At 37.9% G+C, this 134,386-nt stretch overlaps 1 protein-coding gene across 1 annotated transcript; it reads right to left on the bottom strand.

The window, feature by feature from the left end:
* Positions 1-40,264: 40,264 nt before the first annotated feature.
* On the bottom strand, positions 40,265-97,944 carry TFAP2D (transcription factor AP-2 delta). The gene is made up of 8 exons (XM_050786268.1): positions 97,380-97,944; positions 95,850-96,347; positions 92,318-92,378; positions 82,425-82,590; positions 82,137-82,255; positions 66,281-66,422; positions 60,176-60,289; positions 40,265-41,586 (listed from the first exon to the last, which is right to left on the bottom strand). Exons 1-8 carry the CDS (start codon positions 97,416-97,418, stop codon positions 41,367-41,369), a joined length of 1,359 nt encoding a protein of 452 aa, XP_050642225.1. The 5' UTR covers positions 97,419-97,944; the 3' UTR covers positions 40,265-41,366.
* Between the last annotated feature and the right edge of the window lie 36,442 nt (positions 97,945-134,386).

The following is a 134,386-nucleotide window of genomic DNA, read 5'->3' as shown; positions in this document are numbered from 1 at the left end:
AAAGATATTCTTCTTTGCTCTCGGAGCTAGTTAGGAGATGGGAAGGGATTCTTCCTGATATTATTGTGTGTTGAGACTAGAAACGGGTTCCACACCCCCTGACTTCTAGAACTAAAATCATTGCGAGATCAATACTCTGAAAGATAAATATTATAGACTTGGAAATCCAGATTCTCCAGACACAAGACATTTCATTAATGGAAATAATTGTTTTCTCCCTTTCAAATCAATAGTTCTATCATTGTTATTACCTAAAGATCATTACAACCCAAATAAAATGCATTTGGAAAAATCTTACTTTTTTTTCTCTAAATGCTTTTAACAGCTTTTAATATCTTTTTGGTATATTATTGCCTAGTGTAAAATAAATAAACTCTGAGATTTAACAAAACAAAACCTGCAAGAGATAATTTTATATATAAATTAAAAAATATATAATGTATTGTGTTAGTATAACTATTTTATAGCCTTATATATGAATAATTTCAAACTTTTCATATGTAATTTTATTTTATGCTAGTATTAGGTATTTTTTAAAGTGGAAATAATCTTGAGATATTTGGTTAAAATTTAAGTTATTTAGGAAACCTGAAAAATAAGAAATCTGGTTTTATTAATAATGAGGTATAAACCTAAAAATATACACATATAGAGAATAGCCTTCAAAATACATAATCATAATTAAAATCCTAGTTAATTTTTTAACGTGGGCGTTATTCGAAAAATTCTAGACGTTACATTGCAAGGTAAACCGTTCCCACGGAGCGTTCCGTCATTGAACGGGCAACAGCGCCCTCTGTCGGAATTTTGTAGACGCAAACCCTGCAAGGCCCCTTGATTTTTTTTTCGGCAAAGGTTTCTTTCCGTTCTTGAAAACCTGTGATTTCTCGAGAGGAACATTGTTAAAGTTGACTTCTTATGATATTTACTAATTTTAAAAACGATCGTTCCAGCGTCTAAAAAGTTCAAACGCCAAACGAACAATAAAAGTTCAGCCACTACGGAGAAAATTTTTCCTGACTTGAACCTACCTCTGTTGCTTTTACTTTCTATTGCCTTTCGAGTTATCACCCAATCACTTGACGTAGGGAAAAGATTCCCGCAAGAACTCAGTAAATGGAAACACAAAGGCAAAACAAACTCTGGATTTGAAGGAAATTAAATGAGTAGAATATGCATTTTCCTCGTTATTTTATCTTGCTTTATGTCCGTATTTCTTTTTCAGGATACGCATATGCTCGCCTAGGTGGAACGGCGCTGGAGACATCCCAGATAGTTAACACTCGTGCTTTCCTCTTTCATTTATATTTATTTCAGTTTAAAACAGCAAAGATATTTTATTCTACCCTCTTTTTTCAGCCTCAAATAGAGGGAATAGTATTCAGTAAGTGTCGGACTATAATTAAAAGCAAATGCACCCAGCATGAAGCCCTCTGCTGGTGATTTTCGAAGTAGGTTTAGGACTGTTTTTTTAAAAATGTAACAGAAAAATATCATTATTAAATCAAGGTCAACTAGGAGCACTTTCATGTCTTCTTTCATCTTTCTTCTAAAAATCTAATTATGAATTATCTAAATTTATTTGATTTTCTTCCTTCCACTAGTCCTCACCTTTGCACTCATGGGTTAAGACTCCATGAGCTATCTTCCTTTGCAGATGCCCACTGTACCACCTTTTCTTTTTCTATTACACAATCTCCCTGGGTGTCCCCTTTCCATCTACCCAAAGCACAAAAATAATAAAGTTAGAAAAGTCAAGAATTAGAATTATTGTGTCAAGTTCGCACCCTGGACTTTCTCATTCTAGGTGGTGGGGCAAGCTATTTAATAGCCTGAGGTTCAGTGCACTGAACTACAAAATGGAAATGATTGTGAAAATTTATTAAAATAATACCAGGGGAAAAATACATGTGGTACTATTGCTTCGTAAGCAATTTAACTTGTTATCATTGTCTCAAAACACTTAGGAGGGGGTCAGGAAAGTGGAGGCTTCTAACAACTAGGGCTTTGCAATAAGCTCCTGGTTAGAAAGTGGAGGTGGGAAACACAACGAAGGTCTTCAGACTGTGTACTCTATATACTCAACACTTTGCCCACAGTCTCATGATGCTGTCTTCCTTCTTTCCTTCTGAAGTTAAGAAGACAGTATTTTTGGATCATTGGGTTATTTTTTATAGTCTTGGATTTGTAAGTAGGCAAAGGAAAGAAGAGAGGAAGGAAAAACTGTCTTACTTCAGCATCCTCAGATATTGCCCACCTTTTACCCATCAGAAGCATTATTGTCCACTGAGTTGAATAATAAGACATGACATCCATAAAACAGATCTTGATAAGTTAAAAAATGATAAAACATGACAGCTCCATTTTTTATTGTTGCAGTCTGGCTCCTTATTTTCCTACCATGTTTCTGTCTTGAAGCTTTCTAGTGATTTTATTTTTTTGAAAGATTCGGTATGTGTTTCTATCATCAATTTGGAAACAAAATGTTGTTGAATGTCTGAAACTACAATTTAAGCGCCTGCCTTCAGATTTATAGGGCTTTGATACCATATAGGTTTCAGTGACTTGGTATGAGGAAACAAAATACGAGGGACTAATGTGTGCACAGGAGCGTTTTTAAAAAACGAAATGTGGGTGGGGTTATCTTTGGATTGACTCTTCATAATTATCGAGATTGAGGCAAGCACTAAAAAGGAAAAGCATTTCTTACTTTAATCATAATATTCAGTTGATGGTACATTTGTAAATTTGTAAAAGATACTGAGTTGAAATCACTTGTGAGAATAAAAATAACTGTAACTGTGAAAACTCCTCCTTTCTCTGGGACTGTTGAGAAGCAATCACAGTTTTATTATAGATTTTAGATGTCCTGAACCCCTTAAGCTTTTCTGTTTAACTGTGGGGGTATGAAGTGGCCAAGGGGATAGTTTTGAAATTTCTATCCCTTGGAGATAAAGAGGTTAAGGAATGGAAGATGAGGGGCTGAAGTAAATGATGCAAACAGCCATGCAACAATTGTTTTCAACACCAATGGGTATTTCACATACAAAATGTGAGAGGTGTGTGTCTCCTCTGCCATGACTAATGCAGGAGGACAGGTACTTTCATCATTGTGGATGTTTTCCATATTATTGCTTTAAGAAGGAGCAATCTTGAAGGGTGAGAAAACTAAACAATTTGGCTTCAAAATGCAACCAGTAGACCAGTACACATCTGTGAGGAAAAAAATTTGCAAATAAAGACTTCGAAAGATGTAGAGCAGAAATATAACCTTTAAAGCATGAATAAACACATACAATGCATAGCATCAGAGCTGAAGTGTCTCATAAGTACAAGGGACATTTGGGAGAAATTAGCATTATATTGGAACTACTTCTTAAAATTCATGATTTGGCATTCTGATAAAAATAGGGAAGGATCTTCATTTTATGCCTATTTTTTATTTCTTTGATATCAGATGAGTTTTTCACTTACTGGTTATGTTCCCTTGGGCAAGTCCTCTGACCTTTCCAGGTCTCAGTTTTCTCGTTGATAAAATGAGGAGAATTCGGCCAGAAGCTCACGCCTGTAATCCCAGCACTTTGGGAGGCCGAGGCAGGTGCTTAACCTGAGGTCAGGAGTTCGAGAACAGCTTGGCCAACATGGTGAAACCCCGTCTCTACTGAAAGAACAAAATTAGTCGGGCATGGTAGCGCACGCCTGTAATCCCAGCTACTTGGAAAGCTGAGGTAGGAGAATCACTTGAATCCAGGAGGCAGTGGTTGCAGTGAGCCAAGATCACGCCATTGTACTCCAGCCTGGGGGATAACAACAAAACTCCATCAAAAAAAAAAAAAAAAAAAAAAAAAAAAAAGGAGAATATACTAGGTGATATTCAAGCTTCTTTCTTAGGAGTGGACTTTATGAAACTGATTAAAGCATTAAGTAGTAATTAATTAAATTTTTTATTTTAAATATTGCTCTTTTGAGACAGAGTCTCACCCTGTTGTCCAGGCTGGAGTGCAGTAGCATGATCACATGAACACCGCAGCATCGCCCTCCTGGGCTCAATAAATCCTCCCACCTCAGCCTCCCCAGTAGCTGGGACTATAGGTGCATGCCACCACACCTAGCTAATTTTTATCTTTGTAGGAAAGGGGTCTTGCTATGTTGATCAGGTTGGTCTTGAACTCCTGGCCTCAAGCAATCCTTCCTCAGCCTTGTGAGTCACCGGGACCAGTCAAAAAATTTAAAAGAAAGTGTTCTTTCTGAGCATGTTGCAGCAAACCTCATCTTTCTGGAACCCTCTGTGAGAGAGTTTAAAAGAATTGGTCCCAATCTTCTAATAAATGGTAATCATGAAATTTTTTTAGGAATACTATCTTAGAAGAAAGCAAAGGAAAGATAAGAAAATCGTGTCTTAGTTTGTAGAGGCTGCTATAAAAAAATACCTCCCAGCTGTGGCAGGAAGCAAGATGACCATTCGTTCCTATTAATTATGCTGCCATTAGGACAGAATGTAAGATGCTTTTAAATTCTTAATCTTATGTGTTGTATTTCTGACCATTTTCTCTCTTTCTCTCCTTTTCTTTTGTTTGTTTGCAATAAAAATAAGTTTTTATGCATGGCCAAAAAGAATACCTTAGAATGGGTAATTTATAAAGAGCACCATCTTATTGCTAACAGTTCTGGAGGTTGGGAAGACCAAGATTAGTTAACCAGGAGATTCAGTGTTTGGTGAGGGCCTGTTCCAATAGATGGTGGGTGACTTCTATGTGTCCTCACATGGTGGAAAGGCAAAAGGGGCAAACAAGCTCTCAGGCATCTTTTATTTATTTATTTATTTTTTAGATGGAGTCTTGCTCTGTCACCCAGGCTGGAGTGCAGTGGCGTGATCACGGCTCACTGCAACCTTCACCTCCCGGGTTGAAGTGATTCTGCTCCTCAGCCTCCCTAAGTAGCTAGGAGTACATGTGCTTGCCACCATGCCCAGCTAATTTTTTTGTATTTTTTCTTTTTAGTAGAGACAGGGTTTTACCATGTTGGCCTGGCTGGTCTCGAACTCCCAGCCTTAGGTGATCCGCCTGCCTCGGTCTCCCAAAGTGCTGGGATTACAGGCATGAGCCACCGCACCTGGCCCTCAGGCTTCTTTTATAAGGGTGCTAATCCCATTCACCAGGACTCTGTCCTCCTGACCTTGTCACCTCCTAGAGGCCTCATTTCTTAATGCCAACACATTAAGAGTTGGATTTCAACATATGAATTCTGGAGGGACACAAACATTCAGACTGTGGATATAGCTTGAGGGAAGAGAATATTATTTTAATAGCTAGTACTTAATAGGCACTTTGAAAAATTCAAGGAAATATGTCTACAAGAATAACATTTAATGTACTAAAAGAATTTGCAGTTATAATCTTGAAATTGTGGTTAGTAATCTTTGATAAAGTATGCAGAGTGGAACCAATGTCCAATAACAAAGGCTGGAAAACACCTCATTCTTCAGAAAGAGCGAACTAAGGCCAGGCTCCGTGGCTCATGCCTACAATTCCAGCACTGTGGGAGTCCGAGGCAGGCGAATCACCTGAGGTTAGGAGTTGGAGACCAACATGGTGAAACCCTTTCTCTGCTAAAAATACAAAAATTAGCCAGGTGAGATGATGCACGCCTGCAATTCCAGCTACTTGGGAGGCTGAAGCATGGCAGTTGCTTAAACTCAAGAGTTGGAGGTTGCAGTGAGCCAAGATCATGCCACTGCACTCCAGCCTGGGCGACAGAGTGAGTCTCGGTCTGGGAAAAAAAAAAAAAAAAAAAAAAGTGATACTAGGTGGATACTAGAAACTACATATGGGGAATCATACTATTGTTTCCCTAAGAAAATGATAGTTTAGTTTGTCAAAGTGCAGTTCGCCAATTCTGGAAGGGAATGAAGAGATCTCTTAGAACTAGCATGAATTCAGGAAGAACAGATCATTCCATATGTTCTCATTTCCTTTTGCTAAAAATTCACTAGACTGAATATTGGAGACACAGTGTATCTGGAGTTCATGAAGACATTTCAAAGGTTTTTCATTGACTCCTTTTCTGGGTTGAGTGATGTTATGGTATTTGGAGACTGTGTTTCTCTCTGATGAAGGATATGAGCTTTGGAGTAGGACAGATGTGTGCACATTCCAGATCTGCCACTTACTATCTTGGACAGTAAGAAAATTACCTGACCTCCCTGAGCCTCAATTGCTTTGTATGAGACATATTTCCTTATTAAATATATTTCCTATGTGAAATATGTGCATTGCAATAGCCATTGTGTGAAAATAGTCATGATGATTAATTGCGATAATACATATAAAATGCTTCTCGTGACCTCCAGTATGAGGAAACTCAGTATATGTTGTATCTACTGTTTCCATCTCAGATTTGCAGTTATTTGAATAATTATCTCCCAAAGAGATTAATTGATTAATAAAAACCAATTTGAGACAGTAGCTTTAATAGTTAGTTTGCCACAGGAGTTTGTCCTTAGTCTCATTCTTGCTAATATAAAAGACTTGGAAGAATAATTACAAGACCTGTTAGTTACTTTCTAGGTGCTAAACATCAGGGAAAATAGTCAGTACACTGGATTACAGAATGAGCATTCGAAAATATTTTAATAGGCCGATAATCTGGAACAAATCCCAAGAGCTATAATTAGCAAAGATAAAAGTAACAAAAATATGAGCAAGAAGCAGGGGCCTCATAGACCGACAGAGGAAGACATGAAAATACCCACAGTTTTTTACCACTCAGGGCCCTTATGGTTTCTGGACTGTAGTAACCACATTAGCATCATGCCCAACAACTTAATGAGAATGAAAAATCTATAGAGTAAGTGAAATTCCAGGTTGCATTAGTAAAACTGGTTTAAGTGCAGAGAAGTGCAATCCTACAGTTTTTTATGTTGGTAAAACTGCATTTCAGGACTTGTGTCCAACTGGGGTGGCTTACTCTACAACTATTATTGGTAAACCAAAATGTCTCAGAAAGTATTCAGGTTAGGTACAGTGGCTATAATCTCAGTCCTTTGGGAGTCCGAGGCAGGAGGATTGTTTGAGCCCAGGAGTTCAAGACTAGCCTAGGCAACATAGTGACACTTTGTTTCTACAAAAACTAAAGACAACTTAGCTGGGCACGGTGGCTTGTGCCTGTAGTCCCAACTACTCAGGAGGCTGAGGTGGGAGGATTACTTGATCCCAAGAAGTAGAGGTTACAGTGAGTCAAAATTGCACCATTGCACTCCAGCCTGGGTGACAGAATAAGACCATGTCTCAAAACAAAAACAGAAACAAAAACAAGAAAGCAATCAGATTTTAAAAAGTTCTGAAAGTCATGCCAAGGAAGAAAGAGTTGAGAAAACTGAATTTTTACACTAATACAGAGAAAACTTGGGAATATGATTGCTGTCTTTCAATATTTGATGATGGGGAAGGAGAATTAGACTGAGGAAAAGTTAGCATTTGTCTTGTTCACTGCTATATTACCAGTGTATAGCAAAGTGGCTGGCTCAAATGTGCTTAAAGCATTTTAGGCAAAATAATTCTCTTTTGCTCTAAAGATACAGAATAAGATCAATAGAGAGATGTTACTAGGAGGCAGATCTAACTCAGCGTGAGAAAAAAAATTCTAAAAATTTCAAGCACTAGAAAAAGCAACTTTGATTATGATGAACTGTCGGTAGCCGTAGGATGCAGGCAGAGTTTATATGACCTCCATCTAGAATGGGGTAATGCTGGGGCAGGAGGTCTATCTATATAACGCTGGGCAGGAGGTCCTTTGCAACACCAAGATGTTGGGATTCTACTACAGGTGCTCAGCTTGATATTGCATTGTGAGTTGAGCAGATTAATCATTGTAAAGGACTGGCATTGAGAGATACATGTGAAAGATTCCATTATTTCTGCATCTGTAAAAGTATTACCTGATTGGGGAATTGTACACATTTACTGAGCCCATGTTTCCTTGTAATGCATATGTTATCTGATTTCTATTAGTAGAAACAACATCACAGTAATTATACTCAACAGCTTTATTGGTCTGTCAGTCTCTGATTGTTTTGCTTTTGTCATTATCACTTTTTTCCATATTTAATAAGATTTATATGGGTGGCTTTATAGAATGAAGAAAAGCAAATTTATTTATTTAGGGTATGGATGAAGGGCCTTTCAGGCTTTTATTTGCAATATTTTTTGAGGAACATTTGTTTGATCCCTAAAAGAAATAAATGCTTTGCAGAACGTTTCTCCAATGAACACACTCAAAGGCAGGCTCCCTTTGAGGGAGTTTCAAAAACCTTTAAGTTATTTAAATAAGCACACAAGTAAAGAGAAGCAATTCTTTCCAAGTCCCTCCTTAATTGCAAAGGAATGTGAAAACTCTTTATAAAACTTTCACTAGTATTTACAAAGAAAGTATAAAGAATGTTCTTTTCCTGCTGTATTATAAAATATTTTTATTAACCTCATCATTACAACCTAAATTAAATTTAAAAAATATTTTAAGACCCAACTAAGCATGGGCAGTCACTTTTTCATGCTCTTTCTTACTGGTTGTCTTGATAATTTTAGAGAATACACTGCAACCTCTGCCTCCTGAGTTCAAGCAGTTCTCCTGCCTCAGCCTCCTGAGTAGCTGGGATTACAGGCATGTGCCACCATGCCTGGCTAATTTTGTATTTTTAGTAGAGATGGGGTTTCTGCATGTTGGTCAGGCTAGTCTCGAACTCATAGCCTCAGGCGATCCTCCCGCCTTGGCCTCCCAAGGTGTTGGGATTACAGGCGTGAGCCACCAAGCCTGGCCAGAAAGTTTTTTAAAAATAAAATTTGTGATTAGTGATTGGTAAATTAAATGCATATGCGTGTGTGTGTGTGTGTGTGTGTGTGTGTGTGTGTGTGTGTGTATAGTTCCTTTGCACGTCGCTGATAAAGACATATCCAAGACTGGGTAATTTACAAAGAAAAGGAAGTTTAATGGACTCACAGTTCCACGTGTCTGGGGAGGCCTCCCAATCATGGCAGAAGGTGAAAGGCCATCTTATGTGGCAGCAGACAAGAGAGAAAAGAGAACCAAGTGGAAGGGGAAACCCCTTATAAAACCGTGAGATCTTGTGAGACTTATTCACCACCATGAGAACAGTATAAGAGAAACCACCCCCATGATTCAGTTATCTCCCACCAGGTCCCTCTCACAACAAGTGAGAATTATGGAAGCTACAATTCAAGGTGAGATTTTGGTGGAGACACAGTCAAACCATATCAATAGGAGTTTCTATTTGCTTCATATCAGGCGCTGAGATTCTGCATTTCTTAGGAGAAACTCCTCCATATTCTACTAGTGGTGACTTTCTCCCATGAAGTCTCACTCTGAGCATTTCTAAATCTTGATTTATACACTTGCCAATGGAAGCCTATCTCCAGGGTCACACCTTTTACCACCTTCTTAGGTTTTGGCTCTTGGTCGAAGGAAAGCAAACAGCATTGGTCTATGAACCAATGTGAAGGCTGGCCTTGGCCTTGACTCCACGCATTACCTAGACTTGGCTGACCTTTTGCCTCAGAATCCAGGAGATAGATGCTGTGAGTGAGTGTTCATGCATATTGAATGACAGCTTTTCTAAGCCTTTCTTCTGTGGAAATACAGCTCAGGGAGAGAGCAGATCTGACAACAACTAGTCATTGGAGATGCTAGAAATGATCTAGGATGTACCGCTTTACTTGGCAACAACTTTTCTGGTTTTCACAAATCCATAATGAAAGTCTGACTATGGTTTCTTCTTAACCTGGTGTTTTGGGGCAATGGGTCTTTCTTATTAATGACCTTGATATTGTTTTTGCAAATACTTTTTATTTCTGTTCTAACTACAGGGACAGTACTAGAAAATGGTGAACACAATTTTAGAGAATGTGATGACAGTGGCTCCAAAGTGACCTTGTATCCAAGCAACTCAAAAGAAAAAAAACAATGACTTTGCCTAAAAAGAGAGACCAGATTTCCAGGGCCCTCCAAGTCACGTGAAATATGAAAAGAAGCAACATACCAGCTCTAGCCTTTTATCCAAATATTATCTAGTGCCTTAAACTATTATTTCCAAACAACATTTTATTTTTTTCTTCAGTGGAAGAACACCATTTCTTTTGGAGTGATTATTATATTAATATACCCTATACCATCAACTTATATTTGAGAATAAATGCAGTTACTCCTATGTGAAATGGTCACATTATAGACGCTTCAATTAAATAAGCAATTTGTGGATTTAACTGGGCAGAAAACACAAAGGACCACTATCATTAGCTCTGCCTTTTACTGCACGTTTATTTTATGTACACTGATTAGGATTCTACCTGTTTTGACAACAACGACCCTGTTTTAGTTTTTATTATGGGCTTTTCTACTCTTGAAATTGCTTCCTTCTCTCTAGTAGCCTAACAGTATTAAGCAATAGCTGCCACCTATTGAGACCTCACCGTGTCTCATGCCCTAAATGAAGCACAGTACTTTACTTTAGCTCACTTAATTTCATCTTCACAGGGTCTACGAAAAAGGCACTCTTACTCTAGTTTTTCAGATGAGGAAACCAAGCCCCAAAGGGATTAAGTAACTTTCATCAATTTTTATAGAACTTTTAAATGACAGAAATAGGATTTGAGCCTAAATTTGGCTGTAAACCTGTCTCCTTAGCCGTGTAAACTTTCAAGGCCCAGAGTCAGTTTTATTCTGACTTCCACAGGCCAGTGGTTTGGAAAATGGAAAAACCAGATCACATATAAGAGAGACAGAAGAAAAAAGTGGAATAAAAGAAGGAGGAAAGAGAAATCAAATAGGGGAAAAGAAAGAAAGATGAATAGATAAAGTGTAAAATTTTAAAGAAAGAGAGGAAAACAGACACAGCATGTAGTAGGCTGCTGATTTTCTGAATAGTGGTACTCAACATGCAGTTGGGTAATCTTGATCTCCTGAGCGTATCTGGAAATGTCTGGGAACATTTTTAAATTCTCAGTCTGCCTGGAGGGTGGTGCTGCTTCTGGCATTTAGTGGGCAGAGGCCAACAATGCTGATAAACATTAAGTAATACATAGAACAGCTTCTATAAAAAGGAATTATCGGTATGTCAATAGTACTGAGGTTGAGAAACCCTGGTATAGGGTTTGCTTGTCCAAAATCCCCTAGCTAACACCAATAATTAAAAAAAGACATTTTGGAGGGAGAAATGAAGAGATCATCATCTAGGTTACAAAAGAACATGAAAGAAGTCTTAGTACTGGTAGATTATTTTGTGTCCCTGCAATATCTGAGAAAAAATTCTATAATGTAGTTTTAGAGTGGTACGCTTCATATTTTAATACAAATTGAATATGTTATTCAATATAAATTGCAATTTAATGTCAGTGAACTCTAAGGAAGCAGAATGGGGTTGAATAGTCAGTTCTAACTTTCCTGTGTGAGGACTTTAAAAGCCCAGTGTTAGAACAGAGAGAACCATAAGGAACCTATATCAGGCCTATCATTTTACAGAGGAGGGAGTCAGGGCTCAGAAAAATGAAGTGACTTGCCTAAGGCCATAGATGGCTGAGTTGAGACAAAATCCCAGTTCTTCAACCTTCTAATTCTCAGTTCTTTCCCTCTATCAAACTTGATTCTGCAATTTACTACTAACACCAACCATCAGAAATGACTTAAGCATCTTATTTATCAGGTCTGTTTGTTAAAAGCACACAAGATGCAAGCACAAACCCTGACACACAGACATAACAACTTACAGATTCTTTTCAAAGTTTTGTAATAGTTAATACAATATCCCCTCTTTCTTCTGAGGAAAGAAATGTAATGATAATAAAGTACTGCATTTGATTAAATCAGATTATAATTTTGCCATTATGGTAGTTGCCAAGCCTTTATAATTCACAGTAGTAGTAGTAACACTTTGGATTCACTGTTTCCCTTAATTTAATGCAGTTTTCAAATATGTCTTTCTCATCAGTGTAACTTAAGCATGGGATAATAAAGCACAAAAATTAAAATCAGAAAAATGAATGAACTATGCATTAATATGTAAACATTTATTAGATGCCAACTGCCTGTATTGAGCACCTCAGATTGTGACAGTGACAACTAACACTTAAGTGCTTCTCTGTGCCAGGCAATGGTGTAAGTGTATGTGTTATGCGTATTAACTCATTTACTGTACTAACCATGGTAGGATCTGGAGATGACAAGAAACTAAAGGCCAATTCCTCTGTCTTTTGAGAATATGTATTTAATTAGAGAAGCAATGCATATGAGGCTGATACCCACTTGTACATAGAAATGTCTGATCAAGCCTAAAAGGAAAACCAATAGGAGATAAAGCTAGTATTAGTAAGAGCATGATTTTAATCAGAAAGGGCTTCTGGAAGAAGGTAGATGTACAATTAAAACTGAAAGTAAGCAGAGGAGAGGGAAAACACAAAGAAGCACAGGAGGATTGGGTGTCAGGCATTGTGAAAGTATAAAGAACCCTCTCCCAACTGCAACTGAGAAACCACATTAATGATATTATAATATGTTTTTGATTAATTGCTATTTTTTCATAGTTATATTCTAAGGCAAAGTTCTAAAACTAATTAAATGACTCAGGGTGAATTGAATTCAACTTGACCTACCTGAACATGATACCTGAAGCCTTTATCTGCAAGCCAGAGGGGAAGCTCCCAGAACCAGGAGGGGATCTAAGCAGAGGATCCAGGGTTCTTCCTGAGTGTGAAAATGAATGTTATTTTTCCCTCCAGGCTGGTTCTAAGGAGTTAGTTCACACCTCCAAAAGGCATCTAGTAGTCTATCTGTTCAGCTAGCCAACAATTTCATTTAGCGGGAGATAAAAACAACAACAAACCACTATTTATTTTCCTGTATAACTGGAAAGGTGTATAGGATGATGGATTAATTGGCTCACTGATGTAGTCAAATATTTCTTGTTCAGAGGTGCAACTCACTCAAATATTATGTACAGAGTGAGGTGATAAAAAAGCAGCAATAATACCACCTTTGTTTTAATATCAGTTAATTATTCTAAAATAATATTTTAGAGGAATTGTAAAATCCTAAAGCCTAGATATAAAAATTTCATATGTGGTTGACTACAGATAAGTTAAAAATATATTCTACTACTTAAATTTACAAGAAAAATAAACAGCACCACTAAAAAGTAGGCAAAGGACATGAACAGACTTCTCAAAAGAAGACATTCATGCAGCCAACAAACATATGAAAAGAAGCTCAACATCACTGGTCATTAGAGAATAGCTAATCAAAACCACAATGAGATACCATCTCATGCCATGTCATGGTGATTATTACAAAGTCAAGAAACAGCAGATACTGGAAAAGTTGTGGAGAAATAGGAATGTTTTTATACTGCTGGTGGGAATGTAAATTAATTCAACCATTGTGGAAGATAGTGTGACAATTCCTCAAAGATCTAGAATCAGAAATACCATTCGACCCAGCAATTCCACTACTGGATATAAATCATTATATTACAAAGATACATTCACGCATATGTTCATTGCAGCACTATTCACAATAGCAAAGACATGGAATCAACCTAAATGCCCATCAATGATAGACTGGATTAAAAAAATGTGGTACATATACATCACAGAATACTATGCAGCTGTAAAAAGGAACAAGATCATGTCCTTTGCAGGGACATGGATGAAGCTGGAAGCCATTATCCTTAGCAAACTAACACAGGAACAGAAAACCAAACACCACATGTTCTCACTTTGAAGTGGGAGCTGAACAATGAGAACACATGGACACAGGTAGGGGAACAACACACACTGGGGTCCGGCAGTGGGTAGGATGTGGAGGAGGGAGAGCATTAGGAAAAATAGCTAATGCATGTGGGGCTTAATACCTAGGTGATGGGTTGATGGGTGCAGCAAACCCCCATGGCCCACGTTTACCTATGTGATAAACCTGCACTTTCTGCACATGTACCCTGGAACTTAAAATTAAAAATATATATAATATATTATATATTCTACCAATTAATCAGAACAGTTTTGGGGAGAGAGTCTACATCTAGTTGAACAAATCCAGGAGAGGCTTGCTTTAATTGTTGCTTTGTAGAGAAAACAGAAAGAATGGCATGGTTAAGGGACTATCTTGGGTCCACAGAATAAAAGGCATAATTTGTATCATTAGAGAGTGGACTATGCTGTTTTGAAAGCAAGCCTGACTCTATTTTTACTTACTGATATATGTTGGCTCTTCACTTTTACCTGTTTGATTTTTTCAATGGGTCTCACTTGCCCCATTCATTGAATCATTATTAATGTAATCCTTAAAAGAACATTATTAGAAGTTGTTGACATTCCTGTCCAAAGGATTTGAGGTCAGGAAGAAATTACATTAAAAATCATACTTTAAAGTTCTGTATAAAGTTAATCTGCAATTAAAATCAGACATTCTAGATTAACCTCTGTTATAAAATGAAACAAATAAGATAAAGGAAATATGGTGAATGGAGATAAATAATAAATGCTGATAAATAAAACATGATTCTTTTCATTACTTAGGTAGCTTGGGTTTCATGAGGAATGGGGAATGGCTCTGAAAATTTAAATTTTGGCATAGTTTGCTATTAGACCATGGGAACATTTTAGCTTTCATTCTCTATGCAAATAATGGCAATACTATACTTTAGGCATTCATGGGAAAAGAGACAAGATTAATTTTAACAAATACTTTAAAATCTTTTTTTATCTTTTGTTCAGAGTGAAGAAACACAAAGCAACTTCAGGATGTGGTTAAAAAATAACATAATGAGCAATGTTCTCTCTTTCAAAATCTAGAACATTGGATGGGAACTAAGTTTCCCCTTTAGCTCACCAGATTCTGGGTTTACATTTTTATATACAAAGAAAGAGTAGAACACAACTGGTTAGATACAAAAAGTGGAGGAAATTATGGAAGTTCTAGAAACCCAGATATGATAATGAGTGAAGAAAAACACCTGGCATCATTTTCCTTATAGGATTCACCTTTTTCTTTTCTCACAATCTAAATCTTGAAGTAAATAAGATGGTTTAATTTAGTGCCTGAAATTGAACCACACATGGTTCATCACTCAATTACAACAGATAGATAGTGTAAGGGAAAAATCTTTTTGCTTGAATAGTTTTAGCATATTACAAGAAATAAACATGAAATGAGATTCCGTTATGCATTTTTGGCAGGGATAGCTTGGGAATTATGTGTTGTCAATTGCATCATATCAAAGGCAAATGATGTAAGCCTGTCCCATTGGTGGTGATATTAATGTTGATTGCTTCGTTAACATAGTGTCTCCTAGGTATCTCCATTTTAAAGCCATTCTTTTTCCTCTGTGGGGAGGAAGCACAGAACTAATACAATATCAGAGATACACTACAAAATACCTGTTAATAATCATAAAAGGAGGACTGAGAAACTATCTATATTGAAGGAGATTAAAGAAATGACAACTGAATGCAAGATGTAATCTGATATTTTCTTTTTGCTGTAAAATACATTATTGGTATATTTGGAGAAATCTAAATAAGTTTGTAAATTATAAGTAGTATTTTATCAATACTATGTTTCTGATTTTGAAAATTAGGGTGTGGCCATATAAAAACGTCTTTGAATTTAGGAAACACACACTGAAGTATTTTGGGGTAAAGGAGAATTATGTCTGTGATTTATTCTCAAATGGATATATAAAGCAATTTAGGTAGAATGTTAATATTTAGAGAATCTGAGTGAAGTGTATGTTAACACACTCTTCAGCAATTTATAAGGCCAAGGAAAAGACCCAGTTCTGACAGCTGGTTCTTGTTTTGATTTCTTGTCTAATCCTGGGAAAAATACTTAGATCCTGTTCTTTAACTATCACTGTCACCATTTTTCACTTTGTTCTGTTCCCATTTGTAGTGAATTTATATTCAGACTTTGAAATTCAGTTTCTTTATAGCCTTAGTGAATTCATTTTTACTAGGAATAAACCTTGCTGAAACACTGTCTTTTCCAGCCTCTGATGGTCATATAGTCATATAACCAGTGAACTGTAAGTGCAATGTGGTGTGAGGCTCTAGGAAGGCTGTTCAAAGGGAGCAACTCATCTGAGACGGATACATTTAGTTCTTTGTTTCTTTCTCATTCCTCTTGTCTGCAGTGTAGGTACGAATGATGCCATGTATTGAAACTTAAAGATGGAAGTGTGTGTTCAGATAGTGGAGCTGAAGGACAGAAAGAGGCCTGGACTACTGATGAATGAAGTCACTACACCAACCCTGGACTGCCTGATTCTGTACTTCTTTTATATAAGAGAGAAATAAACTTTTTCTCATGCAAGCCATTTTGATTTTGGATTTTCTGTTAAACCTATTCTTAACTCATTGACCACATTACTCTGAAAGTCTTAATACAGTAAGATAGTTTCTCCAGCCACCTCCTACATTTAGGTATCAAATGTATATTAATTGTATTTTCCCAGTCTTTCAAGTTTGGAATGCTTTATGGAATGACGATGATCGAAGACCAAGCTATTCTTCTTTGGCTTGAAAGAGGAAAGTTGAGTCAAAAGTTTTGCTTTACTTTTAGGGTCTTCCCAAATAGGTTGAGATGGAGGATCTAGTGGTATGGTGATGACAGGTTTCTTCAGAGCATATGTTTCTCCCCTTCTTCCAAGACTTTAGGATCTTGCTAGGTCTGTAAAGGGAAGCCTTCTAATAATTGGAGGAGGCTGACAATGTCAGGACATGCTTATTCATAAGAGAAATTTATAGCAGAAAATCAGCATCTAGTATAGACTCTCCAAAGACAGGACTGTCAGCATCTGTCTTTCATGCTTGAGATCTCCACTGGCTCTCTGTTACATCAAAACTTCTTTTAGGACTTTAAAGCCTCCCGGATGTTTATTCATGACTTTTACTTCGCGGATTATTTCTCCCATTTCTTATTAAGCAGTCCTCATTGTTGTACACCAGTTACATCATATCAATTCCCATCTCTATACTTTTCTTACTCTGCCTAACCTAAATATTACCTGGGATTCAGTTCAAGTTTTACCCTTTTCTTAAATCACCCTCTCATTACTCAAGTGCTCATTGATTTCTCTAACTACAAGCTAGAGTCAACAGCAGACAGCTTGGTAATTAATCATCACTGTATGTTTTACATCACAGCCATCTCCTTGAGCAAGATTAAGACTTCTTTGAGGCTCATCCTCAGTATATGTCATGGATGTCTCTTACATGCTTTTGCGTATATGGCATTCTGTATCTATGCTGCTTTATCGAATTTCCATCCACCTCAATGAGGCAAGTAAAAGTTATTTTTTAATTTTAGGTTTTTAATCATTATGGGCACATACTAGGTGTATGTATGTATGGGTACATGTGATTTTTGATGTAGGCATTCAATGTGTAATCATGATATCAGGTAATTGGGTGTCTATCACCTCTAGCATTTATTTCTTTGTTCGAGGAACATTTCAATCTCATCACCTTAGTTACTTTAAAATATGCAATAAATTATTGTTGACTATAGTTAGTTACCCTGTTGCATGATCAAATACTAGATCTTATTCATTCTAACTATATTTTTGCGCCCACTAACTATCCCCATTCATCCCCACTCTCCCTCATCCCACTACCAAGAACTCTCATGGGCTAAACCTGGCCTGCCCTGCAGCAGTGTGATCATAGCTTACTGCAGCCTTGAACTCCTGTGCTCAAGTGATCCTCCTGATTCAGCCTCTCAAGTATCTGAGACTGCAAGTGCAGGCCACCAAACCTGGCTAATTTTTTATTTTTATTTTTTGTAGAGACAAGGTCTTGCTATGTTGCCCAGGCTGTTCTTGAACTCCCGGTCTCAAGTGATCCTCCCACCTTGGCCTCTCAAAGTTCTGGATTATAGACATGAGCCACTGCATCCAGCCTATTTTCTTTTTAAACAATCATTTAATAGGAAGGAAAACTGTGAGGTCAAAACAAGTAAAATGGGTAACAGAAAATAAGTTAGAAGATAAAGATTAGAACCCAAATCTTCTTTTTCCCCAGATATTTCCCTTCCTGTTAAGCAATACAAGTTAGAATGTAAGCTCAATGAAGGCACAGTCTTTAAGTTTGCTGTTGTTGTTGTTTTGTTTATATATCCCCACTATCTAGAAGAGTGCATGGCACCTACTAGGTCCTCAATAAATATTTATTGAATAACTAAATGAGGGCTTTTGAGGCTAGAGAATAAATTTTTCCCTTTATTATAAAAGACCATAGATATATAAGCTGATTTTCCCATATCTTCAAGAAAGTGTCTTACAGTTAGATAGGAGGAATAAGTTCTAGTGTACCATGGCAAACTATAGTTAACAACAGTATGTACATTAATAATTCATCATTATTGATAGATGGTGGAACTCCTAGATGGAAATATTTACAGGGGTAGGAATTCAGTGCTTTCTTTTTTCTTATTTTTTTCTTATTTTATTTATTTATTTATTTATTTTTTGAGATGGAGTCTCCCTCTATTGCCTAGGCTGGAGTGCAGTGGTGCAATCTTGGCTCACTGCAACCTCCACCTCCTGGTTTCAAGTGATTCTCCTTCCTCAGCCTCCCGAGTAGCTGGGACCACAGGCGCGCACCACCACACCCGGCTAGTTTTTTTTTGTATTTTTAGTAGAGATGGGGTTTCACCATATTGGCCAGGTTGATCTCGAACTCCTGACCTTGTGATCTGCTCGCCTTGGCTTCCCAAAGTGCTAGGATTACAGGCGTGAGCCTTGGCCTCCCAAAGTGCTAGGATTACAGGCGTGAGCCTTGGCCTCCCAAAGTGCTAGGATTACAGGAGTGAGTCACTGTGCCAGGCTTTGTGCATTTTTTTTTTTTTTTAAAGATATCACATGCAGCTGGAATGCACCAATTAGTGCTGTGGAAACTGACTTGAAACTAACTGGAAATCCCCTCAAATGTTCCAACTTAAAGTTGTACAAGCCTATTTTACCAGAGGGTTTATGAATGAACTATATAATTTGCAGCTCATAAATAATGTATAGTAATGACACCTTCCCATTTGCTACTTACTTACACAAGTAGAAGCAGTAGGCACAGGAAGAAAGATCTGAAGAATATTTTGATCCTTTGGAGGAACCACATCAAACGTTTGAGGCAACCAAGGGTGTAAACATTCTGTAATGGAGGTCATATTATGGAATGGTTAAGGGGTTAGTAGGGGCTGAAGACGTTCTGTGGGTTGAGGAGAGGGAAACAAAAGACATCTTTCCTAATACCATTGAAACTTCAGGGAGGGCAACTTGTGTTGCCCGAGAAAACGGTATCAGTCAGGAATGACAACTGTAATACACTGTGGCCTCTGGGTCTGATATTGCTTCTAAATAATGAGCCATGAGAATGTATTCATTTTCAACTATTCTGTGCATTTTGTACACGTAGATTCTAGGCCCAGAATTATGTAGATAATGGGATTGGCCCATTACTTAAGGTGTAAGAGTGGGAGGTAGAAAAACCTCACCCTAACACCCACTCTAGTTGTGCACGCAATTTCAGTCCAGTAGGGAAAGGGGAAGCCATCTTAGGGCTCCATCAAACCCACTTGGTCATGGATAGGTGAGAGAAAAGAAGCCTGGGAAAGCCATGGGAAAGAAAAGGGTATTCACTGAAGAAACGGGTCCTTTTCTCTCCTTTCCAAAGCTCCATGGGGACTCCATTTTCTCCCAGATGGTCACATTTTTACGGGCCTCCACCTTCCTGTCAATTAGCCTTCCGGTCTCCTGCCCTTCCATCCTTCGGTTAGCCTGGACTCTGGTAGTGCTTGAGCTACCTGAAGGAGGTGGGTGTGCTTTTCTATGCTTCCTTCTCTCCCCTGATTCATTTTCTCAGCAGACTGACCAAAGAGAGGTCCTTGAAACCCACTAGCCCCACAAAGTCCTGAAGTGACCTTATTCTGTGTGATTAGCTCACCCCAAATGAGTTGTTCTTTAGGGGTGAACTGCCTAGTTATTTCCATGGGAGATTTTTGTCAGTGTCAGAAATAAATTTTGATATTGAATTTAAATATGCTGCAATAAATAAAGAAATGTGATTAAAACCAACAGTCCTTGGCACATACGTACACATTACCATAAATACTGATCTGAAATTCATAAGCATCTTCTAGCCTATACAGATCCCAGTTTTACCAATAAGGCAAAAGGCAAAAGAGAAAGAGAAAGAAACAGAGAGAGAGAGAGAGGGAGGGAGGGAGGGAGAGAGACAGACAGAGAGACAGGGATGGAGAGAGAGAAAGGAAGAGAGAAACACACTATGGGCATGGGGGAGGGAGTGGGAGCAGAAAGGAAAATCAAAGAATCAAACTCAGCCCTGGGAATGTGGGCTTAAGATGTGTAACGTACTTTCCTCTGTGCTCAACCATAGTTTTCTGCCCTAAGGTGGTAGTTTTCAAGCTTTAGGATGCTTTAATGGGGAGTATGAATTTAATACAACTTCTAAGCCTCTACCTTCAGAAATACTGATTCGGTTTATTCTGTAAATCAGGAGTAGAGTCTAGGGATTTTCATTTTACTAAAGACTCCAGAAAATTCAGATTCAGGTGGTCCCGTGAAACTTTTGTAGGGGGTGGTATGTGTGTATAAAATTTCCTTTTGAATAAAATGAGCCCATACTAGAAATTCAGGGTTGATTACTTGGACAAAGGAAAAATAAAGCATGTATAAGTCATGGAAGGAAATTGAAAATATTTTTTATTTGTGTGCTGCCATGATATCTAATAATCTAAAAGGGAAGATGTACCATAGTTATTTTTCTATTGTGCTTTTTCAACTGATATATGTGATTTGATGAGGTTTACCATCATCTGAGCTCACATAAAAGGCAGTCTAGAATTTCTCACTAAACTTTCCGGAAGTGGGGCTAATCAGATAGCAAACTACATCAGGAGAAAACACAGCATGATGGGAATGACAAACCCATTTGACCATGAGGGGCTCCGGGGTCTGGTTTTGGTGCTTCTTTGGGTAAACCTCTGAAGCTCTTTGGGCATCATGATTCTTACTTCTAAAATGAAGAGTGTGGGAAAGATGGCCTTTTGGTTCACTTCTAGAGCTGAATTCTCAGAAAGACTTTGTGGTTGCCTTTTCGAGTAATTCATTGCTTTCAGAAACTAGATAAAAGTCAGGTAGTCCTTGAGTATCCAGTTATTAAGGCATAAAATACTAGCAACAATTTTATTCAGCACCTTTTATGTACTAGGATCTCTGCTTTATGCTTCATATGCATTTGCCCCAATCCTTCCCTGAATTCAGTTTGGTTTCTCTACTATCATTTTATGTATTAGGAAAATATGATTTGGGGAAGATAGGCAGTGCAATGTAAGTTTTAAGAAGAAGAGTTATAGAGCCTTTAGACATGGACCTGAATCCTGACTCCACCACTCAATAACGATATGACTCAGTATATAAAAGTTATTGAACCATCTCCATGACATAGTTTTCTCATTTGTAAAATGAGCATTATAACAGTTTTTCCCTCATGGGGTTGCTATATATGGTACACATTATGCAAGTGTTTGCTCTGACAGTTATTAAATATTTTGTTAGAGCTGAGATTTGAATCCAAGTCTGTTTGAATATGAAACCCATGCTAGTTCTTAGCCCAGTGACTGAAACCACATTGCTGAGCCAGTGTTTGAGTCCAAATAAAGATTCAATGAGTCAAGATGCATCATTTAGACTCAAAAATGAATGTCAAAAGTAACTGGCAAGGAAGGATACAGCATGTTCCCAAACTGGGACCAATTAAGATTTTAAGCCATTATATTTCACATAAACCTTCTGGAAACTTTGAATTAAATCCATGATTCAAGTAAAGTTATGAGATTAAACATAACATCCATATTGTAAGAAAATTCACATACACACACATACACACACACACACAAAATAACACACACTGTTTATTTGTCACCCTCAATATGCTTGTAGGGTTGGAGGAAAACTTTCTACTTTAAAGATAAGAGAACCATGGCACAGAGCAGTGAAATTATTTACTGAACGTTGCATTAAGTGCTCTCATAGACTTTACAGTCCAGAGGACTCTTAAATGGACAGAGAAATGTAATAAAGAATTATACTGTTATGATAAGGTCTTCAGTTACCCATCCATTTATTCCTTCTTTATTTATCTGACACCAATTTTCCTGTGTTCTAACCTAGATCCTTCCCTTTACTAAGAAGCTTCATTTTATTAATTATCTGCACATTAGTTACAATCAATCCTTCCATATTCCCCACTCATTAAATGCTTGTCGCTTGTCATTTTAAATGTATTGTCCTATTTTTATTTTGCAAGTTTGAGGAAGTTCAACTTTCTTCTATAAATAAATCTAATATAGTTGTAGAGTACAGAGAACCAATCTTGTCTCTGAATAATATTCTGAATCTGTAGATTGACAGATCAGTCTACCAATTGATCTATCAATTATCTGGTACATTGTCTGGTAGGTGATAAACAACTAGTTGTTGAACGGATATGGGAGCAACTTTTTCCTTCACTTGCTCCAGCAATCCCGTTGATGAATGATAACTCACTTCATCTTCCAGCAGAGGGCAGTAGAATACACTCTGTAGCACCAAGGCTTTGGGAAATACTGGTGCTATTTTGAAAGTACTGTATTCAGATATGTTTGAAGATAGAGAATAAGGTGACGGTTTTTGGTGAAAAAAAATTAGAGAAAAAGAGACGTTATATTAATTCTTGTTATAAGTGAAGCAAAAAAATTTTCATTGTAATACATTTCTTCTTCAGGGAATTTGTAGTTGGTATGTGACTCAAAACCAGAGAAGCCTATACTTTGCAACTGCCTTTGTTAATTCTTTCTGTATTTAAATACTATCTACACAATATTTCCTTTGTTGAATGAGTTATAGGGAATAGGAACCAGTGGGTAGAGAAGAATTATAGGGAATATAAATATGCCCCTGTGATTACTAGTTTATTTAACAAGGTAAATGACTTTTTGGTTTTCTTCTAGAGCTGAATTCTGCAGAGAGACTTTGTGGTTGCCCTTTTGAGTAATTCATTGTTGTTACAAACTGGATAAATTTCAGGTAGTACATAAGTACCAAGTTGTTAAGGTATAAAATACTAGCAACAATTTTGCTAGTAGTTGCTAAAATATGTTATAGTCAGATAAATTTGTGTCCTATAATTATAAGTTTATTTATTAATTATTGAATAAACATTTTAAAAGTAACTTTAAAGAAAGATTTTTAGGGCAGAGATCTTTTTCTAGAGTTCTGCCTGCATAGATAATTTTTTTCCAAACCTTGTTTGCTTATGCCATACTTGCAAACATGTTAGGATATGCAGAGAGTTGTCTCAGCACTTACTCTTTGATCTCACCACCTGCTTGATCATATTTCAAATGCAGACACTCACATGTACATATCTCTATCATCCACAACATCCACACTGTTCCTCCTTTTATTATGGTTATCTCTATCTGTACCAAGTTTCAATTTGGAGGACAGGAAGTAAAGGAAGTAGGAAAATCTAAATATTCTCCCAGATCACAACTCCTTGAGGTGTCTCAGTATTGGAGACTGTCAGGCAATGCCAGCTTTTTGTAACTCAGCTACCTTCTAGTCATGATGAAAGTGAAACTGGAATTTGAGGAACCAGTAAGTAGAGAAGAAGAGTAGGCACAATGGAAGAGATAGGAAGAGTATTCTGAGCAAAGCAATATATACAGTCCTTTTTAACAGTTGTCCTGTATAAGATTTCAAGTCCATATCATCTCAAATACTGCTTTTTTTGTAAAGGATTAAGCGGCTATATTGCATTTCATCTCTGATTCACTTCAACTCAAAATTATTTAAATAGCTCCTCTTATGTGTTTGAGTGGTTTGCTATAACAATCTTTATCATTACATCAACAATTTTTGCTGCTGTCCCAGGTACTATAGAAATAAGAGAGGTGAGGTTCCTGCTTTTAAGACTTTACAGTCCAGTTGGGCTCATAAATGAATAAAGAAATATAATAAAGAATTATAGTGTTGTCCCTCCATTTATTCTTTACTTATTTGACTAATATATTTGTTGATGACCTACTTTGTGTCAAGAACCCCAATCCCATGGAGACAGGAAATAAATCACTAAACAAATAAATAAGATAATTTCAGATAGTAGTAAGTGCTGTGAAAAAAGTAAACAAATAGTACGCAGAGGTAGTAGAAGAGTGTGCTCTTATCGCAGCTAATCTTGGTTTAATTGGTAATTTTAGTTGGTAATTAGATGGTAAGGGATATCAGAGAATGCTTACCAAAGTATCTGATATGTAAACTAAGACCTGAAGGATTCCTAGGTGTGAGAGGTAAAGGGGAAGGAGGTGGGTGAAGAGCATTCCAGGCAAAGAAAAGAGTATTTGCAAGATCTAGATGGCATGACTTGTCCTGTCAAGTTGCTAAAAGTGATCCAGATATGCCCAGGAGCTGTCAGTGAGTCTGGGTGATAAGGCTGGAGAGGCTGGCAGGTCAAAAAACAAATGAAAGGTCTCTAAGCCATGTTAAAGTTTTCAAATTTTGGCCCATGAGCATTGGGAACCAATATTCATTAAATGGAATTGCTTAAAGTTCTAAGAAGTATTTTCAGAATATGTTTTAATACAAGGCACCATTTTCTAGTTTATAAACCGTTTCTCTCAGAATGCCAGAAATTTTACTTTATTTTTTGGCAAAACCCCTGTATTATGCATGTATTTTCCAAATAATACTCCTAATTTCTTTCATTTATTTATCAATATTTAGGTGACACTTTACATCGGCACTGTTTTGGGTGATAGGAATGTATCATCGAACATAGATTAAATCCTCCCACATATGTAGATTTATTTAAAGGTATGAATTAGCAGAGAATTCCTCAGGGAATGGTTTTGTCAAGAAATGTGAAGAGATTCTACTTGCAATCTAACATGTTAGCCTGCCACCGTTTTACGTAAACTGGCAGAAGACACAAGACTTGTAGGTCAGAGACAAACAACTTTATTACTGATAGTAACAGAAGTAGCCAAAGTATAAGCCTTTGTGCCAGTTCCCAGTTTTCACAGAACAATGTGAAGAGGGTCAGTTGACACCTATACATGCAGTGGTTTGTGTTACAACAGGGCAAACCTGAGCTTATGGACCACAACTATTTTATAATGGGTAATAAACAGAAGCATGCCTATATTGTGCTCTGGAGGAAGATATCATCTCTACCTACTAAGGCTATAAGCAATCCTGCCCTTTGCTCCAAAGGGAAACATTATCTCTATCTTCCACAATGGTACACAATAAAAAATGTCTTTGAAAAGACAGTTCAGCACAGAAATAGTCAGTGCAAAATACATGCAGAAACACAAGAGACTCATGGAGAATTGTCTCCTAACGGATTTGTCTTTGTTTTAGTTAAAGTACAAGCCACAAAAGTATTATGTGGCCAAAACAAGACTGAACATTCATCTGCTTCTTTCATTAAAAATCGTTTGTTCTGGACGTATCCTGTAGTGGGTCTGCATAGGTGAGATTTGGTGAACAGCTGGCCTTAGTGCATTAGATCTGTGTAGCTTGATTCTGTCTGCAGATATTTTCTCAGACTGGATGATAATTGAGGGTTCCATATACTCACTTTTATCTGCCTTTTCTGTTAATGTTGAATTTATATGTTTATATGTAAAGAGAAGAGCCAGGTATAATAAAATATAGTCAAATCCATTTCTCCTTAAAAATTGTTTTGTAATTTTTTTAATTTTTAAAATTGTTAAGTCTTAAGAAGCTGTCTGGGAGAATTTTCTGGCCAAACTTAACAGATATTTAGGAGTGGGGATCCTTTTAAATGGCTACATACCAGGGCGTTTAAGTAGTTATCAATTGCATATATAATATTTTAATTATTATTTTTAATTCTAGAAGTCTAGTTAATTTGAAATTTAATGTTATAAAATTTTTCATATAATATATTTAATCCATAAGTCATAATTATTAAAATGAGAACTACTATACTTATGAAACATAAGCAAACTCTTTTTGGGGTTATGTGTATAAAAGTATTTTCAAAATATGATAGCAGACAAGACCAATGGTTTAGATTTTTATTTTTTTTTTTTTTTTAGAAATTCTAAAGGCAAGGCATAAAATCTTTAAAAAAAATCACACTTGAAAGGTTAATTTTGTTTTAAATTATTGATCAATCCAAAGCAACATTCAACTTCACATACCAATTTTACCAAATTTCCATATATTACAGTGGCTTAAATATAAGACCAGAAGTTAAATCTCTTGTCCTTTACTTTTTGGGTAAACAATTGTATTGTAAATCTAGATGACTTTTACTTCAAGGATTTAGAGGGGGGTAGTTTTTCTGTTTTTGTTTGTTTGTTTGTTTTTCCTCTAAAAGAAGGCAGGGTTGCCATTTTGCTGATGCCAATGATGTTTATATTTCTGAGGGCTGGGCAATTGTTTCTTGTTCAGCTGGTCCCACTTGCACATACCTGCTTTCCTAAAAATATTTTAAAACATTTATTTCTAAGCTCCCCAAATCGCCTACCTATTTTGCAGCCAGAAGGAAATTGGAAGAAAAAAGTTGTGAGATAAGAGAGCCAAAGGGCAGACATTAAGAGCCTTCGAAGAATGACAGGTAAATTGGGTTTCATCACTTTCTAGATTAAAACTCCTCACTTGCTGCTTATTGTGTTTATGATGAAATACAGGATGTAGAGTGAGGCAACATGGACCTGGACACCTCTGCAGCCACCTCTCCACCTGTACTCCTGGCTCACCCACTCCTGCATGGCAATCTCACTGACCTCTGACAGTTTCTACAAATCCCAAGCCCTCTCCCTCCTCAGGCGCCTCCTCAGGATCAGCACATGCTGTTCCTTCATTGGGAGATGCTCTTTCCTTCCCCCTTGGACTGGTTAACTCCTCCCTCAGGTCATTGTCCCTTCCATTAGAGAGGGTTTGCCTTACCCCTCCATGTCTAAGTTAAATATCTGCCATATTTTTCTTCATAAAAGCATTTAGCATAATTTGCACATTTGTTAATTTTGATGAAATTATAACTGAATGAGCATTTACTGTGAATCAGGCATATGCTATATATTTTACAGAGTTTATCACCTTTAATTCTCACTATGTCATTTGTCCCACTTCACATAAGTTTTAGAGGGGTTATGGAACTTTTCCAGGGTACAGAGCTAGGAAAGTGGTTGAGCCTAAATTCTAATTGAAACAGTCTGACTCCAACATGCTCATCACTCCTAATTCTTTGCAAAACTGCCCTCAAAATGGCTTTTTCCATGCTGGGCCCTCTGTTAAGCAATTTGCCTGCACTCATTCAGTTAAGCCTCACAACAGTCCTAGAATGCAGTACTGTTAGTATTATCATCCTCATTTTACAGATAAGAAAAACAAGGCATGAAGAGTAATTTGGTTAACATTATGCCCAATTTGAAAGCATACATCTGTGGGACCTCATAGGACAGTGGCAAGCCAAGGTCACAATCCGGGAAACTTGAACATACGCTCTCCTTTTAATCAGTCTTGTACATAGGCCCTAGTGCTGCTCCCTCCCTCTGGTTCCATGGATGCAGGGGCCATTTTGTTCAGCACCACATACCCAGCACTGTGCTCAGCCGAGTAAGTCAATATATATTTGTTGAATCAGTAAAAAGAGAGTGTTGGTATTTTCAATCTTCACTGAAAATTTTGTTTGCTCAAGCCTAAATATATATATGTGTGTGTGTGTATGTGTGTGTGTGTGTGTGTGTGTAGTTTGCTCAAGCCTGTCTATCTATCTATCTATCTATCTATCTATCTATCTATCTATCTATCTATCTATCTATCTGTCTGTCTGTCCATACAGCTGGGACTACAGGTACATGTCACCACTCCTGGCTTATTTTTTAAATTTTTTGTAGAAATAATGTCTTGCTATGTGTTGCCTAAGGGGCTAGTCTCAAACTCCTGGACTCAAGCAATCCTCCCACCTCGGCCTCCCAAAATATTAGGATTATAGGCATGAACCACTGTACCCATCCCAACATTTATTTTATCATCAAAAACTATTTTCCAAAGCCTTACAGATATACTTGTTACGTTAAATTATAAAACAGCCTTCACCACCCACTTTCGTCATTGGTCTGGTGCTTTTGGCCACTATATGGGGTATTTCCAGCAGATATATCATCAGCTCACTCATAGAAGAGGTGAGAAATCCTTCATTGGCCCCTCATTTTTTCTAAGAGGATGTCAACCCATTTCCAGTACAGCAATTTTAAATTGGCACTTGTCAATTACATATTTCTAGATAACAAACTACCCCAAAACATAAGGAATATAAACAGCAACCATTTATTATTTTTGAGTCTCTGGGTTGGCTGGGCTGTTTGGCTGATCTTGGTTGAGTTCTCCTGTGCTTGGTCGGACTTGCTCATTCATCTGTGGTCATCTGAGAGGTTGGCTGGGAACTCTTCTCGTTTCCACAAAGTCCCTTCTCCTCTGGCAGGCTAGTCTGGATTTGTCCTCTAGGTAATGGGGATGGGGGATGAGCAATGATTTTTCCAGTCTCTGCTTGTATTGTCTGTTACTATCTCATTGCTAAAGGATTTCACATGGCTAAGTTCAGAGTTGGTGTAGAAGAGTACCACCAGAGGGTGTGAGTGAATGAAGGTGGAAAAATTATGACATCAGTACAACAAAAAAAGTGTAACATGGAATAATATTTACTTAGAAGGACAATCTTGAAATCACAGCAACCCAGTATGTATGAGAGGTTCAACTGGGAGGAACAGCCTTAGAAGTCCTGATGGGTGGATATTAGTTAGTTACTCTAAATACAACCTTGGATTAACCTAAGCCTATAGAAAGCTGAATAACTGGACTATTGTTCTGACCAAAAAGGCTCTTATTTTCACTGAATTGTATTTTGACATTAATGCCATTTGTCTAAGAAACAGTCTTTTCTCCTTGTTGGATCTACTGCAGTGGCTCTTAAAAGGCAAGGTATGGGGGTGGGGAGATGTGAACTTTTGGCCATCAGGGGACATTTGGCAATGTCTGGAGATGTTTTTGGTTGTCACAGCTGGAGGAGGAGTGCTATTGTCATCCGGTGGGTACAGGCCAAGGATGCTGCTAAACCTCCTACAATGCATGGGACAGTCTCCCAAGGGACAGACTCCCTCTAGTCAAAATGTCAATGATGCCAAGGTTGAGAAACTGATCTGCAGAAAGGATATTGTTGATAGATTTTCCAGAAACTCTTTCAAAACACTTTTTTTCCTAATTATGTATCAGAAATAGTTGTGCGGAACAATTATTTTGGTTTAGTCTTAGACACAAACACTGTGAATTGAATAAATGGTCAACTTTTCCATTTTGCAATGGCTGTTAGGATACTCATAGTCAAATTTGTTACAGACCTATAGAAAATAGTCATATCTCTATTTTTGTTTCTTTTAGAGATGAAATCTTGCTATGTTGCCCAGGCCGTAGTGTGGTGGCAATTCGCAGGTGTGATCATAGCACACTACAGCCCCAAACTCCTGGGCTCAAGCAATCCTCCTGCCTCAGCCTCCAAGGTAACTGGGATTACAGACTCCCACCACTGCATCTGACTTTTGTTTTTTATTAGGCTCATTTTTGGCTCCATTTTATTTACCTACCATTAATTTTCCTTTGTCTTTTTCAGCTATTTCTAATTTATGTATTTTATTATTTTTATAAGTTCCTGGAAGCTGTCTTAAATCTTATTTTTAAAAATATCTAGGGGCATAAATGAATACATACTAGCATAAAGTATTTCTAGTCCGTGATCAAGGGCTTACTCAAAAATAAGTACAGAATGAGAATTGCTATTTGTAGCCACTGGAAATGAACATGTGCTCTCAGATCTAAGACCCCAAATAAATTTGAGTCTTAAATAAACAAGACCAATGACAACAAAAGGTTGAATAACATTTAGTTTGAGTATTGAACTTACTCAGCACCTTCTATTATGTGTCTAATGTATTGACTGTCATACAGTAAGTTCTTAATATATATTTGTTGAGTAAATAAATTAATGATTTTAAACTTATTCCATTTTGATAATGACAAGATAATTTTTTCAAAAATTTCCAGATTCAAAAAGGTCTTTGTTGACTAACTACTGATGGTTAGAATTTTAGCTTTGATCAATTTGTGAAGAAATCTGGAATTCCTGAAGTTATTATTATGTGTTCTAGGAGATATATGTCTCTTAACAATTAAATTCATGTATTCATACCGGATAGATTTAGCCAGACAATAGGGGAGAAAGTTATGAGCAGTGTGCTCTTAGCGTAGTCCTGCTTTTCCTCATGATCTAAGGAAGTCACAAGCAATCTTCTCCAAAACCCCTTCAATAGAACCATTACAATAGTATCTTGTTATAGAGTCATTATAGCTTTCTAACCCTAGGATAAAAGACCATAATTTCCAGTGGAATTCTGTCATTCATTAAGAAAACAAAAACCTATACAATGGAAGCTAATTAATTAGGGAAACATTTATAAAGCCAGAAAGGAAATGCAGCTTTTCCTTATCCCCTCCACTACTCCCAGGAAAAAACAAACAAACAGACAAAAAATCTTGACTGTACTAGTAAGTAGGCTCCAATAAATAATGGAAACAATAAACATATTTATATCCATTTCAGGATACAATGATGGTATTTGAGGATATAATAATTTGAACAAAGAATGCTTTGCTGTAGATGAGACGATAGCCATCAGTTTTATTTTCCATTACTATTTTATCTAAATCTTGATTTTTAACAATTTGCTTGTGGAACTTATACATTGGAGACTGAGCTTGATACTGACTTTCTGTATTAATAGACGAGATATTTTATACCTATCACTGTGACACTGTGTATCTAAAAACACTTCTAGGGCATCCAATAATTTATGGTTGCTTTCATTTCTCCCAGGTAATCATACATATTTTTTCTACATACCTTGGGCTAGTCCCTGAATTACATATTCCGTTCCTTCATTTTCCATCATTTATGACAAATGAATGAACATGTGACAACCATGTGCCAGGTAGACACTTGGGCTAGTGGTTGAGAATGCAATCCAAGCAAGATATTAATACATGATTTTCTCTTCAAATCCTAATGACATTTAACAGTAACAATTCCACCACTTATCATAATATTAACAGCTAACATTGATTGGGCCCTCACTATGTTTCAGGCATTATTCTTGTTTTACACGAAATATTTTATTTAATACTTATAACAACACAATGATGTAAATGCTCTAATTGTCCTAATTTTATAGTTGTAAAGACTGAGAATTATTTGCTTCACAGGAGAGATAATAAGGCAAATGATTATTTTAAATGTCTTTAATAAATGACATGGTGGGCCTGGGTGCGGTGGCTCACACCTGTAATTCCAGCATTTTGGGGAGGCCAAAGCAGGTGGATCACCAGGAGTTTGAGAGCAGCCAGGCCAATATGGTAAAACCCTGTCTCTACTAAAAACACAAAAAATTAGCCGGTCATGGTGGTTGGTGCCTGTAATCCCAGCTACTCAGGAGACTGAAGCAGGAGATTCGCTTGAACCCGGGAAGTGGAGGTTGCAGTGAACTGATACGGTGTCACTGCACTCCAGCCTGGGCGACAGAGCGAGACTCCATCTAAAAAAAAAAGAAAAGAAAAGAAAAGACATGACCATGATGAATGGTGGTATGGGAGCACAAAGGAGAGAAAAGAAACATAGTTTAGAAAATTAGAGTTGTCTGCAAACGGCAAAATTGTAAACATGAACTCCCAAGATTCCTCATCCAAATCCCTGGGACTGGGAATATAATGTGATATCACACTTGTGATTATATTACCTTAGATGATAAACATTTTGTAAATAAAATTATGGCTATTAATCAGTTGCCTTCAAATTAATCAAAAGAGAGATTAGCTGGGCGGGCACGATCTTATCATATGAGTCCTTTCAAAGCAGGGATATTTTTTTTCCCTCTGGCTGGTAGAAGAATAGAAAGTCAGAGAGATATTTGTTGGTTGGATGCACTGTTGCTGGCTTTGAACACAAAGGGTACCATGTGACAAAGGCCTGAGAGTGGCCCCTCAGAGCTGCTAACAAGCCATTACAGCCAGCAAAGAAATAAGTACTTAGTCCTACAACCAAATTAATAGATTTTGCCAACCATCTGCCTGAGACTGAAAGTGGATTTTTCCCTAGAGCCTCCAGAAAGAGCCCATCCTGGCTGCTACCTTGAGTTAGCCTTATGAGTATCTAAGCAGAGAACCCAGTTGAGCATAGCTGAGCTTTTGATCTATAGAAATGTGCACTAATAAATGGATTTTGATTTGGGCCACTAAGCTTGTGGTAATATGTTATGCAGCAATAGAAAATGAACACAGCTCTGTTGAATTGGTGACTTTTGAGCTGATTGAATCATTAGTAGGAGCTGGATGGTGATGGTGGAATATAATGTTCCAAGCTGAGAGAACCATATTGGCAAAGTCTTAGATTCTGATGAGTTTTAGGAATTCCAAGAAGCTTAATGTGGCTAGACAACGGACTGTGTGTGGTGGGGAGGGGATGATATGGGGGAAACAGGGAAGCAAGATAAAATTGAAAGGGACTGGAGAAGAGAGCAAGGCCAAGTCAGAATGATATATTGTCAATTGTATAGAACTTTGACTTTGTCATAAGGGCAATAGCAAGCCATGAAGAGGATTATTTGTGATGTGCAAATCATATTCACTTCTTACAATAAATCTCTCCAGTGAGGAGAACGGAATAAAAAGCAGGACTGGAGGCAGAAAGTCCAGTTACAAGGCTATTGCAGTAATGCAATCATGAGTTGCTAGTGCCTGGAACTAAGTGGTTGGCTATCTGATAGTCATTCACTAGTTCCTGACAAATTAATCACTTACTTTATTTATTTATTTATTTTGAGACAGAGTCTTGCTCTGTCACCCAGGCTAGAGAGCAGTGGCGTGATCTTGCCTCACTGCAACCTCCGCCTCCCAGGTTCAAGAGATTCTTGTGCCTCAGTCTCCCAAGTAGCCGGGATTACAGGTGACCACCACCACACCCGGCTAATTTTTTTTATTTTTAGTTGAGATGAAGTTTTGCCATGTTGCCTTGGTTGGTTTAGAACTCCTGAACTCAGGCAATCCCCACGCTTTGGCCTCCCAAAGTGCTAGGATTACAGGTGTGAGCCACCTCACCGGGCCAATTTAATTTATTATAATGTTTTATATTAATTTGTCAGAATCTAGTGATTAACTATAAGAGAGGATAGAGATAAGGTTAGTTAAGATGGCTCACAAGTTTCTGTCTTGTGCAACTGTATGGAGTTGTCTTTCACAGAGATAGAAAATTTGAGACGTGTAATTGGTTGAGGGAGGTTGATTAGGATTCCATATTTTAATGTGTGTTGAGTTAGACGATGCTGTTTTTTCATAAGATGATAATAACCATTGAAAATGGACAACATGGATCTAGAGTGCAGGAGAATATTATGGATTTATAATTCATTAGCGTTGTGCTAAGACAGGCAAGCTACAGTAGTAAATAGACCCTTCTAGCCTCCCTCATCCCGATTTCAGTGGCTTAAAATAATAGATGTTTAGGTCAAAGTAATGTGTGCTTCTTCTCCATGTGGCCATTCAGGATCCAGATCCTCTCTATCTTATGTCTCTGCCATCTGTAAGACAGTGGCTCTCAACTAGGAGTGATTTAGCAATGTCCGGAGATAATTTAGCTCCTTATAATTGTGAGGGATGCTACTGAAGTCTACTGCATAGAAACCAAAAATCTACTAAACATCCTGCAACACACAAGATAGCTCTCACCAAAATGTGCCAGATAATTCTTTATCAATAGTGCCAAGGTGGAGAATCATTGCTCTGAACTTTATCATATAACTCATGTAGAAGAGGACAGAACACAGAGAAAAGTGCATGACTGATTTTTACTGGTAAATCCTGAAAGTAGCAAGTATCACTCCCACTCTTCCTCTAGAGATAACTTAATCACATGGCTACAAACAGCAAGAAGTTTAGTCTAGGTCAGAGACTGGCAAACTATGGCCCTGAGGACTAATCCAATCCGCTGCCTATTTTTGTAAATGATGATTTATTGGAACACAGTCATTGCCATTTGTTTACACATTGTCTATAGCTACCTTCATGCTACATCAGCAGAGTTGAGTAGTTGCAACAAAGACCACATGGCCTGCATAGACTAAAATATTTACTATTGGGCCCTTTATTTAAAAAAAATTGCCAACCTCTCATATGGGAATATACGGCAGGACAAAGGAAAAGTGGACTTTGTTAGATGACGATTGGTCTCTGCCACAAGAAAAGACATGTAATTGAAATTATGGTTGGACATTATGTTGCCCAGAGAGATGGTGAGAAAACAAAAGACAATATTTAAACCCACAGTTAGGATTTATTGACAGTAAGACATCATGACTGAACTTGGAAGGAAGACTAAACATAAATTTATATCATACCTCAGTGCCTGTTTTCCAAATAGCTCTTGATATAAAAAAAGATTAAGGAAATGCAATATTAAAGAATAGCTTTGAAAACTTACATTAGGTTCTAACTGGCAATAACCAACATGGCCACATTAAACTTTTTTTCTTGTGACCTTACGGGGATTTATTCAGTTATTTCAATTTTTCTTTTTTCTTTTTTTTTTTTTTGTTTCTGAGACAGAGTCTCGCTCTGTTGCCCAGGCTCACTGCAAGCTCCACCTCCCAGGTTCGAGCCATTCTCCTGCCTCAGCCTCCCGAGTAGCTGAGACTACAGGCGCCCACCACCACGCCCGGCTAATTTTTTGTATATTTAGTAGAGACGGGGTTTCACCATGTTAGCCAGGATGGTCTCGATCTCCTGACCTCGTGATGATCCGCCCGCCTCGGCTTCCCAAAGTGCTGGGATTACAGGCATGAGCCACTGTGCCCAGCCTTCTTCAATTTCTCTTAAGTGTCTTGGTCTTATTAAATTATGATGCAGATGAGAAGTAGCTGAAATAGATATTTTACTTGTGTAGCAGGTATAAATGTTTACCAATTTGGATATATGAGAAATGTCACTTTATTTTCTATAATGTGACTTAATTTCTATTTTTGAGCCTTCATTTGGAAATGTGGCCAAAATTAGCTCTCAGTACACTCAGGGTCTCCTTGGGTTACGTATGTGTCCCAGGGTTGCATTGGGGAGGGCTTATGTAGCACCAGACATGGAGGAACATCTGGCCTAGGTCTTCATCTGTTGATGCTGGCTTCTATATTTTGTGATGCTATGGCTGGAAGTCTGCCAACTACATTTCTCATAACCCTTTGCAAGCTGGATTCTAATTAGGTTCTGCAATGGGGCACATGTAGGAAGTGGAAGGAAGAAAGAGGGGAAAGGATGCTCTAGCATATTTCCAGTTCCGGCTATCATCCCTCCAGCAGAAGAGGTAGGTTAAGGCTCCAGCCTCCAGCTTCTTTTGCACTCCCAGCATTAGGACCCTCTACCCTCTCAGAAGATCCACCAGCATTAATCTTGAGGTGGGTTCTCTCAGAGAGAGGTTCAAGTAACACCCATGGGTAGGGGCGTGCTTGCTTCAAAGTTCCTACATTCAAGTAACTTTACTTCCTTACTTTTGTTTCCCCATTTCTGGGGATGGTAGCTGCTTTTCCAATTACGAGTATTTGGGTGACTCAGTGTCCATTTTTGCTCTTTCGGCCTTCTAACACTTATTTAACTTGTTCTCTTTGAAATCCCTGAGTAGGGGGAAGGTCTGAATTCCTGTCTGGTCTTTGATTGGTGTGTCTCAGGTTTTTCTTTCGTATTCTTGTTTCCAACCTATGAGGACTCTGCATACTTGCCAGCTATCTGGATTGCTCTCCGGTGAACCTGAAATATTCAAGTGCTGCTTCCTTTGTTCCTCTTGCATCCACATCATGCTAGTCTGTCCCTGCCATCTTGAAATAAATAAACTCCTTAGGAGAAATGTGAGGCTGTCTGAGTGCCACCTGCCTAGATGCATATCACATAGACAGCTCTTTGCTTCTGTACTGTGCTGGGCTTTCTTCCTCCCCTGGGCTTTTCTCTGGGATGAGGACATAATTCCTCCTCTATAAGATTCACACCCCAACCTCACCCCCAGGACATGACCCTATCTCAGAGGTGCAGTGCTACACTAAACTTTAAAAAAATTATCCTTTGGCTGGACGTGGTGCCTCGCGCCTGTAATCCTAGCTTTGGGAGGCGGAGGGGTGTGGATCACCTGAGGTTAGGAATTCAAGACCAGCCTGGCCAACATGGCAAAACCGCTTCTCTACTAAAAATACAAAAATTAGCCAGGCGTGGTGGCATATACCTGTAATCTCAGCTACTCAGGAAGCTGAGGCTTGAACCCAAGAGGCGGAGGTTGCAGTAAGCCGAGATCGCACCACTGTACTCTACCCTGGGTGACAGAGCGAGACTCCGTCTCAAAAAAAAAAAAAAAAAAAAAATCTCCTTCTTCTTTGCTCTTTCCCCAACCACCTGTGGATTCTTTTCTGGTCTCCAGTGTGTGTGGTGTTGTCAGGGAGCTTTGGGGGCAGGTGGAAGTAATAAGGTCCTGACCGAGATGCTTTTAAACCTCAAGTCCCCTCTAGAGCCTAAGATTTTGAAACTAAAAATTTTTATGAAAGTTTCTTTAAAAACTTTTGTTGCCTGCATTCTTCTGGGTCACATTCCTTCCCTGAGGCAGTAAAGGCAACATGTTAGCTGCCCCAGAATGTGGAAGGAAGGGAGGAATATCCAGAAATACAAGGTGTGCCTGTTAGTTTTCAAAATAGCTTACTGCCTCAAATGTTTTTAAGTCTCCTAGAATGCTAAAGCTCCTTTTCCCTGGTCTCTAGCTTCCTGTTTCCCTGATCATAACTCTCTTCCTCAATTTTTCACCCTTCCATCTCCCCCCATCTCCTGTTTCCTAGATCCTGGTCTGGCTTGTGCTGGGCACCCTGTGTGTATTTTCATCATGACACATACCATATTTGAATAGCTATTATCTTCATAGGAGATTATGAGAAGCTTGACATTAATAAAAATATTCTATTTCACTCTGTATCTTCAGTCTCTAGGATGAAGCCTGTCATAGAAAGGGTACAATAAGCTGAAGACAAACTGATCTCTAGATAAAAAATGATTTGTCCAAATTCTAAGTATGAAAGACAGTAGCTAATATTCACCTAGCACTAACATGCCCCTTTTCTGCTCTAAACAGTTTAGATACACCAAGTCTTTGATTCTGACAGTAATTCTGTGAGTAGGTATCTACTATCATGCTCATTTTGCAGATGAGAAAATGGAGGCACACAGAGGTGTGGCAACTTGCTCAGAATCACACAGTAGCAAGTAAGAGAGCCTTGATTTGAACCAGGTAGTGGTTTCTAGTTCATACTCTTAGACACTAGGTCATGACACCTCTCACATATTGACTTGGCTTTTGTAAGGAAATAACACACTCATTGTGTAAAGAATTCAGATATGTATATATATTTTAAAATTCCACTGTTCTAAAATGCTTCCAAAGAGGCATAGAAGCAAGTAAATATAGGAAAATGTTTTGTACTACCTTACTCATTATTAACAAGAATAGTTTATTGTCACATTTATCTTAAAAGTGCTAAGTGACAGAGGGCTGAACTCTTATCACTGTCACACTTGGATCAGGGGTCCTAAAGGGTCATATTTTGTTATAGACATTGAAGAGAATATATTCTCAAAAAATGGGAAAAAAAGGAACTGAAAAGCCGGGAAGGATTATCTCTATTTTTAAGGCATCTAAAAAGAAGGCAGAAGAAGCACAGACGAGGCATCTTTGCAGTGCTCTGATCTTTCCAGAGAAGAAAAATAGAGAGTCATTGAATTTTCATTAATTTTTCTAGAGCCAGCACACTTAAGTCAAATGGTAACTCTGATGACATATCCATGATAGTTGCATTAAATGAATTATTGAAAGAGTCTTAAAATAAGCATATCTTTGTATAAAAGTTTGACTTATTTCATTAAGTTTTAAATATAAAACTGTTATGCTGTCATTAATTTGGGGTAAGTATGAGAGATTTGAATATATTTTCTGGGGAAGTAATAGTTTATCTGAAAAAATATTTCTATTATTTATCATAATATTAAAAATCAGAAAGATTTTTTTCAAGCTATCTTCTTTTATTTTTTATTTATTTATGTTTTTTCTTTCCTTTTTTTTTTCTCTAAGTCTTGCTCTTGTCACCCCAAGCTGGAGTGCAATGGTGCGATCTCGGCTCACTGCAAACTCCATCTACCAGGTTCAAGCGATTCTCCTGCCTCAGCCTCCCAAGTTGTTGGAATTACAGGCACCTGCCACCACACTCGGCGAATTTTTGTATTTTTAGTAGAGAAGGGGTTTCACCATGTTGGCCAGGCTGGTCTTGAACTCCTGACCTCGTGATCCACCCGCATAGGCCTCCCAAAGTGTTGGGATTACAGACGTGAGCCACCACACCCGGTCCAAGCTATCTTCTTTTACCATAAACTATAATAAAGGTAATAACTTCACTTTTGTTGAAATTCTAATACCTAACTAGTGTTGTTTATTGTTCCATATGAAATATATCTATTTGAAACCAATGTGTCATCTTGGAAATATTTTCTTATTCAAATAAAAATAATTATTCATAAATTACAATGGAGGAAGCAAACCAGATTAAAGCACTGAGTACTGAAAAAAAAATCACAATTAAAAGGTCCTTTGGCCCATTTTGGACAAAGAACACACACACATTCATTTATTCATTTATTTAAAAAGTGGTGAGTACCTATTATATACAAGGCAAAAATTGGTATGTTAACAATGTCTATTAGAATATGATAATGATTCTAAACATGACCAGTCCATCAATTCTTTTATATCCTAATGGCTGGTTAAGTTAAAAGATGGGTGCTGTCCATTTAAGGCTCTTAAAACACCCAACATCCTGGTAAATAATATGCACTGTAGTTATATTTTTGTTTCCAAGGCTAGTAAGTAATAACATCCCATTGAGGTGTTTAGAATCCCAACTAGTCACAGGTAAAGGTGAAAAAGTAAGCTGGTAATATAAGCCAGATCTAATTTTTTGTCTGCTTATTGTTGAACATTTGACATGGTATATAACTACATAAAGTACCTAGCAGATATGCATATCAAAATGCCATATTAAATACATATGTATTGTTAATAATAAATAGAATAAAAGCAAGTTAATGTGGAAATTTAATTGAGGAAGTAGTCATCCACATTATCTGTACATAACTTTCCTACTACTTATTAAACTGAAATATTGATCATTTTTATTTCATGTGTATATTTTACAATATGGAAATTTCATGTAAGATTAAATCATATATTTTGTGAGAAAATTTGGAGCTGCAGCAGAATTTTGGCTTTATTCTATTTTATTTCAAAAAAACTTTAAGCCATGAATAATAGAAAAATTTTAAAAATGGAACTAAACACATGAAATCACAATTCATTATTTCATGTTTCTTTATTTTAAGCTCTTCTATTATGGAATTCCTTAGTAGTGTTTTCTGTTAATTAAATTTAAGCTAGAAAATTTAATTTTTCATTGGTATGGTTCTACTTTTCTGTACAAGATTGAAGATCAAGGTCAAATAATTTTTAAGAATTATTGTTAGGTAAAAATAGTTTTTGTGATCTCTACATGAAAATTCTTGAGCTATTTCCCCTCAATTAAAAATAATACTAATATTTCCCATGGGGTTATAATATGATAGAGGCTTTTAAAAAGTAATTAAATATGTTAATGAGAGGAGAATGTTTTAGTCTTAAACTAAGTGTCAGCAGTCCACACATTAATAAAAACATTCTTTTTTTCTTTTTACATAGACAATGACTTACATTTTTATTGGCCTAGAAGCTTGAGAATTGTTAACAGTAGAAAGGTTAGTACAATGTGATACCAATCAGGTTTCTTGACATGTTCAGGTTTATATGGACCAAACTTTCATTCAATTAGCCCCTTGCCTTTGCAGCCAGGAACCTCTCGTTTTCAGTGGCTTAACTAAAGGACAATGAAGTTATAAAAACAAGCTACGAAAAAAGAAAGCATCTTAAAAGCAAAAGTTTTCTCTGATCATTGTTTCTGTTTTCTTTATTGAACACAGACCTGAATGCTTTTGTGCCTCTCAAGGTTTAGAACACAGCCATCGGGCAGGTAGAAGAAGCACCAAAGCAGAAAAAGGAAGGCTCTCATCTTAACCATACAATCGTTGGCCACCAGCACTTCAAGGGGCCTCCCCTAGGTCCCTGTTCTCTTCTCCCATCTCTGAGAAGCAGGACTTCCCAGAAAGATCACTGTTCCTATTCCTATGCTTTTCCAGGCAAAACAATGCCACTGCTTTCCATCAGGAGCCCAAGGGAGGCAAAGCTACTCTTTCCTATATCCATCCTGCCCTGACCCACTAAATGCAGTGGGTCTGTTTTCTTGAATTGCTAGGGTGGTGATGTGAAGAGAATGGACAGAAGAGTTCATCTCTTATCCCTTCAGTAATATACTTTTCCAGTATCTTCTTAGCTATTGGGGTGGGGTAAATGGACCTGGGATTGGATGGGAATATCATAGATACGAGAAAGTTTCCTGGAATTTTTAAATACCACCAAGGCACTGGTAGTTAAGTGGGCTAGGGGTTATCAACATTTTAGATCTGTTGTCAATTCACAGATTCATAACTGCCCTTTTCAGTTACCCAAACATTTATTAATAGACTGATTTCCAGATTGATCTATTTAGTGGAATGAGGCACTCTTCAGTTAAAGGGAGTTAAGTTGAAAGACTGGAGCTGTAAGTACTGGTGGTGGATTCCAGTTTGGTCATGCTTTCTGATCCCTACCTACATAGTTGGGTAAGAAAGTGCATCAGTTAGATGTGAAAAAGCATGTGCTGCCTCTCCAAAGTCCAGAAGTGCTTAAAAACTGTGGTGTATATAATTCAGACAATAAGTTACGTGCACAAAGGAGTTTATCATAACATAAAATTAAAAGGTGACAATTTCATCACACAGTTACACTGCTGTTTTCCTTTTTTTTTCTTTTTTTTTTTTTTGGTTTTGTCCTTTTTTGTTTCATTTTTCATTTCCATTTTTGTTTTTTATGGAGGATTGGGGAAGGGTAGAGATTTGGTCCACTGAATATTAGTCACCCTCAATGATATATATATTAGAAAAAATATCAGCAGCAAGACTCTCTGGAAATAGATTCTGTTTGATGTAGCTAGTCTGTCTTTTCTGTTTTGCCCTCTTTCACAGCAGCCTCTGAAGTTTTCCGCAGGGGGGCTTTCTCCGAGTTGGCATGTCCTTGGCCAGAATCCGCTGCTCCGCCGTTTTTATGAGTAGTGTGTTTTTCCAAGTAGTTTAGCATTTCACTGAGAACTGTTTGGAAAGTGCTTAGAGCTGCACATATTGCCGGAGTCCCAAAGCCATGAGTGATCAAACTGGAAATGAGAAGTGACAGGAAAAAAGAGATGAATGATTTGCAGTATCCTGCGAAATAGCAAATCCCTCCATATAATTCAGAACATTCAATTAAACAGGTATTTATTGTGTTCCTAAATGACGCTAAGCATTGTGGAAGATACAACACAGTTGAAGGTATTGCTCTTGACTACAAAAGAAATATAGGACCCGTTTGGAAGACTTGCCATTAATAGAGTTGATATGCACTAATTATTACCAAGTCTAAATATTCAACACATGACTTGGTTCTCTACCTCATTAAGAAGTAGCTAGAAAACACACCTTTAGATTCCATGTGTGGAAACATCTTGCTTTCAAGAATGCCCTATATGGCATAGACTATACATGAAGAAATCATAATTGGCTGAGTGTGCCTCATGGCTAGCTGTCCCTCTGACTTCATTCTCCTTTTCCATAGTAATGCACTTTTATCCAGGCATATGGCCATCCAGATGGCGACTACATTTCCAAGCTTTTGCAGTGAGTTTTGGACATGGGACTTAACCTACCCACAATGTAACATAAAGAGAAGTGATACATGCAGTTCCCACTTGCTTAAAAGGGTAGCTATGCCCTATGTAGATAATCACTTAAGTGGCAGGGACAAAACAAGATAGAAGGAAACGATTCATCTCTAGACTCCTAAATGAGAGAGAAATAAAACCCTGTCTTATGTAAGCCACTCAACATTTAGGTCCTGGAAACTAACTAACTAATAACAAAAACTAATAAGCAAATGTAAGGAATGTTATGGCAACCTCAGCATAGGTAGTTCTTCCAACCATGACAAATGTCATCTTTGGTTGAACAAACACATAGCTGTAGATTTATCTTTTTGTGAGCAGAAGCTACCCAGATTGTTCACTTATGTTAACTGTCCTGAAGTGACACTCTGCCAGTTTGCTTCCTATGTCTTGTAATAATATAGAAAAACATCCTTGTCACATAGTATGCCCATGTTATAATATATATACAACATTGTGCATATGTGTATAGTACGGTTAATAAATAAAGCAATTAACTGCTTAAGTCCTAGTTTGTAACTGTTATTATGACATTAGTAGTTTTTAAATCAGATAGTACCACCCTTCATAATACTTTAGCTACCTATAGTTATCTTTCTTAAGTTACATAATCTTTAACAGCAAAAATAATAATATTTTATAATAATGCAAATGAAGGATTTGGGGTTTAAGGCAGCCTATTAATATGCCTCAGTTGAGGTAATAGTAGGATCCACCATGTGGGGTTGTTGTTTTTATTCGTCTACACAAAGGGCTCGGGAGGATGCCACTTCTAAATGAAGTCTTCGATAAATGATAGAGATTGTTGGCTGGATGTATTTTCTGGGTAGAGGGTAAAATTTCTGCATGTCCCTCCTTATTCCACAGGTTGCTACCATCTTTCTTCCGAATATATTACAAAGTTTTCCCTGTGCCTCCATCATAGTTAACATACATTAAAAAGAAAAAAGGAAATTCCAATCTCTTGATTATGTAGGAAACAAGAATGGCCAGTGCTTAAGCAATCATGTACACCAAAGTTTGTAGTGTAAGACATCATCACTGCTCAAGTACTATATCCACACCTCTGCTGCAAGGAATTGCATTGCCAAGCAGGAAAAATAATTTAAGCTGTATTTCTACAATGAGACAACTAGAGGAGAAGTCAAATAATTGGAAATTTATCTGGGATCTTGGACAACAAATGGAATTGTTGGAGTGGTGGAAGAATTAATCATGGTGATGCCCACAAAAAGAACTGGGTAAAGCCAACCATTAATGTCCAGATGTTTGGCCCCAGGTACAAACTGTCTCTTTTCTCATGTTTTATTCCTATTTAGAGCTTCTTTTTTTATTTTCTTCTATATTGGTATGTCCTCTTTGTTGTGACTCACTTCTTCATCTATAGCAGAATATAAAATATTTAGTTTCACTGGGTATTATTGAAGTTAATATCTAATTTTTGAGTTCTGAACATATGTCAAGTCCTATTCTAAGTTTTTTAAATCTGTATCACTTCATATAATTCTAGTTACAACACTAAGAACTAGACAATATTATTTCCGTTTTACAGACGATCTGAGTCCAAGAGAAGTTAAATAATTTGCCTGAGAAATGGGATATTCTGTACTTATATTCCTCCCAGGCTGAGGGTACATTTTACTCCTCTTCTCTGAGAAATCACATTTTCTTTAGGCAGTTTAACTCAGTTCCTCTGATTTAACTTTGTACTTGGGCAGCCTTGTTGGCTTGTAAAATCAGATGCTTTTTACTCACTTTCCTGTCTAGGAGCAGCGTTTTTAAAATCAAGCACAGGTAGGTAGTTATACATAAATGCTTTTATTATCCACTTTGAGAAAATAGCTGTTTCCATATTTAAAGATTCCTCTTAAGCTGGTATCACTTCTTGACTGATGGGCTTTCTTATTGCAAATATGGATCTGCTCATTAGCAGTTTGCATTGTCATCTTTGCCTTGGATTGATAACCAAGAGTACCAAGTCCTCACATTGGCTCTGACTTCAGGCACTTTGTGATTTGGGGGAAGTTATTTAGCCTTGTAAAATGACAGTAGCCTAACAAGAACATCTGCTAGGTTCTTTCCAACTCTAAGCTTCAATTTAAGAGTTTAACATTTTTGGCCGGGCACAGTGGCTCACGCCTGTAATTCCAACACTTTGGGAGGCTGAGGCGGGCAGATAACGAGGTCAGGAGATCGAGACCATCTTGGCTAACATGGTGAAATCCTATCTCTAAAAAAAACACAAAAAATTAGCCGGGAGTTGTGGCAGGCGCCTGTAGCCCCAGCTACTCGGCAGGAGAATGGAGTGAACCTGGGAGGCAGAGGTTGCAGTGAGTCGAGATTGCACCACCGCACTCCAGCCTGGGCAACAGATCGAGACTCCAGCTCAAAAAAAAAAAAAAAAAGAGTATAACATGTTTATGGTGTTCTTAAAATCAAGGACATGGACAGAGGTTACAGAAGTTGAAAAACCACTTCAGGGCTGGGCGCAGTGGTTCATGCCTGTAATCCCAGCACTTTGGGAGGCCAAGGTGGGCAGATCATGAGGTCAGGAGTTCGAGACCAGCCAGATTAACATGGTGAAACCCCGTCTCTACTAAAAATACAAAAAAAAATTAGCCGGGTGTGGTGGCATGCGCTTGTAATCCCAGCTACTCAGGAGAATCTCTTGAACTCAGGTGAGATCATGCCACTGCATTCCAGCCTGGGCAACACAGCAAGACTTTGTTAAAACGAAACAAAACAAAACAAAACAAAAACAAAAAAACCCCACTTCATCAACAAAGAACTCTAAAATCAATTGTAGGATATTCAATATAAAAAAAGTCATCCTGACTTTCATGACCTTAAATGTCATCTTTCAATATGAAAAACATTATGTAAATTTTGTTAATTACCTTAATTTAACATTACCTGCATATTAAAAATATGCATAGCACACTGCACAGAATGATAATAAATGTAAGGCAGAGATTCTTTTCTAGCAGATTTCAGAGAAATTTATGAATCCCAATAATTAAAGTAATCTAATGTACTACAATAATGTAAAAAGAAGTGTGCAATCACAGTATGTTTTAAAAAGTTCTGGGAATATCATGCTATGCTTTTAGCCCCAGTCATTCCAGAAAAATAGGTGTGTATCTCATTCACAGTGACATACAGAAAAGGAGAGGGCTGGGTTCAGTGGCTCATGCCTGTAATCTCAGAGCCTTGGGATACCAACGAGGGAGGATAGTGTAAGCCCAGGAACCTGAGAGTACAGAGAACTATGATTGCACCATTGCACTCTAGCCTGGGCAACAAAGCAAGTCTCTGTCTCAAAAGCACACACAGAAAAAGGAGGGAGGAATAATGTAGAATCTTAAAAAAATTAAAGAAAAATAGAAATAGAAGGTCTGATTTTTGATCCTAGACACAAAAAAAAAAAAAAAAGAAAAGAAAAAAGACTAAGGTCACCTACAAGGTAACAAACTATAGTCAAATCTTCGAACTCTTTGATAATAGAGATGATTTTCACCTTTGGAAAATATTTTTCAGTTACAGGTTTAATGTTTAAGTTACCCTTGGCATTTGCACATAATTTCATCAGATTACTGACGAGAGCATATTTCACATGCAAATATCACCAGGGTTAAATAGCAGCCGTGATGGTTTGAAATAAGCAGTCAAAATATAGAAGTTATTTTAAATTCTAAATTCTAAAACTCTATCCTCAAAGAGGCCATGGAGATAATTTGCATTGTGTTAGATAAGTCATATCTATGCTACATTTGTAAAAGAATAGTGACTATAGAGAAGTCACAGGTCAGATCAGGTTTCTTAATGTTTCCCAAGTCGCCTTCCTTCACCCTATGTAATCATGTGCTCTATTACCTTATGTTGTAAAGTTTATCTCAAGTGTATTCCTTTTTAATACCCAAACATGACAGTTATTCCTATTTGTGTGTGTTGTGTGTCCTCCCTCTCTCAGCCAATTGAAATTCCACTCAAAGAAACTCACAATTTCTTTGATGATACTGATGTAAAAGGGATTAGTTTCCTTGTGGCTGGCTTAAGATATTGAAAAACAGCCGTGTTACTTCCAAAGGATAGAAACTTGCCAAAGTGATGAGAGGACTTAAATAAAATCTGGGGAGAAAGAAGTAACAATCCCCAAACAAATGTAAAACTATAGCACAGAGAGAACAATGGGAAGAAAACAGGTGAGGCTAAACTCCCACTCACCAAGTGAGGAAGAGGAATGGGAATAACATTGGTAGTATCAGAGCATAACTGACAATCAAAGTATATCAGATTTTTACTTCAAGTGGTAAATCATGTCCCTCATAATAAAGACCATATATGACAAGCCTACAGCTAACATCATACTCAATAGTAAAATGCTGAAAACTTTTCTCTAAGATCAGGAACAAGAAGACGGTGCCCACTCTTACCACTTTTATTGCTATTTAACATAGTACTGGCAGTCCTAGCCAGAACTACTGGGCAAGAGAAAGAAATAAAAAGCATCCAAATCAGAAAGGAAAAAGTTCAGTTGTTTCTGTTTGCAGATGATATGATTTTAGAAAATCCTAAAGATTCCAGGAAAAACTGTTATAATAAATGAATTCAATAAAGTTTCATGATACAAAAATCAGTTGCATTTCTAAGGAGTACCAATGGACTATGTGAAAAAAAGAAATTAAGAAAGCAATCTCATAGTATCAAAAGGAATAAATAGTATCAAAAAGAATAAAATACTTAGGAATAAATTTAACCACAGAGGATTCAAGATCTGTACACTAAAAATTATAAGACACTAATGAAAGAAATTAAAGAAGGCACAAACAAATGGAAAGAGATAACCTGCATTCATGGATTGGAAGCATTAATTTTTTTAAATGTCCATACTAAAACCAATCTATGGATTAAGTGCAACCCCTACCAAAATTTAAACAGCATTTTCACAGAAATAGGAAAAACAACACTAAAATTCATTGGGAACAACAAAAGACCCTAAATAGCCAAACCAATCTTGAGAAACAAAAACAAAGATAAAAATATCATGCTTCTGATTTCAAATTATATTACAAAGCTATAGTAATCAAAACAGTATAGTACTGGCATAAAAACAGACACATAGACCAATGGAACAGAATGAGTCTAGAAATAAGCCCTCATATATGTAGTAAGCTAATCTTTGACAAGATTTTAATGAATACATATGGGGAAATGATGGTCTCTTCAATAAATGATTCTAGAAAAACTGAATAGCCACGTGCCAAAAAATAAAATTGGATCCTTATCTTACACCATACATAGAAATGAACTTAAAATTGATTAAAAACTGAAATGTAATAAAAGACCTAAACTATAAAGTTCCTAGAATAAAAAATAGGAAAAAATATTTTTGACATTGGTCTGGGCATTATTTTTGGATATGACACAAAAAGCACAGGCAACAAAACCAAAAATAAGTAAATGGGATTCAGTCAAATGAAAAACACTTCTGCACAGTAAAGGTAACAATCACAAAATGAAAAGGCAACCTACAGAATGGGAGAAAATATTAGCAAACCATACATTTGATACAAGAATTAATATCTAAAATATATAAGGAGCTCATGCAACTCAATAGGTAAAAAAACAAATAACCTGATATTAAAAATGGGCTAAGGACACAAACATACATTTTTCCAAAGATGACATACAAATGGATAGTAAGTATATGAAGAGATGCTCAACATCACTAACTATCAGTGATACACAAATTAAAACCACAATGAGATGTCACTTCACATCTGTTAGGATGGCTATTTTCAAAAAGCTGAGAGAGAAGTTGTGGTGAGGGTGTAGATAAAAGGGAACCCTGTACACTGTTGGTAGAAAAGCAAACAGGTGCAGCCATTATGCAAAACACTATGAAAGTTCCTCAAAAACCTAAACACTAGAATGACAACATGATCCTGCAATCCCGTTTCTGAACTCGGGAGGCAGAGCTTGCAGTGAGCCGAGATTGCACCACAGCACTCCAGCCTGGGCAACAGAGCAAGACTCCGTATCCAAAAAAAAAAAAAAAAAAGAAGTTATCACTGAAATGCTGCATGGATTTAGTAAGATATGTAATAAAGTAACTGCATTTCCTTTTACAAATGAGTTATTAGAGCAGTAGCAATATAATTGAATGCAGGATTTCAGCAATGCGTCTAACAAAGTCTCCCCACATACCGTATAAAAAGTTGGAGGGGAGGAGGAGGGTAAGCTAGATGACAGCAAAGTAAGGCAAATTCACAGCTGATTGTACAATGACACCCAAAGTGTGGATGTAAGGGCAGTTGTCAACCTTGAAAGATGTCTCTTGTGGAGTGCTGCAAGTCTGTCATTAATCCCACTCTGCTGGACACGTTAATTAACAATGTGATTGAAGCCATCATAGATTTTTAGCTTAATGGCTGGTATTAAAATAGAGAGGAAAGTTCCTGCATTGCATAACAGAACCAAAGTTCTGAAAAACCTTAATGTGATAGACAGCTTAATTGGTGGGCCAAAATCAATGATAGGAAATTTAGGGGAGATTAAGGAAAACATGTCTATTTGGGTAAAAAGCAAATTAGTGTTGTAATATACTAAGAAGGAGATCTGACTCAAGGGCTATTCATAGGAAAGAGCTTTACGAAATCAGTAAGTCTAAATTAAAAAGGCAAAGGTCAAAATTTGAGGTTTGGAGCATAGTTAGGCAGACTTAGAGACTACATCTACCTTGGACTATATTCTCATTCATTTTCTCTTTCTTTCTGTCTCTCTCTCTCTGTCTCTAACTAGATTACAGCTCAGTGATTTCATTTTCCTATTACTAATTTCACACTGAGGAGCAGAAAGGCTCTGATAACTTGACTGTGAACAATACCATCACCTGCTGAGAAAATTCAGACTAGTGTAGTTTATGGCACCTGATGTTAGGGAAAATGTAACTTATATTTAACAGTCATCTCCCTAATTTTATTCATGGTTTTAAAAGCTCCTATTTTGCTAGACCTCCCAATTAACATTCTCTAAAGTACCTTTCTTGCAACATAAAGCATCTCCTCAAATTGGCTCAGTTCAGGAAGGAGGTAACTGTTTACTAGATTCAGGGGTGAAGCTCTACTTTTCCGTTTTCCTCTTAAGTGTCAGGTTTCTTCCCTAAGTGTTTACATTTCAATGACTGGAAGAACACCACTGGGTAGAGTAGCCATTTCTAGGGAGATTTTGCACTCGTGTGTGTAGTGTGTGTGTGTATGTGTGTGTGTGCGCGCGCATATATGTGTGAAAGAGAAAGAGTGTGTGTGTACCTGTGGACTTGTATTGGTTTTGCCTTTTTATAAAATGGCATCTTGTTCTTGACCAGTGGCCTTGACCTGAATGTTTCACTGATACAGTCTGTAACTTTTTACATGGAAATGTATTGCAACTATTCAAACTGTATTCTCTAATGGTGGGTGTCAAAACTATAGAAATTGAGGCTCAGATATGAAAGAGAAGAGGTAGAATAGAGGGTGGAAGAAAAGAGACTGCTGTTGGAAAGAAAATATATTTTAATTCTTTCTTCTTTTTCCCTGTGTGGTTTTGCTAGTAAGATAGTAGCAACAACCCATTTTTAACTTGGACAGTGTTTATACTTAGAAATCGCTTGACATTAATGACAAGGACCTATCAGAAAATTCCATATAATAGGAATTTCACAAACTTCTATTCGCTCCTTATAATCCCTGGTTAACTGCATTTCTTGCTCATGGTCAAGGCCTTACCTACATTTATCTTTAAAATCTCCAAAGCTTCAGTTCTTACTTAGAATGTAAGCTAGTATAGGATTCTGAATGTTAGAGGAATAAGAGCCATTTTACTTTCTCTAATCTAAGTAAGTATAGTTTACATTTCACTAGCTTAATTGTATGCTAGATAAATACTACAAAGCTGTGTCCATATTTTTCTAATTGTCCTTCAAAAATGCTTTATCTTTAATTGATTTGTCTAAACTAATTTAAATTAGACCACTAAAGCAATTTTCTAAAACATAGCCTGAAGCAACCTTCTATGGAATCCTCTCCTGAATTCTTCCTATCTTGGCAAGAGTTGTGCCTGATATCCAGCACCTTTCTACCTACTAAGCAAACATTGATTCAATATGTGTTATAAAGGAAATGAAAGTCTCTTTAGTATTTGTTACTGAAGATTAGATCACTCAGTTGTGTCTGCCAGCCATAGATAAATTTTTCTAGCTTTCTTTTGGGGTACAAAAAGCTGGAGGTAATAGACACTATCGTGCTACAAACTAGAAGACTGAAAATCAATAGAAAATAGCCTGCCATCATCATTTAAGTAATTTGACTAAAAGCTAATTTATTTTGTAAAGTTTCAACTTTTTACCTGAAAAAGCAAGGAAGCCTTTTTCTCCACTTTTTTTTTTTTCTTTTTTGGTGTGTGTGAAGGTTGAAATGGTGTTTGGGTTATTATTCCTATTATTTTGTTATACTGCGTCATTCCAATGGGTGTTTGCTATCACTATCTTTTGATTTCTAGAATAGCATACCGACGTCACTCAGTTCTGCTTTTTGCCCTCTGGGAAGCATGCAAACAGTAAGATTTAAATGCAAGACAAATCTCCTTTTCCTTTCCTCTGAGATTATTCAGTTACTACAGGCTTAGGTCCTAGTGCAGTCTATAATTTCACTACAGTGTTAGGTGGCCACCAGATAAGTGCCTTCTACTCATGAGAATAGCCCAGTAGAGAGGGAGTCCGGGGAACAGACCTTCAACAACAACAGCAAAGAATTGTAGGTCTTCTCTGCCCCACCTTACTTCCTCTCACAGCTCTGAGTATTAGACACTTTATTTCTAAAGCAGCACAACTTCTAAATGTAGGCCATGAAAAGAGACCCTTACATGCTTGAGGATAAGCATGTAACTGAGGCTTATCCTCCAGAACTCAATGGCATCTATTCTTCGTAGCCTAAATGATTCAGAAAACAGAGGAAAGGTGAAACCAGTTGATGGTGCTTATTTTCTACATAGATTATCTTATCTCATGGTCCCAAGTACTTTTACAATGGAATTTAATTAAGATACACAATTAAAGTATCTAGTTCTCTGGTGGTGAAGAATCATTGACATCTACTCATTAAGCAAAGCCTTGACAACACTCCCAAATGTTCTGTGGTTTCTCAGCTGGTGGTTCTCAACCGTAGATGCATATAAGAAATCACTCACAAATCTTATTTCAAAAATAGTAATATATGGACCCCACCCCCAAGACCTTGATTTAATTGGTTTGGGATGAATCCAAAGCATCAGTATTTTTTAAACAACCCTCATTCCATTTAAATGCAGAGAAAAAATTCAGTATGTCTCCTTAGGACCAAGAAATAACGCCTAACTATTATGTCTGCATTCCTCCTTGGGAAAAAGAGGATGATAAACTTCTACAGCATTTTCCACAAGACCTTCTGCAGAATCTTAGTGTTATGTAATGTTAATATGTACTCTGAGATTTAAAAACAGTTTTCATGATCAAGTTTTAGAAACTGTGGCTAAGTGTTCCCTCCTTTCAAAAAGGGTTCTGGGAGTCTTTGGTATGCCAATATGTATTGTCACACTTCAAGATAGGTACAATAATTAGGGTTTCTTGAACCAAAAAACCCTTGACCATGAAACACTTTCAGAGAGCATCTCATAGGACTGACTAGTGCACTATGAAACTCAATTTGTGGAAGTATGTTTATGACTACCCTGAATCTCTGTCAGATTGGGAGATGTGTGTTCATCCACTGCCCTAAAGTCACATTCCTTCTGTTCTTCTCAGTCAATTACTTTGAGGTCCCAAAGGGGAATGAATGGGTCTTTGTGACTCCATTTTACCTCAGTACAGCTCAATAGCAAAGCAAGCTAAAATAAAATCATTGCACATACATTAGAAGAGACTACAATTGATTATATCCAAGTCAACTTCTTGAAAGTGATAACATTTGATGTCTCTACCATAATTTTTACATACGAGAATGGAGATTACAGGGATACATTAACCATCTTGTTACATTTCTCCCCATCAGACATATTTTCTATTTGGAATAGAGAAATGAAAATGCTAAGCTTTTTAAAATGGTTTTTATTGAACTGTTGATGTTTTAAGATGAATAAGTTGAGAAAACATAAAAAGAAGATATGAGATGATATAGAAACTCAGCATAAGTAATGATTTAAAATGAATCTGTAAATTAAGAATGGAGTAAATATTATTGGTCTAGAAAGAACCTTAGAAATCACCCAGCTTAACTGCATTGACTCATGAACATGCAGAGGTCATACAAGTGAAATTCCTATTCTAAATTCACACATCTAGTTGGTAACCAAGTGGAGACTGAGTTAGGTCCCCTGACAATTAATTCTGAGTGCTTCCCACCATGCCATATTGTCTTTTGTCAATTTCTCTTCAGTCCATAGCTCAACAAAGATAGACAATATTTAAATAAAAATTAACCAAAACTCTTCCACAATGTATAAGTTCCCCAAAGTCAGTTATTCACACACGCAGTTATTACAGGGTCATGTTTGCAACTTTTAATTAGAAACAGTTACCTCTGGCTTCTATTGTTTTAACCACTAGTCTCCTATGTGCTAAATCTAAAAATCCATAAAAATATCATCAAAAGCCCTGTAATTGATGCTTTAATGTATGTTCCTCCTGACAAAGATTCATTGCTTGAGTAAACTTTAGGCAGGTTTCTGAACCTTCTCCTAGTTCCATCTTTGCATTTCCTTGTAAAAATCCAGTTTTAGCAAGGAAGATCTCCCCCAACTCATATCTGCTGACCTTTGCTTTTGAGATTACAGATTTAATTGAAATTTCATTGTTTCTTTTCTCACACTAAAGAATGCTTAGTGAAGAAACTCGCCCACTGTTGATGACCTTCCCAGCCACTTTTCCATCTCAAGAAAATTTTAACAAAATAAAAACAAAAACTATGCACACTTTAGGCTTCTTGGAGAAAACAAAACATGCTCACGTTTGACTAGAGACAAACATCCGCTCTTCAGCATGTTGCCAAGAACAGAGCAATCAGAAAATACCAGTTGAGTTGACAGTAAGGCGTGTCATATGTGGAACCCTGAAGGAAATGGGAATGAATAACTCTTGAAGAGAAAACTAGGGAAGACATGAGAACTGCCTTTAGAAAGTGGGAGGGAACCAGGATGAAAGTAACTCTGAAAGCCTGCAAGAAGCGGGACATTGGGAAATAGAAGGAAGGCATTTCTAACAGAGTTGTCAGAGATAGAGAGCAGTCTATTATTGAGAGTTTCCAAGCTTGACATGGATAACTTGACAGAGACGTTGGAGAGAAGGTCTAAATGTTGAAGAAGAATAGGAAATGTTAGAGGCCTTCCAACACTGAGAATCATTGAAGAAAATTTAATCACCAGCAAGCACATAGATGTCTGGGACTGCCTATACATTCCTTATTTCCCAAGGCAGTAGTAAGAGGGTATATTTCTAAGAAGGTAGGCTGTCAGGATAATTTATGAGTTAAATAGGAGAATTAAGCACATTGATCATTTTACTTCCCTAGTCCATCATCCAATTAAAACATCATGGCCCTGAGAATGAACCAATGGAGAATATACACAGGACTCAACTGAGATATTATTGTAATCTACATTTATTTACATATATTTATTGCATGCATACTATTCACTAGGTACTATGGATAAAAAGAAGAAATTTCCTTATTTCCCCAGGTAAATTACCAGTATGCTTAATCTTCTATTGTAGCATCACTCTTGTATATTATAAGCCTATATATATCTATATAGAATAATTATATCTATATTCTACATATATAGAATAATTATATATTCTCTCTCTCTACATATATATATATATAAAATTATTCTCCATTTTAGAAGTTCTAAAGAACGGGATAATCCTCTAGTCATCTTTTCACTACCTGCCATTAACATAGTAGGAACAATAAATAATAATTCTACTAGAAATAACAGAAACAACAAAATTTCAGCCTCCCAAGGTACATGCTGAGAAAAAAAGTTTCCTCATTTTGTCAACAGGGTGTCTTCCCTGAACTGAGCCTTCAAGATAGTCTAACTTCTTTTTTTTTTTTTTTTGAGATGGAGTCTTGCTCTGTCGCCCGGGCTGGAGTGCAGTGGCATGATCTTAACTCACTGCAAGCTCCACCTCCTGGGTTCACGCTATTCTCCTGCCTCAGCCTCCCAAGTAGCTGGGACTACAGGCGCCCGCCACCACGCCCGGCTAATTTTTTGTATTTGTAGTAGAGATGGGATTTCACTGTGGTCTCGATCTCCTGACCTCGTGATCCACCCGTCTCGGCCTCCCAAAGTGCTGGGATTACAGTCGTGAGCCACCACGCCTGGCAAGATAGTCTAATATCTTATTACATTGTCAAATGTGCTTTTGCTTGACTTCAGATTCAAGGAGATTATGAGAACATAAGAGACAAAGAGGGGAAAATTTTAAGATTTCCTGAAATCTCAAAGAGGGAAACTCCTAACATTTCAAAAAAGTAGGACTCTGGGTTTCCATCTGAGCTGAGGCTACTCTGACCATGAAACCTCATGCCACCTTGGTCTAATTGCCACCACTATTCCCAGGAACTGTAAGTCTATGGGGTCTTCCGCAGATGTCAATCAAATCTTTTCCCCCTTCTGGTTTGTGTTGTGGTGTCTGCTGTGTTCTCTACAACAATACACACTGTTGATGGTACTCAGTAAATTATAAATAATGAATAAGCCTGCCTTCTGTCATTTTGATGGAAACAAGAAGCTTTCCAGGCTGTGAATTGTGAGAAGGGTCACTGCTATGCATACGGCTTCCCAGAACACACTGATATGTCAACTGCCATGGAAAACTAGAAGTAGTTATCTGTGCTTTGTCTGGACATATTAAATCTGCTGAAAGTACGCCACAGTTCTCAAGGCACCAAATTGGCCAACCTCTAAGGTATATTTTTAAGTGGTCTGCATTGGGAAGGAGGTTTAACTAAATAAAATAGTAACACAAGTGATGTTATTAATTAGAGTATTCTCTATGCCTATCCAATTACACTCCCTCTTCATTTCTTTCCCAGCCAGCATTCAGTAAAAGACGGTGGAAAATCGTACTCTGACAATTGTCTGCTTTCAAAGTCAGATGTGATATGTCTCCTTTGTAATTCATCTTTCTCTTGAGCTTATGGTTCTATCGAAATTACAGTTGTCACTGTCAGCAGAAAATTTTAAAAGGGACACACTCGGCCCGGTACAGTTGCTCACACGCCTGTAATCCAGCACTTTAGGAGCCTGAGGTGGGCAGATTGCTTGAGCCTACGAAGTCGAAACCAACCTGGGCAACATGATGAAACTATCTCTATAAAAAATACAAAACAATAGCCAAGCATGGTCGCACATGCCTGTAGTCTCAAGAATCACCTGAGCCCAGGAAGTCTAGGGTGCAGTGAGACATGATTGAGCCACTGCACTCCAACCTGGGTAACAGAGTGAGACCCTGTCTCACAAATAATAAAATGAAATAAAAAAGACACGCTGTATGCTAACACATGTTTACCCAGATTATTAGTAGAATCATCAATGTAGAATGTTTTTATTTTTAATTTTAAAATTTTTGATAGAGATGGAGTCTCTTCCTGTTGCACAGCCTGGTCTTGAAGTCTTGGCCTCAAGTGATCCTTCCACCTCGGGCTCCCAATAGAATGTTTTTAATATGTTAAGTATACAATACAAAACTTGATAGAATTCTCAGTGACACTTTAAAAGTGAACTGGAGCTTTTCTTCTCCCAAAGCGAGGGAAAAGAGCTTATAGTTACAGAATATCCTAGAACTGTGGTTCTTAAACCTGCCTAACAATCAGAATCAACTTCAGAGTTTTAAAAATAACAGATACCTGAGTTCAGCCCTAGAACTACTGAATCAAATCTTTAAATATTAAGTATGTCCTCCAATCCTTGAGTTTTTTTTTTTTAACAGTTTCAAGAGCAATTCTGATATAAAGCCAAGTTTAAGAAATACACTTGTAAAGTGCAGAGTCTATTTCAAGGCTAAGCAACAAGCTGACTTTTGCTATCCTATTGTTAACATATTCTGTTGATGCCTTTTAAAATAAATGTGCAGTAAAGAAATTACACACATTTAAATTCAGTCTACATCAGGAACCTTCACTTTGGGTTTCAATTGGAAATGCCAATCATGTATCTTTTGTTTAAAATGATAAAATTTAAGACACGCAAAAGAATGAAGTTGGACCCTTACCTTACAACATAAACAAAAATTAACTCAAAATGAATCAAAGACCGAAACAAGACATACAACTGTAAAACTGTTAGAAGAAAAAATACAGGAAAGCTTTACTGCATTGTATTCGACAAAGATTTCCTGGATTTGACACCGAGAGCACAGGCAACAAAGGTAAAAATAAACAAATTAAACTACATCAAAATTTAAAACTATGTACCAGAGACACCATCAACAGACTAACAAAGAAATGTACAGAACGAACAAAGTATTTGCAAATTATACATCTAAGAAGAGGTTACTATCTAGAATATATAAAAACCTCCAGCTTAATAAAAAAAGTAACCTGGTCAAAAAGTGGGCAAAGGACTTAAGCAGTTCTTCAGAGATGATATAGAAATGGCTAACAAGCATATGAAAAGATGTTCAACATCACTAATCATTAGAGAAATGCAAATCAACAATGAAATATCACCTCACATCCATTAGGATGGCTACTATTTGGTGAAGAGATGGAGAAATAGAAACCTTGTACATTATCTGTGAAAATGTAAAGTGATGTAGCTGCTATGGAAAATGCTAGAATAGGTCCTCAAAAAATGACAAATAAAATTTCCATATCATCCAGCAATTTCCCTTCTGGGTGTGTATCCAAAAGAACTGAAAGCAGGACTTTGAAGAGGTATTTTCACACCCATGTTCTTGGCAGCACTAGTCATGATAGTCAAGAAGTGAAGCAACCTAATTGCCATCAGTGAATGAATGGATAAACAAAATGTGGCATATATAGGCACATACACACTTACACACACACACACACACACACACACACACACACACACACACACAGAGAAATGCTGTGCATCCTGAAAAGGAAAAAAAAAATTGACACATGCTACGACATGAATGAACCTGGAAGACCTTATGCTAAGTGAAATAAGTCAGTGCAAAAAGGCAAATACTGTGTGATTCCTCTTATATGAGATGTCTAGGGTAGTTAAATCCACAGAAACACAAAATAGAATGGTAGTTGACAGAGGCTGGGGAGAGGAGAAGATGGGAAGTTGTTTAATGGGTACAGAGGCAGTTTTACAAAATAAAAAAGTGGAGATTGGTAATACAATAATGAAAATATGTTTGACACTACTGAATTGGTTAGAAATGGTTAAGATGGTAAATTTTCTGTTATGTGTTTTTAATCACAGTTTAAGAAAAAGACATAGTAGGAAATTTGCTATAAAGAAATCTTTGGTTATGTGATTTGTATCATCCTACTACTTTTGTTATAAAATCAGAAGATTTTATCTAAATAAATAATTTTGACTATAATTAAAGAAAAATAAAAATTCTTGCAAACATTTAAAAAGCATAATAAATAGGAAATCATAATTTTCAAATATTCAAAATATTCAATATATAAATAATACCAACATATTATAGATGATACTATCGTAAGTAAATATGTAGTGTTAGAAAGTTTTAAGATACGGTTATGCTTGAAATTGTGATTAAGAAACTGAAGCCACATACAATCTTGAGAGTTTTACACCTCCAATAAAACCTCACTTTCTTTTCACTAGGGGTGAGGGTAGCCATTTACCATATAGTTAGCTGCACTCTGAGTAACACCAGCTTGTTCCCGTATTCTGTACAGGGAGGTAAATAAGAGCTTATGAAACCCACAAAGAAAATGTGCAGCTCACATTTTGGAGTCAGTTTTCTCTAAAGAGTTCTGTGGCACTAAGTTGGCAACTGACTAATGTATTGACAAATCAGCAAGTTGTGCCTATGCTAAGAAGACAAATGTTTTGCCTATTTATTTCACACACTAGCTGATGTTCGACCAGTGCTCTATTTTGTTTTGAGCATAAAAAGAATGGTTTACTATCTGATGAAGGCCTCAGCATCTGTAATTGGAAATAATCTAGCATACATGTCAGAGTCTCATTTCTCTGTACTTTAATAGTATGCTCCTTCTCAGAGTAAAATTGTAATTTAACACACTTCTTTAAATCCAGAATCAAATCTCAATGAAAATTAAGTTCTGAGTTGATCTTTTGTAAAAATTATAAATCCCTTTATTGTGCACACAAACAAAAATATGAAAGATATTTGTGTAGATATAATGCTGGAAACAAATTTAAACTTGGATCGGTGGTGAAGATAAATGAAACGTCATTTACTGAACGCCTACTTTATATTCTTTATCTCATTTTAGCTCACCTATGACCATATAATGGAGGGGTTCTTATCCCATTTAAAGCTGAAGAAATAAAGGTTTGGAAAGAGTGGGTGAGTTACCCCAAACAACCCAGCTCACATACATAAAGGCTCACAGATACAAGGATTTGAAAAGGTTTTGACTCCAAAACCTTTTGCTCATAGCATTTGGGCATTTTATTTTCCCACAATTTTATTACACTTCCTATCACTAGCTCAACTGAGTGATAGGAGAGAAGTCCTGTGAAATATATCCTACATTTTGTGCATTTTTGGAAGATAAATCCTAAATTGAGTCTTCAGAGATGTGTGTCTATTACATCTTGAGGAAACTTGTGACATATTGTAAAATAGAATATTCTATTTAACTGTCTCTGATGTTGCAGCCTAAATTTTAACTTATTTAAACACTTGTTATTTTATATAATGAAGCGCCCTCCTCAACAGCTTTACTATTTTTGACAGGTATTGAAATCATGTTAATATTTAATGTGTATTAGTCTTTCCTTACCATTGTTTAACTAAATGATAATAACTAAGAAAGGATACAATATGCCTATCATGTAGGCATTAAAATTCTAGAGTTTTAAAAATGTAAGGCACCTGAGTAATTACCATGTTCTTTCTCACATTCCATCTGGGGCATAAACCAACCAGATAAAAAATATTTTCTTCATTCCGAAAACACATGAGAAAATTAAATTTAAAATATGCTTCCAATAATACATTTCATGCTCTTGTGTGGTCTAACTTAAGAACCATTTGCAGTTTTTAATTGCATAGAAATTTTTATCATAGTTCTGGAAAACCAGTTAGTGATATCCTGTTAACTTCTGTCATGGCATCTTTCCATCAAACAATTTGTGTCACCAAGATAAAGAATGATTTAAAAGATTTCAGAACCCTCATCCAAAAATGCTAAGTATTATTTGAAATAATAGTGTTCACTTTTATAAAGTAATGATTTCCTAACAACACATAAAGATATAAAATTTTCCAATCTAAAATGCTTCATGCCTTGTTATTCTCTCAATTTGATTTTACAAGCTTGGAATTTCAAAAAGTTCAGTCAATCACTGCTATGGTCTGAATATGTGTGTCCCCTTTACTCCACTCCAAATTCATATATTGAAACCTAATCCCCAATGCAATAGTATTAAATAGAGTCTTTAGGAGGTGATTAGCTTATGAGGGCAGAACCCTCATGAATAGGATTAGTGCCCTTATAAAAGAGCCCAAGGGATCTTGTTTGGCCCTTTCATCATGTGGGAGAAAATTGAGACGGTGCCATCTCTGAAGCAAAGAGCAAGCCTTTATCTAACTAACTCTGCTGGCACCTTAATCTCAGACTTCCCAGCCCTCAGAACAGTAAAAAATATATTTCTATTGTTTATAAATTACCCAGTCTAATGTATTTTGTTATAACCTATCTGAAAGGACTAGGACAGTCACCATATAAATATATAAGTGATATCTCTAAGTAGAACTGTGATAGGAATACAAGAGTCTGGGTTAGTAAAGAATTTGAGCAATCTGGAAAACCAGTCTTACCTGAAATGTGTTAAATGTCTCTGGATGTCAAGGTCTAGAATTGGAGTGGGTCTGGAGGATCCCAGCGGTGATCTATCTTGGCTCAAGAGGTCTTGGAATTCTTTACAGATTTGTCTAAAATAAAAGAATCAAATTTAAAATTGAACTTTTGAAATTGGGCTTTAATTTCATCCCATGATATTTAACCAAAGACTTGTTCTGTCTTTTAAAAGCAGTCTGGATAACATTTCATAAAGCAACCTCAAAAGTTCCATTCATAGCATACAGTTGAGGTTCACAATTGTGACTTTGCTCTTAATAGCTATAGGATAATCATACAACATTTCAAACAAATAACAATCCATGAGCACTGATAAGACCAATGTTCATTTTTAAGATGACTATTCATAAATTAACCTCAGGATAAGGGAAACCCCATATGAAATGATCATGATGATCTTTTTAAATGAAATGTGATTTTTTTAGACATCATATCTGTAAACAAATTTAATTAAAGTTATAGTCTTACTTCAGAGCCATGATTCAAACAGACTTCGGAAAATCCTTTTTTCCCAAGATTGCATTAGAATTCATATTCTTATGAGCTAACTTTATATGTTAATATTTGAAGCAGATAATCACCAGTAATTTAGTTCACTAGCCTCACAAAAATGGTTGTATTATGTGCCATGTAAGCTAATTTCTTGCAAAAAGTACCCTCAAGGTAACTTTCCTACTGCATTTTTTTGCTTTAAGTGGTTATGGTTTTAGGTCATTCGTTTCAGTTTAATTACAGTATTAGCATGTGACAATAGAGCCCTTGTGATGTACAGTGCAAATGATATAATTCTAAAGAAGCAGAATACACTATACAAAGAGATATTGTTTTTGTTTTGTTTTTTAACAACAAAACACTAAATTAGTCCAGTCTCTGAAAAGTAAAGGATTGCCAAGGAATTACTTAAAGCATCCATCATCTAAAGTGAGGTGACTCCATAATCAAGGGATAATATGATAGTAATTAGGTTTTTTATCTGTTTTTACAATGGGCAGTCGCAAAGTATAATATTGTAGTCCTGACTTTGACTATCAATGTAACAAAAGACAGGTATAGAAGGGTCAAATTATTTCAAGTGAATATGAACTCGGCCATTATTCTGCTGCAAGCCATTTGTGTCATTAACAAATGACTACCAAAAAGTGACAAAATATCTTAAAGTACAAATAATTGATCACTGAGTCAAAATCAGTGGAGAATTCTTAATCAGATATCTAAAATTTATTGAATTCCATCAAAGATCGCTTATGATATTTTAAATGAACAGTGAGGGTCTGGTTTAATGCCAGTGTTCAAATATTGTGTCATTTCACAGAATTGCCTTATTCATGTTTGCAGAACACAGGTGAAAGTAAAAAAAGAGTCAGAGAAAGGAAAAAAAGTCCTTATTTGCTTCAATGAAATAAGATACTCCACATCCCCTTCCTAAAGGACCAGTTGGATCTCTGAGATACAGCATCTGAATACATGCTTTTAACAACTGTGTGTTTTTACTTTCATTGAGAAGGTTTCTTCTGAACTCCTCACATTTTTTGTTGTGAGACTCAGTTGCTTTATGAAATATACCCATTTTCAGGTGTATTGCTCATATTTTAATCAATGAATGCAACTTAATCTAAGTGTTTGGTGCCATTTTGAGGAGTATATCATCATCTTTTGTGCTTTGTGTCATTTAATATAGATTTGTTGTCTTTGTTTATTGAAATTTCTAACTAAAATTTTAAATTTAGCCTCATGGTATCATTTACAAATTACTGTATGGTAGGTCATCATTATGATCCATTCTTACAAAGAAAGATTGGTGTTGTTTTTAGACTTTTGTTTTTAGCAGTCTTTTACTTTTAGTTTTTCTATCAGATTAAAATAAATTTTAAAACATTAAAATAAAGATTGAAACATTGCTTTAGTTATTATGGCATAATATCAGAATTAATTGGATAATGGAATAAACTTTTAAGTTGACAAATCAACTTTGTTCCTGTATAAATAATACAGCAAGTTATAATAAAATTGATGAAGAAATTACAAAAAGCTAAAGAGGTGGAAAAATTTAACTCATGCTAAATAATTCACACATGAAGCTCTACCAGGAGTAATATTAGAACTCTCCCCCTTTTATATTTAATTCTACAGCTTAACTCACTCACTTTCAAGTTTAGACTTGAAAACAGATGACAATCCTGTAGATTCCCCCTAGGCAATTATCATCATCATCTCATTATGGCACTTACAGAATTATGATTTTATGACCACTTTCATTCTTACTTAAATTTTTATTTATAAATCTACAAAAAGAAACAATCTTACATCTCAAGACAAAATGTTGTATTATGAATTATGTAACACAAGATGATCTTCAATGAATCATACATTCTAACTTTATCACTTACATCATTGTCCTTAAGGACGTAAGTTTTTAGCTGATGTCTGAAATCCAAGTTCTCTGCTTCACCTTTAGATGATTAATATTATGGTAACACTAAAAGTTGTTAACTATTCTGCTTTACCTTAATGCAAATCAAATGTTAGACATATTTAGTTCTAAATTCAATGAAAAAGTTTAAATATGTTTTCTATTAACCAACTAAACACATGTTTTGTCTGGTTCATTTTTAGAATTCAAAAAATGTTTCAGTTTCTATTCTTTCACCTAAGTAAATGTCTAAATTACACCAAAATATTTAATCAACAAAACACTGGAAATAAAGAAGAATTAGAAGACTAATGACACTTAATTAATAGACTCTATACAATTGTATACTTGGCGATATACTTAAAGACAACTGAATCTGTAATTCATGGAGGTAAAGAAGAAATATGTAGGCCAATCTGACAATGCAGATTAGCAATTGGATCTCTCATTCAATAAATTTTAGATTTCATGTATATTTTTTATAAAGTTGTTCAAGTCTTATGAATAAAGGTGAACTGACCAGGATGTAATGAATATCCATAATAGGCTAGTCAATATTAACTTTTACCATTTTAATTGATGAAAATATCCAATGCTTTACCATTGGTGTAAAATTAGAAACTTCTCAGAACACATTGTGACCATTCATATGTTGCACAAAACGGATATTATTTCTACACATCCCCTAGTTTATCTAGTTATAGTGATTACTGGTTATATTACATATGTTTGCTATGACTGCAGTCTCTGATTCTCTAATTTTTATTTCACATAGTCCGATAAGAAGACAGGATGCATATAAATAACAAAAATAAAAAATTATAAAGCTGTATTATAATTTTCAGATGTTTATGCCTATTTACTCTCTGTAAAATAAGTTAATTGAAATGAGTGGAATTCTTGCTTGACATTCAATGGTCTGCAAATGTGCAGCTATAAGCAGACAGATAAAAGAAAATTACATGTTCTCACAATGTTTTATGAAATCAAAGTTCAAAATATCACCTAAAATAATATATATTACTTAGATCCCAGGTAAAAGGAAACTACTACTACCTGGTCAAATACGCTACTCGAAAATAGATGTCTCAGTAAAATTTTGACAAATATGGATGCATTTCTTTTATTTCCCTCAAATTCTTCTAGCATTACTTCTATTAAAACAAAATCTCAGTGCTAATTTGAATGTACTCAGAGACTACCGCAGACTTCAATAGAATGATGGGAATCTCTAAGAAAATAGGAATTGTTATTTATTGTGTCGATGATGGTAGTGGTGAATACTTCCAAAACCATTCCTGGGGGAAGGAGGACAGGGAGAAGTGTTTCTCTGGATTAAGGAGTGAAAGTCTTTGAATATGCATGATAAAACCACAACCAAGTCATTTTGAGGTAGAAAAAATGAAGGTGTTTTCTCTTGGAAATTTGTATTTTGGGACAACAGTAAAATTCACATGGATCTGTGCATTGGTAAATCTGCATGATCCTGCCAGCTAGGATGATATGCTATGGAAACATCTGGGATATATTACCTAAATTCTAGTACTGTATAATTATCTTGTTCTGTAACAAGTCTTTATCTTTCTCCTATGGTAATGTAAAGGATTCAAACTAACTATATGTGCTTTCAGCTCCTTCTGGAGAAACTGAAACATGACTGAAATTATTTGGAAAAAAAATTTAGTCAAGAAGTTATTTGAAAAAGGAAAAGAGTACACAGTAGAGGTAAAGACTCCCAGAAGACACACTATGCAAAAGGTTTAGATTTAGGTCTTCCTACTAGCGAGTTTTCAGGGGTTTCCACATCACAAAATTTATTCCCAGGTTTTAAGTCCAACTTTCATATCTGCCTTATAATTTTCTTTCTCTATCTCCTGGTCTTCATTCTCTCTTTCTGCTATTCCTTTCCCCTTAATCTTGTTTTGCTTTTTCTCTATTCCTTCTGGCACCAACTTTTGCTTTTCTTCTCTTTGGGACAAGATGAGATCATCTAGTACTTTCAGAACGCAATAGATAAATAGAGTCCTAAGTCCAAACAGTGCCAGCCACAGCAGTGTGTAAACTTCAGTTAAGGGATTCAAGTGTCTTGGACAAACCTGTGAGATGGTAAGTATCCCATATTCTCCTTAAATTTGTAAAAAGACTTGTGTTACATAAGAAGCTGGTAGAAAATAGAATATTTAGTTTTGGTTTTATGCATTTTGAGCCAATTTAAATTTTAGCCATTATGTTGTAAAGGCATTAAATAACTAATTTTTATCAGTTTCTAAGAAGCAATGTTTTTAATATTCTCTGCCCTAGATTTTCTCTTAAAAAGTTTTCCCTAAGGCTGGGCATAGTGACTTATGCCTGTAATCCTAGCCCTTTGGGAGGCCAAGGAGTGCAGATTGCTTGAACCCAGGAGTCTGAGACCAGCCTGGGCAATATGGCAAAAATGCATCTTTACAAAAAATGCAAAAAACAGGGTGGGGGGGCATGCTGGCTCATGCCTGTAGTCTCAGCTACTCAGGAGGCTGAGGTGGGAGGATCACATGAACCTGGGGAGGGTGAGGCTACAGTGAGCCATGATTGCACCACTGTACTCCAGCCTGGGCAACAGAGTGAGACCCTGTCTCAAAAAACAAACAAAAAAACAAACAAAATACTTTTCCCTGAATAAAAAATTAATTCATGAATGACAGTTATTAACCAGCTGAAACCATCAGTTCTAAAATCTTAATATAGAATTAAAAATTATTTAAGATTCTTAATGGCCTATATGTAGCAATAACTTATTTCAATAAAGAGAGGATAACAAGAATTAGTTACTACCAGAAGGATTTTCCTCTAAAACTTTTGAACATAACCTGCAGTGCTACCTGCGGTTCTACTGGATTTTTGCACAATAAATGGTAGTATTCCCACTAATTATCAAAGAACTTTCAAGTGTCAGGGAATTTAAAAGTCATCTCATGCAAGCTTCCCCTTTTTCCGTTGTATTGTCAAATTTGTCCGTATCATTTTCCTCATTATTTTCGTTTGCATTTTAATTAGGCGTTTTACAATTTCCAGAAGCTTTGAAATATATTATACCTTAAAAAAAAAAAAAGACAATAACACTATGAGGCAGTACAAGGATGATTTTTTTACCCATACGCAAGACAGGCTGGGGGCACTCATGGTGATCCTTGGTCCCAGAGGTCTCCCTGGTACCTCTCACCAACCTGTGACCTCATCTTCTGTCACATTCCCCAAACATTTATGGTGTTTTGAGAGCTTTATTCTCATTTATTAAGGCAAAATGAGTGCCTTAGACCAAATTACACAGCAACCAAAGGCACATTTGCCTGGGATCTACATTTCCTAAACATGCTTTTCTCCAAGGGATTTCTGCATGTTCTGGAGAGGCCTTCCAAGAACTTTCATCAGTTTCAATGACAGCCTTATCACTAATCAAGGGCAGTTTGTAAACCTTGCCTGGGTACCAAAGTGGGGAAAGTCCTTGTTTAATATATTTAGCTGCTGGTGTGTGAGAACTTCCTTGTTTTAGAAAACGGGTGCCTTCTAGACTTGTTTTCCTCATTTCAAAGAAAATGAAAAAAAAAGAAAAGAAAAAAAAAAAAAAAAAACAAAGACTGAAGACGAAAGCACACAGAGGTTTCCCCGTTCTGCTTACTTGGTCGCCAGGATCATCTTTTTTCTTGCTGTCTGTTCTTTCTGTTCCATATGTTGTCTGGCAAGATGTTCTCCTACTGCTTTGGCTGGAAACTCTGTTTCACAAGTGTAGCCAAAATCCCGAGCCAAGTGCAAAGCCTCCCCTGTTGGCAGATAACACAAGTGAGGTTCTCACCAGCATTCAACCTTAATAACAGTAGTGTCTTGCATTTTGCTCAAACCTCACTCCTGGCTGTGGTCAGACAAATCATTTTTCCTACTTAAACTATTCAAGAAAAAAGACCTGTTTGGGGGGAAGAGGGGAGGTAATGAGGAAGAATGAGGGGAAATTGAGGAACAGAGAAGTGACTTAGCAGGCAGGGATAGGTGGAAAATTGAGGGGAAAAAAACAGAAACACAATCCAGAAGTGTTGACTCCCCTCATGGTTCTGGTCATCAGACCAGACTGACTTCCCAGGTTTCACACATGATTCCCAAGGGAAATGGTCCCATGGACAAGTCATTTTGTGGCTGCTGAACCTACAGCCTATTCTTAGTGTGTCTAAACTATTCAGATGTCTTTTCCATGAGACCTATTAAAATACCTACAGAGGGTCCAGGTAACTTTTCAAGGAAGTTGGAGAACTTTGGAAAATCATGAATAACTTTGTTCTCTCACAAAATCCTAAACCCAAGTATATTTTTAAGAAGTGGGGTGAACATGGCTTCCCAGCAAAGTAAAATTAAGTGATGAAAATCAATCTGGAAAACAATGGTATTTTTAAAGCTCAGTCAAGGCAAATCTTACCTGGCCACTAAATTTTTGTTTAAAAAATCAAGTTTTCTAAACAAAATGTAGTACATGTATACCATGGAATACAATGCAGCCACAAACAAGAATGAGATCATGTTCTTTGCAAGAGTAGCTGAAGGCCATTATCCTAAGTAAACTACCACAGGGACAGAAAACCAAATACTGCATGTTCTTACTCATAAGTGGGAACTTAACAACGAGAACACATGGACACAAAGAGAGGAACAACAGACACTGGGACCTACTTGGGGGTAAAAAGTGGGAGGAGGGAGAGAATCAGAAAAAATACCTATTGAGTTGTATGCTTATTACCTGGGTGATGAAATAATCTGTACACCAAACCCCCATGACACAGTTTACCTATATTACAAACCTTCACATGCACCCCTGAACCTAAAAGTTAAAAATAAAATCAAGTTTTTACTGTATATCTGTTCATACTAAGTATCTACTTACCTACTTTATTCAAGGCACAGTGCTAGGTAGGAGTAATGGGGAATATAAAAGAGTACCAAAGATTGCCTGTCTCTAGGAAAATGACAGTCATAACAATAATAGTAGCAACAACAACAAGTATCTTAGTTGCACTTTATAATTTTTATTGAACTTATATGAATATTACCTATAATCTTGTCATGTTTGTTGTTATTATGGTGACAGTATATAATACAAGATGTTATATTACAAGCACCAGGAAAAAATGAAATAGCTGATAATATGAAGAAAAAGGAGGAAAAGTTTATAGAGATACAAAATATACAAAAGGGAACAGTTAATATCAATGAAAATATCCTTAGTAAAGATGCTAGCAATTTGGGAGGCAGAAGCAGGAGGATCCCTTGAGCCCAGGAGTTCAAGACCAGCCTGGGCAACATAGAAAGACCCCATCATACCTATAAAAATTTAAAAATTAGTCAGATGTGGTGGTGCATGCCTGCAGTCCCTAGCCACTCAGGAGTCTGAGGCCGGAGGATTGCTTGACACCATGAAGCTGAGACTGTCATGAGCCGTAATTACACTACTGCACTCCAGTCTGGGTGACATAGTAAGGCTCTGTCTCCAAACAAAACAAAACAAAAAGATACTATTTTTTTCATTCCCACAAGGTGAGGCCTCCTGTTCTAGGCCTTAGCAAAAAAAAGTCTAGTTTAATATAAAAGGTACTGCAATAAGTAAACATATTAGTGTAGTTAATGTTTTGTAAACTCTGATCATGTCCCTCCCCACACATATTTCACATAAGCAATGGTAGGTCTTTAGTTGCAATTTTAGTATTTGTATGGTGAAAAACATCTTATTTTTTCTTTTATTTTAAATAGAGAGATGATGTAACTAAATGGAAGTGGTCTCACTATTAATCTTAATAGTGCTAGTTTAATGGGGTCATGGTTTAAGGTAAGAAAATATGTGAGCATTTGGCAGAAGAAATTGCACAAAGGTGCGTGTGTTTTGTGTGTGTGTGTGTGTGTGTGTGTGTTTTAAAGTCATTGTTATGCCATACAGGACACTCACTGTTGCTTGAAAAATGATAGAAGGGAGATTATTTGAGAAGTTTCAAATTTGGAAGTAAAAATGTTTTAAAGCTTGACCCATCAAATAATGCTACAGCAGCTGACCAGAGGATAAACTCATGTGGACCTTAGGATTCAAAAGTATCTTGTAACTAACAGTATAATACCATCAATAGTGTCATCTTTGTCCAGCAAGTTGAGTTACGTATATTAATACAGCTGCACATTGTTATTGTTCACACCGAAACAGATATTTAAATGACATTTTAACAGAGACTATCTATCTATCTATCTATGTCTATCTATCTGTCTATCCACCTATCCATCCATCCATCTAATCCTTTTGCTTTATTGTTTGCACAATAGTGGGAGAGGTAAAACAGGGCAAACAGGAGGATGGCAGCACGCCTCTTGAATTTTGTGCTGAAACCTGATTCTTGCGGATCTGTCCCATTTTATGCAAAGCTCTCACCGTGTGGTTTTTAAAAACAGTTTGAGTGGGACAGCTGCTATTTACATTTACACTGACAGCCAGATTCTTCCTTCCCTCAGTTCTGTTTACTGCCTTCTCCTGCTTGTGATATAACATTGTTACAGGATGTATAGCAATGCTACATCAAAAGAAGTGGCAAGTGAAGACACTCTGATATGTAGTTAAAATGTGTATATCATGCCACAAAAGCTTTGTGTGTGAGGGCCCAAAAATGAATGAATAAATGGATCCATTAATTAAAATACACATAGTATTCAGAAACAATGACAAATCTATAGTTAAGTCCTTTACAACAGATGTCTTAGTCAACACGTTTAAGAAAACTAGACATTTTACAATCAGAAAAGCATATTAACATGACTGTAAGGAGTTTGATTTGGGAAAATAAAAAATCCATGAGCTCCTCTGTCTCTGTGGTGGCACAAGATGTCTATATGAACAATGAACTGAAGTGCAATAACCTGTGGTGGAAAGAGCAATCCAGGAAAGCCTGAGGATGTTTTCCCTTCAATTCCCAGAACACAAATATGGCTGCTGTCACCTCACTTCTGGGAGAGAAGTAGAACACCCTTGTTCCTTTTTCCTTTTCTTTTCTTTTTTTTTTTTTTTTTTTTTTCAGAGCTACTTTAAGCTATGCCTTTATTTCAATGTATTGCAGCACTTGGCCAGCCACCTTCTTTTTTTTTTTTTTTATTTAATACAACTGAAACAACACACTAAAATTGAAATACCTCCATTTTATTCCATATCATTTCAAGAATTATATATTTTAGAAGTAGGATAGAATGGTATTTCCATCTTTAGGTCTTAGGCCAGCATCCTTAGCAAACTAGCACAGGAACAGAAAACCAAATACTACATGTTCTCACTTATAAGTGGAGGCTAAATGATGAGAACACATGGACACATAGAAGGGAGCAACACATACTGGGGCCTTTTGGAGGGTGGAGAGTGGGAGGAGAGAGATCAGGAAAAATAACCAGTTGGTACTAGCCTTAATACCTGGGTGATGAAATAATTGGCACAGCAACCCCCACAACATAAGTTTACCTATGTAACAAACCTGCATTTGTACCCCTGAACTTAAAATAAAAGTTTAAAAAAAGAAGTAGGGTACATGGGTGTGCAGGTGGATCAGGTTGGTGCTTGGAGAAAAGTATTCTAAGAGCAAGGCTTCAGGCTCTATGTGCCACGTAATAACCCCACCTCTAAAAAAGTGAAAACCGTGAAGGATATTCAACTTTTCAACAGTAACAGAACTAGATACTTAATACTTATATTAAATATATCCCTTAAAAAGCAGGCACAAATAAATTCCAGAACATAGCAAGAATGTAAAAGATAAATTTGCTTCTTGATTTTAGAGAATTCATTTTTCCACACTCCAAAGCAAAAAGTAAAAAATTAGGAAGAAATATTAGGAAAAATTTAAATAACATTCATTGGTGTTGCTCTGAAATAGAAAGTTAATGGCAAAATGTTTTTTAAAGACAAACTGATTGCACATCGTGCCAAGATCCTGGGTTTTATAAGAAGCAGGTTTAAATGCATTTTAACAGTAAAAATAAATATACCTGACTTTCAATCTGTTATACAGTCATTAAGAATTTTTCTTTCTTTAGACTGGGTGTGGTGGCTCAAGCCTGTAATCCCAGCACTTCAGGAGGCCAAGGCGAGTGGATCACGAGATCAGGAGTTCAAGATCAGCCTGGCCAAGATGGTGAAACCACATCTCTACTAAAAATACAAAAAAAATTAGCTGGGTGTGGTGGCAGGCACCTGCAATCCCAGTTACTCAGAAGGCTGAGGCAGAGAACTGCTTGAACTCGGGAGGTGGAAGTGGCAGTGAGCTGAGATCGTGCCACTACACTCCAGCCTGGGCGACAGAGTGAGACAACATCTCAAAACAAACAAACAAAAAACAAAACAAAAAAATTCTTTCTTTAAAATTATGGTTTTTTTAAAAATTACTTTACACAACTAAAAAATTAATATTTAACACTAATTTTTACTAAGCAGTACTTGTACATTGTTATTCAATAGATAATTCTCATCAACGGTCACTCTAACAATATGGCCTTAAAAACAATTTAGTTTAACTTAGTCTTACAAAACCCAATGTTATTAAATGAAAATAACAATTTGTATGTGTTAAACTCCAGTCGTGTACTTATGATTTGAATCTTATTTTCATGTATAGGGAAATAACACATTCAGTTCTATGGGATTATTCCAAGAAGTATCTATTAGAAAGTAAATTTGAGAATTAAGTAAATTCTTATAATATCGAGCTTTAGCAAACCCTGGAGCTGAAGGACAAAGTAAGTATATATGATGCCCTGACTTACAGATTTCCCAGACTATTTGAAAAGGAATGCATTCTACAACTCTATACATTATACGATCTATGGCATGAGTAGGTGCCTTATAACATAGTAGTTTCACTAGTTTGATGATGCTTTTGTCAAACACCAACACTTTGTGTTTCAAAGTGAAAGTTTCGTTCCCCATTCAATATCCTGCACTTAGCACAGCATCTGATTCACAATAGGTACTCAGCAGACATTTGTTAAATGAAAAAGCTTTCAAATTATGTTAACAGTATATTAATTATGACAATAGTCTTGTGAAGAATCCCCTCCAAAGAATATAGGGAAGAACTAGAGCAAAAGAGACTTGTTAGAAAGAATTAAATATATACAGAAAAAACCTATGAAAAATAGAAAAAGAGAGTATATCCCTCTATCAGTGGAGCCATTTAATAAAATAGACTATACTTGAAGGCAGGCTTTCTCAACCGTTGCTACTCCCATAACCTAGAAATTTGCTTTAAAAAATGTGTTTCACACCATATCAATTAATCTCTGGTGCCAGGGCATCTGCAGTTTTTGAATGCTCCTAAAGTAATTCTCTCAAACCAGAGTTGAGAAACCACTGTCCTAAGATAAAGAGAAAGCACTAGGTGAGGATGAACTGTACATCTTCCAAAAACATAAGGATTCTATGACTTATACAAAAGGGAAAGCAGCCACTAGCGAGTTAATATGAAACTGTAAGAGTCTCTGTCTGTATGGGTTCTTGCATGATGAGCCCTCCCTTATTTGGCTAATATGGTATGAACTCTATAGACAAAACAGAAAATGTGGTAGTAGAAGTAGAGATAGCATTGTTAGGGAAAGAAAGACTTCAGCCTATTGGAAAAGCATATTTATATAGGTGGATTTAATATAAGATGAAGTTTGCACTTAAAGTTAGTAGGGAAAAGGTAGATTATCAATAGAAAGTGGTAAGCCAACAAAGTGGCCACCTGGAAATAAAACAAATAAAATTGGATCTATAGCATACATTTAGCCATGAAACAAAGTCCAGGTGGATCATAGATTTAAACATAAAAAAAATGAAACCACATAGTAATTAGAAGATAACATGGTTTTTTTATGATCTTGGAATTAAAAAGGCCTTTTACAGTGTTACAATTGAAACTAAAAGCCATGAAATAAAATATGAGAATATAATTATATTAATGTAAAAAAGTTCTGCATGCAAAGACCTCAATAAACAAAACAAATAAACAAAAACCCATAACAGCCAACTGAAAAATGAAAGTGTGTCATATGAAAGACATACTAAGATGTAATAAGCCAATTTTTCTGAAAACTTACAAATAAGGAAAGTACAAAAAATTACTCCATAAATACAAAATAAGTAAATAAGAAAGCTCATGAAAGTCCAAGAAATTCTCAGTCTCCTTCATAATAGAGGTTTTTTTGTTTGTTTGTTTTTTTAGTCAATCAAACTAGCAAAGATAAAAAAATTGATAGTCTCCTGTTTAATTTAGAGTACAGGAAAGTACTATAACGTCAATGCTTTCTACCCTCATTGCTAATAGGATTATAAATTGGCAACCACTATTAAGAAGAATCTGCCAATAATCAATCAAAACTATAAATGCAAATTATCTTTTGACCCTGCAACGCCATTCTTAGACATTTATTGAAGATATGTACTTGCATATCTGTGGAACTATTTATATAAGTTTGAGGTTCTTCATTGAAGCACTATTTGTAATAGCCAAAGACTGAAAACACCTAAACGATATTCAGAAGAGGACTGGTAAGATAAATTGCAATACATCCATTCAGTGAAATACCACGAGTGTTTAAAAGAACAAACAACTTGTAAGCGCTGAAGAAAAAAGAATGAACACAAAGATAAACTGTGAAAAAATAAATTGCAAAATAGTGTCTACAGAATGTTATAATTTGTTTTAAAAATGAATAAAAGAGGTACACACATATATCCTTGGAAGAAAAAAGATCAACTAATAACATTTGTTGTCTCCTAGGAGGGGAACTGAATGGGGAACAGAGTGAAAAGGAAGTATTTTACTGAATACTTTTCTGTAACTTTGAATCCTGAACTATCTGTTTGTATTATTTATTTAAACTTATATTATTCTAAAAGTAAAATTACTCTTTGCCTTATTCTTAGAAAGATTTAATTCTGAACTCAATTATTTATTGTAGATGGAACATTGGTAATTCCAAGTCTTCCAATGTTATCCAATAAAAGTTAGTCATCACTAAGAGTAATTACAGTCTGCAGTTTGATTGCAATACCTACAAATTTCAATAAATGTAAGCAATGGGGGTCACAGCTCATTCCTATAATCCAGCCTGTGGGAGGCCAAGGCAAAGGGTCGCTTGAACCAGGCCAGCCTGGGCAAAAAAGTGAGATCTCCATCTCTACCAAAAAATCCAAAATTAGCCAGACATGGTGGCATGTGCCTGTGGTCTCAGCTACTCAGGAGGCTGAGGCAGGAAGACCCCTTGAGTCTAGAAGGTAGAAGCTGTAGTGAGCTGTGTTCACACCACTACACTCCAATCTGGACAACAGAGCTCTTAAGACTCTGTCTCTTTAAAAAAAAGAAAAGAAAAAGGAAAAAAAGCATTATTTGATCCATTAAGTTTTGAAAGGAAGAATCACAGAAAAAAGAAAGACAATTCAAATGTCTTTTTAGTGAGCATCACTATGTGTAAGAGTGAATAATGAGCTAGATCAAAAGTGGCAAGGGAAAATTGAGGCAAATTGGTTTGGCTATATTTGTCTTTATGTGGCACAGTCACCATGAGTAGGAACAGGAGATTATGGACACCCAAGCACATAGTAAGACATAATGACGTATGTATAGTATTCTATTCCTTCTGCCTCTATATGCAAATACCTTTCCCCCCAGAAATGAATGAAATCTTAAAATGCAGCCTAGGGGAGTGTTATTAGAAAGTTTGCAAATAGTTGTAAAAGATATACTCTAAGATGGTATATATCTATCCATAATATTGTGTGATACTATTTCAGGTTCATTGAGAGCAATTTTTGAATACTGATAAATGTAAGTTTCTAGATAATAGATAACAATAAGATCTATCATCTAATTACCAATTGCCAAAGCAGAGTATCCTAGACAGAAATTATTCTGTGCTTAGAATAAGACATTTATGGGTGATACAAAATCTAATAGTCTAAAAAATATGTGTTCTCGGAGAAAACACTGTCTCCAAGAAGATACTGTGAGTGCCAGGATGTGTATATGTAAAAGGGAACAGCAGAGTTTTTCCAGGTGAGACTGACTAAAGTGAACATCAATTAGAGCTATTAATTCAAGAAGTCAACTCACTGTACTTTTCATATCAAATACACTTTTAGAAGACAGCTGAAAACCTTTCTCCCAAAGGTGGGACTAATTTGGGAATGTAGTATCTGGAGAAGGCCAGTGAAGGAGTTACTTGGGAAATGAGGTCCATGAGTTCCTCAAGTTTCACATGACTTTTAGTTTCATATCGCACCGCCACCACCCAAAAAAAAAGCCCATTGTTGGTACCTGTGTGAGAGCAATGAGAATATTAGCTTTGTTCTAAATTCTATGAGAAGAATGACTTACGATGAGCATTCCCTAAACAGATGTTATCCCTAATAATTGGCAAAATGATTCCGGTTTTCAAGCCTACAAGTCTCATGTAGTCAAAGATACTTCCTTTCAAAGTCATAGACTAATCATATGAAGAAAACTTTTTTGGTAGATCTTATCTGTAGGAAACAGTTCATTGACAAATCGGTTGTTTCTCCTTGTTTCCTTGGAATGCAATAATTTAGGCTGAAGATTAAAGGCAGAAGGGAAATACCACCAAGTGGTAGGATTTCTTTCTACTGTCTTTTGGCAGTTTGGCCAGACTGGAATAAAAAGGTTTTGTAGGGGAATCTTGTAACTGATAACTTACTGAACTGGCATCCTTTAAAAAGTACAATGGATACTATTGATAATTATTCCAGAAGAGATTAAACCAAGATTTAATGTCCCCCTAACTTTGAGGGATTAAGCAGAAGCAGAAAGTTCATCGGGTTTTAAAAACCCTGTACTAGTGGACAAAGTTTTTGAAGCCTGGACACAAGAAGTTCAAGAAACTTGTCCAGGGTTCCTAGCAGGAGGGGAGGACCAATCTAATGTGAAAAACAGGCTCAAAAACTGGTAATCTTTTTTCTATCCCTGAGTTTTACTTTAGTTAAATTCAGAAGTAATTCAGCAACGAAACTTTTCATGATATATGCCACAAACACAAATCCAAATGGAAAATATGCCATGATGCTGCAAACCAGAAGATCTGGGTTCTCATCCTTGCTGCGCCCAATTGTGTAATCCTGTGCAGAACAGTTATTCTCACCTTGCTTTTAGTTTTCTCATTTGAGAATAATGATAACTGAAATTTATTGAGCAATGATTTTAGGCTGGGTACCGTGGTAATTTTTTGCTTTGCAAACATTCTGATTTAACCCTTGCAACAATCTTATGAGAAAGGTGTTATTTTTTAACACTGCCTTATAAATAAGGACAGTTATTCTCAGACAGATTATGTGTCTTCGCTTACAGCAAGTGTAGAAGTGAGTTCAGACAAGTTTGACTCCAGAAACCACGCTCTAACCTACTATGCTCTAGTGCTTAGACTACTCACTCTTAATTTTCCTACCGGGCTTAAGTTTTATGATTTTTAGTACATTTCACTATTAAGCAGCACTGTTATTTAGGAGGAAGGAAACTAGGACACATGTACTAATTTTTATTTAGTGGCTCTATGAGGGGCCTATTGTACAAATGTTTAATCCATGTATGTAGTTAATCCATGAATGTAGTTAATCCTACAAAAGAGACATAGGGTAGATGTTGTGGTAGATATGGGTGCTAGACCATACAATTTTTATCTTTTCTTTGTATATGATAGAGTTGTTTCTGAGAAGACTCTGCCCAGCTAGAGATTACATTTTTTTTTTTTTTTTTTTTTTTTTTTTTGAGACGGGGTCTCGCTCTGTCGCCCAGGCTGGAGTGCAGTGGCCGGATCTCAGCTCACTGCAAGCTCCGCCTCCCGGGTTTACACCATTCTCCTGCCTCAGCCTCCCGAGTAGCTGGGACCACAGGCGCCCGCCACCTCGCCCGGCTAGTTTTTTGTATTTTTGAGTAGAGATGGGGTTTCACCGGGTTAGCCAGGATGGTCTCGATCTCCTGACCTTGTGATCCGCCCATTTCGGGCTCCCAAAGTGCTGGGATTACAGGCTTGAGCCACCGCGCCCGGCGAGATTACATTTTCTAGCATATCCCACTGTCATCCTCACAATAAGGTGTGATCATGTGACTAGTTCTTATAGAATGTGAATAGTAGTAACTGGATAATTTCCTGGCTAGAGTGGATAAGAAGCAGTATACTTTCACCATCATGCCTTTCCTCATCTGTGAGCGAAATGAATAGGACTCCTAAGACTTAGGCAGAGTAAGCTATGGATGGAAGAATTCTGGGTCCCTGGGTCTCTGAATGAGACACTGACAATAAAAAAGGTCCCTGATAATGAACATTCACATCAGACTGTGATGAGTGAGAAATTAGCTTCTATTATGTTAAGCCACAGAAATTTTGGGAACTGTTATAACAGCTGGCATTATTCTCATCAGTATAGATATGATGGTCTTTATTTATGAATTAGGAAAATGAAACTCATCTAGGTTAAGTAACCAGTCCAAAGTCAGGCCCTACTTCAAAAATGATATTCTGAGGATAAGAGGTGGTAGGGGGAATACCAGGCAAAGGGTTAATAGATTTTCAAAGTGGCACAAAACAACTAATTTACATGAGCTAAGATGTCCAGGATAGGGTCTGAGAGTATATATTTTGAAATGAAAGAGAAGAGCAACAGTTACTAAGGATTTAAACTAAGAAAGGTTGATGGAGATCATACACAATATTTGAAACTGGTTCCCTTTCTTTTGCTGATACATATTTATGCCCTTCATTGTCCCACACTGTTTAAACATAAACAGACACACACACACACACACACACACACACACACACACACACACACAGAGAATTTGATCTCCTATCATAACAAATTTCAGCTCAAGGTATTTATATTTATGAGCTTAAATAATCTGTACTTTCAGAAGCCTGAGTGTTGCCTGAGAATGTTATACAAGCTTTTGCAAATGCAGCAAAACTGTCCCAGGAAGCACACCACTCAAGCAGATGGAATTTCCTCCTGGTAATACTCTACAATGTCATTCATCTTGGAACATCCTAGGTAAGAAGGGAGTGATATGCAGGAATGACAAGATCATTGACTCCTTGTATTTATTTGAATAACCACCATTTCTGCAAACATTCTTCTTAAGTAAAATATGGAGGAGGCATCCACAGAAGTTGCCAATTCAAGAGTAATAAACATATAACAAGGGTGTTAATATTGGTCAAATTCCTTGAATGTTTTCGAGATAGAATAATTTCCACTCTAGAAGAGAATTATTTCCACCCTAGAAGAGTAAAATTATTCCAGTGTCTCTTCAAGAAGATCAGTTAAGCAAATCCAAGCCACTGTATTTTTCGGAGACTGATATCTTTCTGATATTATGGATACTAATGGATGAGAGCAATGTAATTAGCAAAGGAAAATTGAAAGAAGAGACTTGTAATAAAACAGCATACAAGGAGTTATACCTAATTATTACCTATAGATTTAAACCACTTAGATGAAGACTTATGGGTTGGAAAAAAAGTTAAATGTGGTATTACTTTCATGGGACTCAATTTAAATACTTCTATCTCATTCAGAATAAAATATATCTATGTTATATAGACCCCCCAAAATCCCCAGTCTAAATATCTGCCTTACTAAAACGTTCACTTTTCAAACACTTTATCAGGTGGAAAAACATTCAGCCAGTCAGAAGTTCTTCATCCCATTTGTTAGTAGGTACAATAATATTTGTAACAGAAAAGTTGTGAATTATTGGAATATAGTATAAATTTGCATCAAACAACCCTGTCTTATATATCCCTAAAATGATTTCTAAAAATAATGACTAATATGAGGGCTTTGAAAAAAATGCTAGGAGCTATTCATAAAGTGACTCCATTTAAAAGGAATATAGGAAAAATGATTTCTAAAATAATTTTTTAAAAGTGAAAACCAAAGGCAAGCATAGAAAGCTAGGGATATGCTCATGAAATCTGTTATGTCAGTAACAAGTGTTGTTTTTTTTTTTTAAAAAAAAAAAGGTTCATTTGATAATTTGAATCCCCGTCATAAGGCACCTTATTGTTCATTTATTGGCTCTTCACAAAGATTACATCATCTCTGTGTGGAAAGCCTTCAAGGATCCCCACATACTACTCCTTCATTGGTATTCCATAAAAATATCAACAATGTCAAGACTGTATTCAAATCTTCCCCAGAAAGAGGCAGAGTCAAGTACTGCAAAGTCATAGAAGTTTAACCTTCATGAGATTTATTTCTAAGTCTGCTCTACAAGGAATACAATCAATTAGGTATTTTTTTCTCCTATGCTCAATATTATACCAAAATGGGGGGGTATAATTGAACCCCAGTAATGTATTGGGTCATCAGGATGTTTGAGAAACTCATCTGGTCATGGCTAGACTATAACAATTTCAAGCAACAGTTTCAAGAGATAGTTAAGAAAAGCTAAGTTACTAGCTATTGGTAACTAAAATGCACATATAAGTCAATGTAGAAAATCCAGAAGATAAAGAAGAGATTTCAGTTTAAAAATGATGAAAGAAATAGTAGTATTCTTTCCCACAAGACAATAGAAAGGCCATATAAGAAGCCAATGGACGGTTTTAGACACTAGAAACCTAGTTTTTGAATTTTTGAAAATGAAAATGCCTAAAAAGTTTCTGGCTCTTGAAAAATATTTGATTGAGGGGGATAACATTACCAAAATCACGGTCAATTCAAGAATTTATAAACATGAAATGGTAAGTATGGTGAAATTCACAGAGGAGTAAAACTGTACGAATGGAACAAACATTAGACCCACATTGGATCAAGTTGCCAAAAATGCTGATAAACATCAACGATTTCAATGTCCCAGGAGGTTTGATGAATCAGAGTTGGGTCATGATTATTCTGTATACGCCTAATACTGTCTGCAGGGTTCCAGGGGCCATGACCTAGTTCAGAACATGGCATCTTGCTGGCTGGAAAGGAGTAATCAGCTGTTACCACCAACCCAACCAAAATATGAGGATAAAAATATAAAAGAGAGTCATCAACAATGAAGTCACTCTTCTTGTCAGCTCAGGGTTATAATGAAGCCTATTTCAATTTAGATATAATGTCCTTGTACGTCAAAGATTAGGTTCTCCTTATATCCCAGTATAACTCATAATTTTAAAAACTGTAGGTCATGACTCATGACTCGACAGTGAGTTGTCAAATAAATTTAGTGGGTTTACAATGAACATTAGAAAAGAACACAAAATATGTAATCAAATTAAAATGTCAGAGAATATTGCACATAAGCACTAAAACTTTAAAGAGTGTGTGTGTGTGTGTGTGTGTGTGTGTGTGTGTATGAAAGTGGGTTTGAGGGTTCTTACTATGTGGGGAGTGGAGGGATGCAAAAGGTCCGTTTGAGTCTAAATCTGTTTTCTAAGGTTTCATCAATGTGCCTGGAATTCAATAATGAAAGATTTATTTCTCTACACCCTGAAGATATTGGGGATTTCAAAAGCACACAATTAAGATAAGATGCTCCTCAAAAGGATAAAATCTTGTTTCATTAGCCAAGGCTGATAGCTATCTGTGAGCAGAGGCCACAGGAATAGAACACAAGTCAGGCACTTTTGGGATAGGAGAGGTATGCTGAAAGAGTAGGATGGTAAGACTCCAGAGATCATCCTAGGATTCCACATATTTGACCTGCACCCTTGCTGCTAATACAGATTGAGGATTCCCATACAGGATATTCCAGTGCTCTTGGCTACCATAAAAATCAGTAAGAACTGCGAACATACTTTTTGTGGCTCTTCCGTTTTGTACTGACCAGTACTTTCATAGACAGCATGGAGAAAAGTCTTTACTAGGATTGATAATTTTCACACCAATTAGAAATTTCATGAGCATTCATAAATAATCATCCTGGGTAGTGAAAAGGATTCCAAGGAACAATTAAATCAATGATATTTAAACATCATTATACATCAGAATCACCTGGGGAGTTTTAAAAACTTTAGATGCCTAAGCCATCCCCACAGAATGAGTTTCAGTTGATTTGGGGATGAGACCCAGGCACTTTGTAAGAAACCTTTTCAATTGACTCTACTGTGGAGTTGGGTTTGAGGACTACTCAAGTCCTATCATCCATATGATCCTTGAATCCCCTCTATTATCCTGAGCAAGTGTTTTGTTGTATTTTTAAACAAGGATAACTATAATTTTACCCACATTTTTACTTAAAATGAGTAGAAATCTGTCTCCCTTTGGAATCAACCCATTAGTCATTTTTTTTCTACTTTGCTCTTCCCCAATGTGGGTGTATGATAGGTTACAGCCATCTACCATATGCGAGCCTTTAGTACCAGCACACACAGGCAAACACAGCACAAGACCTAGAACATGGTAATAGTAACACAGTAAAGGTCAGTTGTCAATAATATTATTGTTGTGGTTGTTATTATCATGACTACTATCAGGGAACACAGCAAAGATGGCTGTTAAGAACAAAATCACCAAAGCAATTCTGCCAAGACAAATGTCAAGAACACACTACTTCTCAATGTTGTACAGTAAATGCTACATACTGAAAATCTGAAAAAAATTATAGATATTTGGTTTTGTGTTTCACTCACTACTTCCTACAGTGCCATATAGGCAAATAACGAATGCATGAAGTAACACAGATGTGTTCAAGGTGAGGCTTGGCAAAAGGCCCCGGCCTTTTATATTTTAAACAATAGCATTCTGCATGATGAAAGAACTTTCCTTTGACATTCAAAAAGTTCCCCACAATGTTAAAAAAAAACTTTCAACAATACTTCTCCTTAAAAGAAGATTGAATAAGAATGTGTAAAGTTTAGACATTAATAGGAGAAAAAAAGGGAAAAGGTAAGTTGGATATAAAACAACTTCTGGGAATATATTTATTTCCATTTCTCTTTCTATACTACTGGTTAACCTCAACATCTCTCCAACTGAGCTGAGCTTATCCACCCATACAGCCATGAAAATTCACCATGTCTTTAGAGAGGTCTACTAGGATTAATACAATATGCTTTCAGTCTCAGTATCATGCCTAGACCCCTGTGAACTCTTCGTAAAGGGTTATTTCTCCTGTAGATCATGTTGTACTGAATTACAATGAGTTAAGTTAGATTTACTTAAACTCTAAAATAAACAATAATGCAAATGACAAGAGCACTGCCAATTTCATGTTGCTGTTACTTAGAGGCTATTTGGAGAAGTCCCCAAAACTTCCATTGTCTTATTTCCTATTACTACCAAGATTAGTAAATTAAATGATATTTTATGAATTATCTAAATCTTATATTAAGTCTAATTGAATCATCATTGTCAAGATAATTTAGGAAATTTACCTTAACTGTTAACTGACTTGCTTAATGGTACAGACAAAAATAAAACAGCATAATCTAACAAACCTGAGTTTCAAAGACATGCTAACCTTCCAGCATTATTTTGCTAAACTGAAAAGTCATACCTTCGACCAAGGAAGTGAGGAGGGTGACATTAGCTGCTTTCCGTCTTCCTGCTGGTAAGTTTAAGCCAAGCCTATCCAATTTCTCTCTCAGGCAGCGGCCCCCATTCTTCGATTTTGCTCTGTATAAAAACAAACAAAAACTAGGTTTTGAAAATTCACAATTCTGATGAAAATTATGAGACAATTTACCACATGGGGAATACACTATCAGATGGGAGACGTCATGACTAAGGATTGAGGGTATGGTATCAGTTAGAAATTCTGTGCCAGAATACAGCTTTGTCTTACCTTCTCAAAATGCCTCCCAAGAGTGAAGCATTGAGGCACTCAGGTGGGGAGAGGCGCCTCTTTACCTCAGCAATGGTCACCTTGTATTTGGAAGTAGAACTAAGAAGGGACAAACGTCCAGGGACAGAGCAAAATAAGTCTGTGGGGTTGACCACACAGGTGCCACCTTGGGAGAAAAAAGTATAGCACATGTTAGTGACAGTGAAAGAAGCTAACTGCATGAGAGGCAGTTAACATCAAAAGACTGTACTGGATTTGGGAATACATGCTAACAGTTGTACTTATATGTCCCCCAAATCATCACAGAGAGCTGCTCTGAATGTTCTTTCAAATACTACTCAGGGTCGTGTCTTTTCAATGTTTGTGAAGATGTCTGTGAGTGTGCAATTGTTAGGAAACATTGGCATCCTATGGAGTGTAGACTGCCTCACCAGTGTTAATTTTGGCAACATTCACACTAAGAAACGCTTCAGTGAATTAAAAACCTGAATTTCAATAGTTAAGTTCACAAGGAGTAGGTATTACTTATACATGGTTTTGTGTTTATGTACACACACAGATGCACAATGTACACAATGGATGGAAACGTTTTATCCACAATTACTGTCTTTTCCAAAGTGTTTGAAAACTGCCATATTTTCCTCATCCATCTGCCAATTAAAGGCACCACAGTCACTCACTCCCAGGCACTGCTAAAAACCAGTTACTCATTGAAAGAAATTTCCAATCCATACAGGTGATGGTAGATTAAATACCTCTACTGTATGCCAGCCCTCAACCTCAGCAAAATACCTAGAACACAGTAATTAATTATTATTATTAATTTAATAATTATTAAATGTTAGCTGACAATAATATTGATGTTGTAATTTTCATTGTCATTATTACTATTAGGGAGAAAAAATATATAATTGTCAGTAGCAAAATCATCAAGGCAATATTGCCATGCTGGGGTTCCTGGAACAGAAGCTTTCTGTCTCCAAGCTCCAGAAAGCCCCTTGAGCTTCAATCTCCTCCAGGAACAACAGTGTATGTTCCCTATCCTCGGGCAGTCAACAAGAACTGAAGAGGACTTGAGGATCCAAGGGTGATCATCTCTGAGAAGCATTTCCCACTGTCCAATTCCTCCCCCACTGCAAGACTTTGGAGCCGATGTCCACCCTGCTAGCATGGTGTCTACAGTTCCGGAATCCAAAACTGCCTCATGCATTGAGCAATCTGAAGGCAGAGCTTTTAAGGGTCTAAGGCAAATTCAAAGTTGGCTTTTTGATCATGTTTTTATTTCTTCAGTTAGGGGCAATCTTACGACCCATATCCAGAAAAGGGAAAAGTTCTGTGAGAGAAAAGAGGTTTTAAAAAAGTAGGTGGGGGAAGAAAAATGGGTAGAAGAGCATTGTCTAAAATATTTTTACTGCTCAGCATTTTAGAAGCACAAAATCTCAGACTCACCTCCAAACTTTTTGAGTCAGAATCTGCATTTTAATGAGAGCCCCAGATGATTCACGTGGTCATTAAAGTTTGAGAAGCACTGAACTAGGACTTACCACTTGCCTCCCAGGTATCTCCTACCCTCATTTACTAACTAGCACATATGGAATGTTACATCGATGGTAGAAATTCTGGCATTCAGATTCTGGTATTTTCCCTGGGCTGGGTTGCAAAAGAACCTGGGAGGACCTTTTAAAAGGCAAAGGGATCCCAAACCTGAGGAGACAGAAAAAGTTAACCTTGCCCCACTCTTAAAGTTAACCTTGCCCCACTCTTAAAATATTTCTACCCCGTACCTTCTGGAATTCTTCCTGGCTGTCTTTTGGTTACCCAAGTTTTCCCTGCAAGTGCTGGAGACCAAGATCTTTCTCCCTAAGCATTCTAAAGCCCCTCCAAAAAACAACAACAAACCAACAAAAACCAGATTAAACACTGGGAATGTCAGGGTAGCCAACCATTTTCAGGCTAGAAGTTGGGTCCTGTGCACTCTGCCAAAACCTCCATGCTAGTGCCTGAAAACCTGTTCTCAGTTAGAAATCTGAGAGTTCATAATCTCAATTGTCAAATTAAAATCCATTTCTTGACCATCAAACTTGTAGCCAATACAACGGCAAATCATGTAAACACCTGCTTTAGGAGCTAAAATCAAATTCTCCTGTGATTTCCCCCTCTTCATATTCTTAGTGAGTTTAAAGCCAAAATACAATAATAAAAATTTGCCCCAGATTCCTGGTCCTAAAACTACAATTTCACTTTTGTTATCAGTTTCACTCTGTACTTACAGATGCAAAATGCATTTCAAAAACAAATTCTTAAATGACTTCTGAAAATTTGAGATGAACAGGAAAGCAAGGTAGGTATTAATGAATCTGTATTTTAGAGTCATACTGTGAGAATTATGATCCTGATTATTTTAGGAATTAGATAAGTCTAAACCAAATATATTAAACAAACAGAAATCAATGTCTTTATGCAAACTTCACATAGCCCTCTTCTAAAAATGGATCTCTACTCACAATCACTATGAATCATAAGCAAATTTGTATTCTTACATAAACTTTCCTGTCTTGCATACTAGCCAGTATACAAATGAGGACACAATCTCACCCAGTTGCCAGTTAGCTTCAAGTTTATGATGAGTGAGAGAACAGAGCGTTTGAGTATATGTATGAATTATTTGCTTGGATGCTAATGATAGGGAATAATACAATTTTAGAATTTTCTTATCTTTACTAATCTTCAGTGGATTAGAAACCTAATTTAGGGAGATGTAGATAATTATCATTTTTAAAAGAATTTGTTAGATCAATCTCCCCCAACTGGAAGACTTTTGGCAAAGTGAACCTTATGTGTTGAAAGCCAGCTGCTCCCAGGGAAACCACTGAGTCTGCTACCCACCCACGTGCCAATTCCCTGGGCCCAGAGTCTCCCTCTCCTACATCTAGGTTGGGCTTCTGGCTTATGCTCAAGTAGACATTTATTAGGTAAGTTACACAAGCTGCATATTAAGAGTATGCTTTATGCACACACAAATTGCCTGAAGGATTTATTTTGTATTCAGGATTAGCCATCAACTATAGAGTCTTTTATTTTTTATGTCACAGCATCTTTAAAGGGAATTTCTGTTGCTTTGATACTTGGCATTGCTGCAGCCTTGGGGAACTCTCTAGTCCTGGCTAAAGATTTGGCAACTTGTAGAGTTTACAGCAACATGGGGAACCTGATATCTTTCTTCTCAGTGATTTATTCTTTAGAGAGGTGGAAAAAAGTAATAGGTCAGTATCACCAGGGTTTTGTCTTTAGATTGAAGGTACTGAGGGAGTGATACTTCTTTAAGGGAATCCAGACTACAGATGGTAATCATGAGATCTCAAAGAAGAACGTCGTGAAACATTGGCCCACACCAAGTCATTTACAGTAGTCATCCCCACTGTTACTAGTTGAACTTCCTCATGGTGCTTGTGTCGCATGTCAGCTCTTACTGAAATTATGTGATAATCATTCTAGAGTCAGCATCCCAATTAGGAATGTCTTTGATTCTATAGCCAGTGTATTCATGCAGAACTTCTCCAGAGTTCATCCCTTTTCCATATACAGTTCACAGAAGCAATACTTTCACAAAGTTCACTATTTTTAAATTTGGAATTTGGAGATAGGGCTTTCTATTTTCAGTGATGCTGCAAATTCTGATGGGTAGCTATGGTAACAGCGGTAAGAAATGAGAAACTGTCTACTCAAGGTCCTTTGCCTAGGACATGGCTTTCATAAAAGGGACAACTTTGCCATAGCTGCAGGAAGAAGTCAGCCAGAGACTTCCAGCTCAGGTGTGACAAAACTAGGCACAAAATACATGGATGCAGATCCTCCAGCTGCCATACGTTGTTAGATCTTACTCGGTTTGAAGAAGCATGGAGTGGCTCTACCTTCGCTGCCTTGGCATAGCTGTGGACATCTCGACAAGTGCCTGCAGACAGTGTGGAGCAGTGGAAAGAGTACTGGTCTACGAGTAAGAATTTGACCAACTAGCGACTCATGAAACTTTGGGCCAATGACTCTGGGTCTCAGTCTGCCCATCTAAACAATGAAGACGCTCACACTTGCTCTACTTATCTCCCCACCTTGTAAGGACGTGCAAGGGGAAATGGATGCACGCACTCTTGGCAACCTGATTATAGGCCACCCAACCCCGTCATTTTTATTTTTTTTAAACAACTATCCCGTTGCAGGGTGTGAACTGCGGAGTAGGACAAGACAACCCCCCCACATCCCGCTCTCCCCAACACACACACACACTGCTACCGTCTGTGCTGCAACTAGATGGGAAAGACAAGCGCCGGCGCCTGGGTGAGCTTTTTCTCTTCTCATCCCAGGCTATTAGGGCAGAGGAAACAGCGGCGGCTGTCTCCAAGGAGCTGCGAGTCCCTGGAGCCTCTAAATCTGCCTCTGAGCCACACGGACGGCCTCCGCGCCTCCCCTCTCTCAGAACGCACCCAGCTGTGGCGAGAGGCCCCGCGCGCTCTCCAGGTGCGATCAATACTTCCTAGAGGGCTTCCGGGCGCTGGGCCGGTGCGCGCATCCTCTCCAAAGCCACAGCGCCGCCCCACTCGTCGTAGCGTCGGTGTTGACATAATTAGACCAAATCTTGAGAGCAAAATAAATGTTCTGTTCGCCTTACAGCCAAACAGATGTTTACAATTCAAATGAAAGAAATACAAACGGCAGGGATTTTTCTTCTCCCCTTCTTCATCTCCAGTGATCGCTCGTTTTTTTCTGACACATTAAAAATGTGTAAGCGATTACAAGAGTTTCCTGTCCCTGTTTGTTCTACGGTAGCATTTCTGCGAGGTGCACCTGTGAGTTGGGTGGGTAGAATTATTCTCGGCTGCTTCCCCTCTAGCCTCTCACCCTTCCTAACCCTCCTCCCCCGTGTTACCCCTCCCCCACGGCAGCAGATATTAATTGTAATCAAACAGCAAAGGATGCGGACTTAATTGGAATCAAGTAGGCCTTTGATGATGTGTCAGGAGCGAATTGTGCTGTTTGGGGGAAGGGTATAACATTACAGATATAGCTGGATTACCAGGGCCGAATGAGCTTCTCCTTTTGTAGATTTTAGGCAGAACAAAAGAAAGAGAGGTGTGCGTGAAGAGACTGGCTGTTTTAATGCGGTGGTAGGCGTATAATGGTGGATATTAGGGTGTGTGTATGGTGGGGGTGGGGGGGGAGATTAATCCCCATTCCCCAGTGCAGAAAGTGTTTTGGCTTCTGTTGATTTTCAAAGCAGTTAAAGAAATTAGAGAAAAGGCTGTAGGCTGTTCTTCCCCTCTGCAAACCCCAACCCCCCAAAAAGATTTCCAACAAATCATGCCTCTGGATGCTTTGGCACAAGAGTTTTAGATTTCACATAAAGGAGACTGAATTTCAAACCTGCAGAATCTGCACTGGGGACCAAGGAGGCAGGCGAGGCTTGAGGTGTATCTCCGGCTCTATCTTCACCCATAACGGATGAACCATAGAGATGAGCTTTGGCTAGCGAGAGTAGAGATTCCAGGTAGTCCGTCTGGAATCCGAAGAGTACTGACAAAGGAAGAAGGGCAAGGCTTCCCATCCTCCTCCAATTGTACTCCTTCAGGAGCTGCTGAAAGAGCCAACGGTTTTCTCCAACCCGAATTCCAAGGCTCTGCGCCTTCTTGAAACCCAGAGAAGCAGAGGAAACCGCGTCCTCCTGCCAAGCAGCCTGCTGCCGGCCTTGAGGCCGGCTAAAGGGAAAAGTTCTACTCTGTTATTGGCAGACTGGGCAGCTGAAGCTAAGGTTCCATTTCAAGGAAGCATTTTTTTTTTTTTTTTTAAAGAAATTAAATCAGATCTGACAATGTTTATACCGCGGCGTAAGTGCCTTTGCCTTGGCGTGCCAGTCACCTCTAAGCGATCTGACAAACTCAAACTCTCTTAAAACGTGCAGAGTTCAGATCATATTAATTCCCCTAAAATGTTTTGATTCAAAGTAGTTTGTATTTTGTGTAGCCACGGGCAATCAGGAAAGCGCTCCTGCCTGCCCATGGCCGGGTCCGCTCCCTCTTCGCGTGGCCCAGAGGCTATGGCAGTATTTAAGCTTCTGAAATTAGCCTGGGGCTGCAAGGCAGAATGATCACAAAGCGAAACAAGGGCGCTTCCCCTCTCCACTTTTTTCATTTTTTTCCTCTCCCGCCCCCCCCCCCCCCCCCCCCCGTCCCCCCCCACCTCCCTTTTTAGTTGCCGTCCCGATTTCACGAAAGAGACCAGGGCCAAAATGTCACTTTCCACCCACGTAAGGAAAAGCTGGTTCTTCTCATCTAGCCCACTTCTGAGGTCCACAGCCACTATCCACTTGAACCCCCACCCTGCGATTCCAATATGGATCCATTTATTATGAGCTTCATAATCACCATCGTCATCAACATTGTTCACTTATTATTAAATACTCAGAGCAAGAAATGAAAGGGACCAGTGTCTGACAAAGGGGAGGGGGCCATAAGAGAGCCTCAGAAGATTCAGGGGGGAAAAAAGAGTGGGTTTTTCTTTCTTTTTTTAATGATTAAAAACACAGACGACTCCTGTAAATAGAAGCCTCATTTCTTCAAGAGATGCCTTTTGAAACCCGGTATCTGAATATTCAACGAAGGCAAAGCTCCACTCTGTACGTACAACATTAATATGATCTCTGCAGAATTTGCTACTCAGTAATATTAACATATCAAAGCCTACGCCCGAGGCGAAAGAAGCTATCGATACGCGAGCACAGGGTAAAGTAAAGATTATTGGTTCTGATGGTTGGAGTGGCGGAGCTGCGGGCAAAATCGTGCACACCATTAACCGAGAGTGAGCGCGCAGGGAGCTGCGCCTCCGAGGCGGTGGCAAATATTTTATCTAGGTGGTAATTACCTCGCTGCTGCCCCCTCTTCCACGAAGTCTTTGGCTATGGGGCCTTCATTACAGGCTAAAATAATGTAATTGCCACTTAACAAGTGAGTCAGGGCGACGCTATTTGTTCTTTACAAGTTGAAGTCACCAAATGTAAAGAACAACTGAGAACGTCCAAGCCCTCCACGCCACTGCAAACCAGGACAATGTCCGTGATTAACTCATGTAAAGTACATAGGCACCTATATTTCTTCAAGAACACCATTTGGGGTCTTTGAAAGTAGAATCTATTTATTTTTCCTCCCATAGTACATTCTAGAAACCATTAGAAATGTAAATTGATTCGGGAACTTAGCAGAAGAGAGAAAATGGTGAAAAGTTGTGCTTTGCAATAAACCATGTTTCATGTGGTGGGTCATCTGTAAAGCATGAACTGGAAAAGAAACAGACATTTTTATCTCAGCTGTTAGACAATATCGGGTTATATGAAGTAGGGCAGTATAGTAGAGCACTCGAGTTAATGTCTTCCTGATTTTTTATGAACACAAATAGTCTGAGCTGTTGATATCAGGGGTCCTGTGTACTGCCATGACAATTGAGAAAATAGGCTTCTTTAGGGTTTTGTAAAAGGGAGTTCTGAGATGAGGGGCTGGGCAGGCTGCAGCAAAATATACACCCTCTTTTGGGAATACACTTCCTTGCTACCCACTTGTAAATTGTCATGAACATTGATTGTTTCAGAGTAAACAGGCACGTATAGACACACACCCTCTTTTCCACGGCTCAACTAGGTTAACTGGCCTTTCTCTAAGACATGTGGAAATGGAATAAACTCAGCAGCTAAAATCTGAATTCCTACGAAGGGGGGTTTAGTCACACAAGACAGACGTAAACCCCAAGTTACATTCCCTTTCTCTCTGGAGCTTCACTGTTCTCATATGACATCAATATTTGGTTTCAAGTAGCAGATTCAACGACGATTTTTAGGTGAAACGAATAGGGACCGAATTCTACAGGAATAATAAAGCATCACCTAAGGAGGATAATTTCTGTGACTCTGATAAAGTAGCTAACATTTTGGAGATACTTAAGAGCGTTGGCCTTTCTTGGGAATTGTGTGAGGGGGTGAGAGGGTGTCCCATAAATCTCTCCCCAGAAATTCAATTGATTCCAAAGCCTCTTCCTCTCCAGCTCCCTCCTCGGCCTCAAGTAATTCCTCCCTCTGTCAGATATCTTATGCTCAGATGCAGTTTCCAAGCATATGAGAAGGTGATCTTGGTATAAGTGTGGAACTGAATGCAAAACTGCAGTAGCAAAAGGCCGGCTGTGGGAGAAGCGGGCTCCCGTACCTAATTAGTGGCGCTGTCCTTCAGCACCACCGACGTCTCTACGCGCCCTGAGTGCTCTTGCCTCACCTTATTTTTACCCGTCCCAACAGACCCCTGATCAGCACATCTCACCTGGTCCCCTGTTCACTGTGTAAATTTTTTTTTTTGCCTCCTCCAACAGCGTGCATTCAATATTCATCAGTCTTGGGCCTATTTTATTCCATTTCCATATGTCTGAGTACCAGCGTGGATGGCAAGCATAATACTCCTCATTTTAAAAATCTTTGTGGAGCTATACCACTAGTGTGTGTGTGTGTGTGTGTGTGTGTGTGTGAATCTCGATAGGGTGAACCAACAAGAGATGAGCAGCTCTCTTAAATTTAATGTAAACTACTTACATCCACTAGAACAATACCCAAGTTCCAAAGGAAAAGCACCCTTTGTTTTCTTTCCCCGTCAGTTTAAATGGAGTTTACATTGGACATTGGGATGTAAAATCTGCAGTTTAAATGTGAAAGAATCAACTGATTTCTACCAGCACATTTCTGTATCCAGAAAAGCAAATCTTTCAAGAAACTTTCAAAGGGATGGAGAGGGGCTGAAGGACACTTATTTGGTCCCATCAGAAGAGACTCAGTTTTTAGTGTTCTGTTACTGCAGACAACTGTGGTCCTAAAGCAGGAATTAGTCTTGGTGAACAGACCACATCTTATTAATTCGTACGAAGTTAGGATAACAGCTGGTCCCTCTTGCCTTGTGTGCTGCTCGGGTTACTCAGCTTGCTAGGGAAATAAACTTCAGAAGCTTTGGGTACAGTTAAGTAGGGGAAGCTAGCAAAATCTGCACTGCCTCAAGGCCCTGAGAATGTCATAGTTCAAAACCTTTTGTCAAAATGGAACATCTGAGATGCAGCACCCTTTAGTGCCAGAGCTGAAAGCAACAGCTCTCTCCTCTCCTCTTGCCTTCCCCCACCTTTCAATTCCGTGGGTAACTCTGGATTCAGATGTTTCCCTCAACAGATGGGAACAAGAAAGCTTTATCCAGTACAGTTAACACCACCTCCTCCTCCCACCCTCCCTTAAAGAAAGAAATGTTCTGGACACTTAGAAAAATAAGGGCAGCTACAATATTGGTGTTTCATTAGCCTCCCCTAAAGCCTCAATGATCTAGCCTTTCACAGAATCCTTCAAAGCCTCAAGCTAACACCATCACCTCAAACACCCAGGCTGTGACTAGCACATTTAGGGCTAAAAAAGAAACTCTGCTTGAGGATGTGGTATTAGTGCTGGGGGAAGGGGCTGTGAGAAGCTTCTTTCTTTCTTTCTTTCTTTTTTCTTTCTTTCTTTCTTTCTTTCTTTCTTTCTTTCTCTCTCTCTCTCTCTCTGCCTTTTTCTTTTTTCTTTCCTTCTGCCTCTAACTTTGATTCTGTTAGTGGTCTGTGAGGAGCAACAAATATCTCCTATCACAAGTCTTCTGGACACAGCCTGGGTTCAAACCTTAATGGAAGAAAGGAGGCTTTTAAACGTGGATATGCCAGTGTTGGACTAGAATAATTGACTAAGTATAATTGTTTTCTTAATCATCAGAAAAGGAATTTGAGCACAACCATATCTTCTAAACAAAGTAACAGATAGGAGAAGAATGTCTAGGGTTAACATGTTGTTACTTGTTACTTACCTCTTCTTATCACTCCACCTTGGCCATTGAGAACAAGCCCACACTGGGCTTCCACAGAGCCCTTAATAAAAGAAACAGAAATAACATTACTTAAATGGATACTCACATATATGACCATGTAGGTGAAGTCTTTTAGACTAGCCCATCTCTGAACTCTGTCTCAGTAGACATTTAAAAGCAAGCATTGAGCTGAAGCAAGCTTTCCAGCAAACATAATTTTTTAAAAATTGCAAGAAAAACTACAATCTAAAAGTTGTATAAATCTTAAGGTATGCATTTTACATCACCATACAAAATTACACTTCAAAGTGCCTGGGAGTCTTTCATCTTGGCATAAGAGAATGAGAAGCCCTTTGAGTCCCCATCAAGACACACAGCATATATACAGACAGTGTACACTCAGCACTTTCTGAGTAGAGCAAATCACACCTAGAGTGTCAAGTCTGGGACTGTGGGTTTCTTGAGGACACAGAGGAACTATTTCATATGCAGGATTCAGGATGTCTTATAGAGGTTTTGTTTTACCCCAACTGTAGGAACATCCTATAATGCCACCCAAAATGGACCTTATGAAGGAAAAACCTTCAGGTTCACTCACTGTAGACCTTCAAGATCCTAATGGATTGAGGAATCCCTGGAGCTGGAGAAATGGAAAGGGTTTGCTGATTTTTGATTAAGAAAAATAAAAATTTCTCCCTGTCTGTCCTTTTCTTTTTTCCCAAATCGAAATGTGTTAAAGGCTCATTTTCCTTTACAAACAAACGAGGTATTGGACATGAAAGAGGGCTTGAAGGGTGTTAACCTACCCAACAGCCCGTGAAGAGTTAAGTAAATGCGGAGAGAGTCGGTGCATAATAAAAACCCACTTTACAAAACAACCTTTACAACCCTGGCTCCCTTTCGCCTCCCCATTTTCACCATATTGAGGCAGGCCTGTAAGACCCCCCTTTTCAACCTACTCACGAGCTCTTTCTTATTTTAAATGTTCTGCCTTAAAGTGATTATCAAATCAATATGAAAAAAAAAAACTTGGAGACTGAGCATAAATTAAAGCGGTGATGGGAAAAGGTGTGACAGTTTCCTTTGTTGGCCATAGCAAATCTTTTTAGGGGACTCAAAGATGGAACTGAAGCCACAAGACTGTTTGCATCTGTTAGGCAGACTTAGACCGCCCTCCAAACCATTGGACTTTCACTTAAAATTCTGTGCAGGGAAAAGTATATTTACATTTGTTGCATTTGAAATGAGGCATATGCTGATGAATGTTTTAAAAAGGAAGAAATAAAAGGAGAGAGACGGGTTTCTCCCACACACTCCCTCCCCATTTCTTGTTTTAGAAGTAGCTATGTCTCTTTCTTTTTCATTCTGCCAACTTGGTGCAAGAACAGTGGAAGAAAATAACTTGTGAGATTTACAAACTTGCTACATAGCATTCATAGGTTAGATAGATAAAGATGGATATATATTATGATATATACATACATGGATATATCTATGTAAGGGTATAAACGCATATCACACGCAGTACTATATTTCTTCTAGTATCTTGGAGTGCGTCCCTTAGTAAGAGTAATCTTGCTTCAATATGAGTAATAAAAGAGAAAAGGGACATTTGTATGTGGAAAAAGAGATAGGCTCAGGAAAAGGTTTCAAAATATCTGAAATGTAGATGATAAATGGTTTCAAAGCTCTCCAAGGCAGTGAACTACTTTTTCTCCCACTCTCTGGCGCACGGTTACAATGTTTATTTTCTTAGAAGAAACGAACCTTGGTTTCTTCACTTAACAAACTTTTTTCCCTCATAAGTAAAACATGTTGTTTGGTCGGATGACATTGCATAAATGACCAGTTGAATGGCACTAAGTCGAAAATGGGATAAACTACGGTGTCCTTTTGCACGGGATTCGCTCTTTGTCTAGTGCTTGCAAATGTTCTAATCCCCTCTTTTGAAAAATGCCCGGCTTTGTGCCTAGCACAGAAAAAAAATTTGTACAGATACAAAAAAATCAGCAACAGACGCGGCTATTAAAAGGAGTAAATAGGTTTTAGTTGAGCTAAGCATTGAATGGCAGATTTTTTCCCTCTTGAGACATAAGGGGATCCTTGTGAAAAATGTAAAAATACCCAGAGCGTATAAAATTATTTTGTGAATATAAATGTAGAAAGTCAAGGTTTATGCAGCCAAATCTTTTTTCTTGTGTACTGATCTTACTGCTATGGCTCTTTGTTGGAACTGTAAGGGCTTTCACTTTAATTTAAAAATAATCTCTTGCTCAAAGGTAAATGAGGAGGAAAGATTTTCTGTGCGCAACAAGGGATCTCTTACGTCTCCAACTTGTGTTCTTAGACTATTTCCCTATTTGTCCAGAGAGTGTGAAGAAGGTGGCCAGCTTTGTGCAGACAGAAAAAGTAGGAACTCACAGATAGAACTGCACTTTCAGCTAAAAGGAGCTAAAAATATGGGTCTTTTGAATTCTTTTCTGGGTATTTGTGGGTTCATTTGTTTGAAATATGCCTATGGCAACATAATTGCATACTTATAAATTCTATTGTTGGCAAAATATGTGCAAACATGTGTTAAGAAATAAAATAGAAGAGGGATCATCTGATTGAGTGATGGCCTCCACAGTGTCTGAATACCTTCCTTCCTTCCTTCCTTCTTCTTTTTCTCCCTTCTTTCCTTTTCTCCTTCCTCCCTTCCTTCTTTATTTTTCCCCTCTTTCGCTACCTTTATTGCCTCATTTTTGTCTTTTTAAGGAGGTGCATGTTACATAAAATGTAATGGCTTGAAGAGCAAAAATAAACATGTAAATTACCTAACTGGGCTGTGGTTTTGAGTGCACATCAGGCGGAGAGAATTGAACTCAACCTACACCCAGGTAAAGTGCACTATGCAGATTATTTCCTTAGGGTAGACCTTTGAGATTTTCATTTGCGATTCTTTACTTTCTATAGATATCTAGTGAATTTGGTGAAACTTTTGCTCAAGCTTACAGTCCCAACAATTTTCTTAGAACAAGCCTATTTGTAGTAAAATCTCCACAAGCTCAGTCTGAGACAAACATCTGGGACGCCTCGGAAGACCCTGTAAAGTGCGGAGATTGAGAGTACGATTGGTCATCAATTTATTGGGTCTTACTCTGAGTCCAGTTGGCCCAACCCCAGACTTCTCGATCTCCTCCACCTTATTCCCTCAGGGTCACAAATGTTGATTCACATAAGACTTCTGTGAGGACAAACCAAAGGTCGAGGGCCGCAGCCGCCCGGACTGCCGCGCGTCCAGGTGAAATGCCTGGATCCAATGAGAGGAAAAGAACAGGCACACTCCTCCTCTAATTGTTTTGATAACTTTCCATAAGTGGGGTGTGTGTGTGTGTGTGTGTGTGTGTGTGTGTGTGTGTGAGAGAGAGAGAGAGAGAGAGAGAGAGAGGAGAGAAGAGAGAGAGACGCTTTACAAACGGAGCCTTAATGGGGCGGGAGGGGGAGGGCGAAGAGGGGAGGGAGCAGACAAATTCGCTGCATGCTTATTTACCTGCAAGTCGTCTGCTCCCGCGGCGGCCAGCCCCAGGCTGGGCCCTGGCAGGAGTCTTTGATCTGGGTGCATTCCATACTGAGAGCCATGGCTCATGAGGGACAGGTCGTGGCGGCGGTAGGCATCGAGGCAGCCCAGCTCCCGCCTCTGCTCGTCCAGGCAGGACGACTTGAGCGCCCGCGCATTGTGCAGGTTAATAAAGTCGGTGGGCTCCCCGTGGTGGATCTGCTGGTAGTACTGTTGCGAGTGGTGGAGCGAGTTCAGAGAGTAGGCGTCGGGGGTGACGGCCGGGTGGCTGTGCTGAAACTCGTAATGGAAGGACTGGTGGTGGAGCGGGGTGTACTGGTGGTTAGTGGAGAAGTAGGGGGACGCAAACTCGGTGCCGGTGGTGGAGTAAGTTAAAGGAGAGGAGGAGGAATAGGCGACAGTGGAATTGGCTACGGACTCCAGACAGCCAAGCTGCATCAAACGGTAGCTGTTTGATCCGTCGTGACGTATCTGGAAGGAAGAGGGGGAAAAGGGAGAGCAGAAAAACTTGAGGTTTGTCATTTTGCAACCAAGGCGCCACTCTCCCAGAGCCAGGAGCTTTCTCTGGCACTCCAAGGAAAGCGAGCGCGTAAGACTCAGGCCGAGCCGAAGCCGGGTCTCAGCGTCTTCACCAGACAGCCTTTGCAAACAGGCGAACTGGGGGTGGGCGGCCTCGTCCTCATAGTCTAGAGAGCGGAAAAAAATCCCCCACCCTATATAGGTGCGGGTGACACCACACACGCACACACACACACAGACACACACGCACAGACACACGCACAGCCCCTGCCCAACTTGTGCAGGGAGCTTAGCGTTGGGATCCAAGTTTGCAACTGACTCCGGGGCCGCGGTAGCAGAGGAACGAGTCCACCCGAAAAGAGCGCTGGCCCGCGCCGCCTTGCCTCTCCAACTAGACCCCAGCATCGAAATTCTGCGCCTGTTTATGCCGAGATGTTCGGCCCGGGCTGCTCAAAATCATTGTCCATATATTTTTAAAAATCCAGTGTGCAAATCGTTCAACTTGCTCCCTTCCTTAGTCATTTGAGGGAGGGAATCCGACTCCCTCTTTTCTGCTTCCTTTTCCTTGAATAAGCCCATTCCAAAAGGGGTGAGTTTTCCCCATCCCCCTTGTCCACCTACTGCTCCCCCATCAGTCCCTTTTCTTTGCTTTTCTGAGAATCTTTTTTCCGTCTCTATCTCTTTCTCCTCACCCCGCCTCCCTTTTATTATTAGGATTATGTTTTCCCGCTCATTATGGCAAATGTTTCTTAACGTGGCAGAGAGTTGCCCTCCCTGGCGACAGATGTCATAACGAACTTTCTCCCCTTTCCTTCCTTAACTTCCCCCGAAAGACAGATTATAATTAAACGTAACGGTCCAATATAGATTAGAGACAGGGGAGGCTGCCACCGCCGCCGCCACCGCCGCCGCCGCCACACACACGCGCGCTCAAAAAAAAAAAAAAAAAAAAAAAAAAAAAAAAAAAAAAAAAAGTAATAATACCTCGGCATCGTGGACTAGTCCCGGAAAGGTAGTTGACATGTTGGGTTTCTCCGAAAGCTTACGATGCAATTTCCCCCTCCAAAAAAAGAATCGGGAAAAAAAATCCAAAGTTCTTGTATTTTCCAATTTTTAAAGGAAAAAAATGTTCTATAGATAGATATCTAAATTGTAATGGTTTTGCCCGGATCAGATAGCTCCTTGCCTCGTACCCACTTAAAAACCTGTAGGAACAAAATTTTCCCTCTGCACAAAAGCAGCTCCCTGGAACAGATTTTGTACTTGCTGAGTATTTCTTTGGCTGATGTCGTAGGTCCCTTGGTAATATAGAAGTTTTGAAAATTAAGCATCAGCACTGAGAACTGGGAGGACAATAGGCAGAAGAGATTTATCCCAGGAGACAAGGAATAAATATTGTATCTTCGCCTAATAAGGAACTGGAGGTTCTTTCAACATTTTTATCCATTTTTTCCAACCTTTATCATGCTTTTCTATACCGACTGAGGTGGGGACTCATCTCTGTGGAGAGTATTTGCACACATTTTATTGTGAAGCTAGATATCTAGCTCCAGTATATGTATATTAGAGATAGAAATATATATTAATTAAAGCTTCCTTTTATATGGGTAAGTGTTCATTCCTATTGGTTCCACTCCCTGGATGCTGAAAGCTGCTTTTTCCAACAACCACCCGAATCAATTTTGCCCAGATTGGGGTGTCTGCCTTCGCCCAAGTGGAAACAATGCTAATCTTTCCATGTTTACATTGAATTTGGGTTCTTTCCCCTTTTTTGAAAGGCAAAATCAGGCAGTGGCTTACACTTTTCAGCAGCTTTAAAAATAAATAACGGTGATGGACAGTCCCAAGTTTCCATCATCAGGAAATGGTGTAACTGGCAATGCATTTAGGAAAAATGCAAGGGAATAAAGATTTGAGACAAGATTCTACATTTAGGCAAAATGTTGTCTTTCACTCCTCAACCCAAACCATATCCCCCCTCTTTTGTGCTTTTCTTCTTTCCTTTTGGAAACAGTACTGGTGGTGGTGGGGTGTAGACCGTTTAGCAGTAGCATTAGGTTTTGGAACACCATTACCCCCAAAATAACCTTTAAACGCTTGGAAGTTATATTTTATAAATAGAGGGCAGGAAGGAAGCAGTGCACACCTATTTCCATCTCTTCAGTGGATTTCTTGACTTTCAAACAGTTTTTGAGCTTTCCTTCGTTCAAAATTCAGCTTCCTTCACCAAGCTGTCTAGTGCCTGGAGGGGGTGGTGGTGGCTATAAACCTGAAATACTGAGGCTTTGCTCCTCAGTGTCTATATTACAAGAAAGAACTGGCTGGCCCCACAGACTCATCTCATAGATAGAAGGGGTAATTCAGTCTTAATTGCCATTTCATTTGGTTTGCTTTCAAGTGTTTAAGCTGAGAAGGTGTCTTAATAATAAGCCGCAGGCAAACAGGCATGTGGCTTTTTTTTTTTTCTTTCTTTCTTAGGTTGGGGTTTGGGAGGGTTTATTAGGATCTGCTCATGCAGGCTAACTGGGGCTGTCACTCAGAGCTCTTTGTTTTATACAAATGGACAAAGGCACACGACAAGAATTGAAATGTATTGTCTGAAATGGAGATACACGATTCTTCAGCCCCTCATGGGGTCAGCAGCCAACACTTGCTCCCTATTTCAAGGTGTGCCAGTGCCGCCCGCCCCACCGCCCTCCTTGAAATTCCATATTTTGGCCTAATGAGGTAAGAAGACTGAGAGACCAATGATGACAAAAAGGAAGAATATCCAGCTTGATCTTTAAGTAAAAGGGGTAAAATGAGTGCTGTTGGCTCTAGGGGTTGAATCCCAAAAATGTTTGCTGTGGAGTCTTTGTTTACCAGGTCTGAGTGGGGCCTCCATAGCTTACCAACAGAGAAAATAACTAATCTAATCATCTCTGGTAGGTGGAGACTGCCCCCATGACCTTAACCCAGGCACCCCAGTCCCTGGGAAAGTGCAGACCACTCCCGGGAAGAATACGTAGGACCCACAGGTTATCTTGGGGAATGCCCAGGTGCGCTTTTCGTGGTGGATGATATTGGCTATCCCTTCTCAGACATGTTGCAACCTCCTTCCAAACCCCTCTACTGTCAGATACGTCTTCATTGAAGGTGAAAGTACCTTCTTTTCCCAGTTTAGGTCCAGGCAGCAGACATAAAACCCTCTCCCTGGGGAACAACAATGAGGAGGCTCAGGAAGATGTGGCCGCCTGCTCTGCCTGCTGGCCCAGCGTGTTTGGTCCACATGTTTGTCCCCGTCTGGAATAAGAGCCACACATAGCCCCCTCACCCCTGCCACCACACTCAGAAGATGTAGCTTTATGATAGTCTTGGTAATGAGCTCTAGCCTTGAATTCAGTACACCCCACGGAGTAACCTCCAGTAGCCCGGACCCTGTGAACATCAGGACATCACCAACTAACTGGCAATCATCCCATTCTACCCCCTAACCCCACTTTCATCGTTCACTTTCCTGAGTGACGTTTAGGTATCCATACAAAGAGTGTCCAGGGTTTAACTTATGTGCTTGTTGAACTCTTGTGGACTCGAGGGGAACCTAAAGATACTGAAGAATGAGGGAAAAAAAAAACAAAACCCTTTCATTTGTACTTAAGGAAAATGAAGTAAGAAGGATAAAATGCCTCTCCTTTAGTTTCGAGATTTCCTTTGCCAGGGCCCTTGACCACCTTAGAAACTGTCTCTCTTAACCCTATGTCTTGGCTTCCCACATCAGCATCTAAACTGCAGGGAAACTTCATTTGGCGAACTGCTCCCTCCCACCTCATCCCAACTTAAAAAAAAATTAAAAAGCTGTTTCCCCCTGAAAGAAACAAAGTTGAGGAAATCATCCATGCCATATGCACATACTGGTCAGCGCTCCCTTCCATCTGCTCTGGGGTTGCTCAGCGCGCCCCTTTTCTAAAGAAACTCATTGAGGCAGGTGTGTGGTGTGTTTTGTGCCTGTGTGTGTGTGTGTGTGTGATGTGTGCATGTGTAGCGTTCACTTCTGTCAGACACCCCACCATCCAATTAATAGTCTTGAGCAATTAATAAGCGTTGTGTGACTTGACCCAAAGACTGGGCATTTTAGCAAAGTTGATTCCTCTTTCTCTGTTTTGCTTCTTTTCCGGAGAGTGATTGGGCATTCATTTTCCAGCGGGTGGCGTAATTGAATTAACTGGCCACAGCACTCTGGAGACTCGGTGACTATTGCCTGGGGCCCCCTCCAACAGGAAAACCATGGTGCGCATTCCAGCCTCAGTCAGAGGCCAGGCCGACGTCAGTCACTCAAAATAGCCGGCAAGAGCACGGTGGATATGCTGCTGGCCTTGCACCCCAGAAGCTGAAAAGGTTGTTCCTCAGCACTTAGTACTCCTGTTCTTCCTTCTGGTTCCATGCTCCACATGCCAAGAAGGAATGTCTTCTGGCAGTCAGTTTAGGATTCTGCAAAGAAATCTTTATATATATATATCATTACTGTCTTGTTCAGGATCCAGAGCTGGAAGAGTTTTGGGGTAGTCGCAAATTCCTTCCTGGGCTTTTAGGCCAGTGTCATTCATATCACTCCAGTTTTCATCCAATCTCAAACATCTTCACTGAAAGAGTTTGCCACTCCACTCTGTATTTGAGGTTGGTGAACAATTACAAACGAACTCATGCCTATCCTTAGCTTTAATAAATGTGTATTTCTTCAGGTTTCTTTCTTTTTTTCTCTCTTTTGGTACTTAGGATTTCCTTTGCTATTGCAAATTGATTTTGTTTTTTTATTGCTTGAATACACTTCTCCCACAATATTGCCTATGTAATACTGAGCAAAGTGGAATAATTATTGGAATTATTTTGGGCATTTTGAAACCAAAATATTTTCTTGGATGTATTTAGACACATGAATCAACCAGAATATGTTCTTTGTTCTCTCACTTTTGCCTTCCCTCCCCTTTTCTTTCTTTCTCTCTTTCTTCTTCCTTCATTTCTTCTTTTTCTTTCCCTGTTTTTTTTTCTTTTATTCCTTCCTTCCTTGCTTCCCTCCTTCCCTTCCTTTTTAACAAAAGGTAGATAGAGGTGGGATTGAATCTCTTATACTTATGCCTTAAGCAAGCATGTGTGTATGTTGTCTAAGGATGAAATTTAGTGTATTCTGCTCCAGTGGGAGATGCAGCTCTATAACCAGACATGAATTTACACAATAGGAAACAATTTCCATGGTCACAAAGCCCTGTCTTTGAAAGAACAGTGGAGCACTGAGGATCCCATATAGGTGAAGGATGTTCATTCCACAAAACAAAACAAGATATGTAGGTCTGAAAATCAGCACCTCTCCTTTCTGCTTCCAGCTTCTTTCCTTCCATTCCTTCTTTGGATGAACATGAAGAGCAGAGGTGCCTTCAGAGAACCCACAATAAGCAAAGGACTCTTGTGACCTATCTAGAGGTGTTTGGTTCCATCTGCCCTCGGACACCCTTCCACCATTTTGAGAATCCCCAGCCCTCTCAGTGCCACCACTGGTAGGCTTCCAAGAGGCACTCAGCCTGGCGTCTTCTAGAGCCAACCACAGAGGGAACCCTCCAACCCTTTTATAGCAGGGTCTGAGTTTCACAGTCCCTCAGGATTCTAATGGTTCGGAAACGGCTTCTAGTCCAAGGACCTCCTGTGGTGTGATTCTTCTAAGCTCCTAACCTCTCCCAGTCACTTCTATGGAGACCGCGTGGGGGCAATATTTCCAGTGGTGGAAAGAAGAGTATGTTGGGTTCACCATGCCGTAACCCATCCCCTAGTTTATTCATTTATTCCTCACTAGTCAGGTGAAGACAGAAAAGTGCTCCAAACACCAGGGCAATTCTGGGCAGAGACAGCAATCAAAAACTTGATCCAGTTGTACGGATGGGAATATTCGGAGAGAAAAGGCATGGTAACAGCACTCATGCGCAGATGTGCGAGCTTTCCCCTCTCAGTGATTGCTTCCTTTCCTTCTGGCTTGTGCTGATGCCGACTCTGGGTCTTTTTCGAAAGATTCCTCCCCTTTCCAGTTATCAAATCTAATGATTCTTAATAAATTATCAAGTAATCAAATTTGATAACTATTCTACTTCCTCTCGGTATTCCACACCCATCCCACTTTCTATGACAGAAGGACCACGTTGTGTAAAACGTTACCTAATTGCAAACAAGAAAAGGAGACTTTTTTTTTTTTTTTTTTTTTTTTTGAGACGGAGTCTCTGTCGCCCAGGCTGGAGTATGGTGGCGCGATCTCGGTTCACTGCAACCTCCGCCTCCCGGGTTCAAGTGATTCTCCTGCCCCAGCCTCCCAAGTAGCTGGGACTACAGGCGCGTTCCACCACGTCCGGCTAATTTTTTAGTGGAGACGGGGCTTCACCGTATTAGCGAGGATGGTCTCGAACTCCAGGCCTCGTGATCCGCCTGCCTCGGCCTCCCAAAGTGCTGGGATGTAATTACAGGCGTGAGCAACCGCGCCCCGGCAAGGCAGGCCATTTTTAAAAAGAGCTTTAGGAAGTTTAGGGGAAATTAACATTTCTGACAGACTCTGCAGTCATTTTAGTTTAAGGGTTGTCATTGATTTTTTTAAACTCATTTTCCTTTCTTTTCTTTTCTTCTTCTTCTTCTTCTTCTTCTTCTTCTTCTTCTTCTTCTTCTTCTTCTTCTTCTTCTTCTTCTTTTCTTTTTTTTCCCAAGACCTCCTCCTACACGACCCTACCCCGCCCCCTGGGCTGTTTGTTAAAAGTCTAACACGGATCTGTATCCCTCCTTAGCCTTGCAGGCGACAGGCAACACGGATTCCATAATCGTACAGAGAAAATGCATTTGCAAGCAATTAAAAAGCCTTGCGAACGAATTAGTGGAAAATTAAGTGGGAGAACTCCCTCGTCTGAAGTCTTCTCTTTGATAACAATGGAACTTGGAGCCCAGGCCCTCATCTGAGACGGCAGGCTCCCTTCCCTTCTGCAACAGCTGCCAAGCAGTGCTCAGGCAGGGCGCAAACTCACCCGCCCTCTGCGCGAAGCTCGGGCGCATGCAGAGCCTGCCTCGCCAGCCCTACCGCGTCAGCGGACGTTCACTCCCAGGCAGCAGGGCCGGAGACCGGGAGGGCACAATGCCCTGGAGGCCTCCTGGCTGGTTGCACGCCTTCAGGCAGGAAGCCAGCTCTTCTGGCTAAGGTCTTGCTCCCGTGGGAAACTTGTCCCTTTCGGCCAAGAAATGTTTGAGTTCCGAAAGAGGCTGCACTTTGTCCTCTTTTTCCTCTTTCAGTTGTTTAACCTTGCAGCACTGTAAGGGGCTTTAGAAGTCCGTCTGCCGGCCTTCCGATTGCATATGGAGCCTTAGTTTACCAGCGTTTTAAAAAGTATTGATTCATTCGATCCTGAGAACACTCCCCTTTTCTGCCATTTATGTATGATTAGTACCCTGTTTATATTAACGAAAAAATAACAGCAAAGTAGCGGCAACGAACATTTATTGAGCTCTTGTCATACGTGCCAGGCCCCGTTCCGAGCCCTGTCTAAGCATTGTATCATTTCGTTCTTTCAACCCTTGGATGTAGGTGTTAGTGCAAATGTATTCCCCTTGCAAAGGATGAGGAAACGGAAGCGTTTGGCGGCAGCTCATTCCAAGCACCATTTCCCCTCAGCAGGTCTGTGAGCTGGCGAAAGTGAGACTCAAAGAAGTGTGAGTGATCCCTGGGGTCACTGGGGCTGTGGCCCCAAATCCAGAAGTTTTACTTTGCCCCCTCCATCTTCTGGTCTTTACTGTTGCATCTAAACTTTTCCAGGTTTTTAATTTCCTCTTTTTACACCCCCGCCCCCACCCACCGTCTCCATCCCTCTCCAAACGCCTAAAAGAAAACGCCCACACGGAGGCCTGGTCCAGGCTTCTTTTGCAATACGAGTCATCGTCACACCTTCCAGGGAAAGTCGTCTGGACTACCGCGGCCTCAAATTCAACCTCCCGTATCTTACCGCTAGCTTTGCAGGGGACTGACAAGGGTGCGGTGCTCCCAGGGTTGCCCTCTCCTCTGGCTGGTCCACCTCTGGTTCTCTTCGGAGTCGGTGGCTCCAGCCGGCCAGTCGTGGATCTCGGAGGCTGTGGCACGCACCAGGGAAACCAGGCCGCAGGGAACACCAGATGTACCTTCCAGTCTCCTGCGCCCGCTTCGCATTCAGCGGCAGGCAGCTGCGGCTTGGTGAATTCCGCACTGGCCCCGGGACCTCCTGGTAACTGAGGTTGCACGAATTGAGACGCAACCACAGGGCCTAGGCACCAACCCTACTTGGGCATCTACTTGGGCATCAATTCTACTTGAACAAGTTACTTAATTTTCTCACCTGTAAAATGAGAAAAATAATACACTTAGCTGGTCCAGCTGTTGTGAGAAGTAAGTGAATATATATATCGCTGAGACCAACGTGGACAAGGAATGCCTTTAGAAATATTGGCTATTATTTGTAAAGAGGGAGAGTTGTTAAGGAGGCTACTACAGAGAGACGGTATCAGGGGAGACTCTTGCTTCCCTAGGGCCCGTTTTGCGAGCCTTGGACAGATGGTACCAAAGAAAATTCGGCTGGAGGAGACTCCAGAGGCCATCAGATTCTATTCTCTACTGCCGTATAGGGTCACACAGCCAGTGGAGCTACAGAGCCAGGCCTGGAGCTCGAACTCCGATGCTTGTGTCCGCTCAGCCCCAAGTCACTGGTTCAGGATTCAGGGAATGGACAGCTTATAGTCGGGTTTTTTTTTTTTTTTTTTTTTTTTTTTTAATGTCTATTTTGTATTTCCTCATGGCTTAATTAACATTTTGGTCTTTATTTTTTTTTTAATTTCATTGTTTCTTCTCTCTTCCCCTCCCTTCATGTCTCTTTCTCTCTCTCTTTCTCAATTATTTCCTCCCTCTCTCATTCTCCATCCTTCTCTCCCTCTTTCTCTCTCCCCACATTTACCCTTAGCCTCTCCTTCCATTCCTTCCTGTCAATGTATTCAGGAGTACCGCCTCTGCTTTCCTGGAATTCTACTCCGACTTAACTCCCTCCCTTCTAATTTCCAAAGGTTTCTGTTTCATTTTGCCTGAACATCCTGTGCATGGTCTCAGTGAAGTGGGGGCGTGGAAGTGTTTCTACATCCGCAATACTTCATGTTCTGGTCACCCTGGTACTTAGCTCCTCTCCTACCTTCTAACCAACCCCTGTGGATCTGTCTTGTTGCTGACCCCAAGTTCCTGCCTCTTCTCCTTCCTACTAGCCTTGGGGAGCTTTGAGGCAACCAAGGCCTCCAGTTACTTTTTTTTTTTTTTTTTTCTAAAAGAGTTTTGTCTGTTTCTTCTGTCAATTACCCCAGTAGCCTCTCAGAGGCCACGTTTATTTTTCCATTGACCTTTACTTCCTTATGTACTGGAACAATGCCTTATTATTTTATTTATCTTAATCTCTGGTGCAATCGCCCTTTTATTCTTCAACTTGGCTGTGCTAGTGTTTGCCTTTACACTTTCTCGACTTCATTATGTAATCTTGCCGAATCTCCACACTCTGTGCATGCTGTTTAGACCTCACGTCTGTCTTTTACTTACCCTTGAAGAGTTATGTTTTGAAACTCCTGGCCCATTCATATTTGCCTTATTCCTTTGTTTCCTACTATCTCTTTGCTGCCTGAAATGTCTATGGATAGTGTCCAGAAATTTGCACAGTATCTGCTTTATTGCAGATCTGACCCAACAGAACATTCCATTAAAATATATATTTTCCTACTTTGGCCCTGCCACTTTTGGTGGTCTGTGATAATGCCCCTTCATCTTAAGCTAGTTCTGGTTGTAGGCACCATAGGGACATTAGAAAATTGCTAGGATGACTTTCACTCCTTTGATTTCCTGTTGAGCAAGTGGAGGACAATGGAGTATTCACTGACTTTGCCACTGATTGGCTCTGGGACCTCAGACACTTAACCACTCTGCTCTCTTTCACAGCCAGGCTGTATTAAATGAGGACAAATAGGTATGAAACAACTTTGGAATTGATAATGTATTTTAAAATTATTTAGTATAATTTATTTCTGCAACTCACATTCTTTCTGGTAGGTCAAGTCTCTTGACTGGCTTAATATCAATCCTAATAGTGATGAAAAGTATTGCTTTTCTTCTATGACCTCTCCTTTCCCACATTCAACTGTGGTCTGTCTGTCTTGATAATAGATATTTCTACTGACATCCTTGTTAGAGCACTGTGTTTCAAAAGTCTAGATTCAGAATGTGATACCTTTTATTCAGGCCTCTTCTCCATTTTGGTGTCATGAAAAGCCTTGAGGAAAACAATAGCCACCCTACTGAATCCCCTCTCTATCTCTCAATGTCGTCTGCAAAGGATGGACATTTTAATCCCAGTAAGAGACTACCGCCACTCCTACTCTTTGATAATCCTCTCTTGATCAATTTCTACTCCTACTCTCAACTACCCATCCTTTTTCCAGAGACAATTCACTCCAGTAATTCTTGGAATGTCTCCCCATTAGGGGCAACCTGGCAATCTGGCTTGGAATAGGTCATGTAATGGAAAGTTCATTTTAAGTTCAGTAAAATGGGGCAGTATAGGTTTTTGCTTTGCTATCTTTAGATGCGAAAATGTCACCTCTTGCACCCCCCTTTTTTTTTTTGAGACAGAGTCTTGCTCTGTTGCCCAGGCTGGAGTGCAGTGGTGCAATCTCCGCTCACTGCAAGCTCTGCCTCCCAGGTTCACGCCATTTTCCTGCCTCAGGCTCCCGAATAACTGGGATTACAGGTGCCTGCCACCATGTCCAGCTAATTTTTGTAGTTTTTCTTTCTCATCATCAATATTTATTGATCACTTACAGTGTACTAGGCACAATGGAACATACAGAAAACATTGTCCCTGCTCTTGAGGAGCTTAGATTCTAAAAGAAAAAATACACCTCTTTTAAAATGGCATTTTTGTTTGCTGTTTTCTGCAAAGTACTGAGGAAATATTTTGTAAAGTGAGCTTTGGGTATAACTTAGCCCCATCACTATTTAGGAGAATAAAGGAAGAAGAAAGAGGGAAGATTTTAAAGGCAGACAATGACAGACCATTCAGGATAGGTAGGATTTTCAAGGGAGATAAACACAATCTCATCAACTAAGGAGAGATTTGCTGCAATAAATAGATTGAGGGAAATAGTCTGTGGCAGGCAAGCAAAGGAAGCAGGGTGCCTTAAACATTGAGTGGAGCCAGAAAGATCATGCGGCCTTTTTCCAAGTACATGGCCACCAAGTAGAAATGGTTGGTGACAAGACAGAAGGCCAAAAAAGGAAGGTGATCTTGTGCACCTGACAAATAGAAAGAATAAAAGATCAAAATCGAAGGCAGGCTATAAGAGTATGAAGAAATTCTTAAAAACCAAAAAGTGATTTGGAAGCACAAAACTTATAGTTAATGCTACCCAGTGTCACGATGGGGTTTCACCATCTTGGCCAGCCTGGTCTTGAACTCCTGATCTTGGGTGATCCACCCACCTCGGCCTCGCAAAGTGCTGGGATTACAGGCATGAGCCACTGTGACCAACCATCTTGTACCCTTCTTTACAGAGAAATTATAGACTAAATCTAGCATTGGAATTTATCCCTAGTATGAGACATTGGAAACAGGTGTAGACTGTGATGTATTAAATATGTACCATATATTAGAAATATCTCTAATGAATGCAGACATTCTGATAAATAATACAATGTAAGGCTCTTTGTATGATTGAACACTATCTACTTCTCATATATTTATGTGCCAGCAGTTAAAGAGAACAGGTTTCTTTCCCTAGTTAAATACGTTGAAACAGCATTAGTCATTTAGGAGTGTGTTCCAACCTGAATGCAAAGATTTAGATGGTGGCAAAACCAAGCACATGTAGGTGCTCTGCCCTGGCACATTCAATTTTTACTTAGAGAAGGAAGCTCTGCCATTTATTATCTGAACTCTGGTGATGGAGGACAGGGAATAATGGAGAATGTTATAAATGCATCATTTTAATGAGCTTTTCATTGACAAGGTCAAGTGTGTTTCAGATGCAGTTGACAGCAAAATTCAAAATCCTTGAAATGTAGAAATTTTATACCTTGACAATATACTTGTTTATCATTATAATATAGGTTATGGTGGCTAAAATTGCCCAATGTTTAAGGAGTGGGGATTTTAAATTGTTAATTCTAACAATTTTGACTCTTTTTTTCAAAATCAGCAAACCAAAGGTCACTTCACAGACTGTGTTTTCCCAGAGAACAAGGAATCTTTTCATACTTCCACAGATAAAGATGACTACTGCCTTATCAGAAAACAAATATAGGAAGCTCATCTTGTCTTTCCCCAGAATGGTATATTTACGTGAATATGAGTCTACGTTATGACTCCTACTAGGATGGGAAGAATGCCAGTTGGGTGGCTTGGAATGATAGTTAGGAATTTATGATGCCATAGATTTTATTTTTTAAAGAAGTGATTGATTGACTAGATATTTAAAAATGCTAAAGAGTAGGAACATATTTTACTTACTTGATTCAACTGTTCATACAATGGCACCTTAGTGCAGAATATAGGGCCATCTCAACACCTAATTATAGAACACTTTACCATGAGGTCAGTACCTTACATTGTAGGGAAAGAAGATAATGAAAAGATAAACCAAAGAAAATCCAGAGCTCCCTTTACCAGCAGTAAAACTTGCAGAATATCTTTTTATTCTAATGAGAAATTTTCTCACCCAGTGTGAGTGTCTAACAGATGGACACAAGCAATATCAAATTGTCTATAACTGTGCTGTCTTATGCAGTGATGGCAGCCACATGTGGCTATGGAGGACTGTCATGGACTGAATTCCTATCTTAAAACTCTAACCACAATGTGACTGTATTTGAAAATAAGTCCTCGAAGGAGGTTAACTGAGGTCATAAGGTTGGGTCCTAATCCAAGAGGACTAGTGTTCTTATAAAAAGAGGAGGAGACATCAGAGGAAGGTCATGTGGGGAAACAGCAAAAATAAAACAAAACAAAACAAAAAACAAATTGCTATCTACAAGCCAAGGATCTCTCCTCTGAAGAAACCAAATCTGCTGAGACCTTGATCTTGGACTTTGAGCTTCCACACATGTAAGAAAATAAATTTCTGTTGTTTAAGTTCCATAACCTGTGGTATTGTATTATGGCAGTTCTAGCAGACTAATATAAACACTTGGAGGAAACAATGACAACATGCTGTGATATCAGGAGTTGGCCTAGTACTATCAGTGAGACCTTAGCATTCCTGCAAGCTGGTTTGGCACTCACAGTTAGGTCTTGGTGCTCTCCTGTTGAGCACAATCTTATAGAACATCAATATCAGGCAGGGCCACTCTGTGACCATGATGGATCAAAATGAAAGTAATAACTCTAGTAATGTCTGCACACAGACAAAACATGAACATTGTTTAGGCCACAAAATACCAAACAAGTATTTACACTGTATAAAAAGTTTGTAGAGGTACCCAACCAGAGTTCTTCCTGCTTTCTAAGATAATTCAATACAGTGTGAACCACTGCTTTCTTGGACCATTCCTGAAATTATCCAACCATAGTCCAAATCCTTTCTAACACTGTTTTACTCTGAGGTTCAGTGGTTTCCCATGACATGTGCCCTTTCTTGCTGAAAGTTATAAACCAAATTTCAACTACAGCTGTGTGCTTGGTGGTCTTTGGTTAGAAAGCATTGGTAATTTGAAATAAAGCTAGTTCAAATTGAGATATACTGTAAATGTAAAATACACACTTGATTTTCAAATACTTAATATGAAAAAGAGAATGTAAAATATTTCATATTAACTATATGATAATATTTTGGATATGCTGATAAAATGTATTATTAAAAGTCAACTTACCTGTTCTTTTTTAATGTAGCCACTAGAACATTTAAAATTACATATCTGACTTGCATTTCATTTCTGTTGAATTTGCATTGTTTTATAATGTCCCAGAAAAGCCAATAATTGACCACCCTGACCATGCATACACAGCATACAACCTTTTTTTTTTTTTTTTTTTTTTTTTTTTTTTTTTTTTTTATGAGACAGAGTCTCGTTCTGTCGCCCAGGCTAGAGTGCAGTGGCCCAATCTCAGCTCACTGCAAGCTCCGCCTCCCGGGTTCACGCCATTCTCCTGCCTCAGGCTCCCAAGTAGCTGGGACTACAGGCACCCGCCACCTCACCCGGCTAGTTTTTTGTATTTTTTTTTAGCAGAGATGGGTTTTCACCATGTTAGCCAGGATGGTCTCAATCTCCTGACCTCGTGATCCACCCATCTCGGCCTCCCAAAGTGCTAGGATTACAGGCTTGAGCCACCTTGCCCGGCCTGCATACAACTTTTTTTTTAAAAGAAGTCAATTAATCGTATTAGTAGACACTATACTGTGAGTAACAAACAACTCACAAATCTCTGTGGTTTAACACAACTAAAGGTTATTTCTGTCAAACACACAATCCATTGTGAGTTGGAATACCTCACCAGGGAGCTGTTCTCCATTTGGCAGTACAGGGATCTAGTGGGATATTTATTTCTGCATTGCCATAAGGTGGAGGGTGCTGGAGGGTCTTCTACAAGTAAATAAGTTATTTGTTCCAGAAAAACACTGGCCAGATCTAGTCATGTGGCTCTGCTTAATCATAGGGCATCTGGAGAGTGTAATCTCTTCCCCTATTCCCAGAAGAAGGAGAGAAATGAAAATGAAAAGCAATTGTAGTATCTGCCATGAAGAGAGAAATGTAAATAGAAATACATGTTCTAGATCTCTAGTTTAACACAAATGTGTGACATATTTGACATATGCTTAATGTATTTTGCTTAAGAGGCCTGGACTCAGAGGGTATCCACACTGATACTGAAGATGCAATTTTTTAAAAACATGCTTAAATCCTCTAGTTCATATTTGTATGTCAACAATTTGAAATGTTTAGCTACTTAGATGAAATGTGTAGTTACCAAGAGCTTGCAATTCTTTACCTCTCTTTCTCATGCTAAGATAAACTTTCAAAACAAAGTTAAAGCTATGTTTTGAAAGTATTATGTAATAAGATTAAATAGAAAAGAAGAAACTTTTCAGGATCATTGACTTTTTAAAGTTAAGTTGATAAGGCTCTGTATTTAAATCTACATCTATTTCTCTACCCCCATCATATGTACACACACACAGACACACACACACACACATATTACTTTATTCAACAAGGTTTCATAACATTAAAAACAAAGTGTGATCCTGGAGATTTCATTAGTTAAAACCCTCCCATCTGCGGGAAGGTTCCTAAAATGCAGGCGAATTTGCCCTTCTTATCTTCAAAGGTCTCCTCCTAGCATCAGAAAAGTTGTTTGTAGTAAGCCCAGGGGAAGGAGGAGGGTCTGACAAGCTTTCTCCTCCCCTTTTGTGGCTGAACTGAGAAGGCTTCTAGTATGACTAATTCTACCAATATAGATCAGTAGGTTAATTTCTGGAGGAGGTAAGCCTATGGCTGTGTGGGGTAGAAGAAAGGGGGGCTACAGCACTTGATCTCATTTTCCCGCCCCCTCCTTTTCTCCTTTCCTGTCTCCAGGGTCTGCCACTGCCCTCCTAGACTGCTAGCCCCCAGCACACAGCCTGAGAGAAAGGAGCTGTCCGTTCAGTACCAGGGCCACGTGCAACCTGCCCGCCAAAACACAAAGAACTGAAATATTAATTAAAAAAAGCCAATCTGCTCAATCCTCCGCCCGCAGGCAGGCTCTAACGGAAAACCGCATATGCTTTCCCTTTCTCCTCAATAAATCTTCATGTGGGTATTAAAATACCTAAAAGGATTAGTCATTAAATGCTTGTACATTTGGCTTAATTCGCAAGAAACTGTATGTCACAGGGTTACATCAGAACTGCAGTTTAATCTAATTTGCAGTATTTGCGTAAATGCTTTATTTCTTCTGCTGATTGTTACAGAGGATAATATTAATATCCCAAGTGTCCAGAGGGAGAAGGTTAACACACCAACACGGAAATGAGCTGGATGCTGAGTGATGTATAAAACTATCAAAGCTTCTTTTAAGGGGAAACACAAAAAAGAATAAATGGGACTGTGACTTTTCCTCCTCAAGCTGCATTTATTATTATTATTTATTATTTGATCCTAAGGTAATAAGGAAAATGCTTTTTTTGAAAAGGATTTTTGCACTTCAGTTGGATATGCTGTCCTACATATTGCATTCAAAAGCTGTCTATATGGTGACAGTGAAACAAACCTTCAAAGGATTTAATTGCAGAATCATTCTTATTTTCTTCTGAGGAAGTTCTTTGTAGCAGCAGCATCCAGTCCAGTTATATTAGCCACACCCCATCCCCCTCTCCCCCATCCCCCACCTTCCCACCCCTCTAGCCCCCTCTCTAAGCATTTCTCCTTCCACTGAACTACTGGAGCATGTATTGTCTGTATTATGTATCTGCATCTGGCCCTGATAATTTACTTCTTGGTCCACCTACTTATTTTTGGACATAATTTATATAATTTACTGGGCAGTAAGTTCCCAGGCAAAAAGAGATCAAAACCTTTATCTAGAAGAATGTGTTTATTCATTAAATAATTCTGTGCAAGCAGCCTGCTGATTTTTACTCACAGTAAATTTTCTGAATTTTTGCTAATTACATATTTTGGAAACATCCTAAATTAATGAAAAAAGCTGAGTTCTTGCCTTCTTTGGCTAGAACACCATGGAGTACAAGTCAATGAATTAATTTAAAGATATGTGTTTAAAAATTAAAAGTTTGCATTAATTTTGGTGGAATTAGTTTTTAAGAACACAGTGAGATATTTGAATATAAAAATCAACACTTGATTGTCCAAATTTTATCTCTCATTGAAGTTCGAGTATCCTTGGACTGGTGAATACATGCCAATCCAGGTTTTTCCTTTGTCCATCATGTATTGTACAAGAGGGACAATTTGATTTCCTCTGTCCGACAGGAAGGCTGGCAGTTAATACTTTATTGACATATCTTGAAGGAGGTGAAAAGAGACAATAAGTGGAAAGTTTGAAGCATTCCTTGGAGGAGAAGAAGGTTGTTAAGGAATTCAAAATAATAGAGTTTACAAATGAGCCAATGTGCATTATTCTTCGTGATAGGTGGGTGGATATCTGTATATTGTTATAAAAAGGGCACTGGAAGAGAGATGTTTTCTGTTTCTACTTTAGTCGCTAATTTTCATACCCATGGCAAATCTCAGAAGCTCTCTTGGTCTTAGACACTTCGTTTCTAATGTTAGGTAGGTATACCAGGCATCTTTAAGATTTTTTTTTGTTTTGACCTTCTTTGATTTTTTTTTTTTTTTTTTTTTTTTTTTTTTTTTTTTGAGATGGAGTTTCACCCTTGTTTCCCAGGCTGGCATGCAGTGGCGCCATTTCAGCTCACTGCAACCTCCACCTCCCGGGTTCAAGTGATTCTCATGCCTCAGCTTCCCAAGTATGTGGGATTACAGGTACATGCCACCACACCTGGTTAATTTTTGTAATTTTAGTAGAGATGGGGTTTCACCATGTTGGCCAGGCTGGTCAAGTGACCTGCCCACCTTGACCTCCCAAAGTGTTGGGAGATTACAGGCATTAGTCACCACTCCCAGCCTGACTTTCTTTGGTTATAACTGAACATCTTCAACTCCTGAAATTCTCATTCCTAGTCCTGTCATGCCATTTGCCATTCTTCTTTGTTTTTGTTTTCATTTTTCTTTGAGACAAAGTCTTGCGCACTCTGTGGCCCAGGCTGGTGTGATCATAGCTCATCACAGCCTCAAACTCTACTGGGCTTAAGAGATGCCATTCTTATATAAGTTAAAAGTTGTCTTCTTTGAGTCACTGTTTTTAGTTTGTTTCTATGTAAACATAAATAATGCAGAAATTTTAGTCAACAAAGCTTAAATAATCATAATTATTTCAACTTTTATTACTTTTCTCTGAAAATTTATATTTTATTTGTTATGTTTACTCCCACAAACCTCCATTATATTGTATTATTGTGGAATAATTAATCCTTTGTTAAAACAAAATCATTATTATTGCTTTCTTAATAGTTAACCAGGGTCTGACTTGATTTATCATCATAAAAATTTGTTTTATTTTGAAGAAACTAGTTACTCAAAATTAAACTGATTCAGATAATCGATGTTAGTTCTTTTACCTTTCTTTAGATGTAAGTTTAACATGTTGATTTGTAATAAGATAATGAAGTTAAAGTCATGACAAGTAGTTGTTAAGCACAAATTATGTTTATATACCTATAATATCAGATAGTAAAGAAAACACTGAAAAATACATAAACATTTATTTTTGCTGCTTGGGAAACTTAAAATTGAGTTGGGACAACAGTATGTACATAGAAAAAAGTTAAAAATATATAACAAAATATTATGAATGGCAAACTGTAGTATCAAAATGTGACTTCATAAAGTAAAGCAGACAGTGGTGTAGGTTGAGTTTTCTGGGGTGTGGTGAAGAGGGACATGTAAAGCAGCATGGTCATAACCTAGGCATTGATATGTGGTATTGAAAACCAAAGTAATAGAATTATAATAATTTATTCACATTTTCAACATCTAGCTTTTCTTCTATAGATTTTATTTCTTCCCACTTTAATATTAGAGCACACCTATCATTTTGCCCTTTATATAAAGCCTTTTTCTTTCTGGGAAACTCCCTTTTTTTGTTCTAAGAAAGGAAATGATACTCACATTCAAAGCATAAACCTGAAATTCCCACAAGACTGCTTGGATGATAACTAGATAAGAGAGATACATTAGGGCAGAAGTGCAGGTCACAGCATATCAAACTGAAAGCATGAGGCTAGAGTCAAGTTTGGTAGATTTTATTTGTATGTGATCATTTTCAGGCCAGCTCGACAATTTAGACTTCCTCAAATAAGAATAATATTCCTGCCACTGAACAATAAATTGAGTTTCTTTTAAAGCAATAGTGTAACTGACTACTGCAGACTCAGAAATTAGACTTGATTCAGAATAAATTGGGATGAATGACTCCTAACTGAAATAATGACAATTAAAATTAGTGAGCCATAGAACTGCCCATATGAGCTTTTAGGCTAAAGATGCAGATTTGTAAAAAATACATAATTTCTAATGGCAATTGTAGGGTGGGAAAGTTTTGAGAAACATATCTACAAGGCTTTCTAATATCATCTGTTGTCTATAATATACATAACATTTACATCTAATTTGTATCTTAAAAAGTTATTTTGAGGAAGTTTCTGCTATGACAAACATGTTTTTGCTAATATATTCTGTCTATTACATCTGAAATATATTTATAACCTTTGAAAAGAAGACTTAAGGTAAAGGATGCCATTATAATTAAAAAATATATACTATGTGCTGTGTAATAGCTTTGCTTAAATAATGTTTGATTTATAGTATTAGAAACATGTGGTATGTTCAGTAACTCAGGCCCAGAATACACATGTAAAATTTAAGACCTTAGTCTACAAATACAATAACTTATCAAGTGAAGGTTTTATCACTTGTTCCCAAAATCTTTTATATTCTTTCCACCAAGAAGCATGTGTGTATGTGTGTGTGTGTGTGTGTGTGTGTGTGTTCTTTACCCTTGAACCTAGATTGACATTAATGTTTCTTTTTAACTAACAGAATGCAGTGAAAATGATCCTGAATGACTTTTAAAGCTGGATAAAAGTCCACCATATGGGCTGGGATGCTTACCTTTGGAGCATTTTTTTTTTTTTTAGCACAAGAAATCTCACAGTATTTCCAAAACTTTTAAAGTTGGAGGGAGCAATTAGTAACTGCTAGAATTTTGTAACATATATTCTCCAGGTAAAATTTTGAAGCAGTTCTTGGTGGTCAGTTCTCTTTTATTTCTATTTTTGTATGTTTATATTTCTGCCTTTCCTTAAATGCCTTCTACCAATTATAGTAGTCCTTATTTCATCTTTGGTCCAGGTAAAGATTTAAAAAATATGTTTATCCTTACAAAGTTGAATACTACTTTTTGGCTTTACCCAACCCAATGGCTAATGATGTTGGTAACTGCCATGGTGTCCCGCTCTCACTTGCCTTAGGAAATCAACAGACCTATATTTGCCTTATTGCTTTATCATTTGCCCTTTGTCCACAGAAATGTAGTTCTTAGTAATTATTGATTTGACACACACTATGTTCTAGACAATATACTATGTTAGCATAAAAAGAGGGTCTTTTTCATGCTCTGCCATCTTTACAATTCATCTGGCCTTAAATGAATGCTTCACCTCTATCATATTTACCATTTAGCCCATGAGAAAGTAAAAGAGCAAGAAATGGCCCTGTTCCACATTTTAAAGGCACTATCAGGAAAGTGCAAAGAGTGTTTTTATTCAAAACATGGTCAATGGGTACATCTAGCTTCAGTGGAAGTTGGGAAATGTAGTCTTATTTGGGGAAACAGTGAGACCAACTAAACTTCTATTACTCTAAAAGAGAGGAGAATGGATATTGGAGGAATACATAGCACAGAATATTTGGCCATAGTTAGACTTATTGACTTGGCTTGATGGCTTCCAAAACGTTAGAGTGAGAATTGCAGTAGAACAGAGATTAGTAGATTACTTCTGAAATTAAAGTGTGGAGCTATCAATCTCTTGGATTCCAGAGAAATCTTCCCTGACGAGGTAATATTTGATTTAGGTATTTAATGATTACAAGGAAAGAATGAACTAGAAAATAGATGAATTACACTGTATGCTAAGAAAAGCACATTGGAAAAGTCTTAGAATAGATAGAAAGTTGTATAGTATATTTGGTGAAACCTAGTAGTTTAACAGGACTATCACGGAGAATGTTTTTGCACAAGTGAAGTACAAGTGTCTTTGTTGAAGCTAGACTGAGAATGTGTCAAGTAAAGATGTTGACAGTTAATCTTGGAGACATTGAGATCAACAAAAGATTTTAAGCAAAGGATAGACACATTACACTTGTTATAGAAAATAAGTCAATATTAGTAGAGCAGAGCAATTTTTTCCAATTTTAAGCTTTTGGATTACCACATTCTCAAATTTTGTCATCCCTATTGAGAGTCCAACTCCAGGTCAAAATACCATGTGTGATCTTTCAGGCTCTACTATAGGCAATGACAAAGGGTTTGCATGACAAGCTTTGTAAGGGACAGTTATTCTCCCCACACTAGGTTCGTTGCCCAGCCAGTGCACTGTATTCTTTTGGAGGGAGTTGCAGTCAAGAACTTGCACTGCCACTTCCTCCAGAAAGAACTCCAGAAGAACTCAGAGCCTCTTCAGTTTGTTTGGGCTTCCTAGAGAGTGAGACAATCCTTCCCACCTGTGCTGCATGTTATCTGATCCTCTCCTGGTGCTGTTGCATGGGGACATATAGAACATTAGTGAACTGGTACCTATTTCTGTCTCTTGCTTACATCACCACAGTAAGTAAATAAGGGGTTGGTTGTTGCTTGAAGTTTGACTTGTGTGAGTGAATTTTAACACTTGGCGCTTTGACACCTATATACTACTTTTCCATTATTTACTTATTGCTTTTTAAAAAATAACTTTTAAGAAGTTTTTCAAGGCAGCCTCATCCTGAACACAGGAAATCATGGTTTTGTGAATAATGCTATAATGAATATTTTCATGTCCATTATAGCAATCTAAGTGTTCATCAGTGGATGAATGGATAAAAAATGATATACACATAATGGAATACTATGCAGCCTTAAGAAAGAAGAAAATTCTGTCATCTACAACCACATGAATGAACCTGGAGGAAACTACGTTAACTGCAATCATCTTGGCACAGAAAGAGAAACACCTCACACACCTGGCACAGAAAGAGAATCTCCTTTATGTGTGGAATCTAAAAAAGTTGAATTCATAGAGACAGGGAGTAGAATGGTGGTGATTAAGGACTAGGGGATGGAGGGGACTGGGGTGATGGAATGGGGTGATCTTTGCCAAAGGATACAACATTTTAGTTAAATAGGAGGAATGCTTTCAAGGGGGAATGCTATAGCCACCATATTGTACAACATAGTGATTATAGATAATAACAACATATTGCATACTAGAAAATTGCTAAGAAAATAGACTTAAAGGATTCTCACCACGAATAAATATGTGAGTCAATGCACATGGTAATTAGCTCAATTTAGCCATTCCACAATGTATACATATTTTAAAACATCATATTGGACACCATAAATAGATAGAATTTTAATGTATCAATTAAAAAGCAAATAATAAAGAAACTAAAATATGAAAGAGTTGGATATTTAAAAATGCATATTGCTAAGTGAAAAAAGCCACTCTGAAAAGGCTACATACTGTATGATTCCAACTATATGATATTCTGGAAAAGTCCAAACCATAGGAACCGATATGTCTAATGGAAAAGGAGCAACTTGTTAAGTATTTAAAAAGACTGGTGGTTACCAGTGATTCACGGAAAAGGAGGAGTTATGAATAGGTGGAGAACAGGGCCTTTTAGAGACAGTGGAACTATTCTGTATGATACTATAATGCTGACTATATGACACTATGCATTTGTCAAAACCTATGGAATTTTATAACACAAAGTGTGACCCTCATGTAAACTATGGATTTCTATTAATAATAATAATAATGTTGAAGCAGTATTCGTCTATCAATTATAACAAACACACCACACTGCTGTTTTTCTGTAAACTCAAACTGCTCTAAAACATAAAATCAATTTTTTTAGAGTTGGTTTTCACTATAAATCTCAAGCTACAGCCACGCTAGTAGAATGCCTTACAACTTGAATATAAGCACTCAAGTTTTAATTTTTCTACTAAGTTACTGAAAATTAGTTCTAAACATAATGAAAGTAAGAAATAAACTCTTAACCACACTATCTTGGTAGTTGCACATAGACTTTGGGTAAATGTAAAAGGAGTGATGGAGCAGATGGCTCTCAGCGATTTAGTGGCACACATTAAACTCAATTAGGAAACAATAATGGGAGTTTTGTGCCATACAGAGAGAACTGTGTGTAATAACTTCCCATGGCAAGAATGCTCTCCGAGCTTATTGGGTAGGAAAGTACGCAGAGTGAGGAAACCAACATATATGTGCTGTTTATTAAGGACAAGGCACTCTTCATATGCTTTTTGAATCCTCATGACAGCTTTTGTATAAGATGAGTAGTTGTTCCTTCATATGCATTCTCCCTTATCCCATAGTTATGTTGATGTTACATATGGCTATCCAGCTGGAGACCTCATTTCTCAGCCTCTCTGGCAGCTAGACATGGCCAAACGATTAAATTATTTCCAACTGAATGTGAGTAGAATTGATGTGTGTAACTTCTACATTCTTCGCTGAAATGGAAATTATGTACTTTCCATGTATTGCCTTCCTCATTCCTTTGGTGGCCATCACCCAGCTTCAACCAAATGGATGAAGACAATACCCAGAAAACACTCAGCCCTCCAGGTTCTTGTTATCTTGTTGCTCTTTCATACCCTGTAGGAGCTACACACATTCAGCAGGAGCTGTGGTCAAGGCAAGGCACAACTGCTGCCAAAGACATTGTGCCATTATTGCCAGCAACTGAAAAATCCAATTAGATAAATAATGGTCAGGGACCCCAAATGATGCAAGCTGCAATCAAGCCTACTAGGGAAACGAAAAAGGCACAGGAAGGTGTAGAATGATTTCTGTTTTTAAGAGGCTAATGAAAATAATTAGCAAAAGATGTTTGCAGTCTATTTGAGAGGTAGGAGTGGTATAGAAACCACCTGTGTGGGTAGTCAGAGTATAATTTTAGGAATGTATTTTAAGTCTGTTAACTTTACATAAAATCTACACTCCTTGCTAAATATTAAAAAGTAATGGCAAATCCCACAATTACTTTTGCACCAACCTAATAATTTAATTTTAAGGTAAGCAGCTATTACTATTTTATTCAAGTAATTCTGACTAGGAGGTTGGTTATATGTTATGGTTGCCTCAAAGATTGCCACATACCACCGCTAGCATATTTCATACCTTGATATCTTTTCTGCAAAGCCCTAGGTATATTTAGTCAAGATTCCTTGCTACAAGCAACCCAAATGGATTTTAAGTGATTATGCAGGAAGGAAGGTTATTTAAAAGATTTCAAATGGTTTATTTAAAATTCAGAAATTGGTTTGTAAAACAGGCAGGGTAAAAGTCCCAACAAGTGTGAATCTCAGGGATAAATCATGCCTCAGAATTATTTGGGTGAGGATAAGATTGTCCTTGCTTGTTGAACACTGGATACTCTCCTGAACCACTGCCACTGCCTCCAGCATGGATCCTCCAACACCCCTGCTTTCTATTCTGCTAGCTCCTGGAATCAAACCTGGGGAAGCTATGTCTGATTAGCCAAGCCTAGTTTATGTGGTATGCTGAGTTGTAATGAAGGGCAAAAGAATTAGTATCTAGTTTTTTTAGCCTTTTTTCCTCATGGAAGACAGGTTCTGTCTCCCTTTTTTTGTTTTTGTTTTTGTTTGTTTTTGAGATGGAATCTCGCTCTGTCACTCAGGCTGGAGTGCAGTGGCCTGATCTCGGCTCACTGAAACCTCCATCTTCCTGGTTCAAGCGATTCTCGTGCCTCAGCCTCCCAAGTACCTGGGACTAGAGGTGCACACCACCACACCCGGCTAATTTTTGTATTTTCAGTAGAGACAGGATTTCACCATGTTTTCCAGGCTGGGACAAGTTCTTCCTCTTATCAGGCCTTACAAAGTGAGGAATTTCTAAAAATAGGGGTGGGATTAAAATACTGGGAGTCACACGTGTTACTCTTAGATAGGAACCACCATTTTGCATCTACATCCTAAGAATAGATAGATATATATAATGTGTCCAGATGATACAAAAAAAAAAAAAAAAAAAACCAAAGGCTTGTATCTTAGGAGAAAAAGACAGTAACAGTTACTGACTGATGTTCTTCTAGCTCTAAATGTAATATTGATCTGTCACTGGTATAATAACTTATTCAAAAACCCAAAGAGGTAATGCTGGCATAGAGCAAATGGAATCATTTAACACTTCCATAAGCTGGGCATGGTGGCTCATGCCTGTAATCCCAGCATTTTGGGAGGGTGAGGCGGGCAGATCACTTGATGACAGGAGTTCAGGACAGCCTGGCCAACATAGTGAAAACCTGTCTCTACTAAAAATTAAAAAATTAGCCAGATGTGGTGCCAGGGGCCTGTAATCCCAGCTACTCGGGAGGCTGAGAGGCATGAGAATCACTTGAACCCAGTAGACAGAGGTCCAAGATTACGCTACTGCACTCCAGCCTGGGCAACAGAGTGAGTCTGTCTCAAACAAAACAAAATAAACAAACAAACAAACACACAAACGAACAGCCACTTATATAACTGTCTGCACTGAAGCAGAGGAAGAAATAGAACTCATGCATCCCAAGATGTGCTTAGAAGGCTCACATATGATTAATGAAGCCTCATAAATTTAATTTGAAATTTCTGTATCACGGGTTCAATCAAATGTATATGTTCAGTTTTAGGTCATACGGATTATATATTACATGCTACTCACAGGGACATTTTAATAGCTATGCCATTAAAAAGGCCTAATTATCAACACACAAGCAAAATTGTATTTATTTTCCAACTCAAAATAATGCTTGAAGCAGTAGGGTTTTTTTCATATTATCCTACAGATTTGAGACTAAAACCAGGACTTGGACTCCATTTCAATATTTGTTTTTCTCTTTCTATGCTTGAAGAGCAAGTACTAGTACTATTTTTCTCTAACTAGAGAAGGTGCGTTTTTAGTTATATCTCCCAACCTCTTGAAAACTTGGCTATGATTACATAATAAGAAAGTTGGATTTCTTTCGAATAGGGTAGACAATGCTGGAGTTTAAAATTTTTATTTTGAGCTGACACTAAAATATATACAGCACAGCTTAAATGTGGACATAATATGCCAGAAATATTTCATGTTTAATTTTTGTGTGGAGGAGCAAGGGTCTCTGCTTTGAATAGGGATTCGGAAATAATTTGCTAGTTGGAGAGACAATATGCTTCAAACATATGTTATTCAATATTGGAGCAAGTTCCTGAGTCCAGTCTTAAATTATTTCTGAGAATATCCTGTGGAAGGAAAGTGAATTAGAAAAGATTTGATAAGAATAATTCATTTGCATCCCCTGTACAGCAGAGAACCTGTTGAATGACATTTAAAAGAGGATTAAAGTTGATTTCTTACAAGCTGTAGGATAATCATATTTCTAGGCTAAAGCAGAATTAGGACTTCCAATTCATTTACAAAGTAACCAATATCATTGGCCAGGGCCCTCACAATACATTTGATTGTAGACAGATGATGCTTGTATCTTTTTACCTCCTTCAGGCTTTTGCTTTTATCCAATATTTTTCAGTGAGAGGGGACTAAGAAATGTGTTTCTATTGACATACAAACTCTAAAATGGCATTTTACAGTCAGCATAAATTAGGCCATGCCATGCTTCTACAAGCTCTATTAAATTTATTTGAACAGAATATATCCTTGCTTTAATAAATATTAATTTAAAGACATAAGATCACTGTTGAATTGAGCTTGTTCTTTGAGTGAGTAACAATGTGACTATTTTTGTGTTGTCAATGCAATATGCGATTTTGAGATCATGCCACTATCCTTTTGAAAGCTCCAGGTGGTGAAGTCTATTGGATCTTTTTGGACATAGTGTGATACTTCCATTATATTTTTCCCTGTGTATTTGTCAAATTTGACTCTTTACTTTGAAGTGAAACATGAATTGTGAGTACAATTTCTAGCTATCTTGTTTACAATGAGAGTCCTTTCCCACGCCCTTCTTTCTTTTAAAATTCTGCTCACCTTTGGTAACAACTGGAGTGATCATTAGGATAGTTGTTCAACATATATTCACCCCCCTCTCTTTGCACTGAGGATGGAGTGTACTTTTCTGCCCCATTTAATGTTGGCCTTGGCCATGTGACTTGGTTTGGCCCATGAAATGTTATAGAGCCCTAAAACATGCTTTCATATTTGCCTTGTTTTATGTCCCTGGTGGGGGTTAAAACTCATGGAGCAGGTCTAACCCAGACCTTGACCTGGGCCAAGCCCACCTGAGTCTGTTTGAGATTACCAAATCTTCAACCTCACCCCAATGAGTGAGAAAAATAAGTATTTATCAGTGTAAGCCACCAAGTCTATGAGGTTATTTGTAATGCATAATTTTTGTGGCATTAGCTGATTATACACAGTAGTAAAGTTATTGATCTAACATTTTATGATAGATACATGAAGACAAGAAGAAAGAATTTTCAGGTCTAATTGAATCTTTAAGAGGATACTGGGCCTATCTCTTTATTTAACTTGATAGTAAATTGTAAATAGCTTATTTTATGTTATTATGGAGGAAACTTAAAATCAATTGTGCACTTACTATGTATCCTGCACTGGGCTAAATGCTTTACATGGAGTATCTTATTTAATCTTCACAAAAACCCTGAGAGGTAGGCTGAGTTATTACTATTCTAGAGTTAAGAAAACCCTAACAGAAGTTAAGTGACCTGAGCAATCACTTAGCTGGTTCGTCATGGATCCAGGATTCAAACAGAGGCAAGTGGGCCCAAGAGGTCATGCTCTTGAAATAATGCCAATGAATAAATTGCCATTATTCTCTGGGTGAGAAAAATGGTCCATTGATCCCAATGTTAAAACACTGAGAGTAAGGCAAATAGTATTTTATGTGAAAACATCCTTGTCTTTACTTTATTGAGCTTAAAAAAAAATCCCTCATAACCAGATTCCCATTATCTAGGTTTATCATTTTGATCTATTTTCCATCTACAAGCTTGTATCTCTAGTTTATGTTACTATTCGGTATAGTCCATATCATAAATTTACCACTCACAAAGGTGATTTATTTATCCTAAAAATATCTTCTTTGAATTTAATGGTTTTGGTCCTTCATGTAAAATTTTGGGATTTGGTGAAAAAATCTAATTGATCTTATTCGTGGCTTTTATGTAAATTACAAACCTTGATACTTCTCACATTAAATCTAAGAATCCTCTAACTTTTTAGTTACTTTAGTTATAATCTGTTTAATTTCCTCCAAACTTTTTCCTCAGGGAGTAGTCCTTGTTTTGAACCAGAGTGAAGTAACTTCTGGTTACTTCACTTTTCACTTTTTCACTTTTGTTTCAATCTATTTTTCTGGAAGATCTTCAAGATTATTCTGAACCTGCAGGACTTGGCCCTTACTATTTTCCAAGATGTATAGGCTCTATAGGGAAAGCTGACCTTCTGAAAGGGCAGCAGTTAAGTCACATTTCACCAATGATACTTCACTTTTCCTTAAAAAGTTTATCAAAAGATTGTAACAAGTTACATTTGAGGTTCTCTCTCTGATAAGGATGCTGAGGTTGCAACAAGGTTTTGCTGGCTTCACAGTGCAAATACTGAGGGAGCAGCTGCATATATTATAGCTACTTTGAAAACACCACTGGTAAGTATTATGTAACATGAAGATTGCAACCATGTCTTTGCCAGGGTACATGTTAGGTGGTGGTAGTGTGGTTCTGGAGGTGGGGGTGATAGTGGTGATGGTAGCAGAGGTAGAAGTGGTGGTGTTGGTGGTGATGGTGTTGATGTGGTGATGAAGGGATAATGGTGATGAAGGGATGATGGTGGTAGTTGTGCTGGAGGAGGTGGTGGTGGTGATGTGGTAGTGGTGGTAATGATGGTGATGGTGGTGGTGATGTGGTTGTGGTTGTGATGGTGTTGGTCATGGTGAAGGTGGTGGTGGCAATGGTGTTGGTTCTGGTGGTGACTTTCAGAATAAAAGTAAAAAGTGTGTCCTGTTTCTTTTTGGCTATGATCTTTCAACCATGACATAAACAAGAGAGAACAGAGAAAATTCGTGACCAGAATCAGGTGAGATTCATATTTATTTAGGTCATTTACAAGCAATTATGTGCAATCTAAAGCAGAGTCTAACAAGTAGATTGGAGTTGGGGCTGGGATTTGGTTCAATATAGAATTAATTAATTATGATTTGTCTGACTTTCTGCTGCTTCAGTGGAAATTTCTTGGATGGCCTATGTAGCGAAGATGTAAGCCTTCCAATGTCTACAAGTAGAAAATAGCAAGATAGACAAACACACACACACATGTGCACGCATGCACGTACACCCCCACAGATACACATGCATGCCCATATTCATACTTGGCCTTTGTTATATGTCAACTGGATTACTACTACAGATTCCTTTGGGTCAAGTTTTCAGAAGTCTATGGTATGGGATTTCAAGGCTTAAAACCAGTCATGCGATAATATCACAAATCTCAATAGATTTTGTTTTCACCCCCTTTGCTGGTTTATTGTAAGTGCAAATTGAACCCACTTAATAAGAAAGAAAAATCAATTCACAGCTATCCTAATGGCAAATACAACATTTACATTTTTATAGTTTATATTTTGAAGAAAGACTTACAGCCTTAAATAAAAATACAGGGGATGTGGCAGCCATTGCATGGCACTTTGTCATGTGATGGAGGCTGGTGCACCAAATCAAAGCTTTTACCACATCCACCAACACAAATGCACAGGTATGTAATTAAAAGAAAAAGGAGAAATTATATATTTCCTATGAAAAAGGGGGAATACTTCAGAGGCTGAATAAATGATTCTCAGCATGATTCTTCATATTGTTGTTACTTTAATTGAGGATTGGTTTTGGATGGAGCTAAAGGTTATGCACATATAATGATGGTTTTTGTGCAAGGTTATGTAAAATATTCTTATACTGATTTATTTTCCTAGGAGGGGCAGAGGCCTTCGTCTTTTCTCTGTCACTCAGGTTTATGACCAACTAGAAAGGAAAACTCTGTAGGAACTAGAGGGACATTTTTCTCCCTTTCTCTTCTCTCCAGGGAGACTTTCAAAGAGTGAAAAGTCAAAACCACTGGATATCTACTACTTATTTTTCTAACTGTAGCTAATTTCTGCCCATGACCATCGACTTTATATCCTTCTTTTTATCTACCTGTATGCACTCTGGATAATACTCTGAAAAGAAGGAGGCAGGGTACTTTGATGGGTAAATGAAAAACGGTAACCAAACAATGGATTCAACAGTATCTTTGAAAGAAAGTAATATAATGTCAGGAGGAAGGGTAAATCACTGAAACAAACAGAAGTAGCAAGTCACTTTCTGCTTCCACCCAATTTCAATCGGCAACCCTCACGTCGAGGAGCTTAAATGCAGTTTGAGAGCTCATTTGAAACCAGGAGAGTCTGACCCTCTGGATTAGGAACTAATTTCATAGTTCTTAAAAAAAAAAAAACAAAATCCCCACAAACCGAAAAACCTCTTTCTTTGTTCCTAAATCTCTCCAGACTTTGCTGAACTTCAGTTCTTCACTGTCATTTCAGCAGCTCATATTCAGAAGCTTCCCTCCAGGCTAAGAAATCATCAGAAGGTGGCCAAACATCTCCCCTCAAAAAAAAAAAAAGATTGTATTTCCTTTCATTTAACATTTACTTACATCATATGATGTAAAACTACTAACCAAGTTACTAATGTCTCACCCCTTAACATCCAACATTCAGTTTAAAATTTTAAATTTAAATTCAGCTATTATTTGGTTCATGACTTTTGCTTTTCAGACTCCTTATATTTAAAATATTAAACATATACAATAGCAACTACCTTAGATAACTCATGAAGGTAATGTCTCAGTAGCAAATCTTCCTTAAGAAACAGTAAGAAAAGTCTTAAGTTTTATTCTACTTAGTGACTAGCTCCCTTTCTGGCAAAAGTTATATAATTAGAAAAAGATTTTAAATTGCTTATAAAAACACTGTGATTATGAGATAAATAGTTTAGACAGTAAATTATAAAAATACTTTATAAAATAATAATAACAATAGTAAACCAGAAGAAAGAAACTTCATTTTACTATGTCCCTACTATGTATATATTAGGCGGATTATATAAGTTGTGGTATGTTACTTAATTTTATTTTCTTTAACTGGTGAAAATCAAATTCAAATTAAATATAAACTGCTTGTCTGGGTCTTCTCAGAGAAAAGAATGAATTCTAGTTTAAGTCTGTAGCAAAGATAAATAATCAGTAATTCTGTAAAATTATCTGTTAATATTTTTCATTCTCAAGGAGAATTCTTTCGAACTATTTTAAATATGTTAATAGCATCTGATTGTTTCCAAAAAAATTATATACCAATTATAAATAACTCTTGTCTATTAATTAAAGACTTAAGAAATCTTAAGAGAGTGCTTCATGAATCTCTTGGAGGCATTTAAAAATAGATTTTATTTCTAAAATATTATGTCTAATATAGACTTTGTGTTATTGCTATCCCCTTTTCTTTAGTTTATTTTCATTAAACAAATGCTTATCAAGATCTTACTATGTTCCAAAATATGGCAGAAAAGGGGATAGACACTGCGGGGCATTGACAGGGAGGAGTTGAAATTTTATACAGGGGGACAGAGAAGATCTCATTGAGTTGATATTTGAGCAATGACCTAAAGGAAGTGAGAGAGGAAGCCACTTGAGAAAGAAATATTGTAGGTAGAGGAAATAACAAGCACAAAGACCTGAATAAGAATGTACCTAGAGTGTTTAAGTGACAGCACGGAGTGGGGGGCACTGTGGCTGGGAAGAAGTTACCTAGGACGAATGCAGTAGGCCAGAGACACAAGAGGCCTGATAATTTTGATGAGGCTTTTTTCGGTGTGTGTGCCTTTACTTGGAGTTGAGAAAAGATTGCAATATTTTGTTTATTTTATTTTATTTTATTTTGAGACGGAGTTTCACTCTTGTTGCCCAGGCAGGAGTGCAATGGCGCGATCTCAGCTAACCGCAACCTCCGCCTCCCAGGTTAAAGCAATTCTCCTGCCTCAGTCTCCCGAGCAGCTGGGATTATAGGCATGCACCACCACGACTGGATAATTTTGTAGTTTTAGTTGGGATGGGGTTTCTCCATGTTGGTCAGGCTGGTCTCGAGCCCCCGACCTCAGGTGATCGGCCCGCCTTGATGTCCCAAAGTGCTGGGATTACAGGCATGAGCCACTGTGCCCAGCCAAGATTGAATATTTTGACCAAATTTGACATTATAGGATCATTTTGGCTGCTATGCTGAGAATTCTCTGGAGGCAAGCAAGGGCAAAAGAAGTTAGGAGGCTATTGCAGTAATTCAGGTGAGAAATAATGACGTCTTGGGCCAGAATGGTGAGGGTAAAGGTGGCAAAAGTTGTTGTATTCATGATATATTTAAAAAGATCTATCTGATATAATTTGATTACACATTGGAATGTGAAAAGAAAGAGAAATCAAGAATGACTCAACTTATTGGCTTGAGCAACTGAAATTATGGAGTTATACCTATTTATTATGAAAAAAAACCTGCCAGGCACCTGTGGCCCACCAGCACTTTGGGAGGCTAATGTGGGAGGATTGCTTGAGCCCGGGAGTCAACACCAGCCTGAGTAACATAGCAAGACCCTGTCTCTACAAAAATAGTTTTTAAAAATCAGGTGGGTGTAGTGGTGTGCACCTGTGGTCCCAACTGTTCAAGAGATTGAGGTGAGAGATTGATTGAGCCCTAGGAGGTCAAGGCTGCAGTGAGCTATGATCCTGCCACTGTACTCCAGCCTGGGTGACAGAGTGAGACCTGTCTAGAAAAAAAGATTGAGAAAGAAGTTTACGACTTTGATTTGGGGATGCATTTAGTTTAAGAAGCCTATTAAACTTCCATGTAGTGATGTTAATAGGTAATTGAATATACAAATTTGGATACTATGTGGTAGGTTGGGCCTGAAGATAAAAATTTAGTATAAATTTTGAAATTACTGGCATGTGAATGTTTTAAAACTCCACGGACCTGGGTCAGACAACAGAGAGAGACAGAAGAATGAAACTCCAGAGCCTGAGCTCTAGAGGCCATCACTTTTGAGAAGTTGGGCAGATGAGGAGGAATCCACAAAGGAGGAATAGAAGCAGGGAAGCGACGCTGGAGGAGAACCAGCAGAGTGTGGTGCCTTGGAAGACAAGTGAAGAAAACATTTTAAGGGAGAAGAGATAATCAACCAAGTCACATGCTGCTGACAGATCAGGAAAGATGAGGACTGAGAATTCACAGTCATAACTTAGCAGGTGGAGGTTGTTGGTGAATTTGACAAGGGCAGATTTGGTGGAAAATGGGAGGTGTGATTGGACTGGATTCAAGAAGTGAAATAGAGCAGCAGTTAGAGACAGAAGTGGGGTCAAAAGAGAGTTTTTTTTTTTTTTTTAAGATGAGAGAAATAATCACATGAGTGTACACTGATGTAAAAGATATATAGAGAGAACATACTGGTTCAGGAGAGAGTAAGGAGAATTGCTGAATGAATAATTGTACTTGTGTTGGGATAAGTGGGTGGGATTTATTGTACAAATGAATGGGTTGACCTGCCAGGAGCACAGGCTGCTCATCTTTCGTAGAAGGAGGAAGACATATAAAATCCTGATAGAAATGTACATGGGAGCTGATGGATACACTCTTTAGAAGAAAGTAGGAGGTGTTGAGGATTTAGAATAGAAAATGAAGTCTGAAGTAGACAACTATGAGTGTGCACTGAGTGAAGCAGAGAAATAGAGTTTGATTGCCAGGAGCACTGAGGGCTCTCTTGAGGTTCGTGGTCATGCATAGGAAGTGAGATTGGTCAGCATGCTTCTCTTCTGTGTGCTTTTCTCTAGCTACTTAGGCTAATTATTAAAAAGTGTTGAATGTTTTCATGCTAAAGACCATGCACTGAGGATAAAAAATGACTAAGACACAGTACTTGCCCTGGAGGAGCTCATAAGTCTACTGGGTTTAAAGGACCTATTAGCTCATAATGAAAAAATATTGTGATACAGTAGTACTACAAGGCTTGTTTACGGCATATACTCAACTGAGTGAAACTTAGTTTTTACATATCAGTTAGTCATAACAAAGTAAAGAAAATCACTAGAAAATGGTTATTCACTTTGACATTGGGCATGTCAGTGTGAAATGTATCTATGCTATTTATAAATGACTGTGAAGTGTATGACTTAGAGAAATTATAAAAATTATGGAATATTAGAGCTCGAATGGAACACATGATTCAGTCCCTTAATTTTACTAATGAAGAAACTCCACCTTAGAGAGGAAAGGCAAATTGTTTTATAGGGTGTGCCTGGTTACTCTCAATCCAGGACTCTTTGGCTTCACCACTCCACTGCCTCATTCAACGCAGTTATTCTAACTGGACCTGACACTGGACTTCTCCCTTCTGCAAGGCTGCTCACCCTTCCTTTGTTTGAGAACATAAGTGGTTGTGGTTTATTTCAGAGATTAAGCCTGAAAAGGACTAGAGCAACCCCAAAGTGAAAAAGAGACAAAAGAGAAAACAAAGTAGCGAGTTCTTCAGGACAGAATCACTTTAAGGAACTTAAGTTTTCTCTAGATTTCTGCCTTTTAATAGTAGAACAAGTAATCAATGAAAATTTATTATTTATCATTGGACATTGTGTAGCATATAGAAGAATATAGAAAGAAGGTCCTTACCTTTGAGAAGATTAAAATCCATAGGCTAAGTGATAGAACCCATTTACTCCTCCATTCTGCTCATCTTCCTTTTGTCGTTTCTCCTCCATCTATAGCCCAGACTTACAAAAACTAATTATGTAAACAGAAATCTTATATGTAGTCAGTAGCTTTCCTCTTAAACCTCTGAAAATATCAGATATCAATTAACTTTGGGTAAACAACACCTGTGGAAATAAGAAAATTTTTTTTCCAAAGGATTTATTAAATACACTTAGTCCAACCAGTCCCACTAGTCAACTAGTTAACTAATTAGTGAATTGATATTTGAGTGTCTGTTATACACCCTGAACACTTTTAGAAGGAACATTATATATGTTAATGATACATGTATAATATATCATACATGAAACATGAAAATGGATGGTTGGTAATGAGTTTAAGTTGATAAAGAATAGTTCTTAAACAACTTTTTGCTCGTATAGTTGAATAGGAATCTTCGATTTCTCTTTTTTGAGTCACGCACTACTTGTTAATTAAATGAAATTATACAAGTTGGAAATATATCTGTGTTTGTATGAATATGTATATGTGTATATACACATATATACACTGAAACAGGAAAAAGGGGTAATGACAATGTAGTCAATGACTCAGTTTGGTATTTGGGAGTGGAGGACTACCAGACTTTAGGAGAACAGGGTCAATCAAAAGTGCATGAGAACTCCTTCTTAATGATGAGGAACAAATAACTGAATGAGATGTTTAATATTATTTATTTTAGCTTGTGTTTCCCTATTTACAGACAAAATAATAAAATTGGAAAGCCACATTCATCTTGTGCCATTCTTTTTGCTTTTTCTTAGTGGTGAACAATCTTTCCTAGTTCTCCATTCCTTTAATTGGTCCTTGGAGAGTCCTCTCAAACCTTTTCAATGACATTCAGCGAACATTTGTGAGTGGTGCCAAGCCAGAATCTCTGTGATAGCTCACAAATTACAGATTGAACTAAAGCTGTATTATTTCCTTTTGCAATGTTTAATGCATGAGTCTTCTTATTTGCTATGATTAAGCTGATGACATACATTCTTTTTTTCTTCTTAAAGCTTCATGAATTACTGTGAATATGGTTTAAAACACATTCTTTAGAAATGATTACACTGCAAGCCTGTCCTTCTATTGTTTCCTCTGCACAGGATTTGAAGCCAAAGCATTACGCATAAATGCTATATTTCTGAAAAAGTCCCAATACTCTATAGAGATAAATTTAAGATATTTAAAAGTCACTGATTTTGCTTTGACAGTTCTACACAGAGAAAAGTGAGTTTTGAAATATTTGCAGATCTCATCAATACCTCATAGATGAAATAAATGGCGTATCTTAGTACTTATATTAAATTAGCTTCAAAAATGTTTCAGCATTTTCTAGATACAGCTTCAGATATAAGAGAAAATTTAAATTTTTTTTTAAAAAAAGAGAAAGAAAACAAATTTAAAAAATACTCAGGACTGATTGCTATTTTCTGTGCATTTCAAAATTTCTGAGCATATTGTGCATTAAAATCCAGCAACTGTTACTTTGAAAACACTAATTGATTCATTAAATAAGGCACTTCCCCCTTGTAGTTCTTTCTTTATTTTTTCACACTGATCATTTTTGACCTTTTTTCTAAAACTTTTTTAAGCAACAGGATCTCTGTCACCCAGGCTGGATGCAGTGATGCAATCATAGCTCACTGCAGCCTCAAACTCCTAGGCTCAAGCCATCCTCCCTCTGAGCCTCCCGAGTACGTTGGATTACAGGTGTGCATCATCACATCTGTCTAATTCTTAAATTTTTTGTAGAAATTTTTTGTAGAAAACCCATTATGTGGTCCAGTCTGTACTCCAACTCCTGGCCTCAGGCAATCCTCTCACCTTGGCTTCCCAAAATGCTGGGATTACAGGTGTGAGCTACTGTGCTCTGCCTGGACATGTTTTATATGTATCAGGTTTTTTTTTTGTTGTTGTTTATGGTATTTCTTTAATGACAAGAATGAGAGCTACTAGAGGCCATGGATTTGGTTTATTTTGTTTGCTGTTGTATCCCCAGTACCCAGAATAAAGACTATGAAGAGGTGAGATAGTCCCTATCTGAATAATACGCGATGGATTCTCCATTGGAAAAGAGGAATTTTTCAGAGGAGATAAGAGCTAGCTTTTACCTAGACGGGTAAGTGGTTTCCTAAGCATCGTTGTGTGGGAACACACATAAATGCAGATGTGTGCTTTTTCGGATTAATGACTTTAAGAACTATCCTAGTTGCTATACAAAATGCATTCACCCCTCCCCAATGCAAGACACATATTGTCACTTCTAGCTACTGCGTCTATCCCCAGTTCCAGATGTCTTTCATAAGGTTGAGTCCAGATGTGCCTCCACATGATTGGACAATATATAAATTACAAATTTACATGTCTCTAAGAGTCTCTTGAAGAAGAAGAACAAGAAATCTTTGCCTTGTCAGGAGTAATTGTTTCTTGGTGAGTCCAGTGAAAGTCTCTGCCTAGTTGATTGCCTTTTATGGCCACAACTGAAGTAGATGGAGAGGGATTTCTCTTCCAGAAGCTGCAATGCTTTTGTCTCCTACTCTCTGTGGGTATGGGTTTGTTGGGGATGGGGCAAAAGGTAGAGGATGAATTGCCTGGGCCTAGGGAATAGCAATGACAAGACTCTGTTTGCCAGAAATAGACTTTCTGTTTTCTTTTTCAACAATACAAAGCCCTTACAATTCTAATCAACTACTACTACTTGATTGAGTTTCTTTTCCACTCTTTCGGCTCTCCACGACTTTTGGTACTCTTATCTGGTCCTGGTACTTGACTATAGGCTATCATCAAAACCCTCACCCTTGCCTCCCTTTGCAGTTTGTTTGTTAGTAACTGGCTGTAGAACTCTGCCCATTTTCCAAATCTTCTTACTGTTGGCTTGACTGTCTGCTTGCTCTTTAGATCCACAGGAAAAAACAGGACTCTATCTCCTGCCCCTAGGCTTCTTCTCAGTGAAAGGTGTTTATAATTATTACTTTTGTCAGGCCAGAGCACTTGTAGAAGGGGTTTTGGAGGGGCCTGTCAGACCATGCTCGCCCATTTTTCTGGCTCTTCCCATATCACCACTTAATTTTTCCCAAGTCCTTCCCTCCCACACCTAATATTTGTTTAGGTTTTATTTGGCTTGAAACTGCCTGTCAGGCTTTTGCAATTTCTGAAGAATGCATGATAAATCTGACCCTTAGAAGCCTGGAACTTCTTGCTCCAAGCAAAAAAAGATCTCTTATAAAAAAGATACTTCCTTTTCAAGATAAGTATCAGTCGGAAGAGTTTTCCTCTT

Source organism: Macaca thibetana, chromosome 4, assembly GCF_024542745.1.
Source record: "Macaca thibetana thibetana isolate TM-01 chromosome 4, ASM2454274v1, whole genome shotgun sequence".
Lineage (NCBI taxonomy): Eukaryota > Metazoa > Chordata > Mammalia > Primates > Cercopithecidae > Macaca > Macaca thibetana.
This window is presented reverse-complemented; position numbering and strand designations above follow the sequence as displayed.

Coding starts and splice junctions, on each gene's coding strand:
- TFAP2D (XM_050786268.1), bottom strand. CDS start 97,418: ATGTCAACTACCTTTCCGGGACTAGTCCACGATGCCGAG. Junction 96,348..97,379: donor GACTAGTCCACGATGCCGAG/GTATTATTACTT, acceptor TCTTCCTTCCAG/ATACGTCACGACGGATCAAA. Junction 66,423..82,136: donor CCTCACTTCCTTGGTCGAAG/GTATGACTTTTC, acceptor ATCTGCCAACAG/GGGAGGCTTTGCACTTGGCT.